At 40.0% G+C, this 144179-nt stretch overlaps 6 protein-coding genes across 8 annotated transcripts; 4 read left to right on the forward strand and 2 right to left on the reverse strand.

The window, feature by feature from the left end:
• Window positions 1-10578: 10578 nt before the first annotated feature.
• slc8a2a (solute carrier family 8 member 2a) lies at window positions 10579-21059 on the forward strand. 2 transcript variants are annotated; one of them, XM_062432744.1, is made up of 13 exons: window positions 10579-10758; window positions 11425-11562; window positions 11902-12129; window positions 12236-12514; window positions 13437-13874; window positions 14338-14699; window positions 16633-16736; window positions 17244-17284; window positions 17959-18054; window positions 18690-18789; window positions 19664-19666; window positions 19967-20230; window positions 20683-21059. In XM_062432744.1, the coding sequence occupies exons 1-13, from the start codon at window positions 10609-10611 to the stop codon at window positions 21057-21059; spliced, it is 2580 nt and encodes an 859-aa protein (XP_062288728.1). In that variant the 5' UTR covers window positions 10579-10608. The 2 variants fall into 2 exon arrangements, with proteins under 2 accessions (XP_062288728.1, XP_062288727.1); XM_062432743.1 differs by lacking the exon at window positions 19664-19666 and having other exon boundaries at window positions 17244-17276; window positions 17942-18054.
• A 3101-nt stretch (window positions 21060-24160) lies between these two features.
• Window positions 24161-34736, forward strand: LOC133994602 (heterogeneous nuclear ribonucleoprotein L-like). The gene is made up of 14 exons (XM_062433934.1): window positions 24161-24261; window positions 24733-24851; window positions 25658-25895; window positions 26544-26629; window positions 26740-26836; window positions 26922-26994; window positions 31795-31830; window positions 32117-32185; window positions 32290-32540; window positions 32688-32809; window positions 32905-33106; window positions 33224-33281; window positions 33858-33953; window positions 34086-34736. Exons 1-14 carry the CDS (start codon window positions 24178-24180, stop codon window positions 34142-34144), a joined length of 1590 nt encoding a protein of 529 aa, XP_062289918.1. The 5' UTR covers window positions 24161-24177; the 3' UTR covers window positions 34145-34736.
• A 989-nt stretch (window positions 34737-35725) lies between these two features.
• LOC133994515 (interferon regulatory factor 2-binding protein 1-like) lies at window positions 35726-40095 on the forward strand. 2 transcript variants are annotated; one of them, XM_062433788.1, is made up of 2 exons: window positions 35726-37736; window positions 39498-40095. In XM_062433788.1, the coding sequence occupies exon 1, from the start codon at window positions 35928-35930 to the stop codon at window positions 37704-37706; it is 1779 nt and encodes a 592-aa protein (XP_062289772.1). In that variant the 5' UTR covers window positions 35726-35927; the 3' UTR covers window positions 37707-37736; window positions 39498-40095. The 2 variants fall into 2 exon arrangements, with proteins under 2 accessions (XP_062289772.1, XP_062289771.1); XM_062433787.1 differs by having other exon boundaries at window positions 35726-37728.
• Window positions 40096-41724: 1629 nt separating this feature from the next.
• micu2 (mitochondrial calcium uptake 2) lies at window positions 41725-49066 on the reverse strand. Its single transcript, XM_062433745.1, has 12 exons — window positions 48849-49066; window positions 48400-48529; window positions 46261-46292; window positions 46071-46146; window positions 45373-45420; window positions 45025-45107; window positions 44317-44370; window positions 44125-44222; window positions 42945-43116; window positions 42753-42861; window positions 42497-42654; window positions 41725-42324 (listed from the first exon to the last, which is right to left on the reverse strand). Exons 1-12 carry the CDS (start codon window positions 49044-49046, stop codon window positions 42223-42225), a joined length of 1260 nt encoding a protein of 419 aa, XP_062289729.1. The 5' UTR covers window positions 49047-49066; the 3' UTR covers window positions 41725-42222.
• Window positions 49067-56546: 7480 nt separating this feature from the next.
• On the reverse strand, window positions 56547-78570 carry sptbn4a (spectrin, beta, non-erythrocytic 4a). The gene is made up of 19 exons (XM_062433584.1): window positions 78442-78570; window positions 68968-69231; window positions 67136-67369; window positions 66905-66994; window positions 66533-66811; window positions 66315-66445; window positions 65964-66168; window positions 64390-64635; window positions 64104-64238; window positions 63623-63864; window positions 61821-61959; window positions 61609-61693; window positions 61070-61281; window positions 59341-60698; window positions 59125-59185; window positions 58755-59023; window positions 57917-58087; window positions 57641-57683; window positions 56547-56846 (listed from the first exon to the last, which is right to left on the reverse strand). The coding sequence occupies exons 1-19, from the start codon at window positions 78562-78564 to the stop codon at window positions 56547-56549; spliced, it is 4587 nt and encodes a 1528-aa protein (XP_062289568.1). The 5' UTR covers window positions 78565-78570.
• A 16951-nt stretch (window positions 78571-95521) lies between these two features.
• On the forward strand, window positions 95522-96394 carry bhlha9 (basic helix-loop-helix family, member a9). Its single transcript, XM_062433791.1, has one exon. It carries the CDS (start codon window positions 95522-95524, stop codon window positions 96392-96394), a length of 873 nt encoding a protein of 290 aa, XP_062289775.1.
• Window positions 96395-144179: the final 47785 nt, after the last annotated feature.

Raw genomic sequence — 144179 nt, forward strand, 5'->3', positions numbered from 1 at the left:
CCCCCCCCCACGTATGTGACGGCTCAAGTAAACCAATGCTTTGGCATTGTATACAGGCACCGATAGGCGCGCCATCGCAGGTGCCACAGGACAAAGGGCCATACTACACCTCACGTTTCTCTCACATTTCCCCCCACGATCAATCAGTAATACTCTATAGATGATCAGACTCACCTCTTTGAAAGCTTTTCATCCCCGAGACCCTATGTTTGGGTCTCCTTTACCCTGAGTCAATTGTATTAGTGTGCCTCATTTTGGTATTGATGGATAATGCCAAAATAAATGCGATTTATCAATGCCAGACGCCTCTGCTACATATACAGTACCAGCATCAGAGTAATAATATAGATCTATATCACAGCTGTCAGTCACAGTTTTGTTTAATTTCTAGTTTTATTTATTATTTTATTTATTTATTTATCTAGTTAATTTGACCTCATCTAACAATGATTTCACTGTTTTAGGTTACAGCAGTGTATTTACCAGTCTCTTTGTGAATATGTGTGTGTGTGTGTGTGTGTGTGTGTGTGTGTGTGTGTGTGTGTGTGTGTGTGTGTGTGTGTGTGTGTGTGTGTGTGTGTGTGTGGGTGTGTGTGTGTGTGTGTGAGAGAGAGAGAGAGAGAGAGAGAGAGAGAGAGAGTGAGAGAGAGAGAGAGAGAGAGAGAGTGATTGGGAAAGGAGAGTCAGTGCCTGCGGGAGTCTGTTTTGTTTTCATTGACTCCCCAGTCAGTCCATTGTGTGTTCAGGCCCGCTGGCTGCCTCTGCACATTTTGTTAACATTTTGTTGTTTTAAACTAGATTGTTGTCCCGAACTCAGGCGCTCCAGGCGTGGAATAAAAGGCACCACTACATGTGCATTTGAAATGCTAAAAAAAAGGGGGGGAAAATCGGGTTAGTGGTGTGTTGACTTTCCGTTGGCCTCATTTGTGTGTCATTTCTGAAGTAGGCAATGTGTTACCTTAGACTGGGTAATAAGTAGATATATTCTCCTCAATGAGTCACATCGGAAAAAAAAGCTCTTTCTTATAGATTAGTGATTGACAGTCTGGCAAATGTGCCTTCCCATCAGTAAATGTGTCTGTATTCTGCATGTTATTACTGTTTCTCACAGTATTGTGAATATTGCATAGCTGGTGTCCCTGTCTGGGTTCATTCTGAAGTTGAGAATGCTGTTCCTTCTAAGGTGACAGGGCCGCCGGTAGCTGGGCAGGGTGTCTCAGGTAATGGAAACCTCAGGAGCTGCTGTCTGCTGGCTGTCAGCCGTTTGTCTACCAACCCCTTTTCTGTCCGCCTCACCTCCGTGAGGCCCCATGCGGCCTTCTCTCTGTGTCCACCTGCCTCTTCCTTTACAGTAAACCCGCCCGAGTCGCACACGAAGAGGTCTTATAGGAACAGGAAGTGTACGTAATGATTTCTTTAGCGGAGATAGGGATCAGGGACAGAAACGAGAGACGAAATTGGCTCAGAGATGTCAAATGGATTGTTTACCTTAGAGTCAAACTGATTAGGGAAGAAGAGAGATTTTGAACTCCGAAGCACCTCTGAGGTCTCGAGCCTCTCCTGAAATTTCACAAGGCAACAACTCATGGTTAACCTGAAATCACCCCTGGATGGATGTAGTATGTTATATTTTATATATAACATGAGACCCAACAACTTTGTCCCCAACCATAATGACAGTCCGTGTTTTTACAGTGTAGCACCCACTCTCCAATCCCACCCCCCGCCCCCCTGGCATAACTTTGCTATTATATTATCATTATATCAGTGGTATAAAATGATATATTTTAAAATATGGTACATGGTATATTGACTTCTGTAACAAGTAGAGCCCGACCAATACAGGATTTTTTGGGGCCAATACTGATGACCGAATCCGGCCAGCGACCTATGCTGCAGGTCATTCCCCCCTTTCTCTCTCTCCCTTTTTCCTCAGCATCTTTGCCAGTTACTTTCGAAATAAATTTAAAAAAAACGATGACAGTAAACTTCACCAGGAATTTAATAATAATAAGTAAATATGAATAAATAGAGCAAAAAAACAACAACAACAACAACAACAACAACAACAACATATGTATGTATATTTTAAAGCTGAATTAATAAAAATGATGAAATATACATGAATCATACATGAATAAAACATGAATCATATAACTTTAATAAATAGATAAATATATCGGTGCATATCGGACAACATACACACCCATACGGATATCAACTGACCCATATATCAGTTTGGCTCTAATCACAGTTTTATTGATATTTGAATATGATATTGCATATACCATGATAGAAGATTTTATCCATACCATTCATCTAGTGTGAAGAGTACAAAAATGTGATTGCATATAAGACTATGGGCCCTTATTGGGCTATATAGTAGTGTGTTTAAAAAGATAGCAAGTGGTTATCTTTTTGGAGTGGGATTATTTTTAATTTGATAGCATCGTGTCCTTCTCCTGCTCTCCCTGGTCCACATCAGCTTTGTATTATGGCAGCACGAGTGAGATGAAAGGTGTTCTTTCATCCACAGAATCCTTACTACTGTCAGTACTATCACATTTTTCACTGTAGTGTTTTCCACAAAAAAGTTCACTGAAAAGACAATCATAGCAGACAGGCATCCTAAATCATTGGTCTGGGTATAATGAGGTCAGAAGAACTATGGTAGCCGAAAGTAGATCAGCATACGCGAGGAGCCGAGCAGCGTGGCAGCGTGCCCGCCGTGCTGTAAACTAAGCCTTGTGCTCAGCCGAGCTTGCACTGCCACTGTCCAGATTGATGGTAATTTTGACCCAGTGAACACAGAGGAAACAGAGTCTGTGCAACGACTTGGGTTATCTTATCCCCGCTCCGCATTTCCACGGACTTCTCGAAAACCAATTAATTCCTCATGGGTACTGATTGAGCCAGCGTAGTTAATTTATATACGTAGTGACATCACGTAGCACAGAGATATGTTAAAGCACCGTGAGAGACAACTGTAAACTTTTTCTATAGGTCATGTTTCCAAAAGCTTTATATATTGATATCTACAGGATGTTAAGCAGTTCATTTGCAGTGGTCTTTAAGACAATGCATAAAGCTACATGGAATTTAAACAAGACTAGGCCAAAAGCACTTTGTGTTGGAGCTTTAAATATTTATATGTCCTTACAGATCTTTTACAGATAGAGATACATCTTATATTTCAATTAAGCACGTAATAACTGCTTGATGGAGGCACATTCGCACAATAGAAACAAGACTAGGTCAAGAACTAGTATACTGCTGTGTGTATGATTACTGTGCAATACTGGGGCTAGTTTGTTACAGGGATAGTCAATGCTAGTGTTTATAATGTGATTTTCTGGAGATTAAATGTTCATCTGCACTTTTCTGAAGTGGTCACAGTGGTATTTGTTTTTAAAGTGTACTGAAGTAGCATCACATGACATGATTAAACGACGTTTGAGTCAGAAAATACACATAAATGTAGTTGCAAGAACAAAACTCGCCACTCTTTTGACTCTTAATTCTAAGTGTCTAATTAAGTATTCTAATCATCTGTTAACTCTTCCCGCTCTTTCCTCTGTTTCACTCAGTGGATTTCTCTTGTTTTTCACTATGCACTGAGTGTTTTGTTGTCAGCCTGCTTTTATTATTATTACTTTTATTTATGAACCTTTATTTTACTTTTAAAGACCATTGACGAGGAATCCTCATTTACAATGGTTTCAAGAAACAACAACAGCACAACAACACACAAAACAATATTAGGTAGGTAAATAAAAGAAAATAATACGATGAATGAATGAAAGTAAACATAAGATTACAGTGAAGTTAAAACATTTGCAATCAATTAAAACAAGGTCTGTAGATAAGGCTTTTGAACAGCTGTAGTGATGATAAAAAAAAAATCTAATTTAAAGGCCTTTTGTAGATTGTTCCAAGTGTAAGCTGCATTATAAGAGAAAGACATTTTTCCCATTTCAGTTCTGACTAATGGGGTAAAGAGCAACAACCTAACCTGTGAGCAAGTTCCAATATTGTGTGACTTCAGGGTTAAAAGAAATAAAGGAGGGCAGTAACTGTTATAAAGCTTTATATATATGAATAAAAAACAATGCTTTAACCTGTTACTCTATCTGATGATGACAGAAGCTATAGTGGAAATTGTAAGTAGCAGTTCTGACAGTGTTTTAGTTGCAAACTCAGGAGGCTTATCTTACATTTACAGCAGTTACAGTCAAATCGAACATACCTTGCAGAGCGGTCGCTCTGCACTGAACTGATACAACAGCCTGCATGAGTCGCATGTTTTACTACTACAGCTCCTTTTTTTGTGTTTTGAGTCATAATAACAGACTCATAATAATTTAAGTCAAGGACTCCAGGATGAAAAGTGAACATGCGTCCGTTTCTTCACTTCTCTGTCAAAAATGTAAGTGTGTTATTTCATTTCGTCTTGTATCCAGTGACTGATATAACTAATCTGGAGTTGGTGAAATGTTTTTTAAAGTTGTTTAAACATTTGCAGAGACTGGAAAATGTGGAAAAATGTCATCACACAATGGAAACAAGGAGATAACTCTTTAACAAACTCCAGTTTACTTTGCATACGCTCTCCCTCTCTCTCTTCTCTCTCTCTCTCTCTTTCTCTCTCTCTCTCTCTCCCTCTCTCTCTCTCTCTCTCTCTCTCTCTCTCTCTCTCTCTCTCTCTCTCTCTCTCTCTCTCTCTCTCTCCTTAAGACTAAGATTCAGAGTCCATAACCATATAAACTTAAATAAAATCTTTATTTTCTTCAAATGATACATGCTTCTATTTAAATGGGCGAAACATACTCATTAGGGATAAAATAAAATAGAATTTCAATGAGAAAATATTAACATCATAGATTTGGGAATTGTAGTTGTTTTTCCTTGGTGACGGTTAATTATAATGAATACATTTTCCTACAGATTGCTTTAGGAAAAAAATATCTAAGTTGAGATTGGGAGCCATTCTGAGTTTACCTGTGTTCCATAAGGTAACAGTCATGTGTTATTCAAAGTGAGAAATGTAAACAAAACATTTAATGCCACATTAGTGGTTTGGCCCATTATTTGTGTGTGTGTGTCTGTGTCCGTGTCTGTGTGGCCAGGTGGATTATCTTACACTCTGATTCATCTGGTCCACTGACAGGCCCATAGCAACAAGCCAAAGCCCCCGTGTTACTTATTAAAGGGACGGATCTCTTTCCTTTCTTTACTTTAAGTGTAAACAGAGAGACAATCTAACTGCCACGATTTGTGTGTAACTCGAACCGCTGTTGTTGTGCTGTAATGAGGCGTGTGTTTTTTATACTGTATCGCTCAAATCTAAGAGTGAATCATCTGGAGGGGAAAACGTAAAAGATCTCGAGTGTAAAGAAATCTGTTGGGTTATTTCCCATTGTTACAAACTCAGGTCAGATCCAGTATAGTGTAAGAGCCAGCTGGAAGTCTTTCTGTCTAGCCGGCTCAGCATCATACGACATTGAACACTTTAGATGCATAGTAACAAAAGGAGAACAAACAGTTTCAGAACAAACAGTGATAGAAACAGAACTAATAATCATCACACAACACATCATCAGTGGAAATTGTGGCATAAAACACCAAAGATGCTGCCAGGAAAAACAACAGAGGAGCTTAAGGAAGACCAACATTATTAACTTTCTCCTACATTCTCTGCTCAGCAAACCGGTGTTGACGAGCAGCAGCAGATGAAAGAATTTGGAGCAAAGCCTCTCTGTTCCAAGGATTACTTCCATTAGTTCAAACGCCTGTGCCACAAAACTGACATAGAAAGAAAATGGCAATGAAAAGCTGTTACGAAGAGGAGAATGAGCTTTTAATAATGATATTTTGATCAAATTAGTATTATCAGTTGGCTCAGGGTTCCTCTCCTTAACAATCATAGAATCTTTTTCATTACACATAACTAGACCTGTCATGATAACTACTTTTGCTGAACGATATATTGTCTCAGAAATAATCGCGATAAATGATATTATTGTCATGTGAAGATCGTTTTATACCACTGATATAATGATAATATAATAGCATAATAATGCAAGGGGGGGTGGGATTGGAGAGTGGGGGCTACACTGTAAAAACAGACTGTCATTATGGTTGGGGACAGAGTTATTTACCTTTAATTCTTCTGCAGTCTCCACTCAGGACGTACACAGTGAGGAATGGAGGACACTACTTGCTTAGTGAATGTGACATGAATAGCCTCTTAGCTGCTAATGTGAAATGTGGTAATATAATAATATCAAGATCCATGTATCATATGATAAGTCCATATATAGACATGATGATGTTGATTATTACGTCTGCTTGTACTGTCAGAGATTTCTATGAAAGGCTCAGATCTTCTGCTTGAAATGATTACATGTTCATTCCTTATTTCTTTCTTTGACAGAGAGAATGTGATAAGTCTTTAGGGCATTTGTAGTATATGTAGAATACATATTTAAAGGAATCTACATGAAATTGAAATGAAGGCTGCAGCTGTTTGTCTCTGGAAGCAGCTGTTTGCATAACAAAAAAAACCTTGGTACCCTTGGCACTGTACATTAAATGCCCAGCACCAAATTACAGATAAATATAGCAACTAACACAGTGAAGCAATATTCCTTCAGAAGTGAATCAAGACACATTATATTATGTTTTGTGACTAAATACTTTAGTCACAAACATAATAGGTTTTTTATATATATATATATATATTTTTTTTTTACATCTACATCAGGTGCTAACTACGCTTGCTTTCTGATCTTTCTTATAAACTAAGTGACCGAGCTGTTTCAGGTTGCCTGCGAAGTCACTTCTGATGTTTAATTGATCAGCGTTGTTGGCTCTGCTTGATTGCTGACTTTAGGTCCCTAATCAAACAGTACCCCCCCCCCCCCCACCTGTCATTCTACAGGCGGGAAATATTAAACTGTTTAAAGGTGCTAACTCCCTTTTTAGCTGGCTCTCCTATCAGTGTAAGATAATCCCAGGCAATCACTTATCGGCGGTGCTGACGGATAGCGGCCGTGTCCGAGTCAGTAAGGGGAGAAGAGCTGTCATCCAGCTCACTGTTCCCCATGCACTCAGAGGCAATGGAGACCACGGAGTTGTCAACACCCCCGCGACCCCCGTCCAACATGCATGAGAAAGACTTGAAAGAGGAGAGTGTAAGATTTTTTGGGGGGGGGCTTTATCAATTAGCAACACTCATCTTACTACTTAACATGAACATGGACTGTAGAGTTTAACAAGATCTTTTTTTTTTTTTTAAAGCAGCAGTTGCAGTAAGTTATTAACATTCATTGTTATTTCCTGTTTGTTTCTGAACTTCTTATTTCTGAAATTCTAAAATCAGTAGACTTGAATCAGCAACACTTCAGAGGAAGCCCTGATATGTCTGTGCAGAGAGTCATCTGGCAATCGATCTCCCTATTTACTCCATCTCTCAACTGGAGAGACGTACTGCTTTAATATCTGCCTGATAAATCCATCAGGCTGCTCTGATGTTTACAGAGCTGCTTATAGGTGACATGAAAGGAAGCGATATCCTTCTATATTTAGGTGAATGTACCAATCAATAATGCATTCAGCTCCTCCAGCACTGACTTGTTGATTAGGTAGCTCTCATATATTGCCCTTTAAGGCTCTTCTGCATTCTAGAGATCATCTGCAAACAAAACAAAAAATACACCACATTGACCAAATCTACATCTGGATCTGGATGGACATCTGGATGTGCATGTTGCACAGGTGTGAGACTCTGAGATAAAAGATGCAGTAAGAAAGTGCTTTTTTGTATATGTGTTGTGTAAGGTATTTGTGTCTGTGTGTGTGTTAAATGTATGTAGCTGGTTTCATGTGATGATGTTGATCATTATGATAAAAACAAGGATGCTGTATCAGCAGGAAACACCAATACTGGAGGTATGGCTCTCAAATAAGAATTTATTTCTTATTTTCAAAATAAGATGTTTTGTTAAGTTTATCAGACTCCTTGTTTTGTGTCCATAACTTTCTTACTTGTGGACTATTGTTTTCCAAATAAGAACACTGATGAAGTTATTTTTGGTGTTCTCCCCCTCCCACCCTCAGCACACACCGGTATAAGGTGGCCCTCCGTCTGAGGTCGTGGTAACCATAGCAGGCCTTGGAAAGTGAAATGTGATGCGGCGGCCCTCTGGGCTGTGTTTCTGAATCACAACTCCATAATGAGCTGGCAGAGCTCCGCCTGCATCAAAGATGCAGCACCCCGGTGTCTGTTTCAACTCACCATGTACAATAGTGCAGTGTCACCTGTGCGGGGGGAGTGAAGGTGGTGGGCGCAGGAGGTCAGAAACCCAAAGCTTTTTACTCACACCCATACATCCCAGGATGAGCTCACAGTGTAAACAGCCTGACTGCCTTCACTGTATATGTATTAAGCCCTCTTTTATCCAAAACACACATTTATATTAGTGCTCTAATACTTTAAAAAAAAATATCATGATGATATTTTATAAATGTAGCACTTAACACTGTTCATTTCCTATAAACACACATCTGTGGTTAGTAAAAATGTGTATTTTAAATGCAAGTATCAAAGTATAAAATTATATCAAAAAATGATTTTCTTGATAGAAAGCATTAGAAACGTTAGATATGGTATTTGACATATAGATAATGGTATTTGAAAGCAGTAGTGATTAGTTATAAGATCTGCAATAGCCAATAAATAAGTCATGGTAGCACACACAAGGGTTACTCATGCAGCTTACCAGTGATGGGTGTCATGAGGATGGTGACAGGTTAATGTTAGCCTAAGCAGCAATAATAAAGCAGATCGTTAATAGCAGTGATTAGTTGATTGAATTAAGTTATTGCCAAATTTATGATTTTAAATGTTACCATGTCAACATTAATTGACAGCTGTCCATCTGGCCCGCTACTATCTGATTCTTAAGAGTGAGTTTGACACAGAGCTGCAGGCAGAACATCACTGTGTTAGTGCTTAGTTATTCTTACTACCAGGGTTCAGTCAAAGAATGATAACCGTTGGTTAACAACCTGGCTTTATCTTCTCAGAGGTCATTCGTGTATTCTGTTAAGAAGACTCTGTTGGGCAGTGTAATTTTAACTGCTTCTAACAAGCCTTTGTATTGGTGGCTATGATAAATAAAACAAACAACGCATCCTGCAACCTGCATTCAGCATCTATCATTAAGCATCCTGGCTGACGGTGCTGAACAGTCCTAAGAGACCCCCCTCAAACAGTATGAGCAGGTGTGTGTGTGTGTGTGTGTGTGTGTGTGGATGAGGCAGTTGTAATACTGAAATGATTCACAGAGCTGATGCAGTAGGTTTAGGTTTTAGTTTTACAGGAAGATGAATTGGTGCTTCAAATAAGAAGTCCACCTTGTATTATACACTTCATCCTTCACTTTATCACTGTGTGCAAAACTGTGTTTTTTATATAGAAGCTGAGCTCATGAAAATGTAAGAAAAGGTGTTTCACATCAGTTCTTGGAAAATCTGCACTTAAATGGGTTGCTAAACTAAATTCTTACAAAAGAGGTATCCAAACTATTCCTTACAGGGCCGTACTGTAGCTGCATGTTTTCATTCCAACCAATCAGGAGCACACCAGGCTTGACTCATCGAATCAACTGATGTCAGTCTTCAGACAGCCGATTGGTCGAATCGTGTGCACTTGATTGGTTGGAACAAAACACCTGCAGGCACACGGCCCCTTTATGGAATAGCTTAGACATGCCTGCCATACACATATTGTTATGTAATTCCCATTTGCATGTACAGTATGTGATAGGAGTAGTTGCTAGTAAGCTGAAGCCACCAGCAGGTTATCTCAGAATAAAAAGACTGAATGGGGAAACAAATGAACAAGCAATTTCTCCTACTGCTGTGTCCTGTGTGTTCCAGTCTTTATGCTAAGCTAAGCTAACCAGTTGCTGGTGTATCAGTGACAGACTGAACGCACTAGAAAGAGAGTTGTTACAATGTTCTCCTTTAATTCTTGGCAAGATAGTGAATAATAGGAGTATTTCCCAAAATGTGAAACTTTTCCTTTAATGTTATTTTAAAAATATTTTTATCATAGAGGCATTTTTGATTACATTAAACTGTTCTTAAAATATTCACAGATTAAGTTTAATGTAGAAAACCTAATAAAACCTTGTAATTGGAAAATGGTTTCATCATTATCAAACTTTTTTTTAGTTTTGTTTTAGAACATACTAACATGTATTTGCTGTAAATCTGTTGCACCCTGCTGTGTATTTTTCTTAGATGCACCTTCCTCTTTCTGTGTTTCTCCAGGAGAGTCTCCGGACCCAGCGGCTCCCCCAGTAACCCCTCCCCACCACCACCCTCCTGTCTCAGGGATATATCATGGGACCCTTCCCCGTTCACTTTTCCACACTCCTCTTCCTCCTCCTCTCCCTCCTCCTCCTGTCTCACCCCTGCACCTCCTTCAGGCCCCAGGTTGTGGAGAGAGCGTCTACCGCCGAGCAGCTCCCGCCCTCCGGTAACAGTACGGGGTCCGGCAAGAGGACATGTACGGACACAGTGGTGTGTAGACCTGGTATCATGCTGCCAGTGTGGCTGCCGCTCAACCCTCCGCTGGGGGAGCAGACAGGGAGGGCTTTGATCTACTTCCTCTGTCTCATGTACATGTTCCTGGGTGTGTCCATCATTGCAGACCGCTTCATGGCATCTATAGAAGTCATCACCTCTCAGGTATGATTGAACTTCTTATTTACAGTTTATGGAATTAAAAGCAGCCAACACTCTGCTACTTCTGCTCTGATCTTACTTGGTTTATGATGATCAGCACTTTGGTCCCAATCTACTTTGTTTCTGACTCACTCAATATGCCTTTATACCAAAAAAAAGTCATCATATTTGAATGTACTTCCTATAAACTGAATATTCACATGAACTTTGTAAGATTAACACAATAATATCTGAAAGGTTTTATAAAATAAAAATGGAAACCAACTTTATCTTTGGTTTAAGTCATAGCATCGTTTTAGTTTAGCATCATAGCTCAAGCAATCCCAGTATCAGCATCCTGCTCACTGTGGAGCTTTGGTCAGAATCTTTGGTTCTCAGTATTGATGCCTTGGAGAAAATTAGATGCTGACAGAACTGTCAAAAATTGATTCCCTCACCCTCAATGTCTTTTTGGGAATGTCATAAGTATTCCACAGCTGGATTCTCCTCATGTATGTATTTGTAATCAGTCAGAATTTGTAGTTTATCCACATGAAATAAAATAATTCAATTATGTGCTTGAATCTTCTAAAGATGTTTATTTTAGTATATTGTGAATGTTATCATACTATGAGATTGATTAGGGGGTAACAGGATCTTTAACTTTTTAACAAACATCTGTCCACGTAGGAGAAAGAGGTGACCATCACTAAACCTAACGGTGAAACGACGGTAACGACAGTACGAATCTGGAATGAGACTGTGTCCAACCTCACACTAATGGCCCTGGGCTCCTCGGCGCCTGAGATCCTGCTTTCTGTTATTGAGGTACACAGAGCATCTCACATCCTTTAATAGGTCATTTTGATAGAAGAAAAATCACTATGAATGTGCTGTTTATATAGCTGCTCAAAGTTTTACATTCTTAAAACATGCATTTGTGTTTTAGAATGTCACAACAATCTAGGACTGGTAGTTGTGTGTTTGTTAAATTAATAAATGAATTAATTGCAATATAAACAGAACTTTAAAAAAAAATTGTATTTGGATTCTCATTTTATGATTTTCTAATTTGGTTGATTTGTTTATTTTAAGTTGAACTCATCAGGGTTATCATTAAAAAACATTTGTTCCTTTTGTCTTTTTTGTCTCTTAAATGTTTAATAGGTATGTGGACACAACTTTAATGCAGGGGAGCTGGGCCCTGGCACCATAGTGGGCAGCGCTGCTTTCAACATGTTTGTTATAATTGGTATTTGTGTGTGGGTGGTCCCCGATGGAGAGTCTCGCAAGATCAAACACCTGCGTGTGTTTTTTATTACGGCTTTCTGGAGTATTTTTGCCTACATTTGGCTCTACCTCATACTGGCTGTCATCTCACCTGGGATTGTAGAGGTGTGTTATTTCTGTGTTTCTGTGTTTCTGCTCATTGTGTATTTTTATATTTCTACTAAATCGAACGTGTAAATCATTTAACTCTCACATTTGCCTGTATCATCAGGTGTGGGAGGCCATAGTGACGCTGCTTTACTTTCCCGTGTGTGTAATCTTGGCTTGGATCGCTGACCGTCGCCTACTCTTCTACAAATACATGCACAAGCGCTACCGTGCTGACAAAAGACACGGCATTGTGGTGGAAATGGAAGGTGACCTTACACCCAAAGGCACTGACGTGATCATGGATGGAAAGTTCTCAGACGGCAGTTCGTGCCCTGCAAACTCCTCCAGTGTGACCGTGTCTGTGCAGACGGGCAATGAACTAGACCAGAACAAAGATGAGGTAAGATGTTGCTCAGGGAGAAATGCCTGGTTCAACCTCACATTACAGGACTGAAAACTGAACAGCATGAAATCATATGGAGCTTATTTTTCCTCTCTCAAATTTGGATAAACAGAATAAAGTAGTTTTAAAAAAGCAGGGGAACAACAGAAGTTACGCTGTTTTTTCTAATGGTTTCATTACTTTGAAGCTACTTAATGGGCATATAAGCGATATCAGGATTCCTGAGGCTAGTAGGATTCAATCCCAGCAGGAGTCTGAATGGCAGGAGTCCAGACAGCAGGACTTCTAACTAGAAGAAGTTGATAAGCAGGGGGACTGAGCAGTAGGAGTTCCCAAAGTTTTTCATGATATTTCATAAAAGTTTTGCCTCAAGAAACATCAATATTTTTGTCACTATTTCTTCTCATTCTGCTGGTGACTCCCCACAGGCTAAACCCTCTGCAGGACCTCACACACAGCTTGTGTAATAGCTTGTTGTAAAGTGCATTACTGAGCAAACTTTGGAGCATTGTGCATTGGAGTTTTGCACAGCATCTTTTTACAGAACATTTGAGAGAATCTCCATGTAGGGCTTCAACTAGTGATTATTTTCATTATTGATTAATATGCCACTTATTTCTGACTAGTTTATTAATCATTTAATCTATAAAACATCAGAAAACAGTGAAAAATGCCCATCAATGACTTCATTAAATGTCGTATAACCAATAGTCCAATACCCAAAATATTCTATATATTCTAATATTTTATTTTTGAGAACCTGAAGTCCTCAAATTTTAAAATGTGTGCTTAAAAATGACTTATACAATTAATGAATTGTAAGTGTAGCAAATGTATTTTCTGATCAAATATTCACTTAATCATGTACTTATTGCATCTCTGTCTATATTCTGTGCAACTGGTTTTATTCCTTCAATAGGTGGTCCGTATCTTGAAAGACCTAAAGGAGAAACACCCAGACAAAGACCTGGACCAGCTGATTGAGATGGCCAACTACTCTGCTCTGGTTCATCAGAAGAAGAGCCGCGCCTTCTACCGTGTCCAGGCCACGCGCATGATAATCGGTGCTGGAAACATATTAAGGAAACACGCTGCTGAGCACACACGTCGCTCTGGTACTAGAAGCCATGAGGACATGGCCACATGCTCTCATATTTGTTTTGAAAGTGCGCAGTACCAGTGCACTGAGAACTGTGGTACCCTGACCCTCGGGGTGATCCTTGAGGGGGGCACAGGACAGAACACTTTCTATGTGGATTACTGTACAGAAAATGGTTCTGCTAATGCCGGAGCAGACTATGAATTCGCTGAAGGGACCTTGGTGTTTAAGCCAGGAGAGACCCGGAAAGAGATCAAGGTGAGCAAAAGGAAAGGAGGAAAGGTTCTCATCTTAGTTAACAAAAGTGAAAATTGTCATTGTCAATATAAAATGTCAATGTAACAAAGTTTAGCTGGCATTATAACATGAACTCAAGCCCAGAAATATTGGTGGCCTTTCCATAAACCAGAGGTGTCCAAACTATTCCAGAAAGGTCTTTAATGTGGCTGCAGGTTTTCATTCCAACCAAGCAGGAGCAAACCAGGCTTGACCTATTTAATCAGCTGATCTCAGTCTTCATACAGTTGATTGGTTGAATCGTGTGCTTTTCATTGGTTGGAACAAAAACCTGCAGCATGGAATAGTTTGGACTTACCTGCCCTAAACAGTGGTAGGACATTTACTACCACTATATATCACTATATTTCATTTTGAAAGTTGCATATAAAATGGTTCGTATGCATTGATGAAGAAGGACCCTTCAATACTCTGCACTCTCTAGGTGGGCATCTTGGATGATGACATCTTTGAGGAGGACGAGCATTTCTTTGTACGTCTTCAGAACCTGAGATTAGACAAAGGTGGAAATGAGGAGATGGGAACTCCACCCAAGGGTAGACTAGTGGAGCCGCTGGTCGCCACCATCACTATCTTGGATGACGACCACGCTGGCATCTTCACCTTTGGTCAGCGGGTGCTGCGGGTGAGTGAGAGCACAGGCGTGCTGACGGTGACAGTAGTGAGGAACTCAGGCTCCAGGGGCACCGTTGCTGTGCCGTTCCATACAGAGGATGGCTCTGCCAAGTCCGGAGTGGACTACGAAGAGACCAGAGGGGAGCTGGAATTCACCAATGAACAGACCAGGTGAGGCACAGTCAGAAACCAGAGGCAATGACTGGGAAATAAGACTGTAGGAGCCACAGAGTCTGATAGATGTGTTACCTTTGAACATCAATCTGTTGAGTTCCAGGAGGGAGACAGTGCCAGACAGTTGCACCTTCCTATTTCTCCTCAGTTTTTCTCATTATGGAGTACCCTCAAAGAAATTTGGTTATTAGGGACAAGTCTGGCCAGATTCTACATTTTTGTAATCATCAACAAATTACATAAATTACAAAAACAACAAAATAATATACTAATCTGTCTCTCAGTACTTCCTTTTTCAGCAAATGCTTCTCAAACAGAAATAAATGTGTCTGGGAATTTGTTTAGAAAAAGATTTGATGCACAAATGAGTACTTCAGGTAGCAGGTGTGGCATTGGCTTAAAATAACATGTCACCCAGAGCAATGGTGTGATGCTTTAAAAAATAAGAATGATTTTTGATCCTAATAACAATTCTACTAACTTCTTGTAGGATCAATTTATTGTCTGTTTGGATCTGTTAATGAGATGTGTTGATAACGAGAAAAATACAGAATACATTGACTGTATATAAATATCGACGACGTGCCTCCATTGTGGGGGCTACCATCTTGCTTGTATGATGGCATTTGGAGACAGAGGCTGCACAGTAGAATTAGGCTGAAGCATGAGACACGCCCCCTCAGCTAGCTGCCCCACTGCCTGATGTCACAGCTGTCAATCATGATGTCACACCCCCGTTTTTACATCTTCAAATAACAAATCCAAAACAAACTTATCAGAAAAAAATCAGCCCTTGAACAAACATCAGTGTCGTATGAACGATCTAAAATGACAGAAATCTTTGGAAAATGTTTTATTTGATGTGTGCTTTAATGTTTTTTAGTTTGACTGGTGTCCCATTCACTAACAAGTTGGGGTGGGACTTATGACCTATACTGCAGCCAACCACCAGGGGGCAATTGAGATGTTTTGGCTTCCCTTTTTGGGAGCTGTCAAGATGTCCATCTTCATATATAGTCAATGATAGAATATTGTCCTGTTTTAAAACTGTAACTGCAGGGTAGGTTAGTATCTTACAGCTAAGAACAGGCACATTACAACATTTCAGCATTTTTATAATTTGGCCAGTTAAATAGTAGACACACTGAAATATGATCTGATAGTCTCTGGGACACATGAGACAATGACTTAACTACTAAGACTACTGTTCCCACAGCAGCCTCCATGCTTTACATTCATACTACTTTAGTACTTTAAGGAAAGGGGCACCTGAACCTCACTGAATGATTACTATGGGTCATCAGTCACCCTCTCCAGATGGAGGAGGTCCCATTAGACAGAATTACCTGACGACTTGACACCCAAAGATAATCCCATCCCTGATCAGGTGCGGGAAAACCTCCAGTCACCCCATGTAAACTGACAGATCCTTTTCCCATTAAAATTTCAGGTTATATAAGCTGTGTTTGCACATGGACTAATTGCACACTTAGTGAAAGACTCAGTTACGTAATATAGCCCATCAATAGTAAAGGGTTGGACATTTAGTGAAACACAGTTAATGGGATAGTCAGCCTTATTATATAATGTCTAATCAGTGTATTGTTCTCTTATGAGCACTACTGTATTTCTTTGGCACACTGAGGCGCAAGAACACATAAGAACACGCATAAAAAAATAATCCCGGTCTAAACATAGGCCTGAATTATTTAATGGACCATTGTGATTAATTATTAAGGTCGCTTCAATTGCGATGTGATTTAGATGGTAGAGCAAATGTAAATGTTGAAGTGTCGGATGTTCTGTGTGTTTATGCACTTTATCATTGATTGTATTTTATTTACCATTAATTATTTGTTATAGAAATAAAAATATATTTGTTTTGTGTGTGTGTGTGTGTGTGTGTGTGTGCTTGCTTGCATATCTCCAGTCAGACCTTACGAGTGCGTATTATAAATGTGGAGGAGTACGAGAAGCAAGAAAACTTTTTCATCGTGCTCGAAGATCCCAAATGGCTGAAGCGAGGAATCTCAGGTGAGTGTTAAAGCATTTCAAAATAAGAAACTCATCTTCTCATGATTACAGTAATATATATAAATACAATGTGGAATGATAGTTAAAGAAAAATCATGTCCTTTCTCATTTACGTTAACATAAAATACTTCGCTCAAAGTGCACGCCAGCAATATCTGAGATCAAGTATCAAAACATGAACAACAGCAGCACAGGTGGCTGAACGCTGCGCTCCTACGTCAGAGCCAGTAACCGAAGATTACACACTGCCATTCACCGCTGTCTGTGTGTCACTGTAGCACAGGCGCTGCAGCCAATTATGACTATAGTAGACTATCCTTGAGTTGCCCGTTCCCTGCAGTCTCAATATGTCAGAAGGATGGTGCTGGAATTGGATATGTGCTTATTAATGATCTATATCTGTTTGTAATGTAATTGCTTTCATTCGGTGAGAGTGAAAGTCTTAATCCACTATAATGGATAAGACTTGTATATTGTTGTATTGAGTCATTTTTTCTTTCTTCACAGCACTGCTGTTAAATCAGGGTAAGATAGGTTTGGGTTTAAAGGTGCAATGTGCAGCATTAATACCAACATATTATTGTCAAATTGCACAAATGCTTGAATTTAAAAACATTGAACCAATGAATCCATTTGGCAAAGTTAATTAGATTTCCAAAAAAACCTATTGTTTCCTGTTGCAAAGAGGATTTTGCTGTTTCTTTTAACAGAAGAGCATAAACATCAACAACAACAGTTTTCCACCACTTCTTATTGGTTTACGGGAATTATATCTGATTTTCCCAGGGCTGTGTAACACCCCCAACAAGCTCTGCCAATCATATAATCATATACTTTGAGTCATGGATAGGTTAAGGCCAGATATAAGGCCCTGATTGGTCATTGGGTCTGTGAAAAAAATCAGCCTGGGACAATCAAAGGAAATTAAAAGGAAAGAAATGTCTTCTTTTCCACCCCAACACCCTGTTTCAACAGGAAATACACCAAGTTATGAAAGCTAAATGCTTCACAAAGCACCTTTAAAATGTTATGCTTTGACAGTGTGTGCAGTGTGTGGGATGTTTTTTCATCTTTATGCTTTACTATTAGAGGTCAGTACCTATGTCTTAGGTACAGGACGTGTGTGTTTTTTTGAAAATGGCACCAGAAATTTGAAACATTATTTATTACTTGATTTATTAATTTTGTCTGTGCTCCCATTGCAGGCAACCCCAGCCCTGAGGAGGAAGAGGCCAGGAGGATCTCAGAGATGGGCAAACCCATTCTAGGAGAGCACAGCAGGCTGGAAGTCATCATAGAGGAGTCCTGTGAGTTTAAGGTGTGTGAGCAGCTGATAGAAGGCAATAAACTAACCAGTCTGTGCTGTACAAAGATACTGTTGAATATAAGGATGTACATGTGTGTGGCATCAGGGGATGTTATATGTAATGTCTTATTTCAGTGGTATTTCTTTTAAAAGCTTTAACAATGTAAATGTACATATGGAAATGTTGTTTAACCACCTGGCACCCTTTCACACATCAGACTCCCAATGGAGTACTAGACCAGGTACAGTTTCTGCCAGCATGCTGTGTGTGATGGGACTGATTAGACTTATTTCATCTTATTTTCTCATTAAGCTCTCATTGTTCTCTGCTGTATATTCACTGCTGTCCTCTCGCATACATGCATCACCTGCATTTTAATTTGAGATGCACTGAGAGCAAAGCATGCGTATCATGGTGTGCTGTGTGTGTAATGTTTATATTATGAATATCTGTCATATTCATATTTGTATTGGATATCACATTGGGACTCGTCTGCATCAACCTATCAAACAAACATGCGATGAACCTTTTGTGATGTCGAAGAGAAAAATCCTGTGACAGAGATTCGTACCCATCTGTTCTGTGTACATTCATGTGAATCGTTGGCCTTTATCTCTTTACTGACCTGTTTAATCTGTTGTAACAGAGCACCGTGGACAAACTGCTGAAGGACACAAATCTGGCTGTGGTGATTGGCTCTCACTCATGGAGAGAGCAGTTTATTGGAGCAGTCACAGTCAGTGCAGGTCAGTGGTGATTATATTTCAACTTTCTGTTTTTAATTTGTAATGGATTATTGTATTCTTATAGTGAAATCAGGGAGGGCATTGTATGTTAAAACTACATTTCTGGAACTTTAACTTTATAGATGATGTCCACAGGATAATGAATGATGCATTTGCCAGAACTTATAAAAGCTATTCATCTAACCGCTTCATTTTTGGCAATTTCAGATATTGAATAGGATAGTGTGTCCTACAAGTTCATGTCCCTTCAATCACTTCTTAGCTTTCATTATCAGTTGCAATGCTTTTGCTCACTGACTGAAACCTCATTTTAATTCATGTTGACTATGTTTTGCATTTACTCAAGCTAAGATGTGAAATGAACTGTTTTCAGAATGGTTCAATAATCATTTATAATTTAATGTTACAATTGGTTAGTTAGGTTTTACGCCTCCTGTTTGATTAGCTGGACAGCGGCCAAGGACGACATGCAGTTAATTCAGCTCATGTTAATGTAAAATATATCTGAGTCCAACTCTGAACAAGGCTAATTTCCCAATATGGAAGTATTTCATCCATATTGGTGCTAGATAACATTAACTTGGTGTTCACAAACAACTAAAAAGGATTAGTTCACCATTTTGCAAATCTACCGTCTGAGTCTAAAGACTGGAAACTGGAAAACATCTAGCCTAACTAAATCTGGCTACCAGCACCTCTATAAAGCTCACATGAGTGCTGTTGATCGTCTCTCAGGCAAGAGAGCAGATAAGCAGATTACCCAAAATGTCAAGTGATTTTTTTAATACTGCAGTAACAAGCAGGAGCTATCAGCTGTCAGTTTGTACTAAACAAATGAGTTAATGTGTTAATTATTGATCTTTAGAGGTACTAGCAGGTGGATTTTTCTTTTTTACTAGGCTGATTCCCCTTTTTTTCAGTCTTTATGCTATACTGTTATGTCAATTTTGAATTTCCCCCCAGGGGGATCAATAAAGTTACCCTATAGTCTATACCCTATATATATCTACATAATAAAGCCTGGAACATATACTACATAGCTGCAGCCTATACATGTATTGTTTACATTGTAATTTGACACTATAAGCTCTTTCCTGATTGGCCTTAAGTGTGACTGCATCACTTGTGAATGCTGACGTGCCTTTTCGTGGCTTTGTTGCATTTTTTTAAAAATCAGGTGATGGAGATGAGGAGGAGCAGCGAATGCCGAACTGCTGCGACTATTTCATGCACATATTTTGCATTTTCTGGAAGATCCTGTTTGCTTTCGTCCCGCCCACTGGTTACTGGAATGGCTGGGCGTGCTTCATAGTGTCAATCACTGTCATCGGCTTCTTAACAGCCGTCATCGGGGACCTCGCTTCCCATTTTGGCTGCACAGTAGGCCTGAGAGACACTGTCACTGCGGTGGTGTTTGTGGCACTGGGGACGTCACTTCCTGGTGAGTGACTGAGTGACTGAGTGACTGAGTCTACTAATGACTAATGACTAATGAGTCTGGATTTTTATTTGTTAAATCAAATGCACTATACAGTAGTTTAGTTTTTACTTCATAAACCTAATGTATAATTTACAAGTGCAATTATTTTGTAATTCAGATTATACTAAAACTCAATAAAAAGAAGAGAGGAAAAATAATTGAATCTATGTATTACACATTTTCAATTATTTTTCAAATCTATTCCACAAATTTACTCCTTTATCTGATAAACATCTTTGGTTTGAATTGGTTCTACTCTAAACATGCACATTCCTCAACGAGGACGCACACACAGCAAAGTCATGTTTAAGTCAGTTCATGAATTCCACAAGTCTTAACTAGGTTAATAAATGCTGAAAGGTTATCTGTATTTCTACTGAATGACTTCATTTTCTAACTCTTTTTCCCTCTAGATACCTTTGCCAGTAAAGTGGCTGCTACTCAGGACCAGTACGCGGATGCATGTATTGGAAATGTGACAGGAAGCAACGCGGTTAATGTGTTCCTGGGCATTGGGGTGGCCTGGTCTGTGGCTGCCATATACTGGCAAGTCAAAGGTAAGGTCTTCCGTGTGGACCCCGGTTCGTTGGCCTTCTCCGTCACGCTCTTCACCATTTTTGCCTTCTTCACCATGGGAGTGTTGATGCTACGCCGGAAACCGTCCGTAGGCGGTGAACTGGGAGGCCCGCGGTCCATTAAAATCCTCACGTCGCTGGTTCTCTTTGGACTCTGGTTCCTCTACGTCCTCTTCGCCAGCTTGGAGGCCTACTGCCATATACAAGGCTTCTGAGAGAGCACTGCTGGGAGGAGAGCAATGACTGCGCGGTCACAAACACACACACCACCAGGACATTCACCTGGACAGTACTGTAACAGTCTCTACCGCTGAGCAGACTTATCATCACTTGACAACTGCTGCCATGGTTGATTTTAAAAAAACAACAACACACACACACAGACAGATTTCCTCATGCAAATCTGTACATCACATCCACTGCATGACAGTTCCAGTCAGTAGAATTGATTGTGATAGTATTGATCATTTTTCACATTAAGTGGACGAAATAACAAGCAGTGACTGTTTTTTGATAAAGAAGAGTGAATGGTCAACATGTACTCTGTTAAGTCACTGGATTTTGCTTGATAACGGCTTTGATGCCCGATGGGCTCATGAACTTGATTTGGAGTTATGTCTTCTCCTCGTGCTCGTAGAAGCTTTTGAATCAAACCGCCTAACCGAGTGATTGAATAAGAAAATCAGTGACGGCTGTTTTTACACAAGTGATAATACATGACAAGCTGCTTTAATATAACTGAAGAAGAACGCCGCTCTGCCTTACATGGTTGCGGTGGAGTCACACTTATACCATGGCCACTTGTCAGAAGCAAAAAAGAGAAGCTTTGCTCAAATTGTCATTCTTTTTTTTTTTCTTTAAAAAAAAAAAAGTTTTGTTGTTTTCATTAAGCATGGACCTATGCATGGTTAACCCATAGTTAGGTCTGTTTGACCAGTTAGAGTAAATTGGTAATATAGCACAAAGCAAAAGTACTGTTGCTATGGTTGCCTTCAGTTTTTGCGCACAGAATTTAGGATGATAGTTAAAGTGTTGACTGGAACTGTTTGAGTTTTCCCGGTGTACCATTTCAAAATTCACCCCCCCCCCCCCCCACCCCCTTCCTTCCCCAGACAGTCAGAAGCAAGGATTTTCTGCCATGGTATAAAAAACTGACAGATAAGCTGCTGTTGTAATATCACATCCCAATATTGTTTATCTCTGTTCAGTTATGTGGCACAGGGCATTGTTTAGTACTTTTTGACTTCAAGGACGCCTTAACTGACACAAATTAGACCATGGAACCCTATTTGATAAGATTTTGACCCAGGATCCCCCATCTGATTTTAGTTATTTCATTACAGAAAGTGTACGAAACCCAAAATAATCATACATTCAGTCATTGTGTTACTTATAGATGGAATTATTGGAAATAAATTATTCCCACTTTGAAAACCACTGGTTTAATGTACTGCACCAATCGAATTTGATCTCACTCTAAGTGTTGATTGATATGAATAATGATCATAAATGCACTTCATGGACCCAATTTTAAAATGTATAATTGACAAAGAATTACACTAGTAATGAATTTCTAATATTATGCGGTCCTACTATCTGCCATTTAGTGTGACTGTTTGACAGTGATGATTCATTCACCCCATAAAGTCTTATCTGTTTATTTATCAATAATGTAATTTAATCTATTTGTAATTCAATGTATATGACCTGAAATGGACAAAATATATTGTAATTTATTGTAAGTTGTCATAATTACAATTGAAATTTTAACTGAGTGTGTCTCCATTGGATCCATCACCCAGACTGCTTGTTTAGGTACTGTATCATTTCCTCATTAGTGCCGAAAAGGACAGAATATCCTGTCCTGACTGTCTGCTTGGAGGGAGTATGACATGCTATTAGTTTGGGCACACTGGTAATGTGGACCATATTATGCTCTTAAACTTAGTGTGCCATGTTGAATTAGATGGTATATTTTAGGATTGTGCATCCAAAAAACATGGACATTTAGAAGTGTGCTATCATGAAGGAAAAAAATTAGAAAAAATGTATATGTATATGTATAATATATATATTAATTAATTAATTAAAATTGTAAATTATATATACAGCTGATTAATTAATTTAAATGTTATATATATATATATGAGAGATACAATCCAAGTAATTTTTGTGGATGAGGGACAAGGCAACACAATAACATGCAGGTAAATTATACCTATAACAACGCCATAGACAAATCTAAAGTATTCAGGCATTTATCAGCTGTATGTATCGAATGCTGTGCTAAAGTCTAAAAGAACTAAAACAGGATTGCCATGACTAAAACAGATCATCATCACTCTGAGCAGAGCTGTGTCAGTGCTGTGTAGGGCTCCAAAAACAGATGAACACTCACATATCATATATCCCATATATGAGCAAACTTGTATGCAAATGGTTTTTGTGTAATACAAAGGTCAGCTACAGTGCTTTAGAGGTGGAACAATGGGTGCAGAATTTTATTTTCTTCTTTGAGTATTTTAAAGCATCAACTCCTGGCATCAGCATTACCTGAAATGGTACAAAAACACTGAAATGAGTAAATAAAAATTTAAATTTTGGGTACACTTTTGTATGTACACAATCATCTCTTTCTTGGTTTTCTGAGCTGGGAATTTAATGCAATGGGGGGAAATACATTTTATTATATGACCCTTACCCTTCAAGATTAAGTAAAATCCTTCATGAAATTCTATGAAGCAATGTGTCAAATTAGGATTTGTTACAGGTTTGCAGTTTTTTATTATTATGATTATTATTATTATTATAGTTATGCCATCTAAATCAGTTTTATGGTTTAACCCCACCCCAGCTTCACCCCATCGTCGTAATGATTGAAACGGTAAAGTGACCAATAGGAACGTGTGTAGCATGTGACGTTCTGCTGGCTGCATTCACGTATCATGGGAAATAAAACATTTCAGCACCCTGCTCTGGATGTATCACTATCACGGTTGCCATGTTGCACTTTTAGAAACATTATTATAATAAAGGGTCACTCATTGAAAAACGATCATATTGTGATCACAAGGTTTCGTTACCACAGCTGGAGGCGCATTAATGTGTAGGAAATGTTTCATTATTGGAGTCTTTGTACCATTTGAAGGAAAAAAATATTTACTACAACAACAGAAGAATTCATGAAGGTTCAATGGAGCCGTCATTACATCTTAAAACACCTGACTGTGTATAATGAAAAGCCGAGTTGTTGCTTCCAACTGTTCAAACAGTATTTCGTTATTCCCACAAACCATGAATGCACCATTAGCCCGGCATAGGGGACAGGACAACATGGCTGCTGCTGCGGGCCGATACTACGGAGAAGGCGGCAGAGCAACGAAAAGACAGAAAACCGAGGAAGGAGGAATGACAACGGTACGTGTTTCTGTCTTGCCTTGTCTGTTATTGTTTTGTCGTGCAAACATTTGTTAGGTTTTATATTTCTAAGAGGAGAATTCAGCTTGACAAAGTAGTGCTTATCCCGCAGCTAGCTACCAAGCGAACCAATTGGTTATGGTTATTTGGTTATGTTTGTATGGACTGGTGTAGTTTGTCAAATTAAAATTATTTAACAACTCAACGACACATATATGCATGTTATTTGAATGGCGCTACTGAAACATATCGTTGTCTTTAGTAAATGATAAGCTGTGTAAATAACCTTTTCTCAGTCTAGCGTTTAACGGTTTTGTAAAACCGGTTACTTTAAAAGAGTAATAAATACTTAGAAGCATATCGGGGCTGACATTTGCATTTATCTGCGGGCCTGCTGCTCTATCTCTCCACTAGAGGTGAAGGTATTTCAAATGACCTTACAGTCAGTCTTCTTGTGTGTATCGTTTTTAGGAGAGCTACGATGACCCTCACAAACCGCTCCCCTCCACGGTGGTGCACATCAGGGGCCTGGTTGACGGTATCATGGAGGCTGACCTGGTGGAGGCCCTGCAGGAGTTTGGAGCCATCAGGTAATAACGGGGTTACTAAATAAAGACCCTGTGTTTCTCCACTATATATTCTTCAGTAGTGTGCTGCAGGTGTCACCGATTTGGTATGTTGACATTCATTGTACATGATGGAGACACTCAGCATAATTACTGTCCTGCTCTCATCAAGCTGTCATGAAAGCCGTGTTTAACAATAGTCTGCACTGTATCATACAGTACACAAACCTAAATGGAAGACACTGTGTTCATTCTTTTATGTGAGGCAAAATCAGGCATTGCTTTCCTAACTTTATAAAACAAAATATAACATAAATACATAGATATACATTTGCTCAATTGTTATTAATTCAAATAATGCTATCCGATACCAGATTATTCCATTGTCACTGATATCCAATCCAGCTATGAGTCAGTATCAGACCGATATCTGATATTGGTATCGGTGCATCTTTAATATACAGTTTATCTGAGCCTGTCTGCTGGAAACAAATAGCTATTGTTTTATATGGGGATGATGATGACTGCAGTGAAACTTAAGCATGCAGACTGTGTGTGGGCCAAGAAACCTAAATGAGCTAAAAGCTGTGTAAGGCTGCATATTTGAGTATCTTATTCACTCTTTAATATTACTGAGAATCTCTTAATATGAAAAAACAATCCTGAACCAATCATTGAGAATTATTGGCAAATTCTCAATGATTATAAGTCCAACCAAGTTATGAATGATTTTAAACATTATTTAACTCATACTTTTTATTACTGAAACATGGTTTAATAATTCAGCCTATGTGCCCTGTATTTTTTCCCCTTAATATATTTATCCATAGTTATGTGGTCATGATGCCCAAGAAGCGCCAGGCCCTGGTGGAGTATGAAGACATGAACGGCTCTTGCAACGCTGTCACATACGCAGCAGAGAACCAGGTCTACATCGCAGGCCACCCCGCCTTCATTAATTACTCCACCAGCCAAAAGATCTCGCGGCCAGGAGATTCAGACGACACCCGGAGCGTCAACAACGTGCTGCTGCTCACAATCATAAACCCCATCTATCCAATCACCACGGTAACATGATCGTCAAAACAAGCCTAGTGCTCAGTGACGGTGTCAGGTCATAATTTATGTAGTAGCAGTAGGCAAAACTGGATACATTACGGTATGATTAGAAATTCAGAAAGAATCATTAGTGTATGTTGAACTTCATTTTCAACTTGACACGAGTCACAATTGAAGAAGAAGTTGTTACGTTGCTTAGAAATGTAACAGGAGATATATTCATAAACCCATTTACAGACAGACGTGTGTGAAAAATGAAGGGATTAGATTATTTTACATTGAGTGCTGAAAAACTACTGTTCTCTCCTCACTGTATTTCATTAAATCACATGAGTGATTCTAAACAAATGTTCAAGAATACAGGCCTGATTTTTAACACATTTTTCTGGATCTGAATGTTTTTAAAATGCAAATAATGTGTGCTTTTGTCATTTATTTTTTCCTCATAACTACATTGAATTTTCTCTCTGCTTTGATATCACTGAATTATTTTTGATAGAAGGGGTAAAAAATCTAGCAATTATAATTTATTCTGTCAGATAAGCCATATTTATATGTTTAGTCGTATAATATTGTTAAAGGTGATGTGTTTGTTTGTTTGCATATTAAGTGTGCTGAGTGTATAGATTGTCAAAACTGATCTTTGTGCCTCTGCAGGATGTCCTCTACACCATTTGTAACAACTGTGGTCCTGTACAGAGGATCGTCATCTTCAGAAAGAATGGTGTTCAGGCCATGGTTGAATATCCTCTTCAATAATTACACTTTTTACTTTTATGGTTGATGTTTAATTATACTTGAGCCTTCAGAAATCTTCATATAATCAGACATCACCTTAACTCAGTGCTGCCACGTTTGATTCGGTCCAAAGTGCGCAAAGGGCCAAAGCCTCTCTGAATGGAGCAGACATCTATTCTGGTTGCTGCACTCTGAAAATTGAATATGCCAAGGTAAGTATAATCTAGCTTTTGTACTTCTTAACATCAGAATGAGAGAGAACTGGTTTTACTTTCTTTTATTTTTTCCTTTCCACAGCCAGCACGCCTTAATGTCTTCAAGAACGACCAGGACACGTGGGATTACACAAACCCTAACCTGAGTGGCCAAGGTAACACGCAGTCCCCAACCCCTTCCTTCCCCCTTTTTTCTTCCTCTTTCCTCTCATGCCACTGTATGGGATGATTAGGGTTCTCTGCCTCCGGGGGTATTGCCTTTGATCACAGACGGAACAGTTTCTTTTCACCATTTACCACGCTGCTCAACTCAGTGTTCAGAGGCAGTACTCCTGTGATGCAGTCACAGTCTTCATGCATTTTCTCGCCATACAGCAGGCACAAAGTAAGGGCATGAGGAGCAACCTCAAGGGCAGCAGACCTCAGTTTACAAGCTCATGCATGCGAAAAGTTCCCAACGCACCCGTCACGGTACCATACGCAGGCGCACCATTCTTCACATAGGTTCACATTCCCTAAAGAGCATGTCACAGCTGCACAACCTCACATCACTGCCTACTTTAACCCAGTACACACTTCAGAGGCTATCACACCTGTTAGCATTCTGACAAACATAGTGGAGATTTTATCAAAGCTTAAATTAGACATCGCCGCCAGTCTGCTGAGCTGACTTGTGAGACCACTAGGCACGCCACTGTTTAAAGGTCCCATGAAATGTCTTTGATGTACATGTATTTCTGCATGATGGCTGGACCTAATACTGAGAGGATGATGCTTAAACACCAGAATAAACACATTCAGTGGTTGTCTCTGTGTTGAGAAGGAGACCACTGATGTTGGATAGAGTTTCAGTCTAGGGTCACATTTTCTGGTACACAATGAGTCATTTAATAAAACATTTCAGTATATTAAGGAAAGGGTGGGATTTGGGTATAAAGATTAACTAAATCCGTTGCTGGTGTGTTAGGCATGCAGCCATTGATAGTGTAACAACAGATCTAAGAACATTCTGCATTTCATGGGACCTTTATTGTAAAAACATATAATACAAACACACTTGATAGTGTTCTCTACAGTAACATTTCCAATTAGTATTTAGTGACAATAAATTAGAAGTTTGGTAGGACCAGTTTAAATGGAAATGTTTTTTTTTAAAGATAGGGACTACATCAGTTATTGGATATGTAATTTATTGATAAACTCTAAAATCAATAGTTAAAAATCAAGTGTATTGCATGCTTGAAAGGAACTTGAAGTGAAGTTCCTTTCAAGGAACACATTGCCTCTGTTACCAAAATACAGGTTGAAATACAGAAGGTCAACTGTAATTGCAGGCTAATAAGATAGTTGTAGAAGTAGTTGGAAAAAGAACATTCACTTAAAATATAATGTGCTAGGAGCCTGATGGAGAAGAAGATACTGTTACATAATTGCCTTTAGGTTCTGTGCAGTCAGCAGTAATATTTTGCTGGGATTTTAAACTTGATTACAGACAAATACTTTACTTCATTGTAGCTGTGTGATTTTATTTAATTTTTTTTACCAAACACTGTAAAAAAGAAAAAGAAAAAAGATGTCATTGTTTCTCTTCTACACAACCAAGACTACGACATGCACATCGCGACTTCCATCCATGGGTTCGACATGTGGGATTCCTTGATATTCTTTAGTTTGTGCTGCCTTATGAACATGAGGTTCTCCTTGTGTCCTCACTGTGCAAACTCACACAGGCTTACCTCAACCTCTACGCAGACACACGCTGCCAAAGACACAGCGGCTTCTACAGCTACAGTATAACAGCACCCACAAGCCATAACTAATGTAAACGAGCTCTGTGGCATACATCGGACACAGTGGGGCAACAAAACACCGGAACACAACCTCAACTCAGTACTTCCTTTATTCCAAGTTCCATCATCACCCCCTATCTCCTCCAACACCTGACACGGGAATCCATTTTATTTTCGGTGGTGGGCAGTAGCCGACATTTCAGTTTGAGGGACAGAAATACTCCCCCTTTCCATCCCCCCAAGGCCACGCGAACAGACACCTCGCATATCCACCACAGACTGATCTCGATAGATTGATAACAAAACAAAAAGCATCTACCACCACCTTTTTAAGAGTTTACAGCACATCTCATCTGCAGAGCCCACGAAGGAGCCGCCACTTTTTTGACACAACACATTGATGATGCAGGCGGGAGTCAGGTGTGTGGTCTTTCTCGGGGCCACGCCCTCCTAGCCCTCGGGAATGTGCCCCCTCCACCCACCCACCCCCCGCCATGCCATAACACAACCACAGGGAGCAGCAGAGGAGTTTTCAGACACAGTCACAGCTCGACCAGGGAACAGATGACAACACATACTGGGGGCAGTAAACAAACAAAACAAACAGACATTCTCTCTCTCTCTGTCTCTCAGACGCTTAATACTGCTCGTCCTCATCTTCCTGCGCCGAAAAAAAAAACACAACATGACAACACAGCAAGCTGAATATCCATGGCAACACGACAGCACATCGTCACGCAGATATTCCAGATGACTAATTGTTCAAGAGCTACATGCCGTTTCACTTTGCAAGCCAATAAGCAAGCATCATGTGAGCGCCCTTTTTTTGTTTTTTGTTTTTTTAAACATAAGAAGAAATATCCACGGGGGGGCCTATGAAGACACAAGCATCAAACACCCATCAAGCATACAAGCACAGATGCAAACAGATCCAAATTCCTTTCCCAAAAAGCTCTCTACATTTATGGACTCTGGTGTTCTGTTTTTTTCCCCTTCCTATACCTTCCTTCCCATTTCCTCTTTCCTTCTCTCTGTGCTGTTCTTGTGTTGTTTTTTCTACGTTGTTTCATTTTCCCTTTTTTTAATTTTTTTTGTTTTTCCTTTTTTTTGCACTGGCCCATAGTGACGCCTTTAACGCCTCCCGTGTGATGCAGGTTTGGCTCTCTCTCAGTGTGTTCTGTGGAACAGACAGCCCGCTACTCTCTCAAATGGTGCAAATGTCCTGCTTTGTGGTCAGAGCACGGTAAGCTGGAAAAATGAGCCCTCTAAATTGCAACTTTAAAGAAAAATAGAGGAGAAAGAAAAGAAAGCAACCCAAAGCGAGCAGCGTGTCAAAAGCCAAGCATGGACCTGTGGATGTACTTTTCTCTCTGGTGGTGGGGATGCAAGGAAGGAAAGAAGAAGAAGGAGGAGGAGGAGAAGGAAAAAGAGTGAAGAGGGGGAGAATGAGTTGAGGCTGGAGTCAGAGGTTGGCGGGTAGCATCCTCGCTGAAGACTGCCCCCTACCTGCCCACTGTGTCCCATGCTCCATGTGTGGTGCTGTAAGTACTTGCAAAAACAATGACTGAATAATCTGACTTGATGGTTAAACTGAAAGATTATTGTGAAACTAAACCAACTTGACTGTTGTTGTCATACATTGTTGAGCATCATGGTCATAATGCACTATGATATAAAGTCTTTGTAACACCAACAAGCAGCAGACTTTAGTAATAGGAAGGAGTTCAACAAAAATGGCCCCTAATTTTCTTGGCAACTTACTATTAATTATTTATTGTGAAATATTCAAGGAATTTGATAATACGTTATTCTGGGTTACCTGGAGATATGAGGGAATGAGTGGGGCCAAACAATAATAGAAATGTTGTTACTCTGATAGTTTTAAAAAGGGAATTTTTGGAAAGCTGTGTGTGGATTTAACTTTGTTGTGACAACCAGCAGTTAATTTGGTTTTAGTCATCCTTCAGATAAAAGGGGATTTTATTTTTCAGACTTGTACTTTGCTTTAATGCTCCTTCATTTGATTTGTTTTTTGTTCTGTTCCTCAGAATCGCTCTCCACTGACACATTCATTTAGGAAACAGCAATTCAAGACACACCAGTGATTTAGTATGACTAACTTCACACCTGTCCCAGTGTGATGCAATGCACTGTCAGGGGTGTTCATACCACAGTGTGTATGCAAAACATGACTATTTTGGTTACAGTTCAGGTTACATTTAGGATAATACATTTATTATACATAACACATACTAAATAGTTTTATGTCATATAATAACTGTAACCAAAATAATGTGTTTCATGTAGATGTGAAATAAGTTTGTGTTATACTAGTGAAAATCTGTTGGCTGACAGACCACTGTGGCCCTTGTGTGGATCTGTAATTGACAACACATTCATTGATGATGTTGTTATCTTTTATTGCAGGGCGGCAGCTTCTAAAAGTAATGTAAGCTGGGATGTTTGCAAAATGCATCACAAGGGTGCAGCAGGCATTTTTCAATGGGTTCATACCTGCTGGTGCTCTTCAGGAGTCAGTGTAGATGAACAGCGGTGACTTTTCACAAACATCAATTACTGATAATCAGGAGGGAAAAAAAACCTCACTACACAACAGTAGCTTTATTTTAAATTTCACTGCTTATAGTCTACAATAAATGATGTACTCAATTATCTACTTAGTGTCCATAACTAAGAAGAAGAAGACTAAGATCAAATATTTAGTGGAAAACAGCTCCATTTTAAAAGAGGACAAAAAATACTGCTTTCATATTTAATTTTTAAGAGTCTCTACTTAAGTTTGAGATGTTGATGAAGGCTGAAGATATTTGAGTTTTGTTGAATGATGGTTTTGGGAAAGCTTATTTACAGCAAAAATGTCCCCCATCCAAAAATGTAAACTAGTCTAAAATCATGATGCCTTTTCACTACTGATATTACATCTGTATCTTAGGCTGGTTTGTATAGATCTTATAGGTATCAATAAAACATGCTTAGATTGTAGGTACTTCTCATAGCACAATTTTATTCTCTGATCCTCTACTTGAATTTTTCTCTTCTATATAATTGCATAGCGGGTAAAGAAATGTGTTCAAGTTGTTGCCAAATTTATACTTTTATCAGTATTAATTTGGATTTGACGTGTGTATATGTGTACCTGTACAGATGCTGATGGTGAAGGCAATTGGAACAATTCACAAGGTGTGTGTGTGTTTGTTCTAGGTTGGCAGATATAGGAGGTTGTATTTAAAAAAAATCATGTTTGAAGTCTTATCTTTCAGAATTAAAAAAAATCTCCATTATGTCACATATTAGATCAAGTAGAGCCTGCAGATGTTTTTAACACTTTAGATGTAAGGGCCCCTCTGTTGCATGTCAATCACAGCCTTGTCCCCCTAGCACATAGTAGCCCATGTAAGGTACCTGCTTGATACCTTTTTAGTGAGGAAGCTGTATGATAGGCAACTTTGATTTTACCATTTTTTAGATCCTAATGCCAATTCCAACAAACGTCAGAGGCAGCCTGCTCTGCTGGGAGACCACCCACCTGATTATGGTAAATATCTAGTAAAGAAATCGATCTGACGTGGAAGAACTGAGCAGATTCCAGCAAAGATGTTTTTTCTTTTTTTTCTTTCTTTTTCTTTTTTTAAAATCAAGGTGGCCCTCAAGGAGGTTATCATAGCTATAATGATGATAGCTACGGCCCCCCTCCTCCTCACCGCATGGGGCCAGGTATGGGTGGGCGCGGTCGCGGTAGCCAGCGCTATGGCCCTGGATACGGCCCCCCGCCTCCTGAATACGGCCCTCACGCTGATTCCCCGGTTCTTATGGTGTATGGCCTCGAGCCCTCAAAGGTCAATGCTGACAAGGTCTTCAACATCTTCTGCCTGTATGGAAATGTAGAGAGGGTGAGTGGAATGAAGCTGAGCATTCATCACTTTGCTGTTAGACACCAACTATTGATAGCTGCGGCTGGTGCTCTCAACAGGTCACCGTCAACAATTATTCACGCTTTTGTTTTGTGTGTAGTCAGCTGGCTGTGGTTCCTCCCTCAGGTTAAGTTCATGAAGAGCAAGCCCGGGGCAGCGATGGTGGAGATGGGCGACTGTTATTCAGTGGACAGGGCCATCACTCACCTAAACAACAACTTCCTTTTCGGACAGAAACTCAACGTTTGGTAAGAGCAGCTGTCCAAACTGCAGAAGGAAAAAAAAAAGCGATGCAGAGTTAAATAAACACACGTAAGAACTCTTGGCTGTCTTTCCTCTGCAGCGTGTCCAAGCAGCAGGCCATCGTGCCAGGACAGTGCTACCAGCTAGAAGACAACTCCAGCAGTTTCAAAGATTTCCACGGCTCCCGCAACAACCGCTTCACCTCGCCAGAGCAAGCAGCCAAGAACCGAATCCAGCACCCCAGCAATGTCCTGCACTTTTTTAACGCACAGCCTGACATTTCTGTAGAGATCTTCAACCAGGTGAGAAAAGCCAGCAGGGCTCTTTCCATGAAGCAATATTTTTTTCTTTTTTCTATTTCTTTTGCTTCCTTCAGCCACTTTCTCAACTTTTCAACTGAAACTGGTATTTGCTTCCAGGTCTGTGATGAATTGGGGATTAAGAGCCCATCGAGTGTGAAACTTTTCACTGGAAAGAGTGAGTAATATGAGATGGAACTTGAGCAATAATGCAAACCAGTTTTGACATGTGCTTTGAATGAGGATTCTGGATCTCGATCTAGATGTTTTGGTCAAGTAATGAGTGAGTAGGTAGACATGTGTAAGAATACAGAAAAATGCCGTAGTATCACTTTTCTTGACACTTAAGGTGTTAGACTACAGAAGGCACAGACTGTACTGCTAGTTGCCAGCATAACATTGTATTTGGCTTCAAACTGATCCACATGACTGCTAATCAAAGCAAACACCAGCACTTCAAGCTGTTCCTCTACAGTAACAAGCTGTTCCCTGCTAACTAGATCATTTAAAGATGTAGAATTTGTGAGATGAGGAAAGAGTTGAATCAGTTTTAGCAACATAGATAATTTTCTATAGTGTTATCAAATGACCTGGAATCTCTAAATTTTGTAGAAATGACCTCAGTTTGTTTTTTACTTGGGAGGTGCTGCTGCTGATTCTATATTATAAAGCTATACAGAGTTTGGTTTGTTGAGTGTATCAGCACACAGTTTAGTATAATGATGTTTTGTAATCTAGTCGTCTTGTGTTGCAGGTGAGCGAAGTTCGTCAGGCCTGCTGGAGTTTGAATCCATCAATGATGCCATGGAAGCGCTAGCTATGATTAACCATTACCAGATGAAAAACCCCAGTAAGTCCTCATCTGCAATACATTAACATATGAGCATGGTTTTTAAATGCTGGCCATGATGACATGTTTTTAATTCTTCAAAATGTATTCTATCTTTGTGTTTAAAATGTCTTTCTTTCTCCTCACTCCTAGGTGGGCCTTACCCGTACACCCTGAAGCTGTGTTTCTCCACCACACACCACGCCAACTAAATACTCAAACTATTTGTATTGTTTCGTGTCTTTGCATAGAGTATACTACAGTTCTGTTCTCATGTTAAAATGTTCAATCAGTATTGACACTAACTAGGATTGATGTGATTTAGAGACTGTTACTTTAACTTTGATTTTGTATGATTTTATTTTACTTGTATCATGCTTTTTCCAGTCAGTTGTTAATTTTGTATGTTCACAACACTAGATTTGAATAACTCCTCACCCACTACTCAACATATTTTGATGTGGACCTCAATTTTTTGTTTTTTAAATAAAGCAAAGAGTAACTGTTAATGGAGGCTGATTTAACCAGTTTTCTAATCTTTGGCGATTAGTTTGTATGCCTCATTAATTGTTCACTCTTGAAAGGTAAACATCCATTCACAGGAGAATAAAAATATATTAATTGGCAATTTCTTGACTGTAGTTTTCTGGGTCAAAAGGTCAAACTGAATTTTTATTGTTGTTCTGAAGTGGTTGGGTTTCCTTCCATGTGTTTGATACCTGGACCATAGAAGGTCAATATGAAGAATGAAGAGCCCCTCCAGATGTGTTTGACACAAAGACATATAAAACACTCTGCTTGGAATAATAATTTGTGTCTGACGTTGTTTTTCCACAAAGACGTTGTTCCACATTACTTACTGGACCACGGTTGCCTCAAGTATTGATCACATAAATCATGCTCATATATCATGCTTAAACTTCAGATTTAAGGTGAATGCAGATGAACTTTCCACAGTGTGCAGATGACTGATGCTTGAGCTCCACTGTGCAGAATGATGGATGTGCTGTCAGGTAACTAAGAAAAAACACTGTGTATGGAGGGGGATTTAAAAGGATATCACACACAGATGGAAAAGTGTTCAATCTCGTATCAAAATTTCCTTCAGTAAACAATACTGCGAGTATTTGGCTTGAATGGCCCAACTCAAAGTTCAGTTTCAGGTATCATATAGCAGCATTAGGCTAGATGATGTTAACTTGGGCTGAGCAGATGCCCCATTTATACACACCTTATAAAGTATAACCTGTAACTATTATTATGTAGTCAGGCCTACACCACTGCATATTTTCACTACTGTGGTTTGTATTCACAAGTATATTAATTAAAACAGCATCAATTGATTGATAATTTCTCCCAAATTGACCTTTTATTTACACACTCAAATGAATGTGAATTATTTCGTATTTCACATCTACTCAAGGCCCACTTACTAAATTTCTACTGGTACTTAAAGCTGCATCGCATAACTACATAAACATATTATATAGCGTTCATATAGTTAACAGTGAAGGTGGGTCCAGCTTTCCTTAACGTTTTTTCCTCTGGCATTATGTCAATTAGATAAACAATTCTCCAGTTAATGTCTTGTTTAAAAAAAATTCGCGCCGTTTCACTTCCTCCGTGACCTTTATTCCCTCTGTTGGTCGTATATTATACAAGCCATAGACATATATACACATTACTTTCAGAGGCACACCGAAAAACTACAACTCCCATGGTGCTTTGAGCTCCTGTCGCGTAGGTGTTTCCGGTGTCTTAAAACATTTTACTTCCTTCCACACAGACCGACACGAACAAACCAAGAAAGAAGACGTCGCTAACTTTTAAACGCCGTCATCAACAGTCGCGTTTCGAGCTTCGTTTTCGTTGAATTTCCATCGTAAAATCCGCGGCATGTGGTGAGTGGCGTGTGAGAATAGAAGAATAGTCGTAAACGTAGACCGTAACGTGTAGGCCTCCCGAAGAAAGTTTGGTCGAGGGCCTGTAAACAACATGTCCTCCGCCTCGCAGTCTTCCTCCAGACGGCAATGGTGCTACCTCTGCGATCTGCCTAAGATGCCCTGGGCCATGCTGTGGGAGTTCAGCGAGGCTGTGTGCCGGGGATGTGTCAACTACGACGGCGCAGACAGAATAGAGCTCCTCATTGAAACTGCCAGACAACTGAAGAGCACGCACGGGGTTTTAGACGGTAGGTCCCCTGGTCCACAGCAGAGTAAACCCAGCTCCACCGGGCCCGCAGAGGCAGGGCGGCAGCATGGAGAGCGTACAGACCGCGGGAGGGGGGAGTATGGGGTGGCTGCTCGCCTCCCCAATGGCCTGCACAGAGCTGAAGATGTTGCCCTGTCAGAGGGCAGCAGACAGAGCCCAAACACTCGTCGGGTAATGGCTGGGGCAGTTCCCAGCCTTCATGGGGCCATATCCCATGCTTTGATAGCTCAGGGGTTGGTAGCGGCCCCTCATGGGCTTTTAGCTCCATTATCAGGCTCCAGATCTGGGGTCACACCTATTGCAGTCTCAGCTGGCACCATAATGAGTGATGCAGGTAGAAGACAGGCTGTGTTGGGTGTGGGGGCTAGCACATCTGCCTTGGTGGGCATAGATCCTGTATTGTGGAGGAACAATGAAGTGATGGCCGAACTGAACGAGGTGGCTCGTTGCAAGGTGGAAGGCTGGCCGAACCGTCCCAAAGCAGTCCGGGATGTGCTGGTGGCTCTCAGCAGCTGCGTCCCCTTTAACGTGCGCTTCAGGAAAGACCATAATCTGATGGGACGCGTTCTGGCCTTTGACGCCAGCACAACTCCCGAGTTTGAGCTCAAGGTGTTTGTGGAGTATCCCGCCGGCTCTGGAATGATCTTCTCAGGAGTCCCAGACCTGGTCAGGCAGATGTTCCGTGACTCAGCCAAAGACGCTGGCAAAGCAGTGAACTCTGGTCTACGCTATGTGGAATATGAGAAGCGGCAAGGCACGGGAGACTGGCGTGGGTTGTCCGAGCTCTTGAATGATGGCGTGCGCATGTTTAAAGAGCCTCCCATCCCTGAGGTTCTGCCACAGCCAGATACAGGGTTGCCCATGGCAGCAGCCGGGCGCCCCGTGCCGGCCAAGAGCACGACTCGGCGCCGCAAGGCTTCTCCGGGCTCTGAGAATGGAGAGAGTGACGGAAGGCCCGATCACCCATCGAGAGAGCCCTGGCCCCGGGGTGCTTATCCAGGCATGGAGCCTCATTCTGGCATGGGCACCCCTCAAGAGGGCCCACCCCGTTTACACAGCCAGCCCTCGCCCATCTCAGCGCTCATGGGAGTCGCAGACAGCCTGAGCTCCAGCCAGATGGCCAGAGACAGCCCCAGCATGTCCACAGCCCACTCCTCCACAGCCGGGCGTCCCACCAGCAGCAGCCCCTCCACTGCCTCCACCTCAGTCTCCCAGGCGTCCATGGGGCCAGGCCTCAGCGCGGGGGGGCCCAGCAGCAACACTAGCGCCGGGGAGTCGACGAGCAGCGGCCAGGGCACCCTGCTCTGCTGCACCCTGTGCCGAGAGCGCCTGGAGGACACGCATTTTGTCCAGTGTCCCTCCGTCCCTCACCACAAGTTCTGCTTCCCCTGCACCCGAGGGTTCATCCGCAGCCAAGGTCAAGGAGGGGAGGTGTACTGCCCCAGTGGAGAGCGCTGTCCCCTGGCTGGATCCACCGTGCCTTGGGCCTTCATGCAGGGGGAGATCTCCACCATCCTGGCCGGAGACGGAGACGTGACAGTAAAGAAGGAGAACGACCCTTGACGTCTCCATCCTGTGGTGAATGGTAAGACGGTGAGAAACACGCACTATCTGTCCAACAGCTGTCTTTTATTAGTGAACACAAGCACACAGGGTTATGATGTCACCTTTTTATTAATTAGCTTGAACGTATAAATGTAGAATTGAAAAGATGAAGGGCAGAAAGATGACATAACTATTACATCTCATCATCACAATGCTGAGTATCATACACACACTCCCACAGGCTAAATGTGCTTCTTTGTGGCAGCACACAGTCCAGTAATGGGAGGTTCAAAGTCACAATGGCTGTAATGCAAAATTACAGAGGCGAATAAGCAGGGTAAATAAATATAAAATCTTCCTTTTATCCTTTTGTGTGACATAAAGAAACATCAGCTCTACTAAATTTGGCTCATCAGCTGGTTGACACTAGAAATTGAATGGAAACTCGCGTGTTAATCACCGTGTTAAAACTGCACTCACATGCACAGACCAAAATAGCAAATCTCCCCTGCTATAAACACATAATAAACAGACATTTCCCAGCCTCAATCTGATTTCTACCTCAGAATCAATCAGGCTATTGATCTCTCTGGTTGCCATGGCAGCCTACATCCTTGTTTATTCCTGCTTAAAGGAACAGGTTCACATTTGCATACTGAAGCAGGTTCTGCTCGCTGCCATCATGTCTCTTGTTCATTCTGACTTCACCGAAATCCTTTCCTGATGTGTCTCTGATGTAAGTGATGGGGGTAAAACACACAGTTCAAGATCAACGACTCTTTCATTTTTTCTAACTCAAACAGCTGAAGCCTCAGACTGACTTCAGATAAAGATTGGAGTATATTTTAGCACAGGATGAGGTCTGTGGGTTACCCTCCCCATCATTTGCATTGGATGTGTGTTATGAAGGGATTTTTTTTGACATGGTCAGAATGAACATGAGGAATGATGGCAGCTAGTATAAACCTGTTCCTGCTGTAAACAGACTTAAAAAATGTGAATGTATCATTTTAAGAAGAAATAAACAGGGATGTAGTTAATAGTAGGTGTATAAATCACAACAGCTGGACTGATGCTGATGTAGAAATGAGATAGAGGCAAGAAAATGGAAACTCTGACCATCATCAATAATAATAAGTAATAATAATGAACTGAGGCTGGGCAAAAAAACAGCTAAATCTCACTGTTCATCTTGTGTAACAACCTCACATCAGCTTTGATTTCCCTGCTGGGAAAGTGTCATCAGTTCACCTAAATGTACTCTACTGGATGCTGTAGACATTTCCTTTATATTACACCACTTTCCCTCCACTCCCATATTCAAATATCTGGAGTCAAATGTAGGGCCCGACTGATACCGGATGTATGAGGCCGATAGATGATCTCAGATGATATCAATATATCAGCCAATAATCTTATACATACAGAATATACACAAACACACATTTTTTGTAATGATCCTTCAAATGTGGTTATCAAACACTTACTGACAAAGATATGTAAAGGAGGCAGGATATTGACCTGTTTAATAATCAACTTTATTATATAAAATAACATGAGTGCACTGAAACAGTTAATAACTATAATTAAAAACACAGAAAAAAATATACTTGTGATAAGCCGATATCGGCTGACCGATATATCAGTCGGTCTCTAGTCAAATGTGACAGTTTGTATTGCTTTTCTCATATTTAACAGAAGCATGACAACAAAATGATCGCTAAAATATCTCTGCACATTATTTCAGCTGTTCTTTGAGTGTTCCCACATCCTTATACACGCTTTTCTTCTCTTTTTTTCCCTCCACAGTGGATCAAACACTTTTGAAAGCACTTCCCTATTATCTCAAGCAGAGGTCCACTTAGGCTGCAGTTCATCATGTGTGCCTCTGAGAGCAGAATAACTCTGAACCCCCCCCCCCCGGATGAACGGCGACACAAACAGTTACCTAAAGACACAACAACCCAGACTCACTTTTATAGAGGAGGGTGGGGGGCAAATGTCCGTTTGTCAGGGCTCAGCTCACCTGTGAAGAGGCGGGCCGCGCCGCATCACGAGTGAATGTCGAGTCCCCGACCAAATCTCTCTCTCCCTCTCTTTTTCTGTCTCTCTCTCTCCCCCTCCTCTCTTTGTCCAGCGCAGCAGAGGCCTATCACCAGGCCTCGTTTTTTTTTTTTTTTTTTAAAGCCCAGGATTTGAAAGCACACGTTTGTTTTAAAAAGAACGACAATCTATTTTGTCTTTCATTTGTCTTTTTTTTGTTTTGTTTGTTATATATGTCGGATACTGGCTTCTACAGATGGATCACACTGATATTGGGCAGATGGTTTGACAGAATCATGCAATTTCTTTCAAGGAACAAATGAATGTTCAAAAAAATGTGGCAAAACCATTGGGTCTTTTTTTTTTTTAAATAAAAAAAAAAAAAGCCAAGGATTGAAAAAAAAAAAAAAAAAATGTAATCCCACATTATGTCTCTTAGGTATTCTCCTTATATTGTATGTCAAAAATGTGAATTTACTTTCAATATGGCTATGTAATTTCTATTTTTGATACAATACAAATTTCTATGTATTTGTTTATAGTGATAAGAAGACCAAAGATGGCTTCATGCTCAATGTAATTTTATTGTATTGTAGCTGTGTATGCTGTATTCACTGATAACCTTGGCATCAGTCACTAATTTGTTCATCTATCACAGAAGTAAGCTTGTTTTATGTCTTATTTACTTTTTGAAATATATGTATGGTAAAGATAATTAGCACCACAATCTTCAAATGGTTAACCCACATACTCATGTGATCTTAACAGGTCAATTCTACAATAAATTACTAAATAGTTAGTAGTTACAGCCCCGGCTTATTCTTTTCGGTTTGATTTGTAACATTCATGCAAATAATTATGGACAATTATCTGCTGTTTTCTATATTATTTATTGCTAATGTCATGTTAAACTGTGTTATACTGGTTCTCTGTTGAATAGTCTAATCCCCCCCAAACAGTTGAGTCAGTTGTCATAATCTTTTAAACAGATTTTCATATTTCTATTACTGTTTTTGTTGTTGTAAATGTGTCCTGATTGGATTGAATTGCTCTCAGGTGAATCTGGACTTTCACTAATTAAGGGGGATGTCTCGTGTGTTTGAGCAACCAATGAGCAACCAGTTGTCTAAAATAGCTCATCAACATTCAATGGGTAAGTATACACAGACAGAACACAGTGTTAGAGTTTCTGACGGTAGAAGAACAAGGAGGTGAAGAGTCGACAGCTGGGAAGAAGAGGACTTTCAGGCTGTGTGGAGAAGAGTAGGAGTCAAAGCTGAGGAAGAGGTTCCTCCATGAAGTACCTAAAGGGTCAAAGTTGTGGACCAGGTCCAAAATAGTACCCTTACTGGCTGGTGGAAGGATATGGCTGAATGTTGGGAGAACACTTCATACAGGTATGTAATCCACCATTATGTACACTGTACTGTAATACTGTATACCAGACATGTCCAAACGATTCCATAAAGGGTTGTGTGCCTGCAGGTTTTTGTTCCAACCAATCAAAAGCACACCTGATTCAAATCAACTGAGATCAGTGGATTAAATGAGTCAAGCCTGGTGTGCTCCTGAGTGGTTGGAATGAAAACCTGCAGCCACATTATAGCCCTTTATGGAATAGTTTGGACATCCCTGCTATGTATATACTACTATGTATATAGTGTACAGTAAATATACTTAATACAGATGGATACACATTACTGTATTTTATCAGGACCTCACAGTGATGGCAGAGGTGAGTAACAGCTCAGCTCAGTTTACATCAATACTTAATACTACTTCAGTTACAATGAAAACAAGTATTTTGACATGTCATTCAGATGACAATGACATGTTCAGACATAAATATTTACTTCTGAGACATGAGCAAGTTACAGGCTTCTGCAAGTACTTTGTTGTGAAATGCTGAGTGTATGAATTATGAGAAATGCACTTCCTGTTTTACAAATGTTAAAGATGATCTGATAAATGTACCACAACTGAGACAAACATACTATTTCAGCCTCAAATGTGCAGCAACATTTTCCACATTTGATACACTTTATTTGATAAATACTTTGACATAAACATGAAAAAAACTCACACCAGAGATTGTATAAGGAGTTGAAAAATGTGTCAGTTACACAGAATTACAATCTATCCCATAAACCACAGTTTTACAAAACACTGTTCCCAAAGTAACAAGTGTGTGAAGTGCAAAATCAATGAGTCACTCTTAAGTGGAAATACATGAGTTGATTAATCATGAAGTGCAACACACTGCAGCAAACTATTTTGAAAAAGTATTGTAAACACCACAACCAGACAGTTCTTAGCTAATATCAGATAGATTTGTTGCTCTGTAAACACATTTGCACATAAGAGTGGTGTAAATCCTGTTTCTTCACATGTGGTTACATTTAGAAGCAAGAGCTCACGCTGCTTCTATGATTGTTTAAAAAAAATAAGTGCATGAGCATCTCTCAGATGTGTCCTGGGACATCAGTGTGGCTCAGAGGGGGGATGCGTTCTCTCCAAGAGCCTCCTGAGCTCCCTTCAGGGTCTCCTGCTTCACACACTTCCAGAAGCCAGAGAAGCCGTTCTGAGGCTGCACCTGAGGGCGGGATGGAGTTTAATTATTAATGCAACCTGACAGTATTCTAGAATATATCTGCTGCTTAGAAAGTTGGCAAAATGCAAATATTAATCTTTTATATCACTTTTTTTTAAGGTATATTTATATCTATTTAAACACAATATTAAAAGGTGAAGTTGGCCAGACTCACCCTCAGACCTCGCAGCACTCTGTCTTTCATCACACCAATGAATTCTTTATGGCTCAGGCAGTTGTCTCCATCCATGTCAAAGAGTTTAAACACGGTGTCCAACACGTTCTCAGAGAGGTCGTGACCCGTGGCGATCTTCACCGCTCGCCTGAACTGGGCTGCACTCATAGGAAAGGGAAAAAAGTCACACTGTTAGATAATATAAAGAGAAGCTGTCAGTGTTTTTATCTGATCTCATTAACTAACGAGGTCTCACCCATTCCAACAGGACGGTGGGCGTTGGTCACCAGTTTCATCGAGAAGGCGAAGTCCTCCAGATTGTTGGTGAAGAGGCAGAAGACTTTAAACTCGTCAAATGTGATACTCTACGAGGGAAAATCAGTCAGTTCATTTTGATCTGACAGCAGCAGAGGTGAAGCACATATGTAAATTTGTGGTGTATGTGTACCTGACCAGCAGGGATTCGCTTCCTCATGTTCTCCCAGTAGATTTCATTGTCTTCTTCGTTGGTGTAGTGCAGCAGCCACTCTGCAAAATCCTCCCGTCTCATGGTGTCCATTCCTTTGGAGAACTGCAGGAACTCCATCTCCTGGACTTCATCCTGCAGGTCCTCCATGAACCTGAAAGACACATTGTTGGAACTGTTGAGAAGTGAGGTCTGTGAGCCCGGCGGAGGTTTGTGAGGAAAATGGGTCAAAGCGAAACCAGCTAATCACTGAAAATAACTTGTCAACTTTTCAATACAAATTTGTGAAAGTAAATGAATCAGGTTCAGACAGATAGGTTGTGTCTGAGGTTGGTAAGCTCTCTCATTTTCTCCATAAGTGTGAACTAAAGCAGTAAATATAGTAGTAAATATTTTCTCATTGCAGATGGGGAAGAATGCAACATTTATGAAAAGCATAAACAGAACATCTTATCTGACAAACAGGTTTAGATGTTTTCAAAAAGATGCAGAGAAAAACCACTAAAAATATTTAAGTGTCAAATATAAAACAAGCACAAAGTTGTGTTAATCCTTAAAGCATGTAGCACTCAAATTTCTACATTTTGACTTAAAAAGCTTCACAATTTTTAATGTCTGTCTTAAAACGTTAAAAGTAAAATAAAAAAAAGTCAGAAGGGTGATTTTAGATTTTATGAAGTTTAGAATGTGCAATATCTACAAATTCTGATTTGACGTAATAAGCTACGCCTTCTTTAAGTCATCATTACCAAAATTGACTCATCATCCTATATTGTGCTAACATAGGAATCGATGTAGCTGATTAGGAGATAGGATTTTTGCATTTGTGGCGCCCCCTAGTGTGAGAATAAGCCAGGACTGTGCTGCAAAGCTTTATCATTTAAACCATTTTGCTTCAAATTTCGCTCTGATTTTCTTTAAGTTTGTATTCAACATTAACACCATACTATGTCAAGGAAATTAATTTGAGTGAATGTATATGTGACTTATTTATTATTTTGGCTGGTAGAAATATGCTTGGCGATCCCTCTTGACAGGTAAGTCAAATGTTGGACACTGTATACATGATTTTACATATATGACTGTAGGGTAACTTAGAATAAATCATGTCCATTTAACAGCAGCATTGATCACAGTGAGCAGCAGGTAAGTGTTTGATTACCTGTGGAACTCCTTATACTGTAACTTTTTATTTCCCTTCTTTCCAAAGAAGTAGGCCTGCAGCGTCGTGTTCACACTTTCCACTTCCTCCACTGGTTTCTGTTAACACACAACACCATGTTTTAAGACTGAATGTCCAGGTGATACTGAAAAGTGACAAAAATGATGTTTTTAAGGGAATGTGAACACCCACCTCTATGCTATCTATAGGAACTCTCTTTTTATTTTTTCCAATGATTTTCTTCAGCTTCAGCAGCAAAAAGAGAAAACATACAAAATAATTGGTGACATTTAATGCGCTGCTTTTTAAAAATGCCAAAATATAAATGTACATCCCTGTTATCTGAAACACCACAAGAAATGTCAAAATGAGGAGAAAATGGCTTCATCTTTCATCTCACACACACACACACCAGAAACTGGAGCAAATGAGAGTCCATGCACTTCCTCTTTCTACTGGCTCGCCCACCAAGTCACGACATGAAAATATGACACAAGGTGCATCACGTGCCAACATGCAGTCTACCAGTCCAGGCCTGATCTAGACTAAGCACACACAGAGAGATCCTCCTGCTATTGTTTGAGGAGGACTCATCTGGTCGGAACAGACACAGATGTGAAGTGTTTTTGAACTGGATGGTCTGGAGTGAGAGGCTGACTCAGGCTGCAGAGATGCAAAAACACATGACAGATGGAAAAGCAGTGCAGCTCCCACCTCAGCTCACCTTCCGCACGGTGCCAGGGCTTCATACTTACACCTGAGGCAGCGTCAGTGCTTGAGGCGGCATTAAAAGTGGCGATATTTTGAAATTTAAGTGCACACAATTACATTTGAACAGACTCTGTTTAATGTATCCTTCCTCGATTAGACTGATTAAATAGTTATAAAAATAGGTCTTACCTTGAGGAATTCCTTTTTGTCCACTTGTTCATTTCCATCAACATCAAGCATTTTGAAAGCTATATGAAATCCTGTGTGCGGCTCTGCAACGGCAATACATCATCGGTTATCTGAACACTTGTCTCAATATGTATATTCAATATATGAATCAATTAAATAAACATGTTTCATTAAATGTGCATGACTGTAGACAAAGCTTAGACGGAGCAAACCAAGGAACAAGCACTATTCTAACTGAGGAAAATGCACTTATGTCACAATATCACAGCAAACTCTTTCAGCACAGTTATTACTGGGAGTCAAGGAAGATCTTATAAAGTCTCATCCAAGGTTTGGGAAGATACTTACTGGTCAGGATGGTGAGCAGGAACAGATACTCTGTGTAGGATATCAAACCTGCAACATATGAAGTGTAAGAAATAAGATATAATAGAAATATGTGTTTATTATACGTTTTTTTCTTTTTCAGTTTTTCCGTTCAAATCACACATAAAACAAACATGAATCCAAAATACATTTGCACTCATTCTGATATGATCTACATTAGTCCTGTCATGATAACTACTTTTGTTGGATGATATATTGTCTCAGAAATAATGGCGATAAACAATATTGTCATTTGAAGATACCACTGATATAATGATAATATAATAGCATTAGGGGGGGTGGGATTGGAGAGTGGGGGCTACACTGTAAAAACAGACTGTCATTATGGTTGGGGACAGAGTTATTTACCTTTAATTCTTCTGCAGTCTCCACTCAGGACGTACACAGTGAGGAATGGAGGACACTACTTGCTTAGCCAATGTGACATGAATAGCCTCTTAGCTGCTAATGTGAAGTGTGGCAATAATGAGGTAAAACAAAAACCACGGTCATGTCCATGTATCATACGATAAGTCCATATATAGACATGATGATGATGGTAATTATGTTATTGTACGATAAGTCAATAATGTGATTATTATGACAGGCCTAATGGACACATATAATAATGTGATCAGATGTGGATGCAGGATATCTGATGTGAGAGATTCTTAACTTACCATTGTCTCCAAAGTTTCTGAACAGCTCATTGCCAGCATTAGCTTTAGACGCAGCGTTCAACATCCTCTCCACTTCCTACACAGAAGCAAACAGCAAACACATAACAGCACAATTCACCCAAACTGATGACCAGGCTACACATGCAGTGTCAAACTGATTTATTTACATGATTTTGTGATGTAAACTTACCTCTTTTGTTAACTGTTTCTTCTGCAGTTTTCCTACATGAGAGGAAACAGAAAAGATATGCACATGTGAACATTTTCATAAATCTTTGTGTTATGCATCTGAATGTTTCATCACTGAAAAAAAACTCTGAGCAACACAGCCACATTATGTTGAAATGTTTTTCAACACAGGGTTCATGCACGCTGATATTTCCCATTACCGGCTTATTCCTTAAACACTGCACAACAGTTTCTGAAAAAAAAACCAATCACCATAATCAGTATTTTTAGGGATAGTAGACAAACATCATATGCAAAGCTTTCTATTTCTACAGTGCTTTCATTATTCCCTTGTATAATGTTCACTTAGCAGTAGGTGTTAGCAAGTTATCTGCTGACATGATGAATATAATGTGTTAAAAAAATGGAAACACAGATCTATTAAATCATCTTTAGTCACCTCTGATGCAATAAAAAGGAACATATGCATTTAGATTATGTATGAATAGTTTCACAGTGACGTTATATGACATTTGTGCAAAACTAACTCCCAGCGTGACTGTGTTATGTATTACCTGGGGGGTGGGGGGAGTTTGTGGCTGATTGTTCACATTTTTAGGGCTGCAACTAACAATTGTTTTCATTATCAATTAATATGTCAACTATTTTCTCGATTAATTGATTAGTTGCCAATATCTGTGAACTTTTCTCCTTTTTATACAATTGTAATTACAATAAACTGCACTGTGGTTGATGTTCCTTCTGCCTCGCTTTCTGAGTTGTGGCATTAATTGTGGGCCCCCAAGTCTTTGTAACTCTATAAAAGAGTAGGGCTGCAGCTATCGATTATTTGTGTAATGGTTTATTCTATTGATTATTTCATTGATTAATCGAGTAATCGAATAAATTCGTTTGCCTTATTAAATAGCAAAAGTAAAAATGAGAAAAAGGACAAAAAAGACATGTCTCTGAAAATGAACAACCAAGTGGGTTTTATTCCTGGATAAATCAAAACTAAACCCACTTATTACAATTAACTTCAGTACCTTCGGAAACAAATAAATGAAAATAATAATGCAGTAAAGTCAAATGACTTTGAAACAAGACATATTTAAGATTTATAACTTAGACAAAGGCTATTTGGTCTGAATATTCAATTGTTTTAATCAAAACTAAACCCATTTATTGCATTTAATTCAATGCCCTCTGAAACAAATAGATGAACTTACTTACTTTTAGTGTGACTGATTTTAATTTTTGCATCAGTAGGCTACCATACAAATTAAATGCACTAGATAGCCCTGCTCCTCCTACCTCAGGCTTTCAGTGTACCTACAGACCTGAGATCAACCTCCCTGCTCCTCTCCTCATCTCCTACTGCTGACTGGCTGACTGAGATCTTCTCAGCAGGTAGAAACGGATAGTTCACTAACTAGAACAACAAGCTTAATGATCCACACGGTGACGTTAGAAAAAGAAGACATGACGGGCAAATAAACTTTGATTCATGAAAAACTGCCTCGATCATTTTTTGTAATCGAATTATTCGAGTAATCGTTTCAGCCCTATAGGAGAGACTAGAAATTTAACTAACAATTATTTTCATTATTGATTAATCTGTAGATTATTTTCTTTACTATTTTGTTTGGTCCATAAAATATCAGAAAATGGTGAAAAATGTCGATCAAGCCCTAGATGATGTCCTCAAATGTCCCGATCAATAGTCCACAACATGAAATATTCAGTTTACTTCAATTTCATTATATTATTGTCCTCTATATAATGACAATAAAGCTACTACTGCTAAAGTAAAGATTAACATTAGGGAAGCTAGAATAAAAAAAATTGGGAATATACTTTTAAAAAATGACAATGTTGGGAGAGTTGGCAACTAATTGATTAACTGACTAATCATTGCAGCAAGAATACTCCAATAAATAATGCAGTGTCCATCACAGAGATCTGGTAACTGAAGAATGTAACATGATTCATCATCTACACATTCATCCATCTGTTACTTTCACTGATTTACTGATTATCCACTTATTTATTTAGCTTTCTCCTTTATGTTGTCACCTATCTGTGTGACCACCTGACTAAAGCTGCATATAGTCAGTATATACAGACTTCTAACTCTACCATGGACATGAGAGCAACTTACGGTCCATATTCTCCAGCATGACAGAGTACAGGAAGTCTCTGGGGGTCATGTAAGGCTCCTGATCGTAGACAGCTGAGGCGAACTGGATGAAACGGACCTTCCTGGCAGAGAGGGGAGGAGCTGCAGCATCCTAAAACAGCACAGAGACAAAAATAAACAATGTAAACAACTGAACCATGTGAACACTCGGGGAGCGGGCTTGATTATAAACATACAGCATCTACTCTGCATGCTGTTTTGGTGAGTGACAGCTAGGGGGCGATAGTGAGATGTTAAACTTGGCTGGTTGTTTTTTTTTTTTTTTTAAATAAACATAGCATTAATATCATTGTGCCGCTGTCACTAGCATTTAACAGCGTGTTATTTTCACTTAAAACAGAAGACAGAGCGGACATGTTTGTGTGTTGTTTATTTGTGACCACAGAAACTTTTATTAGGCGTGTACTCACTTTTTGTTCCTCAGCATACACGGTGTAGGGCAGAGTCCTGCTGTCTGCATGATACTGCTGGAAACACAGAACTCCTGTTCCGATAACAGAGCCCAAAACACCAGCTCCTACGGCTCTGTGTCGTGTTAAACCTTTCAGAGAGCGAGGGGTCCTGGAAAAGTTCTTCAGGAGAGCAGCGACTCTTCCCCAGCTAGCCATTTTCAGGAAGCTAAGCGCGCTACCTGCGTCAACTGCTAACGGTTTACGTAGGTGCGCGTGCTAGTAGAGCGCGGTCACGCCCACCACGCACGAGACAAACACACACCTATATATTACACGTGGAAGCATACATTCTACGTTCTTAAAGCTTCTACATTTTTAGTTTTTGTTTATATTGTCAAAAAGGATGATTTTACTTTGTGTATTACTGAGGTGAGGGTGGTGTACAGATGTGAGGGTGGTGTACTGAGGTGAGGGTGGTGTACAGAGGTGAGGGTGGTGTACTGAGGTGAGGGTGGTGTACAGATGTGAGGGTGGTGTACTGAGGTGAGGGTGGTGTACAGAGGTGAGGGTGGTGTACTGAGGTGAGGGTGGTGTACAGATGTGAGGGTGGTGTACTGAGGTGAGGGTGGTGTACAGATGTGAGGGTGGTGTAGCCTACTGAGGTGAGGGTGGTGTACAGATGTGAGGGTGGTGTACTGAGGTGCATTATATTGACTGGTGTTCCCAATATTTTACCTGGGTGGAGTAGGGTCATGTTGGACACTTTTTGCCATTCTGACTTGTGTACTATATTTACATATGAATCCAATACATGAATATCAACACCTTATATCATTATGAAATCCTCAAGATGTTTCCTTGTTTAATCAGAAGGTAATTTGTAGATGTTGTACTCAAAGGGAAAGTGACACATATATTAGTGTTCCTTGTGCCAAATGGTTCCAGAATTTGTGGATTTTCTAATGTGGGACAGTTCGCACTGAAAGCTGGGACACTAGTTTTTAGGCTTATGCATCATTTGATGCACAAGTACATTACAAACATAATTGAAAAATTAAGAACATTGTTTTATTCATTGAAAGTAATATTGACTTCGTATAAATCCTATGTCACTGACCCTTAAGTGGAGTTCATAAGGGGTACTTTGTGTGTAGCTTTTTTCCTGCCCCCATTTATGAAATAATACCCACTGCTTGGATTCAACACCAATCATGTTCACTTTAATATGGTAGAAAAAGAGATAAATGCACTGGAGCTTAGGTGTCCCACATTAGTCAATGTCCAACATTACACTACTCTACCCTGTGTTAATGGAGAGGAGAAAATATTAGGAGCACCATTCAATATAATGCACCCTAATACACCACCATCATGCACTATGACCTCAATAATAAACATAAAGTAGAATTATCACCTTCTTTACAATGTTAACAAAAACTGAAAATGTATAAGCCTCATAAAAGTAGAATTTACAGCAGAGCTGTTGTATTGGATTGAATTAGATTGCACATGTGTACCTAATATAGAGGCCAGTGAGTGTACATCTGTATACATACATGGATAAAGCAATCCAGACAAATCTCCAACAAGGAGTCTTATCCAAAGCAAATGAGACATGTTCAGGACTAACATTACTAGCACTAACAAGAAGCAAAACACATTTTGGGGAGGGGGGGCTTTATAGGGTCATTTCCATTTGTTCATGTTGTAGAAACAACATATGGAACAATGTGCACACTTCATGCAACATTCAATGCTTCTTGGAATTAAAAGCCTTTTTTTTCCAATAGAGGAAAACCATGGCAAATGTGTCTTTTTTTATGAAATCAGATGCACCTTGAGAAGCCCACTCTCTGTATTCAAATTTACATAAATTACAAAACAATACAGATAGGGAAAGAAAGTGTAATTGTTTACTAAGGGAGGAGGGCAACACACTACTACTACGAAGAACCTCTAAAGCAAAGCGTCATCATCAGCAATGTCCTGAATGGTCTGGTTACAGATCCTATATGAGATTAAAGGCTATTGAGGATGACACTGTGACACAATCATATTCAATGGTGTCTCAACAGTTCCCTCCAGTACAGTTTCAGTTATCTAAACAATAACAATCCTCATTGGAGCAAAAAGCCTTTAGGCCTCATAAAGCTGCATATTGGGATGAAGAAAAATCAAGACCTCTTATGCTCTGACTCTGAGTCAGTCTAAGCTCTGAGTCAGTCTAAGCAGGACACACAGAAAGAATCCGCTTTCCAAATGGATCAGTAATGACATTTTTTAAAAAAAGATTGTAATCTGCTCAATTTGTGCAACAATGCAGGCACTACGATGCAAAAAAGGAGCAGATAAAGGCTCAGAAAAAGCTTGGCGCTCTTCCTCAGGCGGCATCCAGCATCTTTTTTTCAATGTGTCATCCCGCTGTCTCACATATCACAGCAGCTTCTCCTACAGTACACGGTGTCCCAGGGCGGACGTCTGCCAGTTGCAGGCTGATTTTTTGTGAACTCTGCTCCTCCCGCACCAGCCTGAATGTCACCTATAGGACCTGCTGTTCACCTAGAGGATAGTCAAGGTCCAAATTCATCTGCTCAGTCAGTCATTCTCAGTCAAGAATGTCATTTACACTCAATGTCACGGCAGAGAGGATGAGACTCTAGACTGTCTTACAGTGGATGAGACAGAATAGTGAGACAAGGTGGATTTTCATCTGTAGAGGAGAAAATATTATCTATAAATGACTTTTGATATTAGATAAGCAGGTACAGTATTTGTATTCAGATGCTGAACATTTCTCTGCAATGTAACACACACACACACACACACACAAACAAATCTCAACATTCACATGTATTGTGTAACATCTCATTTCTGATTCCTATAATAAAAAGTGAGCTACAGTAATATCAGGTGTTCTTCACAATTTTCTCCTCTGAACTGTAACTGTAGTCTTGTTCTGATCTGACAGATATTTACAGAATCTGGTGAAGGACAGAGTGAAAGGATCATGGCATTACTGCAGTTACAGAACATTAAAAAAAAAACAATGCTTCACTGGAAATTCTGCTTTCTATAAGAGTCTATAATTACCAAGCGTCTTAGAAAAGGTCATTGTCCTTAATGGCACAAAATTGATCCAAATTTGGCCTTTTTGTTAAAAAACGTAAGAATAAGAAATCATCATATCTGCTTCAAGATTGAGGAAAGTTGCAGTACTTGGTCTTTTTCTGTTTTTTTTTATGCCACAGCTGTTGTTGTAGGACTCCTTTATGCAATTCAATTTTAAAATGTGATTGAAAATTCCAAAACACAGCAGTAAAATGTATCAGTATTTGTCCTGGTTAAAACTGTTCAGTAATGGTATATATTGCAAACAGCTGTATCACAACAATTCATGCACAAAATTAGATTCTTCTTAGTTTGTAAAGGATACTTTAGTGCAAATGTCATAGTACTGTAACAGTGTAAAGCAGTGGTCACCCACCCTGCTCCTGGAGACCTACTGCCCTGCACTCTAATTATTAACTCTTTATCAAGCAGCTGAAGCTTGTCAAGTGCTTGATAATGAGTTAACTATTAGAATCAGGTGTGTTAGAGTGGGGGAGATACCTGAAACATGCAGGAGCAGGGTTGGACACCACTGTCATTGGCTCATGCTCCCTGTGCAAAACTACAGAAGGGGGAAAAAAGACAATGGCAAAATTAAGGGATGAACAGATTTTATGAGACAATACCATATTTCATATTTCCACAGACAGATATTGGCAGATGTTATTCAATTCAATAAACAAATCATAATGAAAATGTACATTCTTAAAACATACATCAAGTTGTGCAGAATTTGTGCAATACTGTTTACATGTATGTATGTTGTTTTTTGTTCTTTTTTTTTTTAAATAATCATCATTATAGAGTCGACCCTGCATCACCACTGCTGTTTCACACTGTGCACGGGGGCGTTACTATAGTGCAAAACAAAAGTTGCATGAACCTTTATTTTTGACTCACATAAATTATTCACATGTCCACTCCACTTTTTTTTTTTTTTAAACTGCACGTAGCTTGGATGAGGTTCCGCGTTTTTATCGGTTGCTATAAGAAAGCCATAAATACAGCGTAAAAATGTTGGTGTTGTACCAGTCACTGTATGTACAGAAGCAAGCAGTTGGGGGAAGAGGGGAGGGGGGGGATCAGAAGCATTTAGATAACCCCCCTTGACATGGACACAGTTTGGAAAATACTAGCCCTTCAGTGAGTGTCAGTATGAAGGCTAGTTCAGCTCATTCTCCAGGGGGCGCTAAACACTGTAAGATGTGAAGGACACACAGATTATTCTTTAAAAAAAAAAAGAAAAAAAAAAGATATTTTCATAATTGTAATTTGTGTTTCATAGTGGGTTTACATATCAATGCCATACCTACATACTTCATGTTACTGTTATACCCCCCCCCCCCAAAAAAAATGTTCTGTAAGACTGGAAGCATCAAAGCATCAAAGCATCAGCATCTAATCAATGCTGCTGCTGCTGCTTTGTGATGAATTGTGTCCCTTCAACTTAAAAAGTCTTCACCTTCAATTCATGGACACATAGAGAGAAGCAGTTAAGTTTCCAGAATTTGAACCACTCAAGCTTGTAGTTTTCAAAAGGACAGTTCTCACTCTCCTGAATCAGGCTTGTGTGTGTGTGTGTGTGTGTGTGTGTGAGACTGTGATCAGCATGGGAGATTAAGTGTGTGTCCACATCAATGCCACGTCAAGTTTGCATCAGCAAGTTTGGAGGTTTTATTTAATGTCATAGCAGCAAGTTGTAATGTAAAGTAACAAAGACATACACACTTTAAGACCATCAATGAAGGAAACAAAGTTTGCACAATATCATTTTTTTTTTGTCTTCAGTCACGGTTTTTGCTGCCTATTTAATTTTTCGACTGTTGCTTATAACATAGCGGAAGGAAAAAGAAAATCCCCAAGTTGGTTTATAAAAGTGATGAGAAGCAAACACTTAAAAAAAAAGAAAACGCACATGGTGACGGGCTAAATATCTGCCATGAGCAATGATTCTGAACAATTACAGCCACATGAAAATACTCTAGCTCCTATTTCATGATAAAAAGATGTATTGCAATGACGAGCGTCAAAGTCAGGTGATTTCTGTTTCAGTAACCACTTGTTTCTTCTTCTTAAAGCATTCTCTCTCTCATCAAACCGCATGACATGGCACTTATGTTCAAACAGACCAGTGACAGAAGAAAAATGAAAATAACATTCACATCATAAACATCGTTTTTGACTAATTTTTTTTTTTTTTTTGAAGGCTGCGAGAACGCAGACGGACACAGCACACTGTCACTACAATCCTCATGTCAGTGAATGAAAATACGGCCGCATCTGAAATAATCTTTTGGTGCTTTGATAGAAAGGAAGACTGCTAAGAAGTCTGTTTTTTTTCTTCTTCTTTACATATTTCGAGGTGCGATATGATAGAATGGAAAGTGGAAAAAAAACAAAAAACAGCCTGAAGTACATTTGAAGAAAGTCTCAGCTGCTGCCTGTGTTTCACTGCACACCGGATGCACCTTTTTTCTGTTCATGTAAGTACAACGTGTCAAAATTCGCCACATTTTTCATCGTATTTATACATGTTAAAAAATAAATCGACACACATGGCAAACAAACATAAGTGGACTAATGCCTATTCATCTCTACACTCCAGTTTCCAGTAATTCGATTATCCAGAGCAGCGACGGTTTCAGTTGATTTGTACTTTGTTGGTAATACATAAATTTAGCACACCTCTCACAGACACACTGACTACTCAATCAGCTATTATAACAAGTTCTTATTGGGGCTGCGGAGGCAACTCCTGGATCTGATATGAATAAATATAGGCATATAAAAATACAGCAAGCATACCTACAGTATGTCCTGCTGCTCTTCCCTGGTAAAAGGTGTTTAATACAACTAGATATTGGTGTACTTATATACACTACAGATATTTAATAGTGACTCCTAATTTGCATATTTTTCATTTAAATGTAATAAACATTAATATATTTGAGTGATGGTTGTTTTTATTCGACTTTTACGTTGGATTAATACAAATGTTTTAATTTTTACCCATTTCAGTTCAGAGTATTGTTTTTATTAGAGCACAGAATTGATTGGTATACATACAAAGATAGGTATATACAATATTCATGACTTGAATCATGACAGTTTTACATTTTTAACTTGCCTCGAGATTGATGATTGAGATTCCGATCGGTTTGGACGTCAAATGAAAAGACACAGGGGTACAGAGAGGTTCACGCTCGGTGAACTGCTTCAAGGAGGAGGGGGTTTTTTACAATTTTTAGGCGGGGCACCACAAAGTCAGTGGTGATTGAACATTTCACAGCTGAGACCATTACATTCTGTGGAAAAGAAATTGCAGGAATACAGTACAAACAGCAGAAGGGGCCATTTGGCTTCTTAATTCATATTACAAATCAATGAGTAGTCACTTCCCACCCCCTCCAAAATAAAACAAAAAATAAATAAATAAATAAATACACACCCCTTTCCTCTCATGCTAACTGTGGATACTTTGTCAAACTTACCTCTGGATTTTAAGGAGTGGACCATGATAGCAAAATACATTTTTTTCCCCTCACTCACCCTCACATTTTAAATTATTGCAACTCCAATACTGCCCAACGTATTTCAAGAAACATAAAAATAAAGGCAAGTTTAACAGGTGCACTAATAGACTATTTCATGCAATGTTCAGATTTTTGTCATGTATACAAAGGCATTGTGTCACATAGGCTTAGTGTTACTTTGAGCATTGCCACTTTGAACACACCTTGGTTTTTAATGGATTAGAATTTGCCGGAGAGCTCTTTTCTTGACATGGATCATTGTGGACAAATAAATCATAAATAACGACTGGAAAAGAAAAAAAAACCGGTAGAAATGTGTAATTCGCTGACACCGATGAAGTCAGGTGGGTAACACCAGCATTCCATTATATTAAGATGGTTCAAAGCTTAGCCGTGTGATGGGATTAAATGTCGTTATGGTTAGTATACAGATGTGTCAAGTGTCTAAGGTGCAAAACTGCCCGGAGTAAGCTTATGTGGATGTGACAAATCATAGAGTTCACATTTGCAACTATTTCTTGTTTCCTTTTTCCCTTTTTCTCTCTCTAACGAAGAGAAGAAATAAAAAAGTATATTGCTTCAAAAAACTTTTTTTTTTTTTTTTTAATATTGTGAAACATTTCATTCACCACTTCTCGGGTTTGTCTAGATAGACAGAGCATTACATTATCAGTCAAAGATACTACATACAGAAAGATGCTGTGAATCCAAGAGATTAAACGATCAACGATGGGACGTGACAGTGACTAATTCCTGGGACCACTTGTTGGAGTCTGTCTGTCTGTCTTGTCTGTCTGTCTGTCTGTCTGTCTTTCTGTCTCGGGCCAACCTCCTTCTCTACCAGCAGGTGGCACAATGCAAGCACTGATGTATTGCCTGGGTGAAGGGGAGGGGCTGAGAGATTAGTCTGTCACAGTTACAATAGTCAGTCCAAAGACTGTGGCCTCAGTGTGTTCCGGCTATGTGACTGAGGATCTGCAAACCTAGCTGCACATGCTCTCCATCCATCCATCCCTCCCTCCCACCCACCGCCTCCTACACCTTTTTGTCAGTGAGTAAAACATAAAGGGGCTCCTCATTTGCTCTTTCCAGACGTGCTGGAGCCCCCCGCCCCGCCCTCCATCTTGTCAGCGATTTCTGACGTGTCTAGCTTATCAGAGCCGTCCCCTTTCTCTGACCTCTCCTTCTCAGACCTCTCCTCCCCTTCGACGACCTCCGATCTCTCTGACCTGGCGTCGGCGTCCCCTTCCGACTTCTCCTTCCTCTCCGAGCATTCGGGGTCCAAGGTTGAGGTGCCTGGCTTGTCCCATATGCCCATGGCCTCATGCTCAGCTATACAGGTGGTTATGTTCGAAGTCCAGGCCTTAAGATCCTCCTACACAGACAAGCATGAGACAGACAGTCAGATCTTTCTCTTCTGCATGTTACATTTTGTTTTGCATGATTTATATTGTATTTTAGGATTTACACCATCATTGTAGATGAAAATTAGAGCCTGCAACAGAGAGGGACTTTCAATTGAGCAGTTTTAGTAAATGGAGGAGAGAGGAAATTAAAAATAGACGACTTAGACTGATGCAAAGTCTGATATTTATTTACTCAAGTCGATGATCAAAATGTTTGATAAATGACACACAATCCAAATGTGTGAAAACTGAGCAAAATCTTCTGTCTGTTTCATTATAGTGTCAGGATCTTGTCATTAGTCATTATTATATTTCAGAGGATAAGACTATGTAAAATTCTCAATTCTCAATTTCAGTTACTGTCACTAAATCCCAGAAACAGACCAAATCCAACAATGTGTCAATCTGCCTCTTCTTGTCCTGTATGTGGCACTCAAGCTCACTGATTCCTACTGGAAATGTCCATCTTTAAAAAGGCTCATTGATGTGTTTATACATTTTTTATAGCAGTTGGGAAACAATGGAGCTCTATGGCACAGAGGAATCAAATACACAGTATCAGGCTTTGGATGCACGCACAGGCGGATTTTACCATTAGGCACAGTAGGCAACTGTCTTATTATGATGTTTAGGTATGAAATATAACATATCAAATTATGTTACTATTATAACCCATTATACCCAGAAATCCTTGCACAACCCATGTGTGCCATCCCATAGTCAGAGCTCCTCTTTAACATGACTTAACTATAAATGTTCTTACCTCATCTTTTGCATGGAACACAAAGTTGTTTCCGTCATTCATGCTGTTTTAGAAAAACAACAACAGGGACTGTCAGTTTCTTATGCACAGCAATGCCTATTCTAACCACATGCATAAGGAATAATCTAACATGCACATTTGTTTATGTTTTGGTGTTTCTATGAGCTATGAACTATAACTAATGAATTCATTGTAGAGAAACACAACCCTGTAAAATCAGGATTCAGAATCACAATTTCTACCTTTTAAAATTTGCCACAGTAAAAAGCTACTTACTTAACAATGAACACATTTTTCTTCTTCTTGTATCCCAGCGAGGGATCAAATGAGGAGTTAATAAGGTCAACGGGAGGCTCTCCGTTGTAGGTCGCGGTGTGGTTCTTAGCATCCTTATAGAAGGTCAGCATTCCATCTTTCAGCACACAGTATACGTTCGTCCAGGACTTACTGAAATTCAAAATGACACATGAAGCAGATTAAGATACATTTCTGTGAATACCTTGGATTTCACTTTTTCTCAAATGATATATACATATATGTATATACATATATATATATATATATATATATATATATATATATATATATATATATATATATATATATATTATGGGCAGCAATTCTCATTTCAGATGTATTCAAATCTTATGAGATAGCTAATGTACAATGAACACCAAAGAACAATATATTTTGATTTGATCTGATTGACCATTGGCTGAGCCCTGCCCAATGTAAACACTGTTGCTATTCCTGTTGAGCCATTTTAAGATGTCAGTGGTAATGGTGGCAAATGTACCACTCAAAACATTATAATAGGCATAAACAACAGGCAGGGGTAGACAAAAGCGGTCTATTTATTTCTAACTGGCAACCATGGACATATTCTGTTTATTATCACTAGTAGATCGTATCAGCTGAAGCTAGCTAGCTAGCTAATTAAGCTACGCAACAATGAGCTTGGTGAAAACACTATCTCCTTTCAGTTGTTATCTTTTTAATGTTCCCCAGCTGACTAGTTTAAAGTCTTGTAAAAGAGACTCCACTACAACATGGATTTGTCAGCAAACTATCCATTGTAAGTGTGTGTTGTATGGTCTGTCAGTGGTAGCTCTACCTGTTGGGGCTCCTCTGTTGAGCTTCAAGGTCAGTAGTGGTGGCCTTTTTGCGGTACAGAAAGCCTTCGTTTTGGGCAGTGTGTGAAGGTGGCTGGGGTGTTGGCGGGGCACCGGTAGCTGGGGCGGAGCGAGAACGCCGTGTCTCTTCAGGCTCTTTTGGACGGGGCCTCCTCCTTGGTTTGGGGCGGTCTCTGGCGCGGGGACGTCCGTCAAAACGAGTTACAGGTGCTGAGAGGCTGCTAGGAGGCCGGTAAGGCTCTCCTCGTGCCTGAGAAAAGCAGATAAAAAGAAAAAGTAAGACATTTTAAAGATACAATGAAAGATGAACTTACAACACCATTGTGATACACTGTATGAAAGCTAACTCACAGTTGCCGCCTCTCTCTCCTGGACCTGTTCTACAATCTCCGCCATGGTATTTCTCTTCTCCCTGCAGTGACAACAGAGAGTCACCCAAACAGCAAACACATTCATTATGCAACCTTAAAAATCATTAGGATCACGCTGGACACTGCTGAGTAGGCAAAATGTAGGGCCAAATTTTGCAAAGATCATTTAAATTTCCATGGCGACTCATTCACATACCCTGAGCGTTTGTCAGAGCCCTCTTTAACAGAGCCCTCCAGGTCACTGGAGTCTTGTCTCTGCAGCCTCTGCTTGCCACTCCCCTCTTGTTCACTGGACGACTGCCTCTCCAGGCGTCTCCTGTAGCGCTCCTGACGCACAATCAGCGGCAGCTCGTTCAGCCTGGCTTGGATCTCCTGTTCGCTGGAGGTCTGTCTACCCAGCTTGTACTCCCTCTCTCGCCTCAGATGGTCCATCTGGGGGTCAGAGCGGCTGCCACGTGGATCCCTCTGGAGACGGCCGTGGAGGAGGTCCAGCCCTGACTCTGGCCCCACCATGTCTGCCATTGGGATGTCCCCAAACTGTTCTCGTTGCACTCTGCTAGCTTCTAGTAGGGGATTTACAGCCTTGTGGATGTGGTTGATCCTGGGCTGCATGAAGTCAGCTTTCAGGTGCTGCCATGCATATGCCATTTTCGGGTCCATGATGCCACCACTCTGCGCCAAGTAACCAGAACTGCCCAGACTTCCACTACTGTAATGATTTTGTGCCAGATAGCTTGAGCTACCCATTCCTCCACTGCCCTGATAATTCTGCGCTAGGTAGCCAGTACTCCCCATATTAGGCTGTTGTGCCAAATACCCAGTACTCCCCATATTAGGCTGTTGGGCCAAATACCCAGTACTCCCCATATTAGGCTGTTGTGCCAAATATCCTGAACTCCCCAAATTAGGCGGGTGTCCCAAGTATCCAGAACTTACCACATTTTGTGGTTGCGCTAAATACCCAGAACTTCCCATATTCTGATGAGGGTGGAAACTTGGGCTTCCCATACCTCCACTACATTGCTGCTGAGCTAGGTTACCTGAACTTCCTACAATGCCACTGGCTAGATGGTTTTGCATTGAGTGGCCAGAGCCACCCACACACCCAGTAGTCATTCCATAGTACCCGGAGCTCTCTGCACTGCCAACAGTTTGATGGTTTTTCCCAAGGTAGGTAGAAGTGTCTCCTCCACCACTGTGGGAGGTCAGTGCTGAAAACCCGGAGTCACTTCCACCTCCGGTCACCTGATGATTCATCCCAAGGTAGGAGGAGCCCACCAACTTTGCACTGCACTGTTGTTCCAGTCCGTGGTAGCCTGATCCATTTATGATTGGGTGGTAGCTGGCAAGCGATGAGGACAATCTCTGGGTTGCTGGGGTGGCACCCAGATCCAGACTGGTCTGTAAGGGTTTGGATTCCATATGAGCTTGTACCGTCTGCCTCAAGAAAGATGAGGTAGCACTGGTTGAGGGAACGGGAGTCAGACAAGATAACGGGAACATCCTTCGGCTGGAGAGCGGGGTCTTTTTCTCCTCCTCTTTTTTCTTCTCAGCCTAAAAGAAAGAGTTTAAATAACTAATAGAAGCATATAAAGCCAATTAAAGCCAGAAACCAAAAGCGGGATGGAGCCAATCAGCAGAGGTATAACAAATGATCAGGAATATTTGCTCAGAGCAGTCTGTTTTATTGACAGCTAAACAATGAAACATGAAAGGCAAATGGGGTGCAGTCAGTGAGGCTGCACCGCATGCAGTAAATGTCATGAGACAGATTTAAGCCCATAACGATGCAAACTCATGGCATGCGCCCATGCCTGCTAAGCAAACACAACATCCCAAGGTCACTTCTTTTTTTTTTTTCCTGTAGCAGCATTAAATTGTGACTCTACCAAACTGATTAAACATTTATCTACAGTCAAGCTTACTGCGGAAAGCTGGCGGAGTGAGCTGAAGCGTTCTTTCCAGGTTACAGCAGCCTTGCGGAAGGCCTCGTGGCGAAGGATGAGCTGCTCAACCTCATCAGTTTGGGCCTGGGCCTCTCCTCCTTCCGGCTCCCTGGAGGTGATCAGCGGCTCCTTGGCCTTCAGCCAGGCTTCCGCCTTTACGGTCTCCTGGGCGAACTGGAACTTTTCCTGCTCTGGAGGTGACAGCAGACCGACAGCACGCTTACAATCACACCACATTTTAACACATGCTCCAGTGGAAATCTGTTGTTTAAATGCTCGCGTGTAAGCTTATGTTTTACGCCATAGCTCGGATGCTCATCTTATCGTTATGAGTATGTAATGTTAGCTCACACAAGACTAACAATAAAATTCATACATGATTCATAATACATTAACTGCACATAACAGGACTAAGTGGGGAAAAAAACATTTATAGCTTTGAGCCCATTTGATATTTAACACCGTGTTGTCTTAAAAGCTGTTTCTGCTCTGGTGTGGTTGTCTAGTGAGTCACTCACTGCGCAGTAACTTCTCCTGGTGTTTGTCCCATTTCTCAACAAGATCCCTCTGCTTAGCCAGAAGGCTGTCCAACTTCTCTTTTATCTGTGGTGACAGACAGATTGCAGTCACGACCACAACAACATACTGCTACATCTCCATAAAGTAAGTGCATGGGTTTGTGGTATGTGTGATGATAATTCATATGTGTTTGACCGCGCGTTAACCTAACCTCCTCTGACGCAGGGTTGCCCGCAGCGATCAGGATCTTGCCGAGATCTGCGCACTGCTGAATGGTCTTGCTGCGGCCGTCTATTTTGGCTTTCAGCTCCTGATGCTGCCTCATCATCACCTCAAGAGCTGTCAAATCTCTGAAGAAGGACAGATCAGATTATTATATTATTATTCAGATTAGATTAAACATATAGCTCCAGAGTGTACGTTCATGTATATACACAGACTAAATGATTAGTGTTTAGTTGTTGTTTATCACAATTTTTCTACCCACATTAGTGATGAGGCAAAATTTTGGTGCACAGTTTTCATCCAAACTATTACACAGACTGCCATGAAATTTGGTGCACATATCCAAGGTGCCAAGAGGATGACTAATACCTTGGCTGTTCATCTAGTGCCACCAGCAGAACCGGTTTACACCACCCTGTGGCCTATTATTATCTTTACTTCACCACAACCAGAATTTGGACTAAAATGTATTTATTTATCTAACAGACTTGGTGTTCTTAATAATGATCATTACCACCTCACAGGGCTGCTAGTGTGCTATAGACTCTTTTTTAAAGAGTTTATAGAGTCTATAAAGAGTCTTGTTTTTTTTAAGATTATTTGTGAGCATGTCAATTTTATATGCCAACCTCCTCTCCACCCTTCTCAGGACTAAGCGCCAGACCTGGGGGGGGGGCCGAAGCCTTCCTCAGTTGCCTCCCCCACTCTCTGGAACTCACTCCGTGACTGCACTGACCTCATCACATTAAATTCACTCCTTAAGACTCATCTTTTTAAATCTGCTTTTAATGTTTGATTGTTTGGATTGATTTATTGATCGTGTTTTTATTTATACTGCATGGTTTTACTGTTTTTAATTGACCCTCCTCCTGTAAATTGTCTTTAAGTATTGCTAAAAGTATTATTATTATCATATTATTATTATTTATCTGAGATAGTGTACAGTAGAGAGATTGGGTGTGATGTATGGTGAGGGAGGATGACATGCAACAAAGGCTGGATTTAAGCCTTTTAAGACATTGCAGTTACACCACATGTAACATTTATATAGTGTTACCATAGTGACAGCCCATTACAAGAAAATTAATAGATATTTTAATTCATAATTTAACATATGAGTTTCTTAAAAAATAACAAAATGTTAGCGGCTGGAGCTTCACGGATGTAAGAATTTGCTGCTTTTCTGTTACATATCATTGCAACTTGTACATCTTTGGCTATTTGGACCAAACAAGCACTTGGAAAACATCCTCATGGACTCAGAGAGATTTGGATAGGTATTTTCACTATTCAACCAAACAGTTAACCTATAAAAAAAAAATCCTTTTACCAACCAATAATGTAAGTAATCATTAGATGCAGCTCTATACAGATGGTGTGTATATGTTTCACCATCTTTACCGGCCCCATGGTGCTGTATGTTCACACATATGTTGATATGTATCGACAGCTGCTAAAAGATTTCCAGCCAAATGTGAAAATGCTGCTTATTACACAGAGGAACCAGTTGGTAAAATGACAAATAATGGCGGTGATTACAGTGTCAAATTTATAACCTCCAATTACATCATATTAAAAAACCGAATAACAGATGTGATGTGGAATTAGGTCAAGGTGGCACAGCAGCCTAATTTGACACCACACAGTAATGAACTTGGGTCCATAGGGACTGCACAAGACCACAGAGACTTTTAGTTTAATTGAACACTGAACCGCAAACTACGAGTTCTAAAACTGGACATCATGCTGAACATATTCGATGCGCACAACACGAAATAGATGTCTCACCTGGGCTCATCCCATCCAATCTGGCCCATGATGCCTTCCATCCACATCAGGTTTTCACGCACCACGGAGAAGAACTGCACCTTGTCGGTTACTGAAGTGACCTGGACGCGACTGGCCTCACAAGAGCTGAGCAGCTCCTTCCACGCCTCCATCACCTCCTGCTCTTTCACCATGATGGCCTCAGCTTTCTCACCAGCGTAGATGGTCCTAAGCTGGGCAGCGTTCTCCTGCAGCTGCCTTACCTACACCAAGACAGGGTGAAGAGAGTTAGTGGCTTCATGACACTAGAATTAGTCAAATAAACACACTTTTATAGAATCCCTACACCTGAATATATGCATACAGACTATATGTAGGATTACTCAGTGGATCTGTGAAACTGTTAAGTTTGGTATCATTTTTATATCCACTCATCCTGGTGCTCCTGAACAGAAAGTACACTGTGTGACTGATGAGTTTAAAAAGAAGTCATATCACTTGCCTGTGCAACTAGCAGTTGAAGGGCATGCTCAAAGGAGTGCATGAGTCTCTGCAGGGTGGCTGGATTGGTGATGTTGGCTTGGCACGCCCTCACCTCTGGCAGCTGCTTCATCTTCCCCGCGATCTGAGCCAAGACCTACAACACAGGACAGCGTCGTCATCACGAGCGCTTTTAAAAATAGCAGCCGCATGTAACGGCCAGACTGTCTACCTTTGAGAAGGCAGTTAAGAGCACAACGCAAAGGTACACCCGAATCACAGACTTTATATCAGTCGTTTTATCGAACCTCTTTACAGTCGGTGAAGAACTTGTGCAGCTGGTGGGACGCTGCCAGCATCTGCCTGCGGGTCTCCATCAGCTCCAGGAGGTCGGCCCAGGACTCGTTCAGTCCGTCCTTCCACTCCGCGATGGTGGCGGCGTCCGAGTGGCCGCAGTCGATCATCTCGTTCACCATTTTGTTCACCTGCTCCATCCGCTGCTGGCCGACGTTGTTGGTTTCTGAGGCAAACTTGGTGAACTTCTCCTGAAGCACCTGGAACACACAACCAAAAAGCATAAAGGGACTGTACATGATAACATGAATGCAATCTAATACAACAACCCTGCTATAGATCATATCCTTGTGAAGCCCATAATACTAACCATTTTTGACACACTGTAAGAAAGATGTTGATAACTACATATTTTGTGACTATTCATGTTGGGGGTTGTTTTGTATAAAACATCAGCAGGTATGATTTTTTATCATGTTTATGTTTTGTAAGATGAGCACTATAAGCACTTACTGTAATGTTTGACCCAAGCCAAGTATACAATAAAACATATAACATTTTTCATGTCATATTTGGTGCACATGAGTCAATACCAGCCATTGCCAATTATATATAGAGTTGGGCCTTTGAAATATATTGTATGATCAAAACTTATCATTACGTTAAGATAGCAAATGATGATCATACTGGCAGATGGCCGCCCACTCAGAGACCGGTTCTGTCTGAGGTTTCTTCCTGTTAAAAGGGAGTTGTTTTTGCCACTGTCGCCAAGTGCTGCTCATGTGGGAATGTTGGATCTCTGTAAATTAAACTAAAGAGTATGATTTAGACTTGCTCTATGTGTTAAGTGCCTTGAGATGACTTTTGTTGCGATTTGGCACTATATAAATAAAGATTGATTGATTGAACATTATATACAGACCTATTTCTTGCATTTTTGTTATGTGGCCTATGACGTTTATACTGTGCTCTTAAATCAAATCATATGTTTAGGATGAGGCTGGAAATTGAATATTCACTTTATTTGTTATCTACGGTTGTAGTCAGGAAATAACAAGGTTAAAGACTAAATGAAATATTTTAAATATGCTTTATTTGCTCTCATTCTATAAGAGGGGATAACACTTCTCAGAGCACAAACTTTACTTGGTCTACACATAAAACGGATGTCTGTGGAGATCTTTAAGGTAAATTGTAGATGTTATAACAGTCTTACCATATATTTGAGTTGATACTTAAGTCTGCAGAAACATAGCTGGTAAATAGGAACAACTACATCCTGACATGTTAAGACTATGAGCATGTTTTCACAAAACTGGCCTCTAATTAAGTGGAAACGTTTCCTTTTTTTTATCCCTCATGAAAAACCATTGAAGTCTGATATTAAAATGAAGGTAAATGTATTTGTTACAATTATTCAACTAAAAATGCAACTGTATTTGATTGTCCTGACATGAAAAATGTGTATAGGTAAAATAATATGATCATAGTTAATTGTGCTCACCTATAAATGACTGGACAGTTTAATATCTCCTTCAGTTAGTACAGTGTAGCAACTAAAAAACTGTGCATTCCTCCGAGCACTGACCGTGACATCCTCAAGGTCGTGGCCCAAGTCAGTGGAACTGGCCACCGACTCGCGCTCAGTGATCCACCTCTCTAGCTCCTCCACCTCTTTGTTGAGCTGATAGAGCCAGTACTGCTGCTCCAGCTTGGTCTTCCTGTGCTCCACCATGTCCTTCAGGGACACATACAGCCGGTCTATGTGGGACTGCTGCTTGGTGAGCTGCTCACTGTAAGAAATGCACAGAAAGCTAAATGTTACAGCAACTAATGACACATATTATCTCGTAGGGTAGTTAAATATGCAGAACAACTCTTTTGTCCTTTCTTGGGTCATGTGTTGCTTTGTGGGTTTTATGTGTGAGTCATGCCACACCTGTCTGGGTGTCCCAGTTCCATTAGGCGCCCACATTGCTGGGAGAGCATGCCTACTGTCTCAGCATATGTTTCCACAGTTTGCTCTAAGGCCAGGTGGGCCTTCAGCAGCTGCAGGGTGCTTGACTCATCCTAAAATCATCAGAACAGTGTCAGCTACTGGAGCAGCTTAGGATTCATGCTAATAAACAGCAGTGTGAATGTCATGGCTGTCCTTACCGTGCCTCTTTCTTCATTGACCAGATGGAGCTTCTGACCTGACAGCCAGGACTCCACTTTAGCCGCCTCCGTGTAGTACTGCTGAGACTGCAGCGTGGCGTCCAGCATCACGGACCTCCTTTCTGCCTCCAGCTGCAGCACCTCCCACAGCTGGCGCACGTGCCCCGCCCCTTCACGCACGAACTCCACCTCTGGAGTGCGCAGCGAAGCGATAATCCCCGCCCGGTCTAGAACCTCTTCAACACGTGCCCGCCGCCCCGTCAGCTCCCTCTGGAGAGTCTGAAAGGACCAATCAGAGGTAAGTTCCCAGACTGAGCGGGGTTAGGGTCACATTTCAGCTGATCGTATCTGAACGTCATGTTTATCTCTTACCTGGTTCTTTTTTACATGCTGCTGGACATTCTGGAGGTTATTTCCATAATCTTTACAGGAGGCCACAGGAAGACGCTCCTGAATCCACAGCTATTAAGCAACCACAATGAGGTAAATGCATGAATTTGTACATGTAACATACACTTTAATATGCAAACTGACTGATGCACGAAGGGAATAAAGAAAGAGGAAATGTATGAAATGAATCAGAGAAAAGAATAGCCCACTCACTATCTCATCCTCCAGGTCCTGGGCGACTTGGTGCATCTCTTTGGAGGCCAGCAGGATGCGGCGTCTCTCCTTCAGGGGCTCAATGAGGCGGACGATGCGGGTCTCAACCACGGCTGACTGCTCTCCACTTTCCTTCTCACCTGCCATCAGCCCTCGCTGGGGTAGGCAGACCCCCTGCAAGCTTCCCAGTTCTCCCACATCCTTGTAAAAGTCCCCTATCTGAGACTCCATAGCCTGCACCAGAAAAGAAAGGGGCGGCGAAGGTCACGTTACAAGCCATATGAAGGGACGGACAAACATGGAGCATCAGCTGTTTTCAGGGTTATGTAATCGGTTGCCTGACTTTAAGAAAGAAAAAAGCATATGGTGCATTTTTTTTTTTTTAATGCCATTGAAGCTTGTGTTTAAGAACATGCCACAACAGCGGCCTCTGTGGACTCCCGTCAGAGAGGAGGAAAATTACATAAACAACAATGAGCTGAAGTATACAGTCTGTCAAAAGCATTAGTTGTATCAAAGCAGATTAGAGAGTTTTGGTTATGCACACAGTTCTTATGGGAAAAGATGCTTTAGAGGTAGAAATAATCCTGTTTATTGACTTAAATATTAAAGAGTGGAGTCAAAGAACCAACTCTTGAATATTATTTACATTTACTTTTCTATATTTCAGAGGGAAATTTGTGCTTTTTATTCCACTACATTTATTTCACAGTACAATTTGATGGTTCCTTTTCAGATTTAGACTTTATGTGTAAAACATATTATAAATGTATAAACCACCACCATTCATAAACCACCCATCACTAAACATTATCAGAATTAGCTCCACCTTCACAGTAATAAAATGCTGCCTATAGGTTCAGTAATAATATTCCAATAATATATTTTACACTTTGATTGGTGATATTTAGCATAATGATACTATAATTACATTTTACTTATGTACTTTAACTTAAATATTGTTTTAAATGCATTACTTTTATTTATAATGGGATATGTTGATACTGTAGTAGTAAAACATTAAAAAAGAATAACAGAGACTTAAAATGCTGGCTTGATGACCTTCCATATTCACATAAATTATACTTTGCAATGAATACTTACATATACCTTTTAGCTACCAAAACATATGAATGCTAGACATTAAGAAAAACGATAACATTTTTATTATTATATTCATTTTGGGCTTGTTTTTCCCCGGGTTTCTAATTTGCAAAATCCCCCAAAAACCTGTTTCTACTGATGTTTAAGGTTCAGGATTACACTGTTGCTGCCTTGATTTATTTTTATTTATCATTTTATTCATTATTGTTGTCATTTTATCCAGTTTTTGTCATGTGCCTTGCTGCAATGAGAGTTCCAAACTGAATTTTGTTGTGAAATCCCAATGACAATAAACTTCCTTATGTCCTTATGTAGGATTTAAATGTTTGATTTTAGGCATTTCTAAACTATTCCATAAAGGCTCTGTGTGCCTGCAGGTTTTTGTTCCAACCAATCAAAACTACATGATTTGACCAATCAGCTGTCTGAAGACTGACATCAGTTGATTAAATGAGTCAAGCCTGGTGTGCTCCTGATTGGTTGGAATGAAAACCTGCAGCCACATGAACCTTTATGGAATAGTTTGGACACCTCTGTGGTAAAATGCAGCGTGGCTTCCTCTTGAGGCTGTGCTAAAAATGTTAGTGTGCAATAATGAATAATAACTGGTACAGTGGTCAAAATAAGAATCAGACAGAGAAACATAAAGGATCAAATTAAAAGATAATGTCACATAACTATCACAATGCTACAGTGTATAAAAATGTCACAGTTCAGTTGAGACTTGCCTGGAATTTCTGAAGCTGCTCATTGAAGGTGGGCAGATGGTGAGCCTGTTCCAGCTGGGGGGGCTGCTGCTCCAAGTGCGAGAGCTGGTTGTCCAGGTCCGAGTAGCTCTTCACCGAAGGCTCGGGCTTGTTGTTCTCAAAGAGCTGGCGGGCCTTCGCCTTGGTGGTGGTCTCCAGGTCGGACCAGCACTCTCTGATCTCCTCCAGCTTCTGCTGCACGACCGGACGCAGCTCCGGCTTCTCGTGGATCAGCTCCTGACCCTCCTGTAGTGGTAAAAACACCGCAAATGACAGTTCAGACTTCTAAAAAAACCCCATAATGTCAGTTTTTACACGTGTTATCCCTGTCCTATTTTTAAAAAAAAACTACATTATATGTTGGACTGTCATTTCTTGGTTGAGTGATTTTTTTTTGCTTCTCGCTCGTACACTCCGGTTAATGTCAGCTTTTGCTTGGAGGGATGGTTCTTGTGGGTTGAGATGATTGTTGCCTCGCTCGGTACCAGAAATCTGTGAAGTGCACAAATGCTGCACAGGACTGTCCACCATTTTAGATGTCAAGCACAAAGAAAACCTTTTTCTAAATCTAAAATATATTTATTAAGAATTCCTTTTCCATGACAGTCATCTTTAGATAATCGGTAACCTTTTTATATTTACGATTGACGAAAAAAACCCGAACACCTAAACGCATCGTGCAATTCCATGTATTATGATCCTGTGGGTATTGTACTGTATATAGTCCTTTATTACAGACCAGGACTGTGAGAGTAACTATTACATAGTGAGAGGCTAAATTCAGTTTCATCCCCCAAAATAACTCGGGACAACACAGCTCCATGCCAAGGCTGGAGCCCCCTGCTTGCAAAGAGGCAGGTGTATGGAGCAAAGTTTGGCCTCGGGCTGACCTAAAAATCATGCATGGTAAGTCTAATAAACCCCTTGTTCTGTCCTGCGCCTGTACTCTTCCTCTATTCCTCCCTCCTCCTAAATCTTTGGGCTTTGTTCATGACGTGATCTGGATGAGGAGATGCGGAGAGATCAAAGCTTGTGGCGTTTTCCTTTTGTGTCAATGAGGCTTTCTTCTTTTTTTTTTTTCACTTCCCTGAAACAGATCATTACCAGTCTCCTTCCATATACCTTTGACTTAAGGGAGAGTAGGAGGTATTTTCCCTTCCATGACAAGCTTTTGGATATTTGTTTTAGCATCTGGCAAACAAAGGCTCGTTTATAGCGTAGATTTTCGCCTGTGATCATGTTGAAGATCTTTTTTCCACATTTCGTTTATGCACCGCATTCTTCTGTTCTATACCAAATCGGGTGATACTCGTTATTTACTTAAGCTTGTGTTGTATTAATAAGCATGCACATGATGGATTTTATCTTCTAAATCCTCCTTCTTTCCTTTATCTTTCCCAGAGAGCTGGACCTATATCCTATGGCTTTCATAATGCAGTGCTGCATTCCTCCTCTTGGCACAGGCTCTCTGCTTAACTGCTGCTAGCACTCACTCTCTCGCATCCCTCTCTCTCCCTCTCTCTCTCTCGCTCCTATCTTCCCTCAGCCTCGCTCTCCCTCTCATAATGCAGAGCCAGCAGAAAGCAGGTCTCTCTCTCTCCTTTTCTCTTGGCTTTACTGACACAGAGAGAAAAAGGAGAGAGAGAGAGAGAGAGAGGCAGAGGGAGAAGAAATCAGAGAGGGGGTGGAGAGAGAGGAGAGGAGTAAAGGAAGAAGGGAAGCAAAAAAAAAAAGGAGAAAGAATCAAAGGTTTATGGAACAGGAATCAGGCTGCGGGTGTGCTGGGCTGTGCTACAGCCTCGGCACAGTAGGATCCAAAGGGCATCTGTGAAGTGAATTTTTTCGAGGCAGTCATGGCTGACATGGTGCGATATTTTAATGGCTACCACGTATGAATCATGCTATTGTGGCAGCGCCTGTGTTGCCAAATTCTGCAGGCTTTCTTGTAATGCTGATGCAGCATAGTGAAAATGTGGGTGGGATTAAAAGGGCTTGTTTTATACTATTGGCACAAACAAGAATGTATTCACACCTATTGCACTGTTTGCATTAAAGTAACACTATGCAACTTCTGCCACGCTGTGTATCACACTAAAAATAAAGTCCACTGAAAACACAGACACGACATCCTGAAACAGAGCACACATCCACATTTAAATCTGCTTAATCAGAGATATATAATGCTACAAACTATATGAGGATGTCAGCTTCATTCTTTGATGCCATTTTGTGCCTTCACCCCAACCCACAATGCAACACTACTAGTTAATGTACTACCATTATACTGTTAAAGCAGCAACTTTAAGTACACATACTATTATTTATTTCTGGAATTTGCCTGTTTCATACAAGCAATTTTCAGCTGTGACTTACACTAACTTATTTTGAAAATGCTGTATTTTCAAAATAATGTGTTTTGAATTAATATATGAATAAATTGATTCTACTATTTCTAAAAGCCATCTATTTATACCATTTACTGAGCAGTCATGAGCATCACTGCCACTGAGACAGAATGTATAATCCATTAAAGGCAGTTGGTTTAATAACATGTTGTTGTTCGTCATATTTCTAATGATTTTTTAATGCACTGTGACCCAGATGGGTCTTTTTTGGGTCTCTAAAATAGCAGCATGGACATTTATTTTGCTTGTGTTACAGGACTAAGATTAGAGTATTTTAGAGACTAAGAATCTATCAAATAGATAGAAATGTATTCTATTTTAGGTTGCTGCAGATTTATTTATTTGAAGCAAATTGAGCCACAAGTATAATATAATAACTTAGATGTGCAGGGAGACAAAAAAGTACATTTTAAAAAAGCGTCAGGAAAATGTATGCAACACAAAATCACCAAATTCCACCAAAATGCGAACAAACTAATAAAATAAGTAAAATAAGGTACATGTAAAACAACATTATCAAAGTGAAACGCTCATTTCAAACTTCTTTTAAAAATCAAGTGTAAGAAAATATTGTATGGAGTTAATAGCGCTTTATATATATTAGTGCTGTCAAAATGCACATGTTATTTTTTCCAATAATTTGTCTTTCAGATTCTGTAGCAGACTCAACATACTGGTAATCATTGAAACTACATGACCTAAGGCATCTATTTGTTACTAATGGTGTCATGATAGCTTGTTAGAAAGGAGGCTAAATAACACTCCACAGTTAGGCTAAATGTTGATGAGGAAGTCCCTTTACACTCTCTGTCTCTGTGTGTCTTCATGTGTCAATCACAATGTTTCCTTGTTCTTTTTTTCATATTTGTATGGACTACTGTAAACTTGAACATGGAGCACATTTCTTTTTTGTGATTTTACATCTTATTAAGCTTCAATATGAAGAAGAAAAAAAGGAAATTAACCACGATTAATCACAGCAAATTGTGTGATTAATCAGTTCATTTTGTAACATCACTGGACTGAGGAGGAAGATGAAGATGAAGCGTCTTCTCTCTCTTCTCTTCTTATTTCAGTTCACTGACCAGGTTTCTAATATCATGACAGAAGTAAGTGAGATAACTAATGTGCAGCAGCTTTGGAAAGCGTTCAGCTATGATAGTGGTGCATTACACCACCGAGGAACGATCAAATCTCACACACAGCAGCCACATAGACACATAAGTGCTAGAAGCTTCAGGTATACTCCACAATTCCAAGAAAGCAATATTACCATAGCTGGCCAGAAACATGACTAAATCCTCTGCTAGATGTGACCTAATTCAGGAGTGTGGCAATGCTGGCTTGTTAAACAATACAAAAGGTCTGGTGAGTGCACATATATATATGAGCATGATGCAGCATTCTGGGAGCTCGTTAATAACAGGATGGAATGTAGCCCTCGTAATAGAACGGCATGTACAGTATTTAACATCATCTGATAGAGAGTACACTGTCACTCTGAGAATGAGCCTCTACTATCGTATGTTCCAGTACTGCTACAGCTAAAAAATGAAAATAGTTCTGGCGATATTTGACGGCTTCTGTATCTTATCATCGATAATTCCCATGAAAAGACCAAAACTAGCAATGACTTGATTGTACCAACAACTATTGCTTGTGCAATCACAGCCTGATACGACTCATTCATCTGTGCCATCATTTGTGTTTGCTGTGTGGGTGAAATTAGTCGTCAACAAGGAGTCAAAGATCCCCTCCGGACAAGTTTTAAGATGTTTTTAAGAAGCAACGCAGCTAACAAAACACACAATGAAAGAATATGTTGTAGGAATAATTGATGAAGAATCCTTAAAGAGCTACACCACACATGTTTTAAGATGTATGTTAAAACCTACTCTGCTTTGAATAACACAAATAAAAGTTTAATTACCACACTGAAATCCTTAAAATGACGTCTACTCCTTTAAATCAGATTTCAGGTGAGCTCAGAGAAACTTCCCTTCTACAGCAGATGAATGTGAAAACACACATCATTCTGCACGGTGACGCTCAGACATCCGACTGAGCTTAGAATAAGTCAAATATATTTTTGAGCGGAGGGGGACTTTAAAAATAAACACAAATACAGTTATTAGGAAGAGTGAAATCAGAGATGGGCTGTTGTTAAATGGAATACTACTATCCTAAAGGGACTATAAAGTATGTCTCATCTATCTTATTGTTACATGTTAATTCAGTAACATGAGCACAGCCGCTGTCGTTTATTTTGAGTCAATCCCACTAACACTGTCCTGCTGCCAGAAATACACACTAGAGTACCAAAACTGTATTCATACACCACTGAAAGAGTTTTTTTTTTTTTTTTAGCAAACATGTGCCCAGCTGTTTTAGACATTGAAACAAAATAGAAAGTATATTGTATGTTTGAAAGTATAAATCTCTTTCACAGCAGACCTTTTGACTTGTCATAGCGGTAAAAGCACAGGTGTTACTAATAACATTAACAATAGCTCAGTTCTGTTCAAGGGTCCCTGTAAACCATGACAGTGTGAAAGTGAGCATGAACATGTGCAATATCAGGACCGTGAAACTGAAGCAGCAAAAATGTGACTTCATGTATTCATATTTGATCTAACTGTGCTTTTTCCTATTGTGAATCATCAAAAAAAGGACTATCGACAGATGGACTAATGAACTGATATTTTATGGAATGTGCTGAGATGTAGAATAATGTCAACTGCACGTACATACAGACAGATTAAGATGAAGAGTAACAGATGAGTTAAATGGTTCTTTTACAGTGTGAACTGTTAACAAGGGGCAGTCGTCCATCATATTTTGTATATTCAGTGTGTGTGGATATCAAATATAAATCAATAGCATCATTCTTTCTCTAAAAATAGACATTAGCAGCCACTAGCAGGATATAGTTGACCACCAATGGACATTTTTTTCCATTTTTCCATATATAAGTGATGTGGCTCCATTGGTCAGTGACAGATATATGTCCTCCAGCTCACAGTGTGTTTGTGTGATTACGAAGCATTGACCCCTGAGCCCATGCTAAGGCTTGGCACAAGGTCAGCTGTGAGTCCTCTCACTGTAACAGAGAAGCACCCAGAGATCTTTCACATACACGAGCCGGCCCCCGGAGCTGTGTGTGGCTTCATGTGCTGAGTAAGTACTGAGAGAGGGAGAGAGAGAGAGAGAGAGAGAGAGAAAGAGAGAACAGAGGTAAGGGGCCGAGGCGGGAACCCTTCCAAAAGGACGCAGAGTTCTCTGATCGCGGCAGGACGCAGCGTCATCTTTTCTCTCTGTCTCTCAGGTAACGACAGAGAGAGAGAGAGAGAGAGAGGGAGAGGGGGAGAGAGAGAGGGAGCGGTGGGGGTAGATTCAGTGATGTTAGCAGGGGCTATGGAGACAAGAGGGTCTCCGTAACAGTCTGTACGGGGGGCTACGTCGACAGGGGGGGGAAACTTTAGGAAATCGTGCCAGTCAGCAGCACGGGAGATAGAAACGTCCATGGAGCAGCCATCTTCTGCACTCAGTGTCAGTCCTTTTGGTTTATTTCTCTGGTATTTGGCATGAAAGGTTATACAAATACGCTGATGATTCAAAAGTAAAAGCAGTATCCTGTTTCAGTCCGTTTTCATTTCAAGCTGAGATGTCATTCTAGGTAGAGGGGCCTCTCCATATCTCTCCGAGCAGATTCACACGATAGGCAGAACACTGACTGTGTTCTTTTAAAATTCAAGGTACATGTATCAGAATGTTACTGCTCACCTCTATTTTCAGTTTATAAGGGTAACAAGGTGTCATGGTGACCTGAGGATGCACAGCTTAAAACTGCAACGCCAATGGTTCAGGACCTTTATTGCATGTCTTTAGCCATGCTGCCTGTCTGTATCTCCATAGTAAACTATCCAATAAAAGGCAAAATACCAAAAAACAGAACTGCACTGGTAGGGCTCAACACATTTCTAGACTCATCTTTGTTACTACATCAAAGTTGAAGCTCCTGGACAGGTAATAACACATTATTTGTCTTAAAATAATCAATTTTCAGTTGGAATTACTGCAATATTGAATGTAGCTGATTTAATTTTATAAGGACTGTTAAATATGGTGAAAATGTTTTAAATGTACCATGTCATATATACTATATCAGTTAACTGTGGTCATTCATCAGCTAAAACATGTTGCTTTTCTCTTTTTGGATACAATTCCGGTTGAATGATTCATCTGTCTAAGTCCTTTTATTACCAGCAGAATAGAGAATAGAATACATGGATATGATTATGATGTTGACAACGGGCCTTCCGAGTTTGCTTTTAATATATTAACATCATTTTCCCCACTTGAACCACATCTACATCTGATTCTCTCTTCTTTTTTTTAGCTGTCATGTGATAGCATTTCCTGATATTATCACTATTCTTTCATTTACAATTCAGAGTTTTTTTCTGATCTCTCATCATCAAACGAAACAAACATCATTAATGAACTGAGATGCACAAACCTTGCAGTATCTGTGACAATTTGGATTGGACCAGTAAGAGAATAACCTATTACCTCTTCACAACAAAAAAAGGAACATTAAAGCAGCCAAAATGGAGAAAATACAGTATTTGGTCTAGATATTGAGTCAAACATTGGATTTTTTTTTTGTTTTGGTTGGATATTGGAATTGAAGTTATACCTGTCATCCAGTGGCTGGTAACTTCTATTTTTGAACTTTTATGATGGGTTACAAATAAATTGGCATCCAATTTTAATTTGAAATGGATTGAACCATATTGCACTTATAATGGAGCCCAACCCTGAACCTGTTTGACGTCATTAAAACACCACCATCCCAACAAAGAAGCCATATGTTGCTACATTAGAGTATTAAGTCAGCATGAGAATGCTTAGCTCATCGCTCATGCCCACCACAGGCTGTAGTTTACTGTTTAACTGCTGATTATTGAACAGAATATTCTGCACTACTCAGCCATAGGATGCAGCACTGTTGAGAGCACAAACTAAACCTAACTAAACCACAAACTAAACCTAACTAAACCTGAGAACTTACCAAAAACACTGTCTCCAAGAAAGTAAAAATAAAGCATCAGCTACTAAAAAGCACAACCCTGTCTGCAGACATTGATTGCAATGCAACACAGATTCATCAAAAGTCACATTTGAACTCTTTTGCATTGTTAGTGTTGTGAATGAGCTAAACGGAGGTGTCTGCTGGCTCACTGGGAGGGTCTAGACTGTAGCATGATAAACCTTAAAAATGTATTTCACACATGGACAACCAAGATGGCTAATGAGGATTTCCTCATTAGGTAATGTACAGTAGTAGAGCTTGTCTTCAAGGGCCACGGTTATAATTAGTTACACTGCTATTTCATGAATATTTAATACCATATACTACAAAAAATAACATGTAAAAAAATCTATAAAGTCTAATGAATTTCTTGATGTGTTCAATGAAAAATGAATGATTAAAACACATTAAAATGCCATAAAAGCTCTGGTAGGTGTAAATATATTTGAGCAAGGTCAAGAATGAGGTTTGAGAAACTTCAACAACCATGAAAGGAAATTATTCAGCTATAAATGTTAAAAAAATGTGTATCTAAGAGCTATCTGTGGTGTATTTTAAAGTGAGTGGATTGATAAGAGCCACTCATTTGTATCTAACATCAATGAAGTATTTAATAATAAGAAATAATGCTGACAGAACCCATTTCACACAATAAGTCATAATTCAGTGAGAGATTTTGGCCTGGTGCAGTTTATTGTCCACTGAAATACTGAGAAGGAAATGAGTAATCTGCTCATTAACCTGCCTTTATTTCCTAATGAGAACATAATGATTCAAATATTTATATATATATATTCCAAAAATGGAGGAATTAAGGGATTGCAGCTACAAAAATGGTTTCAGTCTGACATTTTGCTAATGTTCACATGAAGCTCGGGGGCTCGATGTAAAAGAGCACTTCCTGTTTAACCATATAACAGCTTTTTCCGCCCCGAGATGTCATTAATCTGAATCACAATCTATATCACATATATCCATATATAGCAAACATTTTGCTCTATATCACACAAACTTCACCAAACTAAGCACTCAAAGCATCCCCATCCTGTATTCTCTTCATGTCCTCATCTGCAGCTTCAACTGTAACTAAGCAGAGAATCACATGTTTCTGAATCACAGCATCACAATGTTTGTGGCTTAAACACACAACACAACGAATGCAACGTGCCATTAACAGAGATGGAGCCTCATTGACTCATTTCCATCTCGAGAGCCCACCTGAGCTTCACTGAGGCAGAGGGCATGGAGAACATTCTGTGTGGATGGGCATGAGCTCTGTCAGGGTAGCAAAGCAGGATAGAAATATAGAACCAATAAGAAAGAAATGATAAATGAAGCTTACATCTGCTGTGTGTAGTTACACCATTTTGAAATATACGTGAAAATGAAAGGGATCTCTGCCACGCTTGGCCTTCACTGCTGCAAAGGTTTACGTGCCCTCTATATAATTCACTGTAACCTCCATGACTGAATGATGAAATTCAGATGGCCTAACCCTCTCTGCTTCAAAAAAAGACCAAAAAGAAGAAGGAGCACGGGCATCACACCACCTGTGAACATGAAAACAACACTGCTACTTCAGCAATCATAACCTTGAGAATGTAATTCAGGATGTCCCCCCCCTCACACACACACACACACAAGCCGAGCGATGAAACGAAAGCTGTGTGATGACATCTCTCCCACTTTCACCTTTTTTTTTTTTTTTTACTGCCACCACACCCACAATCATACAGTTTCTCAGTCATGTGCTCTCTTTTGACATGATGCCCTCCCCCCCCACCCCCCCGCCATTCCTTGCTCCTTCTCCCACCACCATCTTTCTCCACACTCACCCCACGACTCACCTGCTCTGCCTATCTGACCTCCCCATCCACCCCTTTCCCTCCCCTCGCTCCCTCCCCTCCCCTCCTCTCCCTCCCCCTCCACCATCATGCCCTGGTCACCTCCACTCACCTGTTCTATCTTGGCGAGCCATTCCTTATTGCGGGCCAGTTCTGCCATAAAGGCCTGGTGCTTCAGCCACTTCCTGTGTAGCTTTTGAGCCTCATCCCGCGCCGTGTCTCGGGCCATCAGCATCTTCTCCTCTACCCGCTGTCCCAATCACTCAGCTAGGGGAGACAAAAATAGCCACCATCAGGAGCCCAACGCTCGAGCCAGCCCCTTCTTTTTCTCCCCAACCCCCCCCCACCCCCTTTCCCACAGGACGTCCTGCCTGCCTTGCCTCCTCCACGCAAGAGCCACCCGCTCTGCTCTGCAGGGGCCTGGGTACCTGTGCTGTCACCACCACCCACCCCAACCCCCACCAGACACCCTTTTTCTGGAGGAAGGAAAAAAAAAAAAGGAAGAGAAAAAAAAATCAAGATAAGCACCTCAGCAGCAGTGGTAGCAATGGAAGCACTCAAGCCCTTCCTTTCCTTTGGGTCGCCCCTGGGTCCTCATGCCCTACCACTTCATGGGTCTTGCGGTCCTGATGCTGCAGTGCCTGCTAGCCAGTCTCAGAGAGGGCAAAAACAAGCAGCGAAATAGAGGAAATGCGCCAATGACAACACTGGCAAAGAATGACACACACACATCCAAGATTCCTAGCGGCTTGTGGGTTTTCTTCAAGCTCCCAGTGTCGATTACAATCCAGCCATCAAGGTGTAGGTGTAGCATAGCCTCTGAAAGAAGCTCTCAGCCGGGGCAAACTTGACCATCCACCAGCAGCAGCACTCGCCAGTCCCGGTCAATCTGTAGTCCTGTCTAATGATGCTGTAGACAGGAGGAGGAGGATGAGTTGGAGTGGGAGGAGCAGGGTTGAATGGGATGCAGAGGCAGTGCAGAGGAGGCCGGATAACATTAAGCTATCCGCTCTTGAAATGCATCGTTCCCAACCGCTGCAAACATTACACACGCAGAGCTGGATGTGAGATGCAGCGTTCAGATTGTCTCCTCAGTTCCCCCTTCCCCGTGTCCCCGAACAGCTCAGCCGCGGTTGGTGCATGCTGCTGCAGTCCTTGCCTCTCAGCTACGCTCCTGTGTGTGTGTGTGTGAGTGTGTGTGTGTGCGCGCGCGTGTGAGTGCGTGTGTGTCAGTGTGTGTGCAATCACAATCAGCACTGCAGTGCCGGAGCAGAGAGAGAGGGCGAGAGCGAGAGAGAGAGGAGAGAGGGGAGAGAGAGAGGAGGAGGGAGGAGGAGGAATGGGGAGGGGGGTGGGGGCAGGGAGAGGAAATGGAGAAAGGGGGAGCGCCAGAGCAAAAGGATGAGAGAGAGAGTGAGAGAGAGAAAAAAAAGAAGAAGAAGAAGAAGAAGAAGGGGAGAGCAAGTCAAAAGAGGGAAAAGATGGTGTTGGCGGTGTTGGTGGTTGGGGGGGTTTAGTGAAACAGAGAAAGGAGGAGAGAGAGTCTGCGTCATCCCTCAGTGTCACCAGGGACATTTCTCTGCACTAGAAATGACTGCACTCGGAGCGGGAGCAGGATTTGGGAAGGAGGAGGGGAGGGAGGAGGAGGAGGAGGAGGGGGGGGTCGTTTTAAAACAGCTGAATGAGAGGGAAGGAGGACGCATGCACACATGGTCCACAGTGCAGCTGACTGATTCGGATCACTGTTCACTCTCCCTCTTTAAAGGGGGGGGGGCCTGCATTAGATCCTCTTGCTGCAAATAATGGGCTATAATTGGGGTACAGAGGGTGCACACGTCTTTATACTGTGTGCATGGGTTATTATCGTTTCCTCAGATCTGAATTATAGATAAACAAGGCAATTGTGTGTTATCAAAAAATTAGCTCAGCTCTAATTTTTTTTTTAGTCTGCGCTTGTGCTGCAGCAATAGAAAAAAAATAACATTTTTTATTTATATACTGTTCTTTAAAAATACCAATTTTTATCAAATTGAATCATCATACCACCAGGAGGTGATTAAAGTTTCATGAGGAGAGGCTGAAGTGGAGCACTACCCCAAACAACCAAGTTTTGCTGCTCAAGCTGGTTGTATATTTTATTGTGTGTGTGTGTGTGTGTGTGTGTGTGTGTGTGTGTGTGTGTGTGTGTGTGTGTGTGTGTGTGTGTGTGTGTGTGTGTGTGTGTGCGTGTGTTCAGCTCAGTATTTAAAGGATTATCTTCACTTCTGTATTTATTTTTTGAACAAACAAAAAAACACATTTCATTCATAATTAACATCAAATATACAAAAACTAATTATATCATATACCAACATAACACTACACTGTTCATATTTATTTCATAATTTAAGCAGGAGTTTGACTGAAAATACACGTGTTGTAAGTTTTTACAGAATCATAAAACATAAATAATTTAGAAAAGTTGTTAGTCTGTGTATTTAAGGGTTGTCAATCATTTGCTGAATAATAGCAGGATTTAAATTCTGTTTTTCTTTCCTTTTAAAAAAAAAAAAACCTCACATGTATGCACAAAACGATTTAATGAGTCTACAAAATCGGATGTTAAAGTATAATTAATTTTACATAGTCTGCTCCAAGAAAATCTGATGTTTAGAATCAGATCTCAAAATAATGTTGAAACACCAAATCTCATACACATACACTGTGTATTAGCCTGCCATAAAGACATAGAGGTAGTCCTAAAATCACTAATAGTATTTATGCTACCTTTGAAAACCACTTAATGACTGTGGATGAAGTACAATTCCCTCTTGGAACCACTAGAGGCTGCAGTGTCCATCACACTCAATAAGATGTGATATAGGAAAAGAAACACAATGTTAAACGAATTGACCCTGTAGGAACAAGAACATTCTCTGGAAATTTCATGACACAGATGATAATTACTCTTGTGTAAAAATTGAAATTTTGGTGTGAGGGAGACAACTTGTCAAAGCCCCAAAGTGTGTACCTGACACTGACCCCAGACAAAATGTGTGGGATTCACAAAAATCATTAGTAACCATCTCCTGCAGACTGTTGACATGCAAAGAGTATTTAATGGGACTCTGCATGGAGTGAAGTAGCTGCTGAGTGTCTTGCTGTAATGGTATGACAGAAAACCTGATTGACAGACGGGTGCATCAGTCATCAACATCATTCATTGGGTTTCCAATACTAGGTCAAAAAAAATCCTAGGGCCAGTTTCACCAAATTTGCAACATGCAAGCTGAGACTTACAAAATGAGATAATATAGGACTCACACATGTATCTGCAGTTTGTGAGTTACATCAATCATTTATGAAATGAGGCACTGGCACCATTTAGGATCTATATGTAAGTATAAAGTGTGTGTTTACAGTGTTTTATCATTTAACTTTGTATATATTCATGCACAAACAGGAACACACTAGTAATCTATTATGCCTCTACTATTACCACTAATCTGCTGTTGCTCCAAACGCCTCCACAGTACACTTTACACTTTTAAAGGATCAAGGAGAGTCACCATATAAGCCTCTTGGCATTTGGATCAAACGGCACATTTGTTATAACTAGGATATTAATAATCCTATACATATGCGTTCTTACTGGCACGTTCAAATGTGAAAATATGTGTAAAGAAATACATTATATATCATTTTTGTCTACTAGCTGCTCTAAACTGAGCCACTGACTTGATGTTACAATGCCTTCATTGCTAGACATAAACTAAGTCCTTAAAGCCCCATCTCAAATTGTATCCATAGATTCTTTCTTGTACCCTCTTAATAAGCACCTCCTACATGTGAAGGTAACATTTGTTTGTTTTTTGTGAATTTCAGCATCATGCAGGTGAAGAATCCAAAATAATCCCATATCATCAATAGTCTATTTAGCTGAAAGCAAATGCAGCCTGCTCACACCACCTACAGGTGAGAATGAGCATGTTCACAACCCTAACTGGCTGCACAAAAGAACATGATTTTTGAACCTTTGGCCTGACAAAAGCAGTCAGATACATCTAATTGTCATGTATTATTTTATATTCTACATTCAATAACATAAATGGAGTTTTTGTTATTGGAATTTTTCTAACCCAACTCTACAAGTTATGTTTTTCTGCCTCAACCACCAAAGCCACTACATCACGCCCTGTGTTGGGTAAAGGGGGAAAGGTCTGAAATTACAGACACCAAAACCTGCGTCTAAATCTAAATAACCATCACTAACATATCCAGAAACATTGCTGTGTCAAAATATGTTTTATTTCAGGGAGCCACAATTATAATCACTGTGATTCTAAACCAGAGACATTACTATAGCACCACAAGAGTTTAATGAATCTCTCTAACCATATACTTTAACATTACTATCTTTTAGACCAGACCCTAGGTAAGTACATTAGGTAAGTGTCATTATGTACACTGCAGCAAATCCTAATGCCATTAGATTAGATTGTGGGCAAAATACAACAGAATAAGGTCATATGGGTCAAGTAAAAACACTAGTAATGGTAATAATTATAATCCTGATAATGAGTAGGGGGAAAAATGCAGAGATAGAGCAGACAGGTAGAGAGTTTGCATGTTCGAATGCAATGTTTTCATCAAGGGTACTCTAGTTTCTACCTGCAATGAAAAGACACACTTGGAAAAACGACTTCCAACATGGAGAAGTGCAATAGAAAAAGTCAGAAACACAGGCAAGATCCATCTAGACTGAGTTCGCCAAAAGAAACACACCTGACATCATAGCAATATGGTGGCACACACAGTGGACAGTAAGCAGCAATACCTTTTCATCAGTTTTTACTTTTTGTTGCTCAACAAAGCAGATGTCACCAGAAATGCATGAAGCCATGAACATAGCTGTGAAAACTGTATTAAAGGACTAGTGTGTAGGATTTACTGGCATCTAGTGGTGAGATTTCAGTTTGCAACCAACTGAATACCCTTGGTTCCAAGTGTGTAGGAGAACTATGGTTGAGGATCTGCTCCCTATGTAGATATAAAGGGCTCATTCTAAGGTAACAAAAACACAACTCTTGTTTTCAGGTGATTCTACACTAAATAAACCATATTTACTGAATACTATATTCCATTTCTGCTATATAGCACTAAACTCTGCACACTGGAGCTTTCAGAAAAATGCACTCAACTCGAGGTGTTTTGCTGCTCTGTGTGAAAGACTTGATACAGATCATTTGCAGCTCTTGTACCACTGTGAAGTAAGGTAGCTTTTAAAAAGGATGTGTACTTTATCGCCTTTTTGAACTGAAGAATGAAGTGCACACATTCCCAGAAGTGCAGCACTCTCCTCTTGCTGACCATTACACCAAAACTGACCTACTTATCAGATATATTTGACCAATAAATTGAATCAATATATCAATGCAAAGCAGAAACAACACAGTGCTTTTGATTTCAGGCAAAATTGAAAATTCAGCCTTCAAGAAAAAACGTTTTTTTTGGAGCAGAAGAGTCAAGGAAGGACGATTTGACTTATTTTCACTCCTAAGTCAAAGTTTGGAAGCCTCGCCTCTCATCATTTCAACAGACCTATAATCCAACCTTTGACTCAGTTGTCACCAAAGTTTGAAGACCATTTCCCATAGGACCCACAGCAGGAAACCTTTGGATTTTTGAGACCTTTCTCTGTGGATCCTGCTTTAGAAGACATGGCTCTGTTCACTGTATTGGAAAATGAACTGCTGGAACTATCAGCAGACAGCAGCCAGAAGCTTCAGCTCACACAAGTTGACCTTGCTTCATTCTCGATACCGGCTGCCAGTCAATACCCCTCTCTGTCAAAACGGGCAATCACATTTCTGTTGCCTTTCACCACCACTTATTTATGTGAGGCTGGGTTTTCCATTGTGACTGTCACAAAATCAATGGCAAGGAACAAACTGAAAGCAACTTTGAATGCTCAACTGCTTGTCAGCCTCTCACCAATCCCACCACAACCTGATCTCATTATCTCTCAGAAGCAAGCCCCAAGTGTCTCACTGAGGGTAAGCAGACTTTTTATTTTGGTCATTACAGCTGACCATAGCATAATGCATATTTACAACCCAGTTTATTCTTTGTGGTTAGGGTTAGGGCTGATTTTCTCTCAGAAATGTTTTAACTATTAGAAGTGGGCCTTAAGTTACTAAAGGTTGAGAACCCCTGCATTAAGTATTATTAAATCAACTTAAATTAACTGGACTATTCTCTATTAGTAGCAGTTTTTTATTAGACACATATCAATATGACTCTTCCAGTCTGATATCTCTTCTGTTCCTATCAAATGAATCAACACTGTACTTGCACATTCCACAAATACACGCTTCATAAACATATTTCGAAAGACTACGAGATACTGACTGATAAAAGAATATCTGATAGACTATCTCTAGTGGTCCAATGCAAGCAGTGGATATTGAAGCTTTACAGGGTGCAGGCATCGCTATCCTGGTAAACACCCTGATCACATCCCGTCTGGACTACTGTAACTCTCTCCTCTTTGGTCTTCTGCGGAAATCTCTTCACAAACTCCAGCTGGTACAGAACGCAGCCGCTCATATCATAACCAGAACCCCCTCTATTGAACACATGACTCTACAACTTCATTGGCTCCCTATCAAATCCCGCATTGACTTTAAGATTCTACTCCTCACTTACAAGATCCTTCACAACCTGGCACCATCATATCTCTCTGAACTTATTCACATCTACACACCTTCCCGTACTATCCGATCCTCCTCTGTCCCATCTGCCAACTTAACTACCATGGGGTCAAGAGCCTTCAGCCGATCTGTCCCCTTGCCTTTGGAATTCTCTCTCACCAGACATTGGCACTTCGGACTCTGTTTCCACCTTTAAATCCCACCTGAAAACGCACCTATTCAGAGTGGCATACTCTGTCTCACACTGACTATGCAATCACGTTCTTGTACTAATGCACTTTGTAGTCACATTCATATTTATTCTTTATCTTTGCACCAAATGTTACCTGATTTATATTGTTTGATGTACTGTTGTTGTGTTATATCTGCCTTGTAAGGTGTCCTTGAGTGCTTTGAAAGGTGCCTTCAAATAAAATGCATTAATTATTATTATTATTATTATTCTTATCCACAAATAAAAGCCTGGGTCCATTTGTCTTGTGGCTGTACATTACAAATTTAAATAGAAATTGTTACTCCAATGCCATGTTTTGTCCCCTAAAGAAAGAAATTATGAAAATGCCGGAAAATTGAAAAACCAGTAAGTCAACACCTTGGAGGGACTTAAATCTTACTTTTTGTAACCTAATTGAGGGAATGACCTGTAAATCATACAGACACAAAATTTGATGTGCACTGTTATACTTCCTGGAGAAGTATAACATAAGTGTAACAACTAACAGATGATAGTTCTCCATGAACTATCTTCCAGCACTACTATCAAACTGAATTTTGGCTCTTCTCATAGTTATGCCGTCATTCACCATGTACAGTATTGACTCAAAGTAATACCTAACTAGGGGACATATATACATATATGTGTTATGTTATGTGTTGTGCAGTATACAGAACTAATTGGATACTATGTCATGTATGTCAGTTTGGAAGTTTGCTGCTCCTTGCTTTTAGAGGATCACAATTATTTTTGTTTCTATCCTATTTCCTATTTAACTTTTTAAAAAAAGTTGTTAATTCTAAAGATTCAAATTCAAACAACAAAGTATGGTTCAGCAAACAATAATGAACAAGACTGATTCTGTTTTATACAAATTACATTTCCACAATTTTAGGATTCTCTAAAAATCAGCAGAATTTTATACAACTGACATTAAGCTCAAAACTTGTGTGAAGTTTTTGCCACTAGAGGGCAACCTTTCTACAAATGTTTTCTTTCCCTCCCTGCTAAATCTCAGTAATATGACAAATATAAGAGTCCACACTGATGATGATTTCTGCTCCATGTCAATGTAAATGTCTCTGTGCATGGTTTGTTACGATCCATTGCAGACTTGCTGCCCCTCGCATACAACTGCATATGTGTGGTGGTGCTGTCATCATGAGGGTAGAAAAATTGGTTTAATTGGTTTAATTACACACATAGGAATAATCACACATGCCCATCATCATCTTCATCATAGGTGTTGCTTGAACCGGAAAGAGGATTTTTTATACGCCAATCACAGGTCATGACGTCAGTGTAGGAGCACACCTTAACAACATCTTAGCCTATAAGTTAACACCCCCACAGGCTCTAATACTGTCATACCCGACATAATTTGATTAATTACACACTTTACAACTGTCTGGAAGTTTACAGTCCAAACATATAACCCACACATTTTTAAATCTTGAACTTTGTTATAGGCTTAGTCAAAAGATATGCAACCATGTCTGCTGTTGGACAATATTCAATGATTATTTAACTATCACTGAGAGCAGACCGCATGAAATGATACCTGATGTTGAGATGTTTACAGCTCTGACAACATACTGGGGTCTTTGACAGAGCAATCGCACCTTGGTAATCTTCAAAGATGTTTACTGGTACATATTGGCACTCACTATGCAACCACATACACTCATGTAAATAAAGCTACTGTTGGGTGCTTCTTAGATTTCCATGAAATAACAGGCCCACTTTTAGTTAAACTAAAGCGGTACCCTGTTGTCCTTCATCTGTCATTTTGATTTGCTGCCCAGTTAGCGTCACTATATGCTACAAGTTTGAGTTTTTCTCCTCCATTCTTGTAACACAACTCCTGGTTTATTGTAGCCTTCACCTCAACACATGTTTGGCAGTTATACAGTGTTGTTCTTTTGGGTCTGATGATTATTTTGACAGCTTGCTGAAAATCCAACTTGGATCAGGTCTTGTACATGTCATTACAAATATCTAGCTGTCAATTACTTCACAATATTTTTTTGGATCAACCAGGACTCTATCACCATCAAAGTTTTGTTTCTGTTCCCTTCCCTCTACAGTATCTTTGTTATGTACCTGTTTTGGGCCATCCATATTTCTCCTCCTAAAAAATACTTTCCTAAGATCCTTCATCTTAAAATTTGCCCTCAACATTTCTTTCACACCATCAACTGAGTCAGCGATAATTAGATCATCAAACTAAATTATGACAATTATCCTTTCATTTTCAGTTTGTTTGCTATGGACACAAAGGTCTGCTGGATTCAGTGCAAAACCGTTTTCACTGAGGTGATCATGCAACATTTTGTTCAAGTTTCGTCCTGACTGTTTCAGACCATACAATGACTTGTCCAATTTGCAGACTAGCTTTTTCATCTTAACTTTGAATCCTTCATGTTGCTCCATGTACACCTCCCAGTCATGTACTAGTAGATCATGGAGCATGTAGAAACAGTTTTAACATCTATCTGGTGGGAGTCTAAGTCTTACTGAGCTTCCAATTGCATGAAGCATACTGATGTCATATTTGCAGTTGGAGAAAAAGTGTCCTTGTAGTCTATTCCTGACACTTGACTAAATGTTTTGCGACTTATCTGGCTCAGTATGTTTTAAACTCGTCTGAATTGTCTTTAACCACATAAACCCATCCACCCCCCACTGCATTTTGCCCTCTGGCAGTGTGGTTGAAGAGAATGTTCAATTTTCCCTGAGGGTATCAATTTCCTCCTTTATAGCGCTAGCCCAAATCTCTGACTTTGATGAACTCATGGCTTCCTTAAAGGTTAGTGGTACATTATACATCACTCTGTAGCAGTAGTCAACATTAGCTAGTATCTGGTCTCTCCACTCCATTTTACAGTCATAGTCATTCAAGTTAGTGGGGGCTTTTTCCTCTCTCTGTAGGGATAGCCTGTGTACTATGACTGTCCCCTCCCTTCCTGTATGAGTGTCATTGCCACTCTATGAAGTTTCAATTTGAGGCTCTTGTGTCTCTTTTGAACTTTGATCAGCTATCTTGCGTTAAGCACGGGGGACACTAATCTCTTCCCATGAAGATCATCATCACAGATTTCCAGATCTGTTTGAGTTTGACGTCCGACTACACTATTCATGATGAACTTCACAAATCCATGTTTAAGGACTATCCGTGTGTCAAAGATCCCCTTTTTAGTCCAACTTTTTCGTGTCTTGTTTGTATGCATAGCAGAGAGATCCAAATACCTTAATCTTTGAAAGATTAAGTTTCTTCCCTGTCAAAATGCAATGTGGAGTCTGTTCTACACGTCTGTTGTAGCACCTGTTGTGAATTAGTGCAGCAGTCATTAGAGCATATGTCCACAACGTCTTTGGTAAGTTGCTCTTTCTTTTCTCACCGTTGCCTTTTCAAACGGTGTTCTTTCTCAGTGTATTTTACTGTGAACTATATTATATACCATTATCCAAACTAACACATTTGATTTTCCCATCAGGGGCCAAGTCAGCAATTACCTTTTCAGTGGCTTTGACAGTATCTCTCTTTGCTTTCAGGAAGTACACAAACACTACCCCTGAATAATCATCAGTCTAAACCCATCGTTTGCCTCTGGCTCTATAGGGCCAGGCAAATCAGTGTGAACAAGCTCAAATGCTGCTTTTGGTCTTACGTCAGGCTATCGGTTCCAAGTCTGAGCCAATTTTGTGCAGTTTCGTGCCATGTTTGAATATCATAACATCCATTAATTACACCCATCATTATCTTCATCATTCAGAGTGTTTCGATAGTAAAGTCTATTGTACTCTTTAATGTCAAACTTGGTATGGGTTAGCTGTAACGAATGGCTACCTGTAATGGTCCCTTAATATCTGCAATGCTTCCCTCCCATTGTCCATTGTCATTTTGTCATCCAAAACCTGTATAAGTTCAGCGTAGGCTTCTTCATCCTCGTTTTTCTTCCTCCTCCTCGTCCTAATTAGGCTCTGGCTCATTCAATATAGTCTCCTTTAGTCCTAGCAACTGCAGATAGCCCCAGAACTTTGTCTCCAATAGCTGTGGTGCAATGTGATAACTTTGTTGTAATATCCAGTGTCTGAGTATTAAACACTGCAGTGCTCTGTTTTTCTGATCAGCCTTTAAGCACAATCTGTACTCCGACTGGACTTTCTGGATCATTATTGGCTCACTGTCACTAAAAACAACACCACACCAAAACAGCACAGTTACATTATTTTACAAATGAGTGTTTTCAGTCTGAAGGAATTCCTCTATGTTGCTGAACAACAACAAAAAGTTGAGAAAAGGGAAAGCTTATTGAGAATAGGAATACAGTACATACACATAAGATGAAAGGCAGGTTTAGTGTGTCAGTCCCCAGGGTCACAGATTTGGGCTGCAGATGTCCTCGTGAACCCTTGCAGACATGTGCTTGTGACAAAATGTACGTCACGTAGACAAACACAGACCCTCATATCCATGTTGAGCTGGATAGTACGAATTGGCCTTAATTCTTTTTTCTCTGTCCAAATAAGCGGTGCTATCAGCTTCCAAGTTCCCTCCTATGCCCATAACCTGTTGGTGCTGTCATCATAAGAGTAAGAAAAATAATTTAATTGCAAATATTTCACGGAGGAATAATCACACATGCTCATCATCATCAGTGCTGCTTCAACCAGAAAGAGGACTTCATATGCTCACATGCTCATTTATATATCAATCACAGGTCAGTGTAAGAGCACACCATGACAACATCTTAGCCTTTAAGCATTAACAATATGCATGCAAGATGCATTTTGATGTATTTCTTACTACCCAGAGAGAACTTATCAATACAATTTAAAAGGATAAAAGGACGATTGAGTCAAAATAAACTACAATGTGTATGTTCATGGTAATGAAGGAACATGTCACCCAGTGCAGCAGTGTGGCTCAATCAACGTGCTTTTAATAGTTTTTGGACTACAATGGAGATCTATGGCACAAAGGAATAATATATTTTGGACTTGAGATTCTTTTCATGGGATTTGTTGACATCAAGAAAAAATAGATAGAATATCACCAAAAAATATCTAAATAGGCAAAGTAATGCATTCTACACTAATGATACTACTACTGATATAAGACCTGTTCTAAATGCTTTGGTTCTTAAGATAAAAGAGAATATTTAATTTCAGATATCCCTCTGGGCTTAATTTGATGTAATAAGGTCAAAGTCATATTTCTGTCTTTAAGAAAAAATAATTACATCCACAGACCTGCAGCACGTAAGGCATCTTTTTCCAGAGGCAGGAGAATGTTATGACCTCCACAGGACTGACCTGAAGAGCAAAGCTACAATTATGAATGGGCGTGTAATGACAAAACTAGTATGTTTAATTGCACTTTCCTTCGTCTTAAACAAATATACTCATCGTCAACCAATCTGTGTGACAGTGTCAGCTTTTGTGTATTTGTATGTTATTTATTCCATCACATTCTATCAAACCACTGACCTCTAACAGCTGTCAATCAATCCCTATCACCGCGAGCATATGTTTCACCCACATTTATATAGTGTTGTAAACGTATTAGACTCATCTAACCATAGTACTGCTGTGATGCTTTGTTACCACTTCTGTGGTCAGAGGGCAACCCTTTAACTGCTGTGGGTTGTGTGGGAACTAGCCTACAGACAGTTAACCTTGACCACATGTTCCAACACTCCACATGGACCCTTTAATGATAACCCACCGTAATGACTGACTAGTCTTCAGAAGGAATGCACTATGAACATACACCGCTGCCTTTTTGGATTTGTTTTTTTTTTCATGTGCAGAAAAAATAGCTTACAATAACTCCAGCGTGAGCCTGGCATGAAATACGGTTTAATTGGCTGCCCACTACCCTGCGCAGTAAATACACTTCATTTTCAGCGATCCCTTTACTTTGCGGTCCATATGATCCTAAAAGTAAATACTAACCTGTAAAAATGAGTGATTCATATCATGAGTCAAGTATTTAGGACAGGGGAGGAAATGTGCTGACATTCCTATGTGGAGGAAACTGTTAGACATGTCATGACATCAGTACTGACAGATAGATTTGCATGGTTTTGTTACAAGGTGTAAATCACTAAGCAGAGAGGTTCTAGTAATGTTCTGCTTATGGTTTAATTAGAGAGGACTGTTACTGACCCAAACATTAAGTGTGCTGTTTTTCTCTATATGGCAACCAGCTTGCCTTTATGACACAACTGAAACAAAAAAGGTTTCATTAATCAACTGGTTACTGTCACTATAAAGCAAACACATGGACTCAAAACTGAAGCAGATATTTACACAACAATAAATACTAATTTGATTCATAATAAGCTGTATCCTGGTATGAATAACTGCTTTGCGAAAAATGATGATTTTCTTTATAAGTAACTACATCGATCTTCCGATTATTTTTTCATAAATCAAAACATGTTCAGCGGTAAACCACTGAAACATGTTTTAATGTAGCTGAATAAACCTCAACACACCTCTATGATTAATAGCCAACACTGTCACTGGGATTTTGTGAATAACACTTTCAATGCGGAGCTGTGCGTGCTGAAATACCCGGGGCACTGTTTCAACTCGACAACTGAGATTTTATAGGTGCTGTGCACGTTGAAAGGAATTACAGCAGCCAACTACACGTAATAGCCAGTAATTTCAGACAGAGTGATTCACAATTGTTGTGTCAGTAGTCTTGCTGTTTTCATGCTTTGTTTTTAAAATGTTAGACGAGATCTCAGACACTCTCACAACCATGTCACCAAAATTTAAGACGGCGTGTTTCAGTCAAGTATGTTTCTACCGTACGCGCTGACAGATGAAAGACAGCTCATACTAAACCTGACTACATTCAGGTCAAAGTGTCAAGTTGTTTTTTTGTGTTCGAATGTTCAAATGGATCCTAAAGACTTCATGTCTCTGTTTGTTCAAGAAAGTGTGACTCAGAGACGTGGCTTTCACCTGTGGGTCTCTGACAAAATCGGCCGTGACAGACAGCTTGGTGCCGACAACGTTGATCAGAAATGATAGATGGACAGGAATCTGCTGGGCAGCCCACTGTCCTGCAAGCACACACGCCAGAGCCCAGTGCACTGAAGAAAACTGCTGGAGCCCCTGGATTCCTACAAGCCTCAAAACAGCGTTTTTATAAGGAGGATTCATGCACAAACCCCCCCCCCCCAAATATTGATCATTATACTTTAAGTAGTATGTTAGTATCTAATAATATACAGAGTAAAACTTAGTTTTAATTCTCCAAGAAAAAAGGAGGAAGAGATGATATCCAGAGGTATTCCTGGTGCATGAATCATCACCATGCATCATTTTCACTCAAAAATAAGGTTTAAAGTTTCAGTGACTCTTATCAAAGCTTCACAGTGTTTTGTACTGTTGCAATAAAATAGATTACAGTATGTCGAATAAATAGCTGCCATAAAATGACCACAGATTGGCATTGCACAGTTGATAACAGATTTTTACAGACATTAACTGTTCCTATGGGATTATGGTGTGACAAATAGCGGAGGGGCAGATAACCTTTTTTTTTGTGTGTCTTCGGACTGGAGGCTTTTTATTGAGGTGAGAAAATTCCACGGCAGACACCAAAAACATGCATTAACATACCACTGCAAAGCCAAGGTTAGCGAACCCGGACCATACTCGCTTATTACCCCTAACTACCCCTTTGGAAATATACATCTATAACTTTTGGCACACAGACCTCTAATAACAAACGGCTAACAACCAGTCATTATGGGGGCTTGAGCAGGAGATTTACAAATCCTAGGTTCAGCGGCGTTGGACAGGCTCCCCTTGCTTGAAAATGGTTATTCCATCAAGGGCAAGGTGAGCTGCGTGATAAAAATCTTGTGATTTATTCCAGCGGCTGATAATTACTGGTGTCTTGTCACCTGTCAAAAATGAATGGACGGGGAGAGTCCGAAGCTGTAGTGTTCATGCTCTTTACACCACAGCAGTAAATCTGACATGTTTGTAAAGCCATAAATCACAGCCTGTGATAAAGCCTATACACTCCCTTGGAGCTGAGCGGCATGGGCTGAACATTTCATACTGTTTTAGCTATAAAGGTATGCAGAAGATCAGCAAGGTTATTCAAAAGGTGTGGTAAGTAGTGGTTTAAGTTTAAGTTTAAGTTACTTTACGACATTACAGGAATGGACCATCGGCAGAAGGCAAAACAAGAAAGACTAAAATCAGTGAAATGCTTAAACATGGTCATTGTGGGTCAACAGTATGTGCAGTTTTAACCACTATAAGACAATAAACGGTGCCGTAATGAGTTTTGTCCCCAAGTTGTTGTGCCACACAGTGAGCAGAAGGTTTACAGTCAGTGAGAAATGATTGACTAAATAAAATATACATCCTGTGCAGCTCAGCTGTCACATTAAGATTTGAATTACAGCTTGTGGACTTAACTATCATTCAAAATTGTAGTTATTGTGCAGATCTTGGTGCAATTGTCAGAGAGAGTCAGATTTTAATTCAAAAAACACGAGCACTGTGTGGAATGCAAAGTTGACTTATGAATGGCTCAGGGGGACTGGTCTTCAAGTTTCAAAGACAATAAAAAAAAGGCCATTCTCTTCTTGATTAAAAATGCAAAGGTTATGCTTTAAATTATAATAGAAAATACTCTGATCTTGGAATTAATTAAAAATATGTTCATTTTGTACTAGTTTTACAGCAATGCAAATTGTGACAAACCTCAGGAGGTATCAAAACATTCCCAGTATTAAATCAAGTAAATAATCTAAGTAAGTACTGATCTCCCGGACACAACAGTAAAAAGGTCTGGACTAAACATTCCCTCCTCAAATCAATAGTTGTGCTTTTAGAGCTGAAACTGGGCTGTAATTGTTTTAAAGGTTGGCGTCTAAGAGACGCAACACATACAATAAAAAGAAGAAGGCAGGAAGGAAGCAATGCTGCTCAACGACCCCCAGTTCAGTGTCTGAAGGCCTACCCTTTAGTTACCTGACCCGTTGCACTTGGCCAGAAGCCTAGCTAAAGGTCAGTGTAATCACCTTTCACTGTCCACTGCAGTATCTGACACATAGATCTTTCATGTGGATGCAAGTCTTTCTCTCTTTCCACTGTTCAATTTAACGAGAGGTTTAAATGAAGCATAAGAATGTGTTTCTATACTGCATCTAGTAGTCTTTGTTTAGAAAAGAAATGACATGTAAGTCATCGCCTTACAGGATCATTAATAAAAAAAATGATGTTTAAGCATTTTACTATTGAAACAATCTCAGTTTCATCTTCACTTGCAAACGATTATGAAAGATCGATAGCCTAAGACAGCAGCAATTGCAGGTTCTAATTGTAAAATATTTGCCCTTGTTTTTTCCCTCTCTTTGAAGTCTAGGGCTCGCTCTGCTCTTGTCCTCAGGTGCTGCCCAGGCCTGATTTATGGTGAGGGGTTCTAGGGAAGCACCTCTAAATTACATGGCCCTTAAACCTGAACAGAGAGAGACAGAGAGAGGGAGAATCGCCAGAGACAGCTAATTGCAAGGACAAATCTAACCTACGGTAGATAAGAAGGTTCCTCTCTTCCCAGACCTGAGAAAAGGGGAAACACATATGACTGATTAGGCTACTTGGATAAATGTGTCAATTTGCCATGAATGTCCCTGAGACAAAAACACTCACTGAACATCTCTTCATAGACATCAAATGTAACTGGAGCCAGGGATTATAGAAGTGTTTCCAAGTGAAAAACAGTCTTACTAATTCCTCTGTAAAGGCGCTAAAGGAAATGTAAAGTTAATTGCTATTTCCAAACAATGTTTTGCTCATGTTTCATGCTGACGTGAAAGGTTGAAACTCTTCTGTGAGATCTTGTAAGTGATGTGAGGGAGAGTCAGAGTAGGAGGAGGAGGTGACAGTGCCATTTGCCTGGAGGGAGCCCATAAACCTGAAGAGGGAGAGAGAGAGAGTGCATCATTCCTCACAGGTGACTGTACCATGTGACTTCAAGAGCTTTAAAAAGCAGGCCAACCTGTCTTGGTGAACTACAAGTAATCACAAGGCAGAGGAGGAGTCGGAGGAGGAGAATACCTGGGCTGTCGGCACAGCAGCAAATACCGACAGCCCCACAAATCAAGCCGAGGAGTGCTCAGGGAGTGGGTCCAGCAGCCGGAGCAGCCTGCAAACACAGTACGGTGCAGATCTTCACTCCGACTACAACGCAAGAGCAAAGGTTTTACTCTGAATTGTCTGGTGTCTACGTTATTGACGAGATGAGTTGCAGCAGTGTTGCAGAATCAGAGTTCTCTGAGGAAGAGCTGGAGCTTGGTGTGCTGGACCAAGCCGAGGATGAGGGAAGTCCCAAGGATTCTTTCCAAGACAGCGATAGCTCAGCCAGCAGCCCAGGCGACCTAGAAGAAGGCCAGACCAAGAAGCGCAATCGACCCGTCCGCTCTAAAGCTCGTCGACAGGCTGCCAATGTCAGAGAGCGAAAACGTATTATGGACTACAACCAGGCCTTCAATGCCCTACGAGTTGCCCTGAACCATGACCTCAGTGGCAAACGGCTCTCCAAGATCGCCACCCTGCAGAGGGCCATCAACCGTATCTCTGCTCTGTCAGTATTCCTGAACTCAAACCCCCCCAGCAAGCCCTGCGCCCATCGGGAGTGCAACAGGTCGTCTACGGGACCGGCAGCGATGGGAGCATCTCGACTTGAGCAGCCCAGGGTTGCCGTTCCTCGTCTGGAGCATCAGAGTTACGTCCCCTGGCACGCGTCCATCCCTCACCAGATGCAGCCACAACAAGGGCCCCACCTGCACAGGCTGTCTGCAGATCCACACGTCTACATGGATAACAGTGTGTCGTCGTGCCCCCCATCACCACACTACCCCTGTTATCCCACCGATGGACAGCTTTACGCCTCACATGGACACTGCAGCAGCTCTCACGACCACCCGTCGAGTCCTCTACGATACCCTCAGATGGGTGAGGGGTTGGGGTACCAGCCGGGGATGTGGGCCTCCTGCACTCAGGGATACATGGACACTTTTGTGGAGCCGTCTCCAGCTATTGGGCTCCCGTGGCAGGTGAGCTACTTGCAGGAGCCGGAGCACAGCCTCCCTCTGTGCCCTGACATACTGTAACAGGCTACCTCCACCACTGTGAGCCCTGAAGACTGCTGTTATAACACCTCTGGACTGATGAATGATCTCAGGGAAAAAACCCCATGTGTGGTCTTTGTGTTTCTGCTGTCGCAATCAACTCAGTATTACAGTAACACTTTCTAATTGACACATGTAAATAAAAGTACAGTGGCGATCGAAACTGCAGAATGTTGAATATATTTTGATCTTGCATTTGAATATGTGACATCTAATGAATGTTTCACTGTCTGCTGTAGATAATTCAACCACGGATTTGTGTTTTAGTCATTCATTTGTCATCTTTTTGACTTCTGCAAAGGCTGAATTACTGGGAATGATGTGACATTACTAAATGTGTGATATCAAAAGTAGCTGAGTAAGAACATAAAGAACAGTGAGTAGACTACTCAACACAAGCTGCATAATTTACTTATGTACTATACAGTTACGTAACTTGTTCTCACAGTATGTTTTCTTTTAAAGTGGAAAGTGCAACTTAACAAAATGTGACCTAGAATTCAGCATTCATGTCATGTATTTATTCTCTGCTCTCCATAAAAAAAAGTCGTGGCTGTTTTTTAAAGTTGTAAAAAAAAGTCTGTACATCATTTTCTAAATCTTCAAAATTAAATGTTAAAATTATATTTTAAAAGATTCCAGTTCAGTGTTTCCTTTCAAATGTTTGGTTCTCGTGACTTTGACACAGGATTTACACAACACTTTGCTTTTCAAATGCATGCGCCTGTGAGTGTCTCTGCATGCATGTGTGTGTGCGTGTGTGTTTGATTATAGCCTAAGGTCGGCAGCCTCTACCATTCTGAGTCTTAGATGACAGAGGTCCTTCACTCAGTTGAAAAATGTCCTCACAAGTCCATTCTTGTCATTTTTTTAAGAGAAGAAAAGTCAAGGTACTATTTACACGCAGCAAAATAAAGCATGGGTCGACAGGGGAGAAGGACATTGACTAACACTGTGTTTTTGCTGTGTGAGGCTTAAAAATCAATAAGCAATATGGGGGTATGAAAAGTGCATGAGCTGCATCTTGCAAAATATAGATAAGCTGTTCTTGGCTTTTTGTTTTTTGCACAGAAGTACATATTTCAATTAGAACGACATACTCTGCAACAACAGCAAGTGAGAATAATGCTAGTGATGGGTCAGCTGGTCTTAGTGCAGATCAAGAAAAATAAACTCTAACCACAACTTCTTCTCCTTCTCCTTCTGGCCCTACCGGCTCAGTCAATTTCGGTTTAGTCAACAACAGCTTTCCCTCCCCTGCTGAGCAGCACGTCATGGAAAACAGCTTTAATATTAGACTATAGGATGGAGCCCACCGACAGATTTATGTGGGCTCAGGAAGGAAGACTGTGCCCCGTCATCAGCGTGGTGAAATCCCCTGTCGGGCTGCACTGGCCCGCAGGTGGAATTGGGTGTGTGAGAGTTTTTTGAACATCCTGGAGGTCTCCCAACAAGGGCCTGGAGACGCTGCTGAAAAGAGTTTTGCCTGAGGAGAACTACTGCAGGCTTGCTGGAGAAATAAATGGTGTGGTACAACAACAATTAACAGACAGGAAGGAAAGGGAATGCGGACAAAGAGATGAATGGGGAGGAGGAGTGGAATAATAGGAAGACGAGGTTATGGGTGGTGGGAAAAAGGAGGAGAGTGACTACACTTTGAGCCCGTCGTTGAGCTTCTTCACAGACGTGAATCACTGGAAAACGTTGACTCACCAGCGAGAGACGAGTGTGGCTGACAGCACTGAGTGACGGCATGTCTCTTTCTCCTCCCTTTTTGGCACAATAGCAGATCTCTGCTCGGTACCGTGCCAGTTTATCTACTCATCTGGGTCATCTGAAGACTCCAGTGTGAAAGTGAGCTGATAGTACCAAGGCAATTCTACTGAGGCTGCATTCTTCTTGTACTTTTTATCACCAGTTTATTTTACAGAGAGAAACTCACAACCTCCATGTCAGGTAGACAGGAGCGCAAAAAACCTTTGTTTCCTTATGAAGATTTTGCACTATTTCACTGTTAACTTCTGGGTTCGAAAAGAAAGAAAGACAGGAAAAAGATCTAACAAAAACATTTGAACTGTATATAAAATAAAGTGATTTTCATCTCAGTTTAGATTTGTGATTAAAAGAAAGAGACGCCATTACACATTTAGAGTGAATATCGCATAAGAAATGTCAGTTTCATTAAAACTGTTGCACTGAAAATTCACCTGCACTTATAGGTTCAGAAATCTTGTGACAAAGTGAGAAATTGCTGCTTTTTGTGGTCTAATATGATTTAAATTGGTTTTGAATTTGTTGGTCAGGTGCAAGAAGACTCTGGGAAAACTGAAGGCTCTGAGAAACTGTGATAGGTATTTTTTTAACAACTTTTTGGCGTTTTGTAGATAAAATAAACTTTTATCTACTATTAAGCGGATTAATTGACAGTGAAAATACGAAAATAGTAAAAGTAACCATAGAAGGAGCCCGACTGTGAAATGCAATAACAGTGTCTGTGTCTTCTATGGATCATGAGAGATGATCCAACCCAGGTGAAAGTCCCACAGCTTTGTTCCATCTCTGTGAAGAGTGTGCTTTTACAAGGTCTACTTTTTCATGTTGAATTGTGACTCACCTGAGGATTTACCTCACTTCTCCGACATGGAGCCTGTCAGTGATGCATCTTTTTTTCAGTCTGTTCCGCCTCCTTGACACCCTCTGCTGCCAAGCTGATGGAAAAGAAAACAAGCAAACATGAGAGAAATGATGCCAAGACACGGGGGTGTGTTTGCTTGATATATGGGAATGAGTCAGCCTTCAGAGTGAAGATGCATGTTGATGCTCTACATATAATGCGAACCCCCGGTTCCCTGCGCACACACATACACACATACGCACACAATGCCGCTATGACATCATTGGTAAAGGTGAAGGAAATGGAAGGTGTAGTTTGTTCCCATGACATGTACAAACAAAACACATTATACCTGAATTATTACCGACTGTCTGAGACACACAACTGTCACATGGCATTAAATCATCTTACACATATCTGTTAAGTCACCCAGTGAGGTTTATTTGAAAAACGAAGCCCTCCTTAAAGAATATTTCTAAATTGAGCCGGATGACGGCAGCATTTACCGGGCAAATAAATCCATCAGTCTGTCTATCTATCTAACTTAGGGTCAAGTATAAAGAGAGCAGGGCTATTTAAAAGGATGCTTTCTTATGTCAGTATATGTCACAATATGGCGAGCGTACTGTATGCAGAATCACACGTTAAAGTCGGTCACATTTCAATAAAAGGTTTCCAGATGCTCAACAACATCAGGCGAAACATTTACAGAGTCACAGATTAGCGTTTACAAGCTCCAGTATCTCAGTGTCTTTAATAGTTTGACACACTGTCGCATTACGTTTTTTCAATACACTGAATTGAACTTTTATTTCATTATTTGTCCGATTCGTACCATCGCTAATATGGAAGATCTTCGCCCCGCTCATTCATGAAATGTTATCTCTCCTCTTTGCTTTTGACAAATGAGACAAGATGCAGCTTGTTTTATGGATCTATTTGAAAGCACAGAGCAGTAAGCAGTTTCAGTATTGAACACTAGATGGAGGCAGCACAATGGAGCTCTGCTGTCTATCTGTTCAGCCAGTGTAGAAATCAGGGGCCTGAGTTCCACAGACATTCAGCAAAAAAAATAAAAAAAAGGGAACAATGACACACATTAAACTATTGCTTAAGCACACAGTAACAATACACAGTATGTATGTAAGGATGCAAACACATTTCTGGTGTTTGATGATAGAATACCATCTGTGGACAGGTGAAAACCTATTATTATTCAGTTTATCATGATTTGTTTCAAGAGGTTTTTTGGATTTACATATCTGCATGTTGGCAGGTTAGATCCTTTCTTTGAAATAGAAACACATTTTCAGGGAAACACAGTTCTTCTGCCACAAACTGAAAACTCTTTGGTTTGATTTCCCTACAGGAGCTGAACTACAAGAACATGCAATCTCAGATGAGTTGAAATGAAAACGTGTATGCAAATGCAGGGGAAAAAAACTATGTTGTAGGCTACATTAAAAGTGAAAGGTATAGTGTTTCATCAAAGAAAATAACACTCTATAACACTAATGTATTACCAGAATTATAATAACAATACAGACTTATGCATAATTCTCTGTTGACATGGAAACGTTAAGAGCTTGTTTGAACTGCTGCTAGCTCTGAAGCTCCATCTGATTCCACACCACCGCTGTGGACCAGACTGATTCTTGAGTGAATATTAAGTTTGTTTTTCAGCTGGTTTGTGGTGTCTAGTCTCTTGCTAATAGTTCTACAGCTTAAAGGCTGCGTCTCAGATTTACTGAAGGGGACTACAGAGTTTGTTTAGCCGCTGCTACAGCAGCCCATTGCTCCAGGGCTGCCTTGAAGCACCTGTGCTTGAATGCTACTGATGCTCAAATTTGTGAGGCTGAACTCATTCAGCATCTTCCATGCATACTGACCAGGGCAGCCTGACTGTCAGGGGAACTCGGTTTCCCCGTGGGGGAGGCCGTTACACAAATTAGGCCGATGCAGTGAAAATAAAAACAGAGAGAGAGAGGGAGAGTAATCAAAGCAGTCAAGTGGGCTGTTCAGCTCAGTGTTGTTCTGGTTGGCTCATCTCCTTAACTAAGAGTGCTTTCAAACCTGCATCGTCTAGTCCAGTTGAATCAGACTGTGGTTTCCTTTTTGTCCTTGATTGATTAATTTGGGCAGATCTGACCACAGCAATTGTACTCTGGTGTGGACCAAAACAACCACACTCAGACCGTTAAGAGGAAGTGGTCTCGGTCCAGCCAGAGAAAAACTCTGGAGTTGTAAGCTTGTGGTGGGAATGTGATCTGTCCTCAATCCACCCCCTCTAGAAGATGTAGTCTGAAAGTTTGACCTAAATGGCTCTTGTAACCAGGTACGCATTGCATGCTGGGATGTTAGTAGGTGAAAACAACAGTTGGTAGAAACTAGACTGAATGAAACGAGGTCCGACCCTGACTAACAACAAACTTTTTTCTTCTTGATATTTGGGTAGTGGACCTTCTACAGAATCTTGTTCTTGCTTCCACGCACCAGACACAACTGACCAATGAGCAGGTTTTTTAGTGATGAATTTTGGTTTACTTGAACTTTCTCTGTGTGAAAAGAAAACAAACCAAGGAAAAAACGCGGAGCAGAGCAAATGAAGTATAGGTTTAAAAACATCCTTTTTCCCTGACTGCCTCCCAAACCTATCACTCTCGATTACATGGGTCTCTGCAGCTTCACCCACCCCATTTCCATCTCTGTATGCGTTTGTTTTAACACTGATGCAGAAGCAATGAACTGGTTCTGAACATGAACAAAGCTTTATAAAATCCTGAGAAAACACAAACCTCTAAGTGCTTCAAAATAACTAGTTAACACGTTTAGTGCTGTCGGTGTCATCGGCAGTAGCACGGCTTCTTTTTACTTGAAAGAGAGGAGGAGCAGAACAGCAGAGTGGAATCAGGATTACAGTCCCCAGTGAACACACCAGTCACAGGTCTGCAGCTGAAGCAGCAAGGCAGCAAAAACAGGGATAAACTCATTTGGGTTTGGTTGACAGGATAATATTATTTAGCTCAGTTTTCTGCTTTGGTATAATCATAAATAATAGTAACTTTACTATTTTGTCCGTGTGATTACCTCCCATCTTAATACTAATTCTGTTGATTCTATGCTGTCCGGTTTGAATTTTAATCTTACATTAATACCCGCAGAGAGTGAAAAATACACTTGCCAGCAAAATGTAAAGCAAAGTCTCTATTTAATGTTTGCGAGAGAGAGAGACAGCATCTTTGGTAAAGTAAGAAGCCTTTCTGCACAGCATCTGCACAGCATGCAAACATGAAATAAGATATGGTGGTGGTAAAGAGCTGCAGTTCAGTTTAAGGAAGAACAGCCCCAATGGGATCTTAAAGGTTACCCACTTTTATCTGTGTAGAGTTTGCACAGTTACTCTGCTTTTTGGGGTCTCCTCTAGGGATCTCTGTACAATCTTGAAACATACCAGTCAGATATTTTTTTTGAGAATCTTATTATCCTCTAGGTATAAAATATGAGTGTAAGCGACTGTCTAATCTGTGACCTCCTTAACACACCTCACATAACCCAGTTAGTGGGCAAATGTGTACTCCACTTATAAGAAATCTGTTCTACTTCAAAATTACAGAAGAGAAGGGGGGCAGGATTACCTACTATTTCTATCCTGCTGCATTGGAGTTGGTACAATTAAAAAGAAGCAGTAATGAAGACTGAAGCTTCATTTTTAACAATGTTGATGGGATTTTAAGGTTCAAATGAACATATAATTCCAGTGACTATGAAGTGAGTCACCTCTATGTCTCCAATATTTGTCCAGCATGCATGTTCATGATAAACATTGATTATCTTGCCTTCAGCAAAAGTGGGAAGAAAAAATTGAAGAAGGAATTGATGACCTTGTGACATGTATTATTGCCCAAAACACAATTACAGCAACTGTGCAGTTGAGCTTCAGCAGACTGTGGCAGAAAAGGTGACACTCTGACAATATGACACATCTCCCAATCCACCGTGGATAACTTGCTTGGCTGATATTGAGACACTGGGATAAGCTGAGTAGCGGGTGGCAGTTCTGGCTCTGGGATCAGCAGGGCTAGATTCAGCATCGAGGTGAAAAGGCCTTTGGTTTATGAATTTGAAACTGTGAAGCCCATCTGTAATGTAGTTTCCGTCTTTGATTTTGTCTCAGTCCCATGACCTGCATCTTTGCGTTTTCATTAAATTCAGCCTCTTTCATTTGCTGGTACAAGTTGCTTATCTGCTTGAGATGGGGAAAAAAGCTATTCAGGCGCTTGTTGTTATGCAGCAGGAAATAACCAGGGGCTGGGAAATTTGATGACATTTACTTTTTCTGGCTAGTTTTCGTCTAGAATCTCTCTCTCTCTCTCTATCTCTCTCTCTCACACACACACACACACACACACACACACACACACACACACACACACACACACACACACACACACACACACACACACACACACACACACACACACACACACACACACACACACACACACACACACACACACACACAATTTGTGCTGTGTTTGTCTATTTATTCAATACGGGCTATGTTTTTTTATACAGTATTTAAACAACTATTGTATATTGTTATTCACTCCTCCCTTTATTATGTTTGCTGCCGTCAGTGTTCCCATTGATTTCTCTTCAAATTCAGTTCTGAGGACAGTCTGTTCCAATTAAACCTTCATCATAAATGCAAGGAGAGAATCTTACAAAAACACTGTCTGAAAAACATCTGGATTGTCTTTCAAAACATCCAGACTGGAAGTCCTTAGATGTCTGTGTTGAGCCCTCTCAGCAAAGTATGTAACTGCTTGCATTGTACAAAAATATTGTTATTCATCCATCGTTAACTGTGAGCAAGAATGGGCACAATGAATTGGCTAGAGAGTATAAATGCAGTAATTCAACACAATATGACGGCCCTGAGATCTCAACGCACTGCAATGTAAGAAAACAAAAAAAAGGAGAAAACATCCTCCCTAATTCACCTATTCATATGCAGCCTTTAGAAATGAAGAGCAGCTAAAAAAAACAAACAAACAAAGAAAACTGAGAGGAATTAAAAATAAGAAGCTGTTAGCTAAATGTTATTATTGCTCTCGGCTTATAATATTGTGGGGCATGTTCTCTATGACCTATGTTGCTTGCTGTAGTCGGGGAAGTGCTACTGTGTATACTAGTTTTGAGCTTAGCCTACTTTAGCAGTTAGCTTTGTATATTTGCAGTCAAAGCATTTTGATGCTAATGATAGCACTAGCATCGCCTCTTTAGCTTTTGTAGGAAATAGATGTGATTTGATGTGCAGGCCAAAAATTGCAAACTGACTGACTATTGTTGCATTTATCTCTGCTGTGTGATAGGCTGTTAGACATATCCATATCGAGTAAAACATATCCAAAGTTTATCATCGTTATCAACATGAATTTCCTATATCAACATTGTTTTATTGCTCAGCCCTTAGGGCGGTGCATCATTTCTACCATTTCCTTGCATTCCATCCTGTTAACATTGTGAGTGATCACAAGTCTTTGGTGAGGCTAAAACAGATGTCCCTGAATCATGATCCTACTGGTTGGTGGGGATGCTGGGGGATGGAGCTTGATGTCTATGATTGGTGCATTGTGCAACATGATGAGGTTCCTTTAAGTCCTTTATTCCAGGCTTTCATTCCAATGTCACTTGTTCCTCACGTCATGCAGAAGCTTCATGGGGATGCAAGGTCAGGGCACTATGCATATGAAAAGATGCTGGACAGAGCTGTGAGACTATGCTACTGGCCAGATATGTCAAGGGACATTATCACCTTTTGTCAAACATGTCTTGCCTGTCAGATGCGTCAATCTACAGTCCCAAGCCATCAGGGACCTTTGACACCTATCCAGCCAACATGTCCATTTCAAATAGTTGCAGACAATCTTTCTGTGCTGCCCACATCAAAGTCAGGTCACTGCTACATGCTAGTGGTAATGGATCTTTTCTCTCGCTTCGTCAACCTTTTTCCATTGAGGGATCAGACAGCACAGTCAGTTGCAAAGTGCATCTTTGAAAAACATATCTGTCAGCATAACGTCTCAGAGTCTCTGCTCTCAGATCAGGGCAGGCAGTGTGAATCTGAGTTGGTTGAAACTCTCTGTGAGTTTCTGGGGGTGCATAAACTCAGGACAACAGCATACCACCCCTATGTGAGTGGGATGAGAACCTTAATTAGGCGGAGTTGGTGTACAATACCACAACTCATGCTATAACTGGATTCATGCCATAACTGGATTCTGCTTGGTACATGGACGAGAGGCTAACCATCCATTGGATATTCGTCTCGATGGTTGCCCTAGGCCAGTATGGCTAGTCTACCACAACTCTGAAAATGGTACTATGACAGACATCTGAGATTCTGTCCTTTTGAGGAGGGGGGGCTATTAATGACCCTGACCACAGCAATAAGTTGGCCCCACTTTGGATTGTCCCTTATAAAGGTGTTGTGTCTGTGCTCTTCCCCGAAAGGGCATCCACCTCTGACCTTTGAGGTAGCGGACCTGTCACATTGGCCAGCCCAAGAGTCCTGCTCTACAACCACCTCGAATGGTATAATGCTACTGCCTCATCCTTCCATAATGGGGAGGAACTATCAGTGCCAGCCCCAGCAACCACTGCCCTGGTGGTTCAATCATTAACCACAATGGTGGAATTCTTGCATCCTACTCTTCTTCCAGCCTTCTCCTCAAAGGACCAGGAGCAAGCCCCATCAGCCACCAGCCTAGGTGGTAGCATTGGGTTTTTCCAGAACCTCCCCATCAGTCCCCAACCGACTCCATCTCCTCCCCCGCAATCCCTTTTGAGCTCTCCTGACACTGGGGACCATTGCGTACTTGACTTCCTCAAGTGAGGCGTCTTTTATCTGTTAATATATGTCTGGTTTGCAGCTACAGCTGTTGTCCTTTGTGGATGCATTTAATTATTATGGTTTTCAAAGGTTCATTCTAACTGTTCTTTAGAAATGAAGGCATTTCTTTGTGGGTGGGTGAATGTTATAAGACAACTAATGGGAAATAATATTGTCGGGCATGTTCTCTGTGACCTACGTTGTAGATGGGCAATTGGGTAGAGGGTTAAAAAAGAGTAGAAGAGTTTGAGGAAGTCAAATGTAAAGCTGTTGCATAGTGACGTGTGTAAAATGAGAAGAATGGTATATAAATTAGCAAAAGTTAATAAAAGCTTACCTTCAGCTCCTTTTATATTCTGTACAGTATTATCATTAACTGAAGTGATACTGCAAGTATGGTGTTACAATAATAAGAAAGCAAGAGTAGAGATAAAAGAGAATAGTGTCAGAGTTAAAAAAAAAAAAAAAAAAAAAAACCTTAGAGCTTGACAGTTGTAAAATAGAGCAGCTTTGTAATATAATCAGTACGAGGTGGAAAATACAGAAGAGTACAGTAAAGAAATTAAAATATCCCGACATCACCCTGAATGCCATTCCTTAAGATCGAATCAGAACATCTCTTTTTCTTTTCTTTTGTAACTTAGTTTTTTTTTGTTCTGTGCAACTGTGTACTGTTTCTTATTGACTTGTGTGTTTTGTTCAGTTGCAGTGTGTTGCCCACTATTCAAAACAGTACTATATTTCTCTTAGAGACTCACATGTCTGAAGAGGTTATGTAAAGACAACTTGTGAACAGAAACCTGCTGGTTCTACCAGGGGGAAACTGTTTGTAAAAGCGTATATATAGTCTCAAAGCACTGTTGTCGGAGCACAGCAAGTATACTGAGTTGACTTTCCTCAGTGCATAATAAGGAATTTTTTTCTTTTTTTTAAAAAAATCCCACAGATTTGACCTGAAACTTGAGGCTCTGGCATTGGTATTGTGCTGTGGTTTGTCCATATTAGCCTGTACTCTGTTCATTAGTCTTTGATTTGTTCATATCCCTGTTGGCTTGAGCTCTGTTCACTTGGCTTCAATTAGATTTAGTACAACGAGGCTGCCGAGCCGCTGACTATACTTCAAAGGCTGTGGTGTTTTTGTTTTGACATACAGATAATATATGTTCTTCTAATATTAGAGTTATATGAGTCTAACTATGATGTTGGGGCTGATTTACTTTACAGCACTTTATGACCTTCATCAAATATATTAGACTACCATATTATTGTTATGAGTGGTAAAAGAAGTAAAACTGTTGCTTGGCTCATAGACACATACAAGCATGACACAAGACATATTACACAAAATAACACATCAGATGTTTTTTCTGACTCACCTCAGGAATGCCAAGATGAATGTCATTTTTCCAGGTAGCTGCTAGCATCATTAATCAATGACAGAATTCAGAATAGGTGTCAATGGTGCGGCCATTTCCCTCGCTCATGTTTCTGATGTAACGGATTGTAGAAGGCTTGAAGAAATCTGTCTGTTGACACCTGTGTAAAGAACAGTACATTGTGATGAGTTAACGACACTAATCAAGGACTGGTTATAGGCTTTGCAAGGCACGTAATACACCAAACTGGGGTGATTTTCAATTTCACTAGCTGACCCCAAACACGGACAGCACAAACACCTCTATTTGCCCCTTTCCTGCAATCTACTGCCTATTAACTCAAAGGTCAATAAATACAAGCCCAAACTGAATGGGTTCTCACATGTTGTCAGTCACTGGCATTTTCAGTGCAGTGGTTTCATTTTACTCAATTACCTATAATAAAATAATTTGCTGTGACAGATGTTAGAGTATGATATATATTTGTTTATTATGTTAATTCATTTCAATGTCTATAACTGGGCTTACAGGGTATATTTTTGCAAGAAAGTTGCTATTTTTAATTATCCAATTTAAAGTTAGAGTAGCCCTATTGCAAAAGGTTAGACATTTTTCCAATATGACCAATTTAAGGTAAATTCATTGGCATGCTGTGTAGCCCTTAGCCTTAACAACTGAAGGAGGGCAGAGAGACACTTAAAGTTGGTAATATAGTTAATAGAGTGGGTCTAAATAATTGTGAAAAGTAAATTGGTCTTTTAAAAGGTTATCTGTACTCTGACACAGGGCCACCTTTCAGGAATATAAAACGACACCTTGTTAAGTGATTGGACAGGCTCATTTCAGCAGCTATTTTCACTGCAGCACCCGTAATTATTTAATTTTCTCCTCCTCTTAGAATCTACCTCTAATGGATTGATTTTTTTCCCAGGGCAATTGGTTTATAAAACCCCCTATGAGAGAAGAAGAGGGTGGCAGGGAGATGTCAGAAGAGAGGAGAGTGAGCTACAGTGGAGTAGACAGTTGGAAGAAAAGTGTCAGTGAAGACGAGAAGAGAAGACGATGGAGAGAATGTGGTGTATAAGCTGAAATCCATGTTTGCGCCCGTGTCTCTGAGCAATCACAGCCTGTTGTATTCCATAAGCTCCCTCTAACCATTTGTTCGAAACCATTTCCTCACAGTCACAAGAAAGAAAATTAGCAGCAGTGATTGAACTTCTACATCCCGAGGTCAAGTGAGTATTGGACCTGAGTTGATGGCGTTCAGGGCAACATAGATTTTCATACACGTTTGTGCAGCCATTGAAATGAATGTCCTCTGGGAGAGATAGAAAAAGGCTCAGCTGTAATGAGAATACCAAAGAAGTTGTGTCATTAGTCATAGATAAAGATACATTATATGCCAGCCTTACTTGGCCTCAAGGGCTTTACTGTATTTTTCTTTGACTGAGGTTTTCTTTTTTTTTTTTTTCTTACTGTGCCGCTGAGATTCACAATTTAATAAATTCCCTTCTCTTAGCCTCAGAAATAGAAAGAAAAGGCAATTACTGAAGGAGAAAATATGATAAGGGTAAAGAATTGAACCCCAACTGTCAAAAGAAGATGGATTAGTTTTGTTCAGCTACTGTAGGTAAGTCAAACAGCCTATATTTACTGTGTGGTTAAGGAAGATGAAACCCAAACATCCTAATGTCAAGTTCTGACTTACATGCAGAGATATGTACTCTGCAGGGAATTAGTCCACGATTGTCTGAAGCAATCAGTGAACTCAATAATCTGATGCAAATTTACACACAGTATGAAAGCAAATGCAGCTGCTTTCATAACAAAGGAAAAAAACAGCTTAATAATAGTGCACAGCATGTTTTAACTACTGTGGACTTTCATTAGGGTTCATGAAATAATATATGTTTTCACAATTATGTGAAAAAATATGGGGAAAAAAGAGACAGATTTCGACCTGACTCCTGTTATTTTTCCTCATTCATATTCATTTAATTTATGTAAGTTAGTACAAAAAGGGTGGAAGGAATACATACAGCTCACACATAAAGCTTTTTAACTATTGAGGGACAGTAATTATATTATTATATAAAAATTATAATCATTAGAAATGATTTTGTGCTGTGTTTATCCTCCAACATTACAACTACATTTTAGTGACTAAGTTGAAGAGAACACTGTTTGTTCGGTTACCACGGTGACTTTTACTGTTGCCTAATGCTATAAATGAGCCATAATTACCCTCTAAATTTCCCTTAATTACTAGAATGATGGATGCAATATAAATAAAGGCAACTTTATTTAAAGGTTTGAAAGAGAGTAAGGTTAGTTAGCTAGATATGTATTTATTATCAATTTTGACGTGGTCAAGTTGTGCGCCCTCCAGTGGTCGTGTGACTGTAACTGCAAAGACAGAAAGAATCAATTTATAATTATTGATGGAATAAATCTGTCAAATTAATTAATAAATACAGAATATAAATGTACACTTTATGTCTAGTCAAAAATGAAACAAAATGTATTTTTCAACAAAGTGTACACAGACTGATGAATGCAGGTTTTGTTGCTTTTCTACTGGTGCTCATTCATGTTAGTACAAAGCCCCAGCTTGTGCCAAACGCTGTAAACCTTACAGAGTCTTTAACAGCGAGACATTTTTAGGACATGTCCTGAATCCTCAACAAACTCTTCTATAGCCTACTGCTTTTCTTAAATACATTCTGTCTGCTTCACAGTAAAAAAAGATTTCTCACCAGCTATACAGACCTGGCACAACTTGTAATAATTTTCATGCACAAACACTGTATTTGCCATGTATGGACATTGAAGGCTCTTGTGTTCTTGAAGCAAGCTACAGTAGTTGTTTGAAATGAATGCTAAGGCATGTCCAATGAAAAGGTAGAAAAGCATGAAGGGAGGACAATGCACACAACATAAGAAATCCAAGCAGATGTTGTGAATAGGTAGTTGGAGACCAATTATCACTTCTTTGCCAGTTTGACAGTGATTCAAATAAAAAAAGAGTTTTAAAAGTTGGTTCTTCAGAGCACAAATGATTAGTAAAATAACTGGAATGAAAAGCAGTTTTTCCCCACTAGAGTTGTCTCTCAGACAGGGTTGCAAGTGCTTTTAATTTGGCTCTAAACAAATCCCATTAATCATTCTTGGGAAATGAAAACCTCTTATTCATTTAAAAGTTGTACTGTAGCTCCAATCCTAATGGCAAACATTAGCGTGGAACTACTTCACAGTGCAATAATAATGATTGTCAAGATAAAAGTGTTATTATGTGTGGATGGTGTGTGTGCGTGACATCTAGAAAGCTAAATAATCGGTGGACATTGCTCACTGTCATGATGCTCACTGACATTTCTCCTCCTCAAGGCCTTTAAACCAGGGTATACTTCCTTTTTCTCAGACTGTACTGTGCGGTACTGTACTTTACTGTGTTGTACTGTCAAATTCATCCTCTGTGGGACAATATGTCACAAACTCTGACTTCAAATAATGATTTGCATTTGAATGCTTATGTGGTTTGCTGTACTGGAGTTTCTCTGTGTGGGTTGGCAAATTGACTTATTTGAATTCTACTGCACGCAAGCCAGTGTACAGTATGATTTATTAGCTGATGCATTGTGTTAACTAGCTGCGTTGTGACCTTGTTTTCTTCATATTGTAATACTGCATTCAATATATTTTCTTTTTGTCTCTCTTCTCAGGTTGAAACTCTTCTTCCAGCTATTTTCAGTTCCCTACAGTTTTTTCTTTGTATGCGTAAGTGTGTTTGTGTTAACTGACTGTTAATTAATAGGCCTTTTTTCACGACAGACATTTAGACTTGTCGAAGTAGAAAAAACACAGCTGTTACTAATAACATTAACAAGTTCTATTCATGTCCCGGTGAATCATGACAATGTGACATTGAACCAGCATGTGCAGTATAAGGACCCTGAAACTGAAGCAGCTACATGGATTTCAGCCATCATTCATGTTGTTATTTACACCTGTGCTTTAGTGTGACATGTCCAAGTGTCTTCCATGAAAAATGCCTTCTGTTGCACAGCTTATTTTTCCTTCCTTGTACAGATAAATTTGGAAGCTGGTGATGACTGGCTGTGTGTATCCCTGCTGGTATTATACTGTTTATTTATCTGAGCTGTTTGTTCAGTGCATCATGAAGGTCTGTTTATAGACCTTTCTCACACCAGACATCTTGACCTGTCAAAAACAGGTGCAGGTTAACAGGATTAATGGCTGAATTCCATTCAGGTGCACCAGTTTGAGGGTCCTCCGGTAATGTGCATGCTGGCTCACTGTCACACAGACATGGTTTACGGGGACATTTAAATGGGGTAGTCATCATTAATGTTATTAATTACACCTCACTTGCTATGACAAGCCCAAATGTCTGCTGTGAGAAGGATCCATCGAAACAAATAATTGCACAATGCTTTAAAAGGGGGTATGAGCACCCAATACTTAGCGTGCTATATTTAACATTTTGAGTGAGAGAGATTTCCTGCTTCATCACTTTACGCTTCGCCTCTGTTGTTCGGTAATTACCTTTGAAAGTGTACATGCCGCAGAACTAATGTGCTTTGCTTGGTCGGCTCTATTGAAATGTCAAATTGTTTTCTTCAGAAAGAGTACGCTTGCTGGTCAATGATCCTGAAAGACAATTGAGAAGAAGTGCTGAGTAAAAAGATGGCTTCGGGCTTTCTCTTTGAAAAGAGGATTCTGTTTCAGGAGAAAACAAAACTAAACTAAATATGATGCTCAAAAAGCAAATACAAAACCCTCTTTATGAAATGTAGATTTTTAAATATAGCTTTTCATCTTATTGACCAGATGAACACTGTATGTAATTTCAGGATGCACAACAAGTAAATATAATATCTGCTATTATGTTATAAACAAGCAATGTGGAATTACATACCATGCATCCATCATTCTTTATACACTAACAGCTCACCATGATGCTTTTGCTGAAACTCAGTTGACAATTAAGCAGGGAAGTAATTATAATGTTGGAACATTGCCATAGATTTGGAGAGCATTCACCCAGAGGGCAATTAGCCTCATATAACCCCTACATGTTGACTGGAAGTCAAGACAATAATGGGCACATATTGACAACAGGGCAGAGGCCAATATTTGATTATGAAAATGTTCATTTGTAGAAGACCTTTAGATTTATTTTGGGTTCCAATTAGATTATTGGAGTGTAACAAATTAAAAAAGTTCAAACCTGTATTTCAAATATAATATAATAACAGCTAGTAGGCTACATAAAGTAACTCCGAGTGCCTTAGTGCAGCTCTGTGGATGGTTTTTATTGATGTGGAATTAACATAACTTGAAGTAAAATACAGTAATCGAAAGAAAGTGTCTGTATCAGCTCTAGAAAATAGATTCCCATTTGTTTGGTCAGCCTGAATACTGCTACACAAAGCACAGCACGATAATGAGGATGTTTAAAAACCTTCTAGATAATAGATTGATCATGACAATATAGTGCATAACTGGCTCATTAAGACAAGGACAATTTACTGTGTTAGGCAATCTTTATCTGGCTTGAAGTAACACATTGGCTCATGTCAGCAAAGTGACACAAAGTGATTATGTATAAAAAAAAAAAAAAAAGAGAGCTACCAGAAACACTACAAGACATTATAGTGTGAAAAAGCTCAACAGACAGACCTGATGTATGTATTGGAAAACCTGTCAAATTACAGGAGTGCAAACAAGACATTAGATTAATTTGTGAACACACTGATCCATCATAAGATTGGCTCCTGATAGACTTAGTGTCTCTGGGCTGGACAGAGGCCCTGGTATATGTCAGAGATTATACAAAACCTGCTTGTGGTGTCAAAAGAGTCAAGACACTCCAAATATACAGTTTTACAATTAGTGTAATTCACTTTTTTACAGTATGAACTAAATTGTGAAACAAAATTTCTCACTTTAATTCCATCACCATCAAATTTCTGTGTATTTTCAGTTATGTTTGCACATGCTAACATACAGTAGTATTGTAAAAGCGTAACTGACATTAAAATAACTTATACACAATGACTGTAAATTAGACAGCAGTTTGCTACATTCTGCTACATCTACAGGGCTTGGGTGGCCTAAATGCTACACAGAGCTAGTGTGGGGTGGTGATGGCATTGTGAACTTTAATCTACAAGTGACCAGACTGTGTAAATACAGACGATCAATGACTTGTGTGTCTGGATGAGACACCAAGGGGTGTGACAAAGCGTCAGTATTTGATGGCCTGGGAATGAGAATAGGTTTCAAGCATGTGTTGCAAAAGAGGATATAGAGTGTAATGTTGATGAGAATTTGTGGCCATATGCAGAAGACACCGCCTAACCCTATCCGCAATGTCCCTGGTTCAAATATGGCAAGGGACCTTTGTTGCGCGTCATTCATCTCTCTCTCTCTTTCTCTCTCACCTTGTTTCCTGTCAGCCTCTCTCCCACCAACTGTCCAAAAAATGCAAAAAAAAAAAAGACCATAAAACATTATTTTTTAAAAATAGCACTTCTGTATTCCTGTATCTGTAATTCTCATAGACATGCATGTTGTAGTAATATATAAAGTTTCAAATAGCATTTTTGGAATTACTTAAGTTTCATTTTGATCCTGAGACACAGGTATAGGGTTTTGGTGGCATAAGTGCATTTTGGATGTGAGATGAACTGTTGTTTTGAACTGCATTTTGGTAAAAGAGAGCTGTGTGAACAGTTTTGAAATGTCAGTACTATTTTATTAAGAATTTGCATATACATATACCTTTATTATTAGACTAAATCACTAGATGTGTCACCACGGGTCGTCTTATTTGCTCAGATAATATCTCACCAGAAGAAAGTAGTATAATGACTCTACAGAGTGTATTCTGCACAGCAGTGAGTACAAAGAAAGGTGGACTCATTAACGCTGTGTCATATTTAGCCTCGGTGGTTCCTTTGGTAACCTGCATAGTTAATACTGATATACAGTGTGCAGTTTGTTAGAATTGAACCACATGTACCGTGGATCTAGAAATCATTTTGGCCCACACTTCCATTTCCTGGCTGGAGATGAAAGAAGGTACCCAGTGCAGCTTTGAGGAGATTAATCTTGTAGTTAGTCCAATAAATGAAAATGTCAGATATCAAGTACACATGCTGCTGCACTATAATGTGCGATCGTTTAATGAGCAAGGAGATCAAACCGGCGAGTAGTGCACAGCAGAGGAAGTGACACTCCCTAATTAATTATAGTTGTGCGTGAGAAAATAACTTGACAAGTTAATCATGCAAGACATCAATCAGACTTTGAAAAAACAATGAGAAGGTCAGATTTGATCAGGTGGCCATCCTCCATGCATAGAGACATCTACCTTAGTAGCAGTGGTAGGGAAGCGGTAGAGGAAGTGGCCTTTTAATCAACATCAGACTCATTTGGTGTCTTTGGTCCAATTCAGTTCCAATTTGTTGCTTTTGTTTTTTTTTGGTATGTTTGTTTCATTCCTTATTCAGGAAGCCACAGGGGGTTTCATACAGGAAACACAGAACAGCAGGTCTTTTTATGAGAAGCTCATCTTAAGTGAGACTGATAAACTGATCCAAGATTTCATGAAGCCAACTTTTTGTAATGGATTGCATCAATTAACAATGAACCCCCCAAAAAACAAACAAACAAACGAAACAGGGATGTTGAATTTTATTTGCGTCATGACTGAAGAACATTAATTCAAAAGATGTCTCCAAACAACCTTTAAATAGTATTGTATAAAGTAGTATTAGTAATAGTAGTAGAAATTAAGATCATTTTCTCGTCCTCATCAGTCTCAGTCACACCTTGATGTAGTTCAAATCAGTTTAATTTTGGTTTATTTTATTTCATGATACTGAGAATGAGACATAAAAAAATACATACAGTATTTCCACTGCATTTGGAAGCACATAGAGTATAGGCTGGTGTACAATGTGGATATGTCACATTTAAAAAATGTGATAAATGCTGCAATTAGATTCTGGCTTCTGTTCATGGTGCAGCAGTATAGGAAGTATTGGGGAGGAACTTTAAAGAAGAACACTGTGTTTCACTCTGGCAGGTTGATTGTGACATTGCTTAAGACTGAGGTGAAGCAAAACCTAAAAACTAGACCTTGTCTGGAGGGATATGTTTCCATAGTAAGGGTCAGAGACACATATCTAAAAGGCCTTTATGAAACCCAATTTCCTGAACATAAGCCTGATTTATTAAGTCTGGCTTTACCGGTAGTCTTGCTTTATTGAAAAAAAGATATGAGCATCAGTCTAGAGTCTTATGTGCTCTCAGGTCATTGTGTAACACTAAGCACTTATAGTATCCAGGAATTGATGGCTATTAAAAGTCATTATGCATCTGTTCATACTATAAAACATTAGACTTTGGGGTCAGTTTCTGTTTTTAGTTCAGATTCTGTTCGTACTCTTATACATTTGCAATTCGGTAATCCGGAAAGACAGACTCTGATATTCAGGCATCTCACGGTGGTTATTTGATGAAGTGGTTGAATGAACAACTAAAGTGCCTGATCTGAGCACAGCCTACAATTGCTTCTAAATCAAAGTTTTTTCATTAATAATGTAGAGCTTGAAGTGAACCAGAAAGAATGTGTTTTGATTTAGCAATTACGGTTTTTTTCTCCTTCTTCCCCCTAGACTACAATTAACAATAATAATTAATAAATAATTACTTGAGGTTTTCAAATGAGAGTGTATCTTCAAGCTAGGAGAGAAATTAAATTTTCATTTTAAAAGAGGCAACAGCTTCATAATTTCAAGAGCCACAGTTATAACTGCAGTTCCCCAAAGTCTTCCGAATGTGCTGCCTGCAGACGTGCCCAACCATAAGTCAGACTCCAAGGAGCTGTACTGTTTCAAGGATGTTATCCAAAGTGGCACAGACAGCACCCAAAGGGGCAACAAAAAAAAAAGGATTTGCTGTCAGTTTGGGCAGCTGAAAGCCAGCCTTCAAGCAAAAAACCCTCTAAGTCTAAAAGTAGCCAAAGGGTGAAGCTGGCCTCCATCAGCCCCCACATTCTGCTCTGATGGCTGAACCGTTGATCTCAAAGGAGCTACCACAGAATAACAGCAGGGAATTGGATTGATGCTCCTACAAAGATGAATGGAACACCCAAAGGCCCGTCATAACGATAAGGTCCTCCAAGCTCCATTATTGCTGCTTTATATGCAGACAGAAAAACTGCAGTTTAGATTGGGGTAATGTGGCAAATGGCAATAGCCAGGGACAGCACACACAGAAGTCATTGCAGTCAATGGGGCCCTTAAGGGGAGGGCCAAATGGGACCGTGGCCCCCATGCTAAAATAACTGCATCCTGCCATCCCATTCCCCAACTCCCCTAGGCTTGCATGAGAAAAAGTTCCCTTTTATAAAGTAAGATGTAAATTCAAACCTAGGCAGAGCCACTGAGATGCTGTGTACTGTGCGCTCACTACTTACTGTAGGACACTACCACTCATCAAAATGTCCACAAGTAAATAAAATATGGACAAAAGGACAATTCAATTATTTGTTCTATTTATAGTTTAAGGAGCCGAACAAGAACATTAAAGAAAGAAAAAAACACCAATCATAATAAAGATTATATGACTGCATACAGCAATGAGTGGGCTCAAAGCACTGAGGAGGAGTGGAAGAAGACGACGACGAAGAGGAAAAAGGAGATGAACAGTAAAGATTTTAAGTACAAAGCTTAAATCTTAGCTTACAATAAATGGCATTTATGTTGCCATGCATTTTATAAGTCAGAAAAAAACTATGCATTTTTTAGGGATGAACCTTTATGTGCTTGATCAGTGTGCAATATAATATATATATTAATTAATTAATTGGAATGGAGCTAGATACAGCTAGAAATACAATGGTTTTACTGTATGGGCCAAATACCACCAAATTGTATATGGTCTCTCAGTGTACATACATGCACATGGTTACTAGATTTGGGTGAGTTAGAATCATGTATTCATTGTTAATAGTATTTTTAGAATCATGTATTCATTGTTAATAGTATTTTTAGAATCATGTATTCATTGTTAATAGTATTTTTAGAATCATGTATTCATTGTTAATAGCATTTTTAGAATCATGTATTCATTGTTAATAGTATTTTTAGAATCATGTATTCATTGTTAATAGTATTTTTAGAATCATGTATACATTGTTAATAGCATTTTTTTTGTGCCAATTTGGCCCTGGCCACAAATTCTAAGCCAATTACAACAAAATAGTGCCAGATATTTTTTTATTTTTTTTTTAAATCAAACAATTACTATTATGCAGCTTTATCCAGATATGTGTACTGTACCAATTTTCAAGAAAATATTATAAAATTTGAAGGAGTAGCGTAAAAAGTGTTTCAGACAAAATTCATAATGGCAGAAAACCGAAGCATTTTTCATTAAGATGTATTAGCAAACCTATTTGTCATAACCAGAAAAATCATTTGACATCCAGCACATATCCAAAGGCACATTCCCCTGATGGCTGATTTCTCCCAAATTTTACACAGTACTTCATGGTGTGTAGATGCACACAACCATCACATTCTGTGCTACTGGTCCATTACTAACCTTATCTAAGTGCTGCTGAAAGCTGAATGGCAGATGGAGGCCATATTTTGTTAGTATGAGTGTGAGGATGTTTCTGTCAGATATCATTAAACCTTGGTACAATAAAGAAGCATACAACATTTCAAATAAATAAGACTACTGCTTAATCAATTATGGCTATTTATACTTATGATGGGGGGGGGGGCGACAGGAGGGGAAACCAGAGGTTGGGTACTACTCCTCTGTAATAGTGCTAGCGTACGTACGCCAGATGTGCTTGGCCTGCCAGATGAAGTCACATATTATGATTGGCTATAATAAAGTGGACAGATGCCATGTGTTTGCACCACAGACTCCAGTCAGTCTCTTATACAATTACAATACTAAATGAAAGTCTCTCCTGAACTATGTATTCATCCCAAAAACAGATGTAGTTGTATGAATACACTCCATGACCCAAATAATTACTGTCAAAATGGGATAATAATCCAATTACTCCAATGTGCAGAACAATTATTCGAGAGCACGAGTTCCAACCAGGACATGTTAGCAGTGCATCACTTTACAGAAAACCTTAGTGTTATTAGCTGGAGCAGCTTGCTGTATCTTGAACAGGTGGTATTACACTTTGGCTTTTTACTCGCCACGATTGTGTTACACTTACAGTAACAAGCGTCATCAACTTGTTTCACTTCATCCAAGCGGATGCCACATCACAACACAAGTTTACAATCATTTTTATTCAATAAATACAATGTAGCCGTAACGTATGTGTAGCCTATTATTTTAATTTGCAAGACGTTTATATGTGATGCAGTTAATGAGCTTTATAGCATCATTATCTCCTGTGTATCATTGTGCTGGGGAGATAGGTACCACACTACATCTAAACTGTCTTGTTGGATTTCCATGAAATTTGGGATAGCTATAATAATACATCTTGAGTTTTTTTGGGGGGGAAGTTTATAAATCAAGAGTCTGGGACTAATTTACGCTATGTACACAAAATGGACTAGACTGCCTACACAAATCTTCTCAAAATCCAATAGATGTATTGTTATGACATTTGCTGAGCGTTGCCCTATCAGTTATTTTGATCTAATGGTCTTTCCTTCAGCACCACCCTCAGGACAAATGTTAGACTTATAGACAAGACGTTGTTTTCATTTGTGTAGTCAAACCAATGTTACAAAGTACTTTACACCAAACAGACGAGAAAAGAAAGGCAGGAGTAAAAAATAAGGCTGTAAGAAGAACAAAATAGGCAATATGTTGCTTTCTCCTTTTATGTTGTGTATATGTGTATGTAATGAACACTGTTGCCCCTATGAGCCACTATAGAGAGGCTTTGGGCCTCTACTCCTCTGCAGTTAGATTAAATCTTCAGATCTGTACTTTAATGTTTTATGATATACAGCATAGACCTATGGGGACTTCATTTTTCACTATCTAGTTCTTAACGTCTGAAATACAATACTATAAAATAATATAGAATACAAACCACAATGAATTTGGAATAATATGAAATCCTGCACACAAAACAGTGAAACAGCACATTGTTATCTTATTAGAATTAATCTCTATCTCAGTTAAGTCCAATACCCCTCAAATAGGTATCTCATTGGCTTGTTAATGACGTCTTGGCTAATCTAATGAATATCATATAATCCCCCTACATTAATACGTCAGTCGTCCAAGTTGCCTAACCTAAACCTCAGATGTGCTATAACCTTTTTTATGGTATTGTATCAGGATTTTCAGTGGCCTCGTCTCGCCTCGACTAAACATTTTGTGAAGGCGCCGCTGATTGCAGTCAGCAGGCAACCTTACAGCATGTTATCACAAAAGGTCTAGGTACATAATTAGTACAAGTGTGGAGGCTTGAACAAGGCTTAACAAGCTAATGTTATATAAAGGAATGAGGAGGAAAAAAGCACAGACTTAACACTTTGGAAAACTAACCTGACGTGTCCTTAGACCAGTCAGTCCAGATAAATGTACAGAGACAGTTAAAGTCCCCCATTTAGAATTTAAAAGAAATATAAAAACAGTATGATATATCACTATAATATAGTTGTAAATGGATGTAAGTGTTTATTAATGTCTTCGGTTTGAATTTGGTTACTTTAGGGATTGATAGTGAACATCAAACTATGTCAGTGTCCAGAGCTCATTGTGCAAACTGACTCACAGTTATGCATTGTTTGCTGATAAAGCTGAGTCAGCTTCCACTGCACAGCAGAGGAGCACAGTTCTGTTTGTTTGATCGTGTAAATGTGGATGTGGTGTGTTTTTGCTGCAGTGTGCAACCTTAAGGCACAAAGGACTGTCATTTTGTTGAGATGGTATTAGTAAAATTGCAATAACATCAATTTTATTGGATAAAAACAAATGCTACAGTAAGTCAAAACAAGAAAATTATCAAGATTTACAGATCTGATGTCACATTTGACATTTATCACATTGGTGTGGAGATACTAATTAGCTGTTAATGTTTGCTTTTTTCTCTCACAGTGTATTGAGGTAAATAATAAAGTGCTTATATAATAAGATAATGACAAGTTGTAGTCTGGATCACACCTACTGTTGTTTTACTTGGACTATTTCTTGTAGACATTCTCTGCAGAAGCAAAGCATTTCTGTGGTAATTGAATTCAGAGTGACAAATTTAGAAGGAAAATATTATCAAGATTAAATCTCTTGAATAGCGATCCATCAACCACGTCAAAATAGCAGAAACTAAAGAACAAGCACGCATAATTAAGGGCATTGATCACATTTATGGTTTATTTCTTGGAGGAAGAAATGGAAAATGTTGCTTGGGAGAGTTAATTAATGGCAAACACAAGCCCACACAAAGGTCATATTTCTCTGTGCCGTTAATAATGTAGGAGGAGTGTGTACGATTTTCTATATGTTTCTGTTTTCCTATACTCACTAATGAAGAAAGTGAAGCACTGGAGGAAGGGATTGTAGAAGTCTCTTGTTATATTCTAAACATTTAGGTTGCAGAAGCACTGAAGGTCACTTTTTTAAATAATACTGCTCTTCATGTATTTTATCTCAGTGGTTACTAGTGCAATGACTGATGCGGCTACAAAGGTTTCTGTAAGATTCCATTTGTGTCCTGCATGATACTTACAGCGCATCCTATTTTCAGTGAAACACACCTGACAGATTGAAGACTGAAAAGTATTAGTGTTCGCCATTCGCACAAAAACAGCTTTTGATTGACTTTCACAAAGCAATTTATTGATTTTACACAGATGTGTTTTTCTCCTCCGCTCATCACCATTTGCTTGTCACGGATTTATTGTGAGATTTATTGTAGGCTGCAGCTCCTCGGAATACAAAACGTGTATTAGACACAATAATCGTAGGTTTGTCCTTTTACTTGTCCTGTAGTGTAACAAGATAACACGGGGAGAAAACATCCTGAAACGCCCTCCTGTGATGCAGGCTTCTATTTAAAGAAGAGGAAAATAACCAAGTAGAAGAGAGAGGGCAATGAGGAGTAATGGCAGCTGTCGCATGCTCTGAATCAAGGTGCACGCCAAAAATCACAAAACGTATGGAAGAAATACAGTTTTAATAAACTCCCCTTCCCACATAATCAGATGTGCTTTATTAAATACCGCCTGGGACCCATTAAAGTTATTTACGAGTGGGAGACGACATTAAAACTGAATTGAGTTTGGGCGCTGAGGGCCTGGAGAGTGAGCTCTGCCTCTGCACCGCCTGCACGTAGACTGTACTTACCCTGATGAGCAGGCTAACAGACTTTGATGACTGTGGGCCAATGGAGATGGCTGTCTGAGAGCAGATCCATTAGTTGACACTTAGTTCAGCCCAACAACAACCGTCATTAGAGGATAGGTTTCAAAATTGAATGCTCGCTCGAAAATTGGGCTCCCTTTTGTTATCCTATCTAGTGATTGTTATCATGGAGGCGAGGCAGATAGGGAGCACGGCACGTCCAGGGAATGGAACTTGTAGCTAATGCATTTAATTTGCTACTAATGCACTTAATGACTGGCGCACTTATGCGTTCTCTGGCACGGAGCAGCTTTGACAGACCTTTTCCATGACAACAGTAAAATAGCTTTTTTTCCCCCTCCCCCCTTTTGAACCCATAGATTTCCCCGTCAACGTGAAGAGGAGAAAAAAATGGTTGATTCAAGCCAACCTGCTGTTCTGTCTATAAATATGAATCGTCTAACATTTTCATATAAATGTCATATAACTTTCTGTTGGTAGGTAGATGTAATTCAAGCTATATCCAGTTCATGAAAGCTTTGACATTTGCAAGAGCTTTCATTGTATTTGGAGAGTAAAAAACACTCTGACGTGCAGGAGGTTATGTCAGTTTTATGTTCGTGATTTGTTTGGAATAAATAAAATAACTTGGGATTCTTATGCTGTCGCTGTATGAGAAATGAAAAGATTGATATCTACCAAAAATAAAAAAAATCATAAGTAGAAAGTTGCAGCCATAAAAAAAGAAACCAAAACATAAGATAGTAGATTTTCATCTTTTGTGAATGTATGACAGTGATCAACATGACAACGTGCTCATATCTCTGTAAACACTTCTAATTAATGGATCCATTACATTAAATATTTGGCCATGCACAAACAAGCAATTACAGAGTTGCAATTTTGCACTTTGGCTGCAAAAAAAAAAAAGTGCACTGAAAGTGTGCTGCAACAGACGAGGAGCTCCTCGGTGAGAGTGGTTGACTACATTTGAGGAGAGGTTATGAAGCCTTTCCGAAATTGCATTCTTAGTGCATGAGAAAGAACACAGCGGCAAATAATTAGAAACTGAAATCCCCCGAAACTTTCTGAGCCAAAATCCCTTTAAGCCTTAAATAACCCATCATTAAAAAACATAACAGATCAAGCTTGTGTCATACATAGCAGAGCCCGGAGTTGTGTTAACAGTCAGAGCTTGTCCTCTGACTTTCCTATTTGCACAAAACAATGAAATACAGTACTTGATGTGTAAAGGGGATTGTGTTTCAGCTTAAAAGTTGTGTGAGCTATTTGGTGAGTAGAGTCTTCTCACTACTGATTCATATGTGGAGCTTTTTATTTCCATGAAAGCTCTGAAATGAGTTGCTGCTGTCTAAAAAGGACAATGGCAGTACAGTAAAGCCTCTTCCATAAACGCCATACAATCTGGACTTTTATTTTTTGTCCTAATATTAGAGTGATCCTTAAAGAATAGTGACACAAGTGCTTCACAGAAATGTTAAGCCTTCATAATACACATGATGTCTGAAAGTAAGGTATGCAGGCAAGGTATAGAGTCAAACTCACCCGCTTAAAAGCTTTAAATCTGGAGTTTCACAGTTGCTCCTTTGCTCTTAGTTCATCATAATTCTAACTGTAGGCTTGGTTTCATTTGGTGATTATGTGCATCTCGGATCAGTAAGACCCTTTTTACACATTCAAGCATTACATTGTTTCATTAGCATTCACAACTCAACCCTTAAAAACTGTGCCTTAAAGGCTCTATATCAAAAGAGAACTTTTAAAAAGGAAGGCAGCAGTATTCTCATTCCGGCTGATTTCATCTCCTTATTTCTTATATGTATGCTTAGTGACAGACTTTGTCTTTCCTTTTGTTTAACATTATCTGAGAATGCCATTAAAGAAACGGCTGGGGCCACTTCACGGAGCACAGCTCGAGAACCATTTGCCTCCCAGTGGATTGTAGTCACTTAGCTCACCATTTATCACTTCAGAAATTAGCTTGGCCTCCTGTCATTACATTGAACTCCTGAAAGGTAATCAATCTGTGGGCGATGCCCAAGGAGAGGGAGAGCTGAGTGATTGATGCTGGAATGAAACAAGACATTACACAAGGTGGAATTGTGGGGGGGGTGCAAATAAACACGGGAGCCAAAAGAAGGTGTTCTGTGGGAGGGCGCAAAAGAAGCAAGAGCCAGACTCACAGCTTTCTTAAAAGGATGCAGTCATTGTTCTTCTCATCTCACGTCTGGGTGGAAGAACAAAGAGAGTACAGTACATACAGTGATTGGCTGTCTTGTAATGCAGCACAGAAGGCAGGATGAGACTTGGAGAGATAAAGCCATTGTGTGATTTGGAAGTGAATCTACCCAAATGGATATGCACACATCCAATCATCTCCAAAACTGGTCCAGAGATTTGTCTTTGAAGTTGGCAGGTGGAACAACAGCTACAGCGGCACAGCGTTGCCTTTCAATGCCGTCGCCACATGGTAGAAATGATAAGTGTTGTTTGAAGGTGGGAAGACTTGATACGAATTTCAGAAAAATAGGAACAAAAAGTCTAATGAGGAAAAACAAGTTCGGATTTTGAATAAAATAAAATCTTCCCGGAGTGTGCGTTTATTGGTCTGGTCTAGCTATATTTCACTTCCATTGTGGTTCAAGAGCAGTCAACCTCCACACTGCCTGCCCCGGGGATCTACAGTACCAGTCAAAAGTTTGGACACACTTTTCCATTCAGTTGAAAGAGAAAGTGTGTCCAAACTTTTGACTGATTACCACCAGCAATCTGACTTCTGAATAGCCACACATACCAATCATGTAAGGTAAATTATAAAATGCTCTCTCAGTGAGATCTCTCTTTTAAAGGCACCTGGGAGAGCAGATGAGATAAGTTTTTCCTGCAGTCTTTATATTCTGATGAGTGAGTGTAACGCGGGTGAAGGGATGACCTTTGATGATGCCAGGAGGAGCGGTGGACGGTGAGTCATTACACCCCTGAATGACAAGTGATGCTCGGCGTCTGCACAGGTGGATTGAGCCCAAGGTGAAAGAAAAACTGGTGGAATAGATGAGAAGGACTGTGTGTTAATTACGGCGAGGCTTTTTCTTAAGAGCAACAGTAACAAGATTGTTTCCATTTAGGATTGAATTTCTTCGGCCACCATATTGGATCTCATGAGTCATGCATCCGGTTTGATGCAATCACTGCGACTGCACAGTAAACCGAGAGCAGCACCCAGTTTGATGGAAAAAGTGCTTAAATAGTGAGCACCTTCCCCCTACCCTACTTCCTCCTGCCTGTGCACTGGAGCCTGACTGATTAATTGAAATGTCTATTGGAGTAAAAAGCTGCTGTAGCCCAAGATCATAGGCTGATTTAGCAACAGCTATAAAATCCAGCCCGGGCCATAAAAATAGACTTTTGTGTTCCCCGTGCCTTCACATTGCTGTTTTTCCTCCCCTCATAGTTACTAGTTTCTGGCTATCTTTATGTTTTTATGTTGTTGGTTTTTTTGGTCCTTCAAACAGAAGAAAACCTGAACAGGGAATTTTAAGGTGGCAAAAGGGTCAAAATGAAAGAGGAAAAAACATGCTCTCATACAGGCTACCAATCAAAGGAAAATAAATTGTTCTCAGCCTTCTAAGCCTGCAGCCATTCTCAAAACCCAAAGGTGAAGACAAGAGAAAGGGTGCGGCGGATAGGTTATAATTACATCTTATCATCTGCTTGTAAAGCAAAGGATATCAATCAGTTTGCATTGTGTTCGGGCAGGATGCTTTGAAACAGCTCTTTTTTGTGACCTGCCATGTTTCAGCAGTGATTCATTGAATAGGCCGTATATCATCTCAGTGTTTCTGACCCAAGGCATATATCAGACTACCGATTTCGAAGGCCTCAATAACCCCTCACATGCTCGAGCCGTGGCCCCATCAAGGTATATCATCTGGTATTCATGACAGGAAACCTGCGGCTATAAATAGCCTGGCTCATATCACGCATGAGCTCCACGCACAGGTGTGAGCGCAATTCACACGAGGACAAATAATGACAATTGGTGATGAAAGTGACATGAAAATAGAGCACATTTTGAGCCCTGCTTCTCCAGTGTGTCAAGGGAAATTCAGTATGTGGTTGTCATAGGCACAACAGTACAAGGCTATCAATAGACTGAGCAGTAAAGAGACTCCTCGGCTCAGCACAAAAATGTTACAATGTTACAATTTCATGCTTTTCACTTTTGAAGCAGCTATCAAAAGTGAAGTACACATGAGAGTTAATACAACACAAGCAGGAGAGAACAACGCCAGTAAATGCCATGAAGCTAAATTGACGTCTGATAGGACGTAGGTCCCAACAGGCAGTGCATTGAGTGCATAGAAGCGTATAATATATTTTTTATTTTTTGTTTTATATGTCCGTCAGGTGCAAAGTATCTGCAAAAGAGCTGGGTTTCTGAGACAGGCACTCTACGGATCAAATTGACTTTGGTAACTTTTTAAGGCCTTGTGTTGTGGTGGTGGTACCAGGCGCCTTTCATTGGAAGAGCATAGTGAGCGAGTCAGTATAGAAATGAATGAGGGAGTTCAGTTATTTGAGTTGCTGTTTTTTAAGCAAATGCAAAGGTTTGGAATTTGGAGGGATATGAATAGTGGGGTGACGCGCTGTTTTGGGCATCGTCTGCAGATGTTTTAAGAGACCAGTAATGAGTTGCAGTATCATTGTGTGATATTACAAGAGCCTGTATCAGGAGCATGCTCAGTAGGGCTGGGCATCGGTACTCAATACCTTTAAGGTATGGACTGAAATAAATCGATACTGAGTAGTATTGAAAGGTCTCCTGTCAAATGATACCTGCAATCGATCTTTTTTGCATCCAGAGCTAGAAAATATGACTATTTATATGGACTTGCTCATAGCCAATCAACGCAAGCGTTCTTAGACTTAATGCGACATGGATTGGCCCACAGCCACAGCAGCTACAACCATACTGTGGTGCTTAGCAGTTCAGCAGCCAAGATGCCACCTAAACACTCTAAAGTGTGGCTACACTACACACATGTTACGCCGGAAAAAAGCAAGTACAAAAAATCGAATGAAGTACCCTATTGGTATCAGTATCACTTTAAAGGTACTGGTATCATAATTTTTTTGACCATACCCAGCCCTAATGCCCAGATAGGTAGGGTCTGATCTTTCTGATGCTGTATAGGGCCAAAACACAGTGAGTGTTGTAAATGTATTTTTTAAAACAGCTGTGGATGTTCAGGAAAGGACACTGGGACAAATATCCGCTCTTGCACTTATCTTGGTGGACATTTTTAGTTTCAAAGCTCTGTGAAATGAAGCTCTTTCCTCTTTTGCTGCTTGCTGAATTGGGGTCTGCTTTTAAGATTTTCCATTTCAAGGCTGAGGCTGCACCTACTAAGTATCGCTCGGAAACATTTTCAACCTTGAGCACCACTGCAGTTTTTTTTTTCTCAACCATGAGCCCATTAGAGTGAGGTAATAGCATGTTGGGGGTGGAGAAGGTTGAGTCAGATTACATTTAACTAACTATGATCACAGTCTAGCTTCTGTGTGTGTTGTCTAATTAGCTGACACTGATCATGTATATCAGGAGCTGTGCTTCCTCATTAGCTCAGTAATGACATTACTCACCTCAATTTCCCTCAAACTGCGCTACATTTATCTTTTTCTATTAGAATAAAATTAACAGATTTACAGCAGTGCAAAAGGGCTTTATCCATGGACGCTTGATGAACTTTTGCTTTCCCAATCTGAACCTCAGCTTCATCCAGCATGCTGAAACTGTGGTAAATCCCTCTCTGTAATAAATATTGTGACAACATGCTACTCATACAAACAGCTTATTATAGTAATTATTACATTATATCATTCAAGAGTTAGAGAATGATGCTTCCTGCAGAACATTACTAATTTTTTCCATCAGAAGTCTCATTATGCTCTCTGCAAGAGGGATTGCAATTAATCACAGTGTATTTCTGGTAAACAAACATGTCAGATGGAACAGATATAGTCCAAAAATAACATGAATCACTTATTCTGCTCATTTTCTCACACTTTCAAATTCTTGATGTGCAAAAAGTACCAATGCTGTGTCTCAAATCGCGCACCCCTACTTGCACTTAATATTTTGAGTGCATAGGCATGTTCACACTGAGATGTATGGAGAAATGCAGTACGCTAACGCTAGCTTGCTTCTTGTCTTCTTTTAAATTGCATTTTTGTACAGCGTTTTTTTATACTGTATTTTGAATGTACTTTTGTATTGTACTGCCATGATGACACTGCTAATTCCATTGTACACTCCTCTGCTCCGTATGATGACAATACGCAGAACTGAATTGAATTGTACTGAACTGAGTTGCTAACACTAGCATGCTAACTAGCTAATGGTCATTTCCAGTAATTGCGCAACAACTGTTTGATTTGAAACATCATTAACCTGTCGTCATTTGCACATTACACAAGTAAGTACATAGTGTACATCCTGTGATCCGGTTGCTCTTTCTAGTATTGACACTATTTTCAACAATGAAATCACAGGTGAAATATTCAGCGGGCATAAATATGGAGCCACAACAGGTGACTGTATATTGCTATATAGTCAATGTTTGTCACACACATCCTCAATGCCAGAATAAAAGGTCACATTTTACGTACCTAAAGTATTACTCTACTTGACTCAGAGTGTCTTTCAGCAGAGAGGGGGGAAAAAAAGAATCCTGCATAATGTCACAGTGTGAATGTTTTAGAATAAGGAGCTCTATTGAGACAAATCGCCCATGAAGAAAACAATTTAAGAGAGATCTATATTGATACACACAATGCAAGCTCTCATGGCTGCAGCTAACATAAATCAAAAATAAATATGCATGTTGTGGGTGGAAGTGAGTAAATCTGACTGAAAGTCTGACTGAAAATATTACCAGCGCACTTTATATAATTAAAGGAGTTTTAAAGCAGAAGATTTAAATGATTTTTGGTTCGAAATGTAACCGTTTATTTTGGGTTGCTGAAATTTCATTTCAATCCATTACACCAGTGAGATCCCAAAAGATACGCCTACTCACAGCAGAATAATCTGGCATTTCCCTCTTCATATCTTATGTGTCCTACTAAAAAAAAAATGAGTGTGAACAAAACTCACATGACTAATCCGGTGTGATTGATTGCTATTTCTCTCCATTTCCTCTCAAGAAGGAGGGAAAATAAGATAAAACCTCGATTAGGAGCTATGATGTTGATCAAGCCTGGGCAAAAACACAGTATTAGATTAGAGAGAGAAAAATCACCATAATGAATTGCTGATAAATACTTTAAGTGGTCTTTGAGGTACAATGTTTTTTAAATGCACTTTTTATAAATAGTTTGAAGTCCATCATAAAGAAGAGCTGGTGGCAGGTGAAAATGCTTTCTGTTTACATGTTTTAGTTAATATAGCATAGAGAGATCACGTATAGCAATCTGCCCAGGGAGGAGTAGAAAGTTAATATGCACTGATATAATTACATAATTACAATGCTAATATGCTGATAGTATAAAAGGTAAGCTGGTTTAGCATTTACCGTGTTCACCATCTAACATTTGATAATTGGCACTAAACAGAAAGAAGGCCTACAGCTGAGGCAGATGGGGATGTCATTCGTTTTGAATTTAGCCATAAACCAAAGTCAGGAGATCATAAAAGTTATTGCAAGTCATCCTGAGGGGGACATGAGCGTGTGTACCAAATTTCATGATGATCCAATTGTCGAGGCATCTCATCTCTCAAATGTGGTGCTACAGGAACAGTCAGTGTCGTCACATGTGAACTATGATTATATGTGAGAAATGTTGTGACTGTCTATTTAGTAGATGTTGAGATAGTGAAAACTTTAGCCTGCTGATGGCGTAAGAGGTCATTGGATCACCTAAGTCAATAGGATTCACCCTCTGGGCACCATGGAAATCTACCAAATTTCATGGCAAACCAGGTTGTAGTTGAAGAAGATACATGTCAGTAAAAGCCATAAATGTCAGCCTCATGGTGGCGCTAGAGGAAAAGTAAAGGGGTCTTCAAAGTCTGTAGGATTCATCCTCTTGGGATCATAAATATCTGTGCAGCATTGAATGGCAATTGAGATGTTTGTATCTGTACCAAAGTGGAGAACTAATTGACTGAACCAACTCCTGTTAACTGCAGTTCTAACAATATAACGATGCTCTAACCAGCACAGGCTTTGATTTCAGTGACCATGGCATCAGTAAGTTGAATTTACTTCAAATAACATGAAAGATTTACAAGCCAAAAACTGAAACAAAGCCAATGTGTCAGCAGTTTACAGAAGACAAACTTCCATAAATCCATCTCTGACAGGTTTTATCAGAACTCAAGACAGAAAAATCAAACCCTTAATTTACTAGTTCACAAACACACACACACACACACACACAAATGCATTTACACAACTCAGAACTGCAGAGTGTGAAGCAGCTAAACACAGGGCTGCTTTATCTGTCCTTTTCACTTGCACAGAGCTCCCAGAGTCTCCCAGGTTTGACTGAACACAGTGTGAACGTCTGTGCAATGCACGAAGATGAAAAGGTTAGAGAAGACATAGCAGCTGAAGTGATACAGACGGTGGAGAGCCGCGTTCACGCAGTGGGAGCCCTGAAGATGAATAAAGAGCAGCCTCTTCATGTATAAGTCATGCAGAATGACACATAAACACTGGAGGCTATCGACGCGGCTCTGGAGAGCATGAGAGACGGGCTGAGGAGGATAGCGAGGCGAGGATGAAAGAGCAAAGGCCTTACAGAGGGAGATGTAACCTCGTGCTTCAAAACATGTCCTTCAGCATTCATCCCAAGAGGTCAAGGCGTGACTTGGGAAGCCAAACAGGTCCTTCTGTCATCACTCCAGAAGGAAGGCAATGTAAACACTGTCTGTGGGATGGATTGTGCCTTATAAGACTTTTACTAAGGAAATATTGTGTTGTTCCGGTGGTATATTCAGATCAGTTAGTAGTTTTGTTTGTATATAACAATGAAACAATTACTACAAGTGCCACTGTTGTTTGTCTCAGCGTCATCATTTCAAATATACTGTGAAATCAGTAACCATTCTTCAAGAAATTACTTCTCCAATGTGAAATATTTCGCTCAGGGGATAAGAAAGTTAATCAAACTCAAAATCAAAAATGATCCAGCTCACCAAAGCGAATGAACTGACTGCTTTTTTTTTGCTATTTTTGCCCTTGGCGTATGAGATTGATAAAGCAAGATAACAAAATTGCATTTGGTTTGGCGTCTCTGAAGACTAGAATCAAGATTCCTATATTGAAAGGGGCAATAATTCAACATCTGAAGCAAAGGTATGAGACACAATAACTTTTCACCAAAACCTGAACTTATTGAATTCTTTGAGTTAATAATTCCAGAAACAATTTCAACAATTTAAGAGACAGCTTAGGTTTTGCAACTGTTGTTCCTTCCAATTGATTTACGAAGAATGTCAAACTGATACATTTTTTCATGTCTGTGTTCAAAGTGAAAATAGAGCCTAACACAGCTCACGCAGTTACTGGACATCTAAACCATACTATCCTTTATTATTTGTATCACAGTGGTACCTTGAGCTAAGGTATAATGTTCACTGTGTTCATCATCTTAGCAAAATAACCATAGGCCTGTCATGATAACTACTTTTGTTGGATGATATATTGTCTCTGAAAAAATTTTAGGATATTATTGTCATTTCAAGATCATTTTATACCACTGATATAATGATAATATAATAGTGTAATTATGCAAGATGGTGTGGGGGAAAGGATTGGAGAGTGGGTGCTACGCTTATGTAAAAACACACACTGTCATTATGGGCCGGGTCAGAGTTATCTACCTTTAATTCCATATAAGCGATGCAGCTCGTTTCTGCAGTCTCTACTCAGGACGTGCACAGTGAGGAATGGAGGACACTACTTGCTTAGCCAATGTGACATGAATAGCATCTTAGCTTATAATGTGAAGTGTGGTAATATTGAGGTCAAAAAATGATCGAGGTCTTGTCCAAGTATCATACTGTGAGTCCATATATAGACATGATGATGTCAATAATTAGGTTATTGTATGATAAGTTGATAATGTGATTATTGTGACAGGCCTAATTAACATTGCCACTACAGTGGTGGCTGATAGGAATGAGTTTGGTATTAGTAAAGGAACAAACTTTTGGGCAAATTGGATTTTTAACCTCATGACTGCACTAGAGGAAAAGTCAAAAGGTCACAAAAGTCAATGCGGGGAACATAAATAAACGTACAAAATGTCATAGAAATGAATTTAATAATTGTTGAGATATTTCAATCTGGACCATTTGGTGGAATGGTGGTGACTACACAGAGCAAAGCTGATCAGGGCTAAAACACTGACTGAAGAAATTCTGATGGGCCTGGTATTTAACTTCCATACATTTTAGTATTCTCAAATAGTGTGAGGAAAACTTACATCAAATATCTTGTCAGAGCCATAATTTTGTTCATATATCCTTTAATCAGACAGTTCCTAATTTAATTTAACATTTACCAAATTTGATTTACTATGTTGTTTGAAAAGTTCTTGTACAGCTGCTTGTGTTTAGGAATTTATTTGTGGCTATTTTTGAAAGGTTTAAAAGGAACTGCATGTTATTTCAAAGTGAGTCATTCTTTTGGTACAAGTGCAAGAACCTGAGTCTTTTATCGACACTAGAATTGAAAAATGATAATCCAGTTTAGAATAAACAGATTGTTTTAATGCAGCTGTGAGCAAAGTGACATCCCAATCATATTCTTACTGGGCCTCATAACTGTCTGATATCCTGAATTTCATTGTGGCTGTCTCTCTTTAATGATTGCAAACATGTTTAACGTGAACAGCAGTATTCTGACACTTGTGAGCAACAGAGAAGAGAAATGGGTCACCACTGAGAAGGAAATGTTTTTTCCAGCACACGCATACGGACAGACGAATGAGCCACAGGGGTGTCCTGAGGTTGTTGTATTATGCCTCTGCAGTTTTTGATGACTGGTTCATACTTGGTGGACAAACCAACTGGATTCCCCCTCGGGAGCCTGCAAGCTAATTACTTTCACACAAATTAGCCAAGCTACAGCAATGCCTTGCCATGAAAGTGAAGGTGTGTTTGCACTGTAAAATGGATGTCAACATTGCAACAACAAATACAATCATGACAATGAATTCTGCGTAGGCTTTGTCTGCAGTTTTCATTCATCTTATAGAGCAATAACCACGACCCCTCATAATAAAGTTGTACCTTTAGAAAGCTAATAAGAAACTCCTTAAATAGGCACTTTGAAAAAGTAGTCCAAAGAACAGATGGATCAGTATGAATTAAACTTACAATCACCATTTCAAACGCCTAAGTGGTTCAAATTATTCCAACCATATAATGAATGAAATGAGATTACATCAAGAACTCCAGGAGACAGATTCACTGTACAGCAAACAGGATTTAGAGGTTCATGACATCTTGACAGAAAATATTAACCTTTGGCATTAATAAAGACTGAAAACCACATTTCGGGTGATGTTTAAGGTTTAATGTGCCTATGCAGGGAGTGTACTTATGGAAACTAAGCAGAACTGATGCGAATCCTCACACAGATGCACATGAAGCCCTTAAGAGAGTTATTACAAGGATCATATCTTTTGCTGTCGCCTCTCCGTCTGATTTGCAAAGGAGATGGGGGTTTCCATTCGTGCCGTGATTGCTTGTGGATGATTGAGAGAGGCAAGGCATGTAGAGACATGCTGATTGTGTTTGCCATCTCTAAAGCTTTAACTGCACGGCTCTCCCAATACCTTAATCCAGTTTATCCCTCCGAGGCAGAAACAGCAAGCTCGCTCATAGTCAATCTCTTGATTGTTCGGTGACCTTGAGCAAGCAAATAATAAGAGTGCTCAGTTAGCATAGGCCGTCGTTTGGCAGACCCATGTCAAAGAGATGGACACCTGAGGAAAAAAAATGACTCTCTCATTAAAACTAAAACCTGCAGATTAAATCAGAGAGGAGGCAGGATGGAGCGGGAGCCTGAGCTGCAGTGTCTTCAGGAGGCAAGATGGATATAGGAAGATGAAAAAACAGCAGCAAATGAGTATTTCACATACATTTACTAGGTTGTGGATTTTTGTAGATAAACTCTGTTGGTTTATCTGACTGTGTTGGTCACTTGAGATGTACTGATTGTGACCTTTCCACATATACTAATTAACAGTGTTGGGCTGTATTTTAATATGCAGTAGTGTAAGGGATTAACGTTTAAAATCCAACAATTACATCTCAAGTAAAATTTCATTACATTGACAATTTGGGGGTCGACATGTTTGCAGCGTCACTAATTAGATTGAGGGTTGAAATCAGTTTGGTCTCTGTGTTTGGACAAACTGGTCCGCTATGCGCAAGCTTGACACTTGTGGTGAAGGTGTGGGGACAGGGTTAGCCACCACCAAAAGAGAAGAAAAGACTCTATATAACTTGCTTGCTAACGTTAGCCACTGTTACGTCTACATTCAGGAATCAGCTGGTTTTAGTTTAGAGTTGAGGGCTGTGATTGATTACCATTTTTCAACTTGCCCCAAACTAATGATTAACAAAATATACTGTTTTTAGCCATGCTAGCTCTATGTCTAGGGTGGCTTGGTCCACACTTTGATTAAGCATCTACATGTCTATGTGAATGTTTCCATAATAGTAAGTGCCTTTCCTTCCTTTCTATGATAACTGTGACTTGTTATAATGGATTCAGCTGCCTTCAGGCTCACTTCACCAAACTCCTCTACCACTCGTCTCTCACTGAAACACCTCCAAGGTCTGTTTGTGGTGCAGGTTTGATATTAGCTTATAGGAGGCCATGGACAGTTACTTGAACCAGCCCACGTAAACCAAGCTCGAGGCTCATCAATGGTTCATAATTTTTCCTACAATTTGTTTTAGTCCCGGTAGTTTCAGGCTGCAACGCTCTTGGTTACAAAAAGTAATTTATGGAGTTAGATTCTTAATCGTCTCTGTGAACTCTGTGCCACAACTGACACTATTAGCCATGTTGGTGAGTGGTGATGAGTTAACATTCTGTTGTTCTCAGAACACATTTGCTTGCCCTTTTCACCTCACACAGTCTCTTTGTTTCACCTTTCTGCCTCACCTTCAACTCTACTGTGGGCCCTTGGGGAGGCTCGCCTCACAGTTTGAAAACTTCTACAACCTCTAGCGCCACCATGAGGCTGACATTTGTGGTTTTCAATGAAATGACAATTTTCCATTAAATTTATTCATGTACCCTTCAGGATTTACCCCTCAGGATGATTAGTAATCCCTTCATCGTCTAGTGCCATCATCATGTCAATATATCCCTTGGTCCAGGCTTTGGTTTCTAACTGAATATCTGCAAACTACTCACTAATTATCAAACATTAGCATGCTAATAGGCAAAAGTAAGACTGTGAACATGATAAGCCATTAGTGTGAGCAGTGTTATGTTAGCAAGTCAAGTATTTTTTAGAAGACATGCTGCACTGACACACCTTTAACCTGAATTGAAACAAAGAGGTACTCTGTAGAATGAATACATAAAGAAACAGCTTGATTTACGGAGAGTATATGGACAGAGCTATTTGTCCTGTGTTCAATGAGACAGTAAACATGTCATTCATTCATTATAGGTCCTCCATTCAGTTTCCACAGCAAAGCCAGGGAGTGGTGGACGTATTAGGAAGAGCTAGTAAATGTGTCTTATATGAGCAGAATGCTTGTTCCGTTGTTAAATAATGGTGAGAAAATCAAAAAGCATTCCTTCTTCAGTGAGTCATTCTAAGTCAAGGGGAAGGAGAGCGCTTGGCAGAATTAATAACACAGTGAACAATGGAAAGATGGAAGAGCCATCTGCATTAAAAAACTTGCCAAAGCTGGTTTAGACACATTCTGCCCACAAACAAGAATACCAAAGCATGTTATATCGGAAGAAATGAGCTGCTGGCATGGCAAATGGGTGGGAGTATGAAATGTTTCTGAGAAGTGTTTCATCTTTATTTTTTTTACTCTTTATTCAAGTGGAAGTTTTTTGTTTTGTTTGTTTTTTTATAGTGAGCAAATGTGTTTTGAGAGTACTGATTTGACGTATACCTGACATACCTGAATGCTAATGGTTGAGAGCAGCTACAATAAAAAAAGCAAGTGTTTTTTGTAGTGAATTTTAACTTTTGAATGAACGGCATGTCATTTAGAGTCTATTTGATGCCCTGAAATCTGTTCTCGGACGTGTTTGACTTTGACTCACAGAGCTTATTTGCTAGCTGAAGTACTGCTTAAGGATAATTATTCTCCAATTAGTCTGAGGCTTTAAAAGCATGCCCCTCCGCTATTCATTCTCTCTTGTCATTTCAAGCTTCACCGCCCTTCCGTCTCCCTACTGCGGCCAGTGTGAAGCCCCTGTAGGGAAGATAGGGGCGGGGGTTGGCAGGATGTCTTCCTGTCCAGCCACAACCCCGAAGAGACCAGCCCTCGCCAAACATTCAATCATTAAGCACCAGTTTCTGCGTACAGTCTGTGTGCCACAACTGAAATGTTGGAGCCATGACAGAATTTTGACATATGTGTGGGCTGATACAGAACGTGCTGAGCTTCTATAAATCAGTGTGACACCATCGCCAAATGGAAAAGCCAATCACCTTAAAGGAATGATTAGAACATTTTGGGAAATAAGCTTGTTTTTTCTTATTTGTTGAGACTTACAAGATCAACAGCACTCTGGTATTGATCTTCTAATCCAATTCTCAGCAAGAACGTGAACAAGGGTATAGCCCAAAATGTCGAACTTCCTATAGCAAGATGACATTATTATTCAGTGCATTTCCTAATCAATACAAATCACTGATTGAAACATAAATGACAACGTTATGCTTGAGGTTTGGGGAAAGGGCATGGTATGTATAATAAGTATTTACTTAAATTCCCTCTCCACTCAGAAATGTGTTGTTCTTGATCCTACTTGTACTGTACTGTACTGTACTTTCACTGTACAGATGTATGTGCTGTTGTCACATTCATCTGCTCAAAGTGGAAAGTTTCTCTGTACTCATTGAAAATCTAATTTTAGCAGTGGGCGTATGGATGTGATTTGTGACAGCAGAGCTAGTTTTGAAGCCGATCCTGGTGCAATTTTCAATTTACACCAGTCTGATGGCGAAAATTGAAGCCTTCATTGCACAGACACCGAGAATGGATTTTACAGTGAAGTAGGAGACATGTATTTTGCATCCAGTAGTTAAACTTCCGTAATGAAATACATTTGCATATTCATAGATTGTGGAATTTTTAATGAGTAAGAGGGAGTAGTTGTAATTTTAAGGATTTTAACGAGGCAATTATGCTTCCATATGAGACACGCATTACTGTTCCATGCAGAGTACTCCCATATGTCTTAATATATGTCTGGAGGGGGCTCTTTCGGGTGAGTGAACGATTGTGGTCATGGTTAAAAGAATACAGTATTGATTGGCACAGGAGGCTGCTGTTTCTTTCGAAGATTTTGTTGGCCATATATTAATTTTGGGGGCTTTGCTGAAACAACTGATGCTGTCATTTTTCTTCTCTGAAATCATCAGCAGAGGGACATTAGATGACCAGACTGCCTAAACTCAAATTAACATTGGATTTCTGAGTGTCTGTAAAGTAATTAGAGTGGTCACTGTGTGCTTTAAATAAGAGAACAGATTCATCTCAATGTCACATAAAACAATAAAAGAATAATGGAAGGTAGTGATTTCAAACACATTATACTCCATATGTGTTTTATGGGTGAATGAGCTGATGGAGAATCTTGCTTGTTTTGCTTGACAGGGTGCAGCAGTGTGTAGCCACTAGTGCCCTAGATGCATACCTAATGTGCACACCCAATTCTAGACTATTTGCCTAAAAATACCTTTCTAGTTTGACAGATATGAGTCAGTGACATTAAAGTCAATCATCAAAGAGACATGCGTCAACTTGTGAACCAGCCTCAAATGAGAATTGCTCATAAGATTAATTATTTAAACACTGGGGATCATGTGACATGGTAAATTATGTGTAAAAAGGTTTTATTCATGGTTCTTTGTGGCTCAAAAATCTATTGTTTTTTACTTTGGAACAGATGCTATATGTATCAATTATGCTTTACCTCATCTTGCTTTTGGCTGTGGTCTGATTCAGCGTAATACTTCTCTTGTTGAGTGTGTTGAATATATTGGCAGGTCAATAATTGATTCAATATACAGCAGGACGCCAGGCAGCTAAAACAGCTACCTGCTGCTGTTTTGTATGGCAGGTTCTTCCAACTGAGTTCATTCTGCTTCCTGAATCCTTTGAAAAGGTAAAACAGCTAATTGGGATCAGTGGATTATACACCAAGAATGCTTGGTGTGGTCATTGTGATTAAGAAGTGAAACAACATGGGCCATTAGAGAGAGAGAGAAAGACTGGTTTTAAATTTGCACTGGGTTTCTATTTGCATGCCTCAAGGTAATTATCACAATAATCTTGGACCTCTCACACAGTGGAATAGCCTTAATGGTGCCCAGGAGAAACAACGAAGCTGTGTTACAGTATGATTTGCATTGGTGTTTGGCGAAGTAACCTTTACGTTCCTTTGAAGGATCTCATGTTTTTCCACTGATGTTTGAAGTGACAGTCTTTGTTCTTTTGCTTGTTTCAAGTCGCCCATAAATCAGTCATGGAAATAAATCTATATGCTACAATTTATTGAAGGGCTGTTTGAAAGGTCTGGCTGCTGTGGAAAGCAGATATATTACGTTTAAAGCTTGAGCTCAGCCCACGCATTGATATTCATGCATGCTGACTCTTCATGTATAGAGAATTGCGTCGGCAAAGAAATGTAGAGGTAAAAAAAAAAAGAAAAAAAAGGGGTGTCACGCACGAATAGTTTTTAAAGCGAAAAGAGTGAGATCAGATGCAAGCACACGAGAAAGAGTTTCTGCTGGATAGAGATTTCAGCTCAGTCTTGGAGATAGGGAGTGACTATGTAGTCCTGTCAGGGTTGGGGAGGTCATCGCACCACTGGGAACACATGGAGAAAAGGGTTGAAGGTTTGAATTCAAAATGAGGAGCTGGAGAGTCGGTGAGTAAGGGATGAAATGAGAGAATTTAATGTGGATGAAAATGAGACAGGCTGCAGCCTTCTGGATGAGTTGTGGGGGTTGGAGAAAGGTCTTTTGGGAGCCTAGTCGGGAGGAGAGAGTTGTAGTAGTACAGACAAGCGATGACTAGAATTTGGACAAGAGGAGAGGAGTTGGAAGAAGAGGAGGAGGGCTGACAGCATCACATGCCAACATACAGGTTGTGTTAGGTTCATGCCAAGATTCTTGCTGGTCTGCATTGACAGTGAGGTGTGAAAGCGAGGGCTTCTGCAGAAGGTAGAATTTGATGGAAGGGAAAATATAACTGTTGAGATTGATGTGGTTGGCAGGCATCCAACTGCAGATGTCAGCTGGTCAAGCAGAGGTGCGAGCTTTAGTATGTGTGTCGATAGGAGAAAAGAAGAGTTTAGTGTTGTCAGTGTAAACAATGCTAGAAAAACGTATGGAACGTGAAATGTGAAAGCAGAGATTATTCAGCAAGTTAACATGGCAGGAAGAATTCGAAGTTCATAGTGTTCAAAGCAAAGAACTGCATCTGTAGAGGTCACCTCTGCAAGCCAGACACCTCCCACAATGGACAGATTGCTTTTTTTCAGATGACATTTTTTCCTGATCTCAATGAGGTGGAGGTCTGGCTGTGGAACATTACATTAAGGATTACACAAGTAGGATGCCTCAAAACCAGATAAATGTGGCAATAAGTGGTACATACATTAGGTTTTGGACATAAAATTTGAAAAGTAATGTTTTTACTTTTGACTTTTTTACCTAAAACATAGAATAATCCTGACTCAAACTGAGGGGGAGTTGATAGTGCAAAGGGTGCAAATGAGCAGCAACAGTGTGAAGAGATGCTACGTGACAATAGGATGCGATATGATACGATACAGTACGATACGATACGATTCAATACAGTACGATATTATATGATACAATATGATACGATACGATTCAATACAGTATGATATGATATGATACAGCAGGATTTGACAAATACAATACAGTATGACATGATATGATACAATGTGATATGAGATGAGACAATTTCTTATGATACTACTTCATTATCAGCTGACACTGACATTCATTTTTGCGTCCTTAGGCAGGTCAGTTTAAAAGGAAGCTGCTAACCCTAATGGTGGATAGGGATTTCTAGGCCTCAAATTACAAGATAATAGAAAGAGAATATCACTGTCAAAAGAGGACAGCGAAATTGAGTCAGTGCCGATAGAGTTAAACATGGATGTTAAAGGAGGGAATTCAACTTCTTTGTGGAGATATTAATTGTATATGAAATAGAGGACAATAGTGGCAGGGTATGCTCTATACTAACTCTTAATCCTGTATTTTTAAAATAAAATTAAACCTTTTCAAAAAATCCCTGCTTCCCCAACAAGTCTATGTCTCAAGTTTAGGAAATTGAACCAGACTCTGTGATCATTAGCCAGCTTCTTTAAAGTCTGTGTTACTGTTCTTGAATGAAGAAACAGGAGGAACGACTGTATAGAGACGAGCAGAAATACAGGGTCGAGGAGAGACTGGAGCGTTGTGCTGCAGAGCGACAGCAGCAAGTGTTTCTGTCTTGTCTGAGGTGATCAATGTCTGCGAGGCAGCACAGAAAGGCAGAGACAGGGGGAAGAGATGAGCTCTGTTGTCTGGACTGCTGACTGACAGCTCTGGCTCCCTGTCTCTACAATGGTCTGAGTGCAAGCTGACCTAAAGGGTTGAACAAGGTTAAATTGACTGTATTGTTGGGGACAGATGGCCCCGTCCTCTGAAAAAACAAGCCGGGGGTGAGAGAGGAGAGAGAGAGAGAGAGAGAGAGAGAGAGGGTGGTATGTAAGGAGAAATGAGGATACTGTGAGGGGAAAAGTAATAAAAACAAATAAGCAGACTGTCATGGATTTACTTTGTCCTTCCTCAGTGGACTCCTGCGGATAAGCTCCCATGTTTCAGTGCAGCTGTTGGCAGAATGAACCACAGGAGGAAAACCCGAGGCCAAGCAATATTAATGCTGATTGGAATAATAACAAGAGTGTTGAGCTCAGTGGGGGATGGACTGGACGGGAAACAAACCTCCAGCAAGGCGCCTGTCAGCTGAGGGGTAAAGGCCAGGTAACAGTTTCCTCCCATGAAACGACATACTAAGCCCGCACAGCATGTGATGGTTAGCAGCCAATGTTTAAAATATGCAAAAGAAAAGATTGATTGATTTGACCACAATACATTCCCCTAACCACTTCTCCAGTACTTGCTTTTCTCTGTAATGCAGTTTCTTTTGTCAGCTCAGGCAGACATTTCTCACTCATTAAATGTGTTTAACCAGACATAACCGATTTCTGATTAAAAATAGGTTCATCTTTAAACCGCTCGCCTCACGATGTTATACATATTTTACCATCAGATATATCTGGAGAAACGCGTTATCAGATTTTCTGCTCGTTTTGGTGGATTGTTGTTTGTTATTTTGAGTTTGCTTGGTGATTTATTTCTATTAAGAATTCAAAAACAGTATCGAACATTACATAGTAAACACTTTACCGGCTGCAATAATAAAAAAATTATACAATTTATAAAAAGAAAAGAAAGTTAAAAAGATGACCCTGAAGGCACAATGTAGTATAGGATATTAACAGCAGTTCTGTATAGTACAGTTGTAATAGGAGGATCATCGCAAACCACTTGTATGCATCTAGTGGAGAACCACTTATCTCATAATGTGTAAGAGCACTTACAAATGCATATTCTCAAGTAAAAATAAGATGGAAGAGAGATTTCTACGCCCAAGGTAAAGTATCCCAATTTAAAGAAACGAGGTTGGAAAAAAAGTAGTACATGCTAACTGTATATGTTGAAATGTGGATCATTTCTCCTACAACATCTACAATTCTTCAAAACTTGATTAAGAGGTTGGAGAAAAAAAGAAGCCTGAAGTCGTTTCAAAGCACTCCCAGATTTCTTCAGATGTTTTTTGAAACATAACTTTTGAACATCTGGAGACTCCAGAGCAGATTAACATTTTAAGACCCCGGACTAAATTAAAAGGACTGGAGATGCAAGATATATTTTTGGACCTCTGCAGCCTTGAACACATCAGCACTTGTACCCAGGATTTACACGGTCTTGTGAAGGCCTTGAGGGTCAATCAACCATGACAAAGCGCTTTGCCATGAGCTAATTAGCCATGTTCGTGGCGGGAGAGGCGCTGTCTATGGTGCTGAAACGTCCACAGTAAAGTCCAGATATTTAGTAGCTATAACTTAACCTAAACTAACATGCAACAAGGTAAAAACTACCAATTAGTACAAGAAAAATGAGACAAATGATTTGACTTGTGGATCTTTAAACTATTAAGGATCTTTAATCATGGCGGGCAATAAACATCTTTCGATTCTTCTTTTCTTTCATTTTGCCCGGTTCTTCCTCTCGATTTTTATGAGGAATAACAATACTGCTGGATCGGATTCGCTCTCACTCTTTGTCTTACCAAACCCGCACAAAACCAAGTGTCCTTCAAATAGTATACAGCTGATGCCTCCCCCCCACCCCCCGGATACTCAGTGTGGTGTCAGTGAACTGTCTCTTTAGTGATTTATAGACGGAGATCGTGGTCCAATACAAGGTGCGCGGCGAAGAAAAGACAAGCTGGATATGACGCTCGGTGTCGGAAGATGGGCTACAGTATATATATATGTGTGTATATATATATGTGTGTATATATACAGTGGAGCTGTTTATTATACGACCCCCCTCTGTGCAGAGCGAGCTGTGGACTGCTGGACACGATTCACCCGTTTGCACAGTAGAGGAGCTGTGACGCGTTTAAATCACCAATGCAAATGAGACTGCTACCCCTCCTCCTCCTCCTCCTCCCCATCACCTCCTCTCTCACCAACACACACACACTGCCTGTGCTTTATATCGCCGTGCCAGCCTTTGAGAGCGACGGAGAGCAGCACTAGAGAGAGAGAGAGAGAGAGAGAAAGAGAGAGAGAGAGAGAGAGAGAGCTTATATAACACAAGCTCTGGGAAATGCTGGAGAGCTGAGGGGACCTTCAGTGGACAATAAGCGAGGGGAAAACAGCGATCGTACCGGCCGTAAACTGATAAGTGATCGCGGGATACAGAGATGCAGTGCGTAATACTCCACTGCTGGAGGTAAGCCCGCATGTTCTTATTTAAATATCCTCTACTGTAAATGGTGGTGGAGAGACACAGTGAGAGAGGGGGCTTTATAAGATGGAAGACCTCAGATTCTTAAATAGGTGATGCGTGTTTACTCTCGCTGTTTATTCATTTCTCCTTCAGCTCATCCGATCCACGCTCAATCAAACCAGACGTGGGTATTTAAAATAAAGAATTTGTTGCATGATACTGAGTTATTTTACACGTAGAAATGTTGCAGCTGAAACATAACTTGAGCACTCTGACTTGATCATTGTGCAAACTGTTGCTTCTATCCTCGGGAGTACCGCACCCCTACTTTTTTTTTTTTTTTTTTGGAGGAAGGGGGGGTGTAGGCTACAGTATGTGTGTCTGTGAGTGCATAAGACAGTCCACAAGAGGCCTGAGATGAAAAGTGGAGCTGAAGGGCATGACGGTGTGTGACGGCCACTGAGACGACGAGGCATTAATGGATATCATCAGATAGATGAGAAGGAGGGGAGACTGTTTGTTGCACTCACAACCGGGAATCTCTATAGGCTGCACGTCCATAAAAATCAGCTGTGCCCAAAAAGAAGGTGACAAGCCAAGTGACCATCGTGACAGAAAACAGGCAAAAAACACACAAGAGCAGAGCGTGTCAGGACTGCACTTCATCGCTCGTCTCTATAAAGTATCAGCCTAAAACTGAATACTATTGTGTGTTTGACGTAATAATTACTCAGACATCTTCAGCAGTTGACATCTCATCCCTGCATGTTTTTTGGACTCATCATCACTTATTCATCTCTCCACAGATGAGGCCAGATATGGTCCGCATGCCACTATGATAATCCCCATTTCATAAGCACTCCTAATGCGCTCTCCAGACAGTTTTTTTTTATTATTATTATCACATGATGTCATTTCACTCTGATAACTGAGACTTAGATCGTGAAGCTTGCCGGTGTTAAGATAAATATGATCTAACAGAGAATCCGGGTTAAAAGCGGCATTAGTAAATGTTGGAGTAATATCCTAATTTTCCTCCAAAAAGCAGATTTTGTTTTTGGTAGGGTATCACAATCCCCAACAAGATAAATAGATAATAATAACTAAAACAGGAATTGCAGAACACAACTTCAGGCAGTGGTTCTGAATTGA

This window comes from Scomber scombrus, chromosome 14, assembly GCF_963691925.1.
Source record: "Scomber scombrus chromosome 14, fScoSco1.1, whole genome shotgun sequence".
Lineage (NCBI taxonomy): Eukaryota > Metazoa > Chordata > Actinopteri > Scombriformes > Scombridae > Scomber > Scomber scombrus.

Excerpts from the sequence above, each read along its gene's own strand:
- slc8a2a (XM_062432743.1), top strand. The coding sequence starts at position 10,609 with ATGCTGCCAGTGTGGCTGCCGCTCAACCCTCCGCTGGGGGAGCAGACA. Across the intron at positions 10,759-11,424 it reads TAGAAGTCATCACCTCTCAG|GAGAAAGAGGTGACCATCAC; the intron begins GTATGATTGAAC and ends CTGTCCACGTAG. Across the intron at positions 11,563-11,901 it reads TCCTGCTTTCTGTTATTGAG|GTATGTGGACACAACTTTAA; the intron begins GTACACAGAGCA and ends AATGTTTAATAG.
- LOC133994602 (XM_062433934.1), top strand. The coding sequence starts at position 24,178 with ATGGCTGCTGCTGCGGGCCGATACTACGGAGAAGGCGGCAGAGCAACG. Across the intron at positions 25,896-26,543 it reads CCATCTATCCAATCACCACG|GATGTCCTCTACACCATTTG; the intron begins GTAACATGATCG and ends GTGCCTCTGCAG. Across the intron at positions 33,954-34,085 it reads TTACCAGATGAAAAACCCCA|GTGGGCCTTACCCGTACACC; the intron begins GTAAGTCCTCAT and ends CCTCACTCCTAG.
- LOC133994515 (XM_062433788.1), top strand. The coding sequence starts at position 35,928 with ATGTCCTCCGCCTCGCAGTCTTCCTCCAGACGGCAATGGTGCTACCTC.
- micu2 (XM_062433745.1), bottom strand. The coding sequence starts at position 49,046 with ATGGCTAGCTGGGGAAGAGTCGCTGCTCTCCTGAAGAACTTTTCCAGG. Across the intron at positions 44,371-45,024 it reads ACAAAAAGGAATTCCTCAAG|CTGAAGAAAATCATTGGAAA; the intron begins GTAAGACCTATT and ends TTGCTGCTGAAG. Across the intron at positions 42,862-42,944 it reads AGCGAATCCCTGCTGGTCAG|AGTATCACATTTGACGAGTT; the intron begins GTACACATACAC and ends TTTCCCTCGTAG.
- sptbn4a (XM_062433584.1), bottom strand. The coding sequence starts at position 78,564 with ATGCTGATGGCCCGAGACACGGCGCGGGATGAGGCTCAAAAGCTACAC. Across the intron at positions 69,232-78,441 it reads GGCTCGCCAAGATAGAACAG|GAGGGTCAGGAGCTGATCCA; the intron begins GTGAGTGGAGGT and ends TTACCACTACAG. Across the intron at positions 61,282-61,608 it reads CCAGGAGAAGTTACTGCGCA|AGCAGGAAAAGTTCCAGTTC; the intron begins GTGAGTGACTCA and ends TGTCACCTCCAG.
- bhlha9 (XM_062433791.1), top strand. The coding sequence starts at position 95,522 with ATGAGTTGCAGCAGTGTTGCAGAATCAGAGTTCTCTGAGGAAGAGCTG.